At 42.6% G+C, this 141920-nt stretch overlaps 10 protein-coding genes and 1 long non-coding RNA gene across 19 annotated transcripts; 8 read left to right on the top strand and 3 right to left on the bottom strand.

Annotated features, from left to right (window-relative positions):
* The first annotated feature begins 15900 nt into the window (after positions 1-15900).
* On the top strand, positions 15901-19738 carry klhl38b (kelch-like family member 38b). The gene is made up of 5 exons (XM_035163551.2): positions 15901-16097; positions 16803-18023; positions 18156-18297; positions 18404-18509; positions 18709-19738. The coding sequence occupies exons 2-5, from the start codon at positions 16804-16806 to the stop codon at positions 18996-18998; spliced, it is 1758 nt and encodes a 585-aa protein (XP_035019442.1). The 5' UTR covers positions 15901-16097; position 16803; the 3' UTR covers positions 18999-19738.
* A 5220-nt stretch (positions 19739-24958) lies between these two features.
* Positions 24959-32135, top strand: fbxo32 (F-box protein 32). Its single transcript, XM_035163553.2, has 9 exons — positions 24959-25241; positions 25608-25729; positions 26051-26100; positions 26235-26327; positions 28657-28750; positions 29310-29494; positions 29620-29802; positions 30576-30719; positions 30851-32135. Exons 1-9 carry the CDS (start codon positions 25129-25131, stop codon positions 30938-30940), a joined length of 1074 nt encoding a protein of 357 aa, XP_035019444.1. The 5' UTR covers positions 24959-25128; the 3' UTR covers positions 30941-32135.
* Positions 32136-32684: 549 nt separating this feature from the next.
* On the bottom strand, positions 32685-38415 carry prelid3a (PRELI domain containing 3A). 2 transcript variants are annotated; one of them, XM_035163554.2, is made up of 7 exons: positions 38276-38415; positions 37566-37734; positions 37315-37404; positions 36026-36096; positions 34735-34837; positions 34435-34509; positions 32685-34296 (listed from the first exon to the last, which is right to left on the bottom strand). In XM_035163554.2, the coding sequence occupies exons 1-6, from the start codon at positions 38305-38307 to the stop codon at positions 34450-34452; spliced, it is 525 nt and encodes a 174-aa protein (XP_035019445.1). In that variant the 5' UTR covers positions 38308-38415; the 3' UTR covers positions 32685-34296; positions 34435-34449. The 2 variants fall into 2 exon arrangements, with proteins under 2 accessions (XP_035019445.1, XP_035019447.1); XM_035163556.2 differs by lacking the exon at positions 34435-34509.
* LOC118113643 lies at positions 35224-38711 on the top strand. Its single transcript, XR_004697357.2, has 2 exons — positions 35224-35559; positions 38325-38711. It is a non-coding gene; the product is annotated as an uncharacterized LOC118113643 (long non-coding RNA).
* Positions 38712-39605: 894 nt separating this feature from the next.
* elovl4a (ELOVL fatty acid elongase 4a) lies at positions 39606-47360 on the top strand. The gene is made up of 7 exons (XM_035164801.2): positions 39606-39869; positions 40831-40913; positions 41897-42084; positions 42389-42469; positions 42979-43150; positions 44113-44240; positions 44372-47360. Exons 2-7 carry the CDS (start codon positions 40847-40849, stop codon positions 44696-44698), a joined length of 963 nt encoding a protein of 320 aa, XP_035020692.1. The 5' UTR covers positions 39606-39869; positions 40831-40846; the 3' UTR covers positions 44699-47360.
* A 4876-nt stretch (positions 47361-52236) lies between these two features.
* On the top strand, positions 52237-63965 carry LOC118113519 (protein SOGA3). 5 transcript variants are annotated; one of them, XM_047340795.1, is made up of 13 exons: positions 52237-52359; positions 53353-54204; positions 54708-54932; positions 55030-55188; positions 56083-56154; positions 56335-56654; positions 56856-57015; positions 57384-57453; positions 57669-58215; positions 59028-59157; positions 59269-59346; positions 59453-59597; positions 63836-63965. In XM_047340795.1, exons 2-12 carry the CDS (start codon positions 53449-53451, stop codon positions 59561-59563), a joined length of 2628 nt encoding a protein of 875 aa, XP_047196751.1. In that variant the 5' UTR covers positions 52237-52359; positions 53353-53448; the 3' UTR covers positions 59564-59597; positions 63836-63965. The 5 variants fall into 5 exon arrangements, 4 of the variants coding, with proteins under 4 accessions (XP_047196751.1, XP_047196753.1, XP_047196752.1 ...); XM_047340797.1 differs by lacking the exon at positions 59269-59346 and having other exon boundaries at positions 59486-59597; XM_047340796.1 differs by lacking the exon at positions 59269-59346.
* Positions 62455-76156, top strand: soga3a (SOGA family member 3a). 2 transcript variants are annotated; one of them, XM_047340794.1, is made up of 8 exons: positions 62455-63462; positions 63800-64003; positions 68945-69244; positions 70875-71447; positions 71645-71724; positions 71925-73761; positions 74628-74663; positions 74746-74887. In XM_047340794.1, the coding sequence occupies exons 1-7, from the start codon at positions 62992-62994 to the stop codon at positions 74655-74657; spliced, it is 3495 nt and encodes a 1164-aa protein (XP_047196750.1). In that variant the 5' UTR covers positions 62455-62991; the 3' UTR covers positions 74658-74663; positions 74746-74887. The 2 variants fall into 2 exon arrangements, with proteins under 2 accessions (XP_047196750.1, XP_047196749.1); XM_047340793.1 differs by lacking the exon at positions 74628-74663 and having other exon boundaries at positions 62456-63462; positions 74746-76156.
* Positions 76157-76753: 597 nt separating this feature from the next.
* Positions 76754-85710, top strand: echdc1 (enoyl CoA hydratase domain containing 1). Of its 3 annotated transcripts, XM_035164595.2 has the most exons (8): positions 80616-81342; positions 81544-81655; positions 82287-82358; positions 83161-83336; positions 83417-83559; positions 84784-84836; positions 84978-85058; positions 85168-85710. In XM_035164595.2, the coding sequence occupies exons 3-8, from the start codon at positions 82294-82296 to the stop codon at positions 85583-85585; spliced, it is 936 nt and encodes a 311-aa protein (XP_035020486.2). In that variant the 5' UTR covers positions 80616-81342; positions 81544-81655; positions 82287-82293; the 3' UTR covers positions 85586-85710. The 3 variants fall into 3 exon arrangements, with proteins under 3 accessions (XP_035020484.2, XP_035020486.2, XP_035020485.2); XM_035164593.2 differs by lacking the exons at positions 80616-81342; positions 81544-81655 and adding an exon at positions 76754-76906; XM_035164594.2 differs by having other exon boundaries at positions 80616-81655.
* Positions 85711-88158: 2448 nt separating this feature from the next.
* Positions 88159-92418, bottom strand: LOC118113562 (E3 ubiquitin-protein ligase rnf146). Its single transcript, XM_035163388.2, has 3 exons — positions 92263-92418; positions 91576-91638; positions 88159-90927 (listed from the first exon to the last, which is right to left on the bottom strand). Exon 3 carries the CDS (start codon positions 90913-90915, stop codon positions 89761-89763), a length of 1155 nt encoding a protein of 384 aa, XP_035019279.1. The 5' UTR covers positions 90916-90927; positions 91576-91638; positions 92263-92418; the 3' UTR covers positions 88159-89760.
* A 40-nt stretch (positions 92419-92458) lies between these two features.
* mdh2 (malate dehydrogenase 2, NAD (mitochondrial)) lies at positions 92459-94038 on the top strand. The gene has a single exon (XM_035163389.2). The coding sequence runs from the start codon at positions 92595-92597 to the stop codon at positions 93606-93608; it is 1014 nt and encodes a 337-aa protein (XP_035019280.1). The 5' UTR covers positions 92459-92594; the 3' UTR covers positions 93609-94038.
* A 1477-nt stretch (positions 94039-95515) lies between these two features.
* rspo3 (R-spondin 3) lies at positions 95516-110641 on the bottom strand. Its single transcript, XM_035162807.2, has 6 exons — positions 109829-110641; positions 104975-105169; positions 104212-104355; positions 103878-104024; positions 103545-103730; positions 95516-96554 (listed from the first exon to the last, which is right to left on the bottom strand). Exons 1-6 carry the CDS (start codon positions 109926-109928, stop codon positions 96331-96333), a joined length of 996 nt encoding a protein of 331 aa, XP_035018698.1. The 5' UTR covers positions 109929-110641; the 3' UTR covers positions 95516-96330.
* Positions 110642-141920: the final 31279 nt, after the last annotated feature.

Raw genomic sequence — 141920 nt, 5'->3', positions numbered from 1 at the left:
AGTTGGCCTCTTTGGCCCGCCTCTCGCTGACTTTTAATGTATGTACGTGGAATGTATGATCATTGAAAATCATTGAAAAGGGTCAGGCTGAATTTAAATACAAACACAGCCCCTAGCAACTTCTCTTTCTCCCTCTCTCTCTCTCTCTCTCTCTGGCCATTCATTAATGATATCTATAGCCCTTTAAGCCCTTCATGAGTGTTGCTGGAGTGTCGGGAAGCTCTCTAATCCCCGCGTTGCTCTTTATTCTGCCCATGACGCTCATCCCCTCTGTGTCAGATCCTGAAACCTTGTTAATCCCCTGGTGGCATTGGGCGCAGGGCCCCAGCTGTCGGCTCCCATGCTGCGCTGCTTCGTGCCCGGCTAATTTGTGGCCCTGCTTGGGATGCTATTGATGTCACCCTGCCCTATCTAGTCCAATAACTTTTTTTCCATCTCTCGCCCTTTCCCACTGCCTCCTTTCTCTCTCTCCTGGGTGATGATGAAACCCCCAGCTGGCACCCAGCGAACACTTTTTGTTCCCTCTGTTGAATTAAGAGTCAATGTCCTTTCCCTCCGTGCCTGCACATTACAAATCTGCCACAGAGCCCCTCGTCCCGTCCACCAAGAACTGAATGGACGGGCAGCAGAGGAGGTGGAGATAAATGCAGCGCAGAGGGCGATTCCAACTAAGCGGCCGAGAGCACACAGACTAAGCATTTGAATGATGGCAAATTAAGAATCCACAAGTTCAATTAACAGGGCTTAACAATGCATCAGTATGCAGGCCAGCTCTCTCCGAGTTATTTTAATGAGGAGGAGGAGGAGGTGGGAAGGAGCAGACAGGGAAGGGTAGAGCGTGAGGGTGTGGGGGAGTGATTAGCACTGTTTTCTTTCTTCCCAAAAGCTCCTCTGAGCAGCTCAGCAGAGCGGTGGGCTGCAGGAGGATTGTGGACACCTTCGTGTCGCCCACCCAGACTAACGCCACCCGCCTGGCACGCGGTGGGTGAGAGGAAGTGTGGACGCATGAGAAACTGCATTGATTATCACCTGAGGTGTGACCGAAGTGTTTGGATCATGTAGTCAAACACTTGTAGTCACACAGAAAAGTCTGAATTTAAGTTTTGTAAAAGTTCTCTTGCATGACCATATGTAATCACTCTATTATGTTTTACACATGACACAGAGGAATAGTTAAACATTTTTGGAGAATAATTCATCAGCTTTTTTTCTATAATCCTGATCAGTCCCATCTGCACATGTCTGAGTTACATACAAAGCTGTAAAGCAACTAGCTTAGTTTAGCATTTCTTTGCAGAGCATCTGTATAATCTAGATCCTTTGGCAATCTAACTGTGACGAATGGGAAGTCTAAGTGCCTGGCTTCTGTCCACCAGGAAATAATTACAGAGCAAACAACTCCACCTACAAAAGGCATTTCCATTTTTGAATGGTAAACAAGATACAACCACAATCTGAGAACGCTGGTCATAAAAGTTGTATTTTTGAACTTCATAGAAAACCAGGCTACTGATCTTTTCTTCTATTTAAAGATGATACAGTATTTAATGCAGCCGGTCAAATGGAGCAACTCTTCTTTTATATGTGGGGGCATTTTAGCAGAGAAGAAAAATAACAAGAAATGGAAATGACACATGTGTAAAAGGTCCCTGGCTGGATGCTAAGCATGACGGCCCTAATGGATAACGTTAAGTAAGTTAAGTTTTTATATAAATGTATTAGAGTTAGATTTACAATCCTTCTTTGAAATGTAGAGGAAAAGAAGCAGGAAATAGTATTCAAAAGTATAAGCAACTCGAAAAGAGCTGTGACTGAATGTAGTTTTTAACTCTTCCCTATTGTATGGGTCTAGAGCATCTAGAGCAGGATCATCCATCAATCAATGAACAAATCAGAATTTGATTTTGTTTTCTTTCCATTCATTCAAACACAGCCCCCTGAGCTACAGGGGCGGATCCAGGGTTAAGGTCGGGGGCACTGGCCCCAGCTGAAATCTGATTGGCCCCTGAAGTGCTTTTGTCCTGTCAATATAAAGTAAACCAGCCACTTGCCAACAATGCAAACAATAAATAGGACAATTTGTTGAGATTTCTTAGCTTCTAAGTTCTTTTTAAGTTCACAATGAGCTTGAACAAGGAACAGTTTTCAAAATAGATACATTGATGTGTAGCTTAACTCAAAGCTACAGAGCTAACAGTAAACAAGGAATGACTTAAATGTGCACCTTACTGAATCAGGAATTGTGCATGGATGTTGGAAGTGTAAATGGCCCCTCTGTGTAAATTGTGGCTCCATTATGACCAGAGAAATCCTAGATCTGCGCTGCCAAGCTAACATCTAACAGCTGTACCTTTATTCACTTTTTTTTTCCATTTATGTCACAACCAAAATGCTCAGATACTTCTACGATTATTTGGTGTAAGGGGACATTCGAAGGGATGATTACAGATTAATTTTCTATTTTGAACAAAAATTGACAGCCTCAGAATGTACAACCATTTGTGGAGCACATGAGGCTTTAAAGGGGCCCTGTTCAGTTAGTAAAAAAAAAAATCTGTCTCCCAGAACATTGAAGTGAATTGAAAAGAATTCAGAGAGACTATAGAGAAGGGAAAGACAAAGGCAGCAGTGACAGATGAATAGTGTCCGTTGAAGAAAGAGCAGAGAAGTAGAGGCAAGAACAGTCCAAGAGAAAAAGAGGGCGGATTAGAGGAAAGAAAAACGCTAATACAGAGGCAGAGAAAGACCGAACTGATGATAGCAGAGAAAATTGGAGTTTAGAGCCTCAAGCTGAGACACTGGGAGACGGGATGTGGAGTTGACCCCGTTCCCAACTCCTCTTGGCGTGGCCTCATCGATGTGACACGCATTACCATCTCAGCTCTTGTCTCTGGCCCCGCCGTCCCTTCCCGCCACCGTTGTCTCTCCAGCGCCAGTCATGATCGCAGCCTCCCTCGAACACGCAGAGCCAACACAACGGGACGCTCTCCCTGTCATCCCCCGACCCACTGTCACAAAGATAAATAAGAGAGAAGAAGTCAGTACGAATTTTCCAACAGTCATTCTCCGCCGGCGGATTTTTCCACACAGTTTCCCCGCTCCTCTGTGAGGCTGTGGGTTTATCTGGCTATTCGAGGTCGGGTGGAGTTTTTACAGGTCTGGTACCCGGCGGCAGAACGATAGTTAGGGGGAAAAAAAGTATTATAACGGTGACACAAATCATTTAGTTTGCAGAGAGTGTGAATGCATGGCACAGGTGTCAGATCCCATTCTGCTGAAGAGACCAGGGCTAGAGAGGAGACACAGAGAGAGTACGTTATGAGGAGATTTAAACCATACAAATGTCTGAAAAGCCCCAAAGTTTTGTTGTTGTTAATTTGGGTTGGGTACAGGCTGTACAGACACACCATTAAACTCAACATGTAAGAGCCAAATTACGTCTCCACTTCACTGCAATTTCAACCATCGCTCTATGGGAGATGATTTTTTTGTCTCTCCTGCCACTTTGTTGGAGGGAAAATGGGACGTGTGTTTGTTAACAAGAGTTTGTAATTTCTACGCACCAAGTATCTTGTCTGTGTTTGACAACCAAAAGCAAGAACACAGTTATGCTCACAGTCGGAGGGGAAGCAGACAGAGAAAGTGAAGGCTTTCAATTTTGAATTTGTGAGGCTGACAGATGGAGATCGTGAGAAAATTACTGGGAGAGAAATTGACGCAGGAAAATATAGACTCTGTGGTAAAAGAACACTTACGTTTCCCTTTGAGCGTCTCAGGAAGTTAGTGCCACTGCAACAGTGACCAGACTGACTCTACCCTGTTAGTTGAATTCAAATGTCTGCCTGTATAATTATGGCTGTTTGCATAACATTGACCTTCACCAGCTCCTCTGCCAAAGAGGTTATGTTTTTGTTTGTTTGTTTGTTAGTTTGTCTGTTAGATAGAACGATTACGCAAAAACTACATGACAGATTTCCACCAAACTTGGTGGAAGAATGTGTAAGAAGCCATTCGATTTTGATGCGGCTCCGAATAAATCTGCAGATCCTTGTTTCTTTATCATTATGAGATTGGGTGTTTTGCAACATTTTCATTAATTTCTCTTACAATAATTCATGGAACTTGATGAAAACAATCTGACATGTTAAGGGAACTAATATTATGTGTGGTTTTCAATGTGGTTTCATAAGGGGACTGCTGGGCCTTGGCAGAGGTATGCACTCTACTGAGGGACACGCTTTAAAATAGTGTTATTGTTTTAATCTTGCTTGTTTTAACAATTTCGAAGAAATCTGGCAGCTGCTGACAACTTTTAAGATGGAATGTTTTCCTGCATGCAACTTAATTGGTGCATGATGCAATATTCGGAGATATTAAATATGACAACTTTGTCTATTCCAGTTGTTTTTGTTATCTGGATCTAGTGAATTAAAAGAACAATGGGACATGTTAAGGGAACTAATAATTATGAGTGTGCAATTTGGTGCAGATCCAAATCCAAATCTGGATCCAGGGAATTTAAGTGTGGTTTCAGAAGGGGACTGTTGTGCCTTGGTGGACGTATATACTCTCATGAGTGCTATTCTAGTTCTCTCAGGGATTAATAGTATCTCTGTAAAGTTTAATTTAAACCTAACTATCTGAAAATTTTATATTATCTAAATCTGAGGGAATATAGTTGTTGAAGACTTTAACACAGTTTACAGGATCTCACTTTTTTACAAAACAAAATCTTCAGCATTTTAAGCAGTCGTCCCTAAAAAATATATATATATATATTCCGAAACTGCTTTATGCTATTGTCCTGTCTGCTATTGACTGCTGAAAGAAGGTATTATGTGCACCAGAGTTCACACAAAGTTTGAGTGAGAGATTATGGAGGAGCCTGAAATGCCGGAGTGCACAAGGTTATGAGTTAATTCCGCGACAGCAGTGTGCTCAATGAGTCTTGTTGATGGCGTGCAAGTAAGCAAACAATGTGACGCATGTGTGCATGTGCAATAAGGCAGAACAACTGAGCCACAGCATGTGCACATGTACGTATATGCTTATTCCCTGCTACGTGGCTTCTCACAGACTCAACCTTCGGCATTACAGCAAGGTAGCGTCTACAATATTTAATGCTGAATAGTTTAGTTGCCAATTTGTGGCCACAGCCCTAGAATGAAATAATGTTTGGTTCTGATAAAACATCAGATTGCAAATGTGATGAACACCCTGCAGCACACTGCATGTAAACACAGTGAGATCTGTCTTGGATCGACACTGGATTTACTTTATGTTAATGGCAGAGATCTTTGACACCAGAGCACTAATAACACACAGAGGTGTTGCACCATCGCTGGGAGAGAAACCCCAGGGCAGGCTTATGCCCTGGATTTATATGAGGATCTCCAGCGGGGTGCAGTGGATGATTGGCATCGCCCCCTTCAGGCCCTTTCATCCTGACCCGGCAGCACCGTGCACGTGGTGGAACGGTAGCCAGTGCTGTTGCCCCGACAACTGATCGCAGGATTACAGGTTGGCAAAAAGAGGGGGAGGGAGAGAGTGAAAGGGAGAAGGAAGGAAGGAGGGAGGGAAGGAGTAAGTGTTTGGATCAGTGGTCTTCAATCCGGGTGCTGCTTGGTTTTTCATTTTAGGCAGTTAATGAAGGAGCGTCTGAGAGGGGACGCAAGGTGAACGCTATTAACTGAGTGGTTGGAGAGAAAACCATCAGTGCTCAGTGGACTGTGAGCTGAAATTGGAAACCGCTGGTTTGAACTGTGGATGTTTTCTTAATGAGAATGCATGTAGCTTTATTCTGTGTATTCTCTTATTGCTATACACCATATTGTGCCATGAAGAAAAAGCTGAAGCACAAATAGTCTGTCTGGTCAACTAACGCCACAAACTGTTCACTGGTTTCTTCCTTCCCTGTTCAGAGTCGTCAGATCAGGTTGTTTATGGCTCAGTTGTGCTTCTTCTTATGTAATTGTGATCTTTTGTGATCTTTCCCTCAATAACAAGTGAGAGCATGCTGTATACCCCAATGCTAACTTTTCTTTATTGTTTTAATGCCATTTCATAATGACATCATCCTTTATATACCATAGGATGACAAATATGGCAGTTGCTCATCAGTGTTGGTGTGAATTTAACTTGGGAGGTTATCTGTCTTCATTGTCTTCTCTAACTATGATATGTGCTGCAATGCTTTGGTTTCTCATATTACACTCATATTCAGCCACAAAACCTAACAGAGGCAGTGAGACTCCTTCCCAGAGCAAATTGTATGACAAAAAAAACCCTGTCTTGATGATGCAAACAGATATTGAGCTACCTTTATTACAATTGCTTTTGTTTGATGTTCTGATTGGCTTATTTCGTATCTGGTAGCTGTCCTTAGACGCCCTCTGACTGAGGGTTTGCCATATAGTGAAATCACAGTCTGGACCTGTACAGTTCACAATATAGGTGTCAAAGAAAATGAATTGCTCCAGAAGACTGGTCTGCCTTCCTACATAACCTCCCCCTGATATCCAGTTAAGGAGCCTCTTCTCGTCTCTGTTTGACTCCATGTAGACCACACCATCAGACTACGGGCTGCGGTAGACTTGAATGTAATGTCTTCAAGAGAGAGAGAGAATACTCGCTACTGCTGCTGCATATTAAAAAAAAGCCGAGCTATTCCCTGCAAGTGAGACATGTCTTTATTCATCATCAGGGGCTCCGTAGAGACACAAATGGCTTTAGGCTGGCAGCAGCGTGGTGGGAGCGTGAGCTGCTATCTGACTGACTGATCGTTTTTAATAATCCTCACCCCCAGTGCACCCATTCGTCCATATTTAACCAGGGAGATGTTGAGAGTGGACCAGTATTTCTCTGTTTTTTCTATTAACCTAAAACAAGGACAAGTGTGTCATTATTTGTGGAAACAAGGGGGAGGCGATGCTCTGTCACAGCCTAAATAACCTTTCATGGACCACACGTTGTGTTGAATATGGTCATTACAGTTATTATGACTACCTGAAGTTTCTGCTTACCGTCGACTCTATTGTCAGGTCTGTAAAGCTCCTTTAAAAGTTTGTATGTGACATAGGTACGTGGTATATTCCCACTGATGCTCACTCCGCCCCCCCAGGCATCTGAGAAATGTGCTTTATTTCTGTAGAAAACATGAATTCGATGTATTCGATCGATTACTCTCTTTTTGGTCTCCACAATAGACTGTGTGTATAGATGGATGACTATAGGCTCCACTTCCTCCCACTATCCAGAAAAATGAACAAACGCAGCCATCTTACGACAAAGATGATCATTTGGAGTGCAGCAGCAATCTGGGGATGGAGCTGCAGTGGCGATGTCCTGACGATACATGCACTCGACCAATCCCTCAATCACAATCCAAAATTCCGTCTCAGCTGTCAGGCAGGACTTACCGGAAAAAATTTGCACTTGGTTATACATCAATTGATAAGAACTACCTTAAATGCCAGAAACCATCTAAGAATGTATTAGACTTTTTAGTTTTGTCCGTGCCCCATGCTAACACGGAGGGTTAATGACAGCAGGATGAATGCCCCCCCCCAGGCATTTGAGACGTTTGCTCTATTCTATGTAGAAAAGATTTACTCCATCTCTGCTCCAACACTGACAAACCTCACTCGTGTTCAGATTCAGTTACATGGTGCTCACATCTTATTGAAATGGTAAACTGCATGCAAATCTCCCTGAGAACTGGATGTATACATCATTTAAAATAAAAACAAGGTTAGCTCAAATCTACATATAATTATTGATAGCTCTGATTGCTTTGGTTCTGTATCTGGGTATGTTGTCTCTTTATGTTATCATCATTATCTCCGACCATTCACAGACTTAATGACTTTTTCATGAAGGGATGGATGCTGACATGTTTAGATCTTAATGTTGGTCCGACTCTCCCAGTTGGTAAATGTCAGCATTCCCTGACCTCTCTTCACTAACCACATAATGTCATAATGATATATTTGGGTTTTCACGTTTTAGTTTAGTTTTTTTATGCTTTGTTGTTTTATTCAGAAAGTGTCACTAAGATCGACATCTCTTTTACAGAGTTTTACCCCTGTCATGATTCCTTCATCTCTGAAAATTGTAAAAAAAATCAAATCAATTCTCTCAGGTCATGATGCTTATAAATGAATCCACACCTTTGTGGCAACCTACTGAGATTATTCGAACTCTTTTTACTAACATTCAGTTTGTCTGTCTTTAATAAATTATCTGTTGTCAGACTTCCAACAAAGACCAAATGCTCAGTTTTAGCCTCATTACAACGGGTCAGGTTTGTATTTAAATAATACAAATCTTATTTTAAAAATTTTAATTTTTAAAGATTTTAAAGATTACAGCTCCAGAGAAGAGCTGTAATCCTTTAAAATCAACCTCATGATGGTTTCAGACATGCACTGAAGTCCAGCCATCCAGCCATTCTCCTGAAAGTATCCAGAGTCAGTTGCTCTGGATCATTTTTAGAGTTTTTCCTGCCTCCCCCTTGTAATATGTACAGACAATGTCCAAGTGAACCCATATGAGAATAGGCAGAAAAAGGTCTGAAGAATTCACAGTGAGCAAGTAATGGTGTCGTTTTCTTTTCTAACACATGAAGGATGCAACACAGGGAAAAAAAGATGTGACATGAGAGGAGACAGACCCATTGGTCCACATTCACATACATGATCAATAAACAAAGACTCCTACTGTCCCTAAGTGATGAAATTATTGTACATTGTGAAAATTTGGGCTTTATTGGTCATACACCATACAGAGGGCAAAATCATTGTAGAAATCTGAGGATTATCGTACTTCTGGTAACACTGGTATCCAGTTCAGCATGAGAGGATAAAGAAATATACTCGTGCCGCTCAGAGTGTGTATCATGATCTCTTGTCTCGTAAACACAATAAAAAACACTCTTGGCACGTAACCATTCAGTAACAGAGAAAACGTGCAAATAGCACCTTTAAACCTTTTGTGAGCTATAAAACAAACTTACATATAAGTTTGTTTTAGTATAATAAATGATTTTACTACATAAAGTTATTTAAGTCTTGTGTAATAATGAAAGGTGTTATAATATTTTCAGTATTTGCCCTCAGTAAACCATCGACAAAGAACTGGGACATTACATAAGAGTTTAACCAAGGAATCTCGAGTCGTAAACCTCTTATCTGTTGATGCTAAACAACACCATTCAACAATGTTCCCTCTGTTTGAAATGCACTTGAAAAATCTTGTTCGGGTTTAATAGGCTGAGAGGAATTTAACAGCTATGCAAACATGCTAGTTACGTAAAACATGTTAGTTACATAAACCATATCTCTGTCAACAAAAGGCCTCTTTCCCACAGTGGGGTCAAAGTCAGAGCAAACTCAACATGTTGATGGAGAGGAATAAAAGCAAATGGGTTATTTACTGTCATTCAGCTCAGCAGCAGGGATTATGTTTCTTTTCAGTATAGTTGGATAAATAGCAATTATATGGAGGCTACTGTGACTGTTTATCAGCCCTCAGTTATACATTTAGAGGTAAGGAGTACAAAGGCCAGAGTGCAGCTGGGACAAATCTGCAGATGTAGGTTTACTGATACAGTTCACTGAGCCGACTACAGGAAAACAATCTGCCTGCTTTTTATTCTAACAAATACTCGCTGTGCCGTTATCACAGTGTTTGGGTTCTGAACTTGAGCCAGCACATTAGCTGTAACAACACGCAGCCATTCCAGGAAAGAGATACAAGTGTCCAAAAGCACAAAACTAAATAGTGCTTTCACTGGAATGTTTGCTCCACATCGTCTCATAATATCTGTGTTTGGAAGATGAGGCTCGGAAGAGAAGCCCCACACAGACAACCAACAGATCTGCTTTGAGAAAACACCACCATCTTACACAAGGTCAGAGCAGTCAACATCACCGATCTGCTTTATCTGCCACCAAAGTACCTGCCCGTTAAAGTGGCCGGTATTTAGAAATGCGAGGGAGGGCAGTGGGGGGGAGGGGAGGAATGCATGGGGAGTGAGAGAGAAATGAGGGAGTTGGAGAGATGTGCAACAGGTTTCCATGAAGAGACAGGGAGGCTTAGAAGAAGAAGGGGCGGCCAGGAGTGCAAGGACGGTAATGTGGTGTACACAAAGACGCAAGATAGATGATATGAGGAGGACGAGGAGGAAGAGCTCGAGGAGGATGATCAGCGATGGTAAAGCTAAAATAAGAGCTTGATGTCATTGCGTTTTCTATCAACAAAAATGAGGGTCTACATCTGTTCCTAATATTACTGAGGCTTGATTCTTTCTGCAGTGGCTGTGACTCGCGTTCCGACGCAGCCTTTTGGTGCGTGGCTCCCCCTTTTCTCTTTCCCCATTTCACGCTACTGTCCTGTCAATAATGACTAAATGCCCTTGAGGAAAGCCCTTAACGATCATTGGTCTGTATCTTTAAAGCGACAAAAATGTACATAGCAGCATCAGAGTTCATTTGGAGCTGTGTTTGCCCACTTTCATATTCACACAAATTTTTGTTCTTTTTTTTTCTCTACACCATAGACTGTATAGAGAGGGAAGGCTCGTCTCCACTTCCTCCCACTATCCAGAAATGGAGCCAAAGTATTCTGGATACAAACGTTGCCATCTTGCGCCAAAAACGTCATTTGGAGGCAGAGTGTGTGCAGTAAACTGATCAAGGGGTGGAGCCTCTGTAGAGAGGTCCCCACAATACATGTGCTCGACCAATCATGAGTGAGTATCAGCTGTCAATCATGATGTTTTACACTATTTTTTTAGCATCAAATACCTAATGGAAACCAACCTTGTCGGAAAAATCTAGAACATACATCAGTGTGATAAGAACTTACTAAAATGACAGAAACCATCTTTGAGAAAAATGTACTTGATCTTTACTCTGACTTTATAGTTTGATCCATGTCTCATCTGCTAATACTGAGGCTGGGCTTAATGAACCTATACTGCAGCCAGCCACCAGGGAGCGATCAAGATATTTTGGCATGACTTTTAGGGAGCCTGCCATGTTGTTGATCTTTTTACACAGTCTATGGCCTCCACCAGCTCTACATGCTCCAGTGTGTTCACCAGCTGACACTTGGCAAATCCCATACTGTGGGACTAAAGAGCTTGTTTGCTGAAAAAAAAGCTGCAGATTCAACTCGAACCAAATATCATAAGAAGCCAAGAACGAGTTTTGAGGAAAATACCTCAAACAGTGATGACAAGGAATTCTTCTTTCGACTGAAGATTGTTACCACTCGTCTCGAGATGGCTGTTATTTAGTGGTGTACTCGACAGATTAACTGAAAAATATTATGTTTATCTGTTTGTGAATCTGCAGCCCACACAGATAAATAAAAAAATTGTCTGCGTGATAAGATCCTCAATCAAACTCCAATTGGGATGTTATACTGTTTTAATTGTGCTCTGTTTCCGGGCTGTGTCATGTTCCTCTGAATGATTCCGCTTTGTCGTCACGGACTCACTGAACCTTGCTGCACCTTAAAACCACTCATTTGCAAACCTGACATTTCCACCAGACTGTCCCTGCATCCACCTCTCGCTCTGAATCCGTTTGTTTCTCTGTCTGTCTGTCTGTCTGTCTGACTGTCTGTCGTCCCGAATGCAGAGGGAGAAGACAGTCGTGGAGGCCTTCAAAGACATTTGAGTAATCTCGCCTCCAGAAAACCTGCAAAAGACTTTTTTTGTCTCCCTCCCATCTCCATGTTTTTATATCTACCTGTAGTGCTTCTCTCTCTCTCTCTCTCTCTCTCTCTCTCTCTCTCTCTCTCTCTCTCTCACTCACTGTCTGTCTGTCTCTTCATTGCCTCTGCCTCTGTGTTTCTGCTGTCTTTCATGCTCTCTCTCTCTCTCTACATTTCTCCCTTTCGCTCCCTCGCTCCCTTTACTCTCTTTCCTCACATGCCCTCTCTCCTCTGTACCTCAAGTACACCTGGCTGGCTGCTGAGGGCTGACACTTTAAAGACATTGGCTTCAGCCTTTGCCGCCAGTGGAATATCAATCTGACTGTACACACACACACACACACACACACACACACACACACACTCATCCCTCCCTCCCACACATGTGGCAACATATAGCACACGAGACGGCACACACATGTCCACAAACACCTCCTTGCCTGCACACACCACCCACTAACCCACACAGAGCAGCTGAGTCTGTTAGAGCAGACATAAAGGCAGGCTGCACTCTCCAGGTTGCACAGTGGCGATGACTGAACGACCAGCGCACCAACCAAGAGGAACCTTGGGAGAGCTACAGCCGAGGGCACAATGAGTAAACACAAAGCGTTTCCCACTCCACCTCAGCATTTCTGTTGCTCCAAAGCACCATTATTCTTTCCATATAACTTGTCCTGCACGTGTTGGTTACATCAGAAGAATTTTAAGCAGCTAACCGTAAGCCCTTTTAAGACCTCATCCCTGCTTGTACAGTGTGTGTGTATGTACAGAAACGCACATTCACACACTTACCTTCCCACCACAAACCGCCCTACCCCACCCTCTCTCTGTGTCTCTGTAGGCTGCTCCTTGAACCACCCTCCCTACCCGGTGCTCTTTGTTGGTTCACGCATGCATGTCTCTCCATCAAAGCTAGATTACCGCTCTCAGCGTTGCCTGGCGTGGATCTCTCCGCGCCTGGGAGTAATGCCTCGTGGCAAATTCACTCGAGAGATTTTCACATGATTTGCACTGTCCGATTCGATTGTTTGGTTCTATCTGTGTCGGAGTAAATGGCCATTTGAAACTTCACACCATGAGTGCATGTTTGCAGCGGTGGAAAGCAGTTTGCAGATATCTGGGGGGGGATTAATAGCTTCATTTTCTTTCTTTGTGTCGTGCCGGCCTAAAAATAGCTAAGAAAATAGGAAGACAAATCCCATCACAGCAGTTTATGCTCTTCTTATGTTTACTCACTGACTGTGAATTTAGCCCTGATAGCTTCTTGGGAGTCACAAGGGACGGAGACGGTGTTTTACCATTCTGAAATGTGCATAACGTTGGCCTGACACCTAGTGGATACAGAAAAGTTGGTGTGAAATAAAAAAAGAATGAATTTCTCTTCTCCCTGAAGAAGCTGAGAGTTCTCTTGTTTGCACTTTAAGTACAAGCCTATGTTTGAATAGCAATTGGGATGTAAATGCTCAGTTAAATTGATCCCAATCAGACAGGAAATTTATCCACATTAGATAGCATTCAATGATCCTCAGTCATCGTGGTCGGCTGTGGCTCGGATGGTAGAGCGGGAGGGGTCGTGTCAGCGGTTCGATCCCAGTCTCCTCCATTCCCCATGCTGAGGTGCCCTTGGTAGACTGGATTCTGAACCCCAAATTACCCACTGTGAGTGCGTGATGTCTGATAGATAAAGTGCTGCACATAGATGCACTGTATGAATGTGTGTGTGAATGGGTGAATGGCTAAACTGCACTCTTCCATCAACTATGAAAAACCCTTCATACCAAGTGTGAGTTTTATCACAGAACACCAAGAAATAGACTTTGGGAAGAAACTTACAATGGAGGAAGAGAAACAAGTGTCATACTTAGTCAAACATTTAACACGGTCGGTTTTCATGTGGTTGTGGAACATTGTGAAGTGCACCATCGTTTTTAAAGACATAATTAGAATCCACAAAACCTTTTTTAGTAGTAGAAGGCGACAGACCATATTTGATACAAAGCGTCTCATTCGGTTGAAATCAAAAATAATAACAAAGTTGTACAGATTGAAAATTTGGCTTGCAACCAATATAAATGAGTGTTCCCCTGTCCCTTGTTTTTACCCAATGGTATCTAATTTAAAATGTATGTGAAATCATCCGTGTGTGTGTGTGTGTGTGTGTGTGTGTGTGTGTGTGTGTGTGTGTGTGTATGGTTGATGAGATATAGTGAAGTCCATGAAGTCAAGCACAAAACAGAAAATACTCAATTTGAACTCCCTGCAGATGTTGGTGCAGTGAGTTGACCAAGGAGAGTTGATTGCCCTCCACAAGCACACACACACACACACACACACACACACACACACACACACACACACACACACACACACACACACACACACACACACACACACACACACACACACAGTCCTAATCAGTAAGATCTAAATCCCCTAGGTATGGGCTCTATTAGACCGTGTGCTGGTGAGAAGATAATCATTTAGAGATATGGAGACACAGCGGTGGGTGGTGGATGACTACAGTTATGCTGCTGCATGAAAATGCTCTGTTGCAAACCACATGTCGAAGCCTTAACTTTTAATACGTTGCTGCCTCAGGGCTGACATTAATGAGTCGTTTTTGTCAAGGTGAAGTAGTGGAGATAACACACACTGTGCTAAACTTTAAAGGATGCAATCACAGCTTTAAATATGAGAGCAGGGGTTATAAAATGACGCTGCCGTCTTCTTGGGCGACCGAGATGACTTTTTTGCCCTTGTCGATGCAGATTAATGACAACATTTTTATGTCAGTTCCATGCAGAAAGGACAGATATTCATTATCGACATTTTGTTGTATGATGCAGGCAGCCTTCTTCTGCAAGTAAAGATAACAACTTGTTATATTAGAACTTAGCTGCCCAGTTTAATTAATATTTTTACTTTGACCAAACTCTAAAAATATATTTTGGCATAAAAAAGAAACTTATTTCTCATAATTACCAAAGTGAGTTTGTACTGACTCAACCACTAGATGGTGCTGCTTTGTTACACGCTGCTTATGATTGGAACATGTGGTGTCACACATGTGAATAATGTGACCCTCAGTTTACATTGTCACACAAACATTTCTGCCTTGACGTACAGCAGCCTGTGTTTGCATGTCTTTTAACAATATCAGCCACTTCTACGCTCATGTCTTCTTCAGTGTAGCCCACAAACAACAGTATGAGACGTAAACATGAGTAGTTTATGGTCTAATCTGCTGATTTTGTTGTGCAATACACATTGAGCTGCACTCTAGTGGTCACGGTAGCCCAAGGAGCTATTTGAGTCTGATTTACAAAGCTCTGTAAACAAGCCTGAGTACAAGGAAAACATGTCATATCACTATCTGTGACGACTGCGAATGCATTCAAGTTTTTTTGTTTTTTTACGTACCCACATTTAAGAAAAAGCCTCACAAGCTTTGATGCTGCTCCAGCTTTAAGTTAACAAACGTTTTGCCACTTTGTGGGATGTGCTCAGTGAAAGCTGGTGCTACATAAGCTTTATCTGCCTCACAAAACGAAGATTGGTAATGCAAGCATCTGTTGCGGATGTACACTAAAACTGAAATATTTCTTTATGCTTAAAGGATGAGTACCATGTACAAAAGAAACAAAACGATGCTTCTTATTTTTCCTCTCATAGCACGAGCCTCTTGGTAAATTGGAAACCAGTTCAGTGAACTTCTGCCTTGTTTGTAAAATTAATAGTTGTGGTCACTATGTTTTAAATGTGGTTCCTCTTTATCCTTGTACGTGGACCGCTTCATATCCGTGTTTGTTTTGCTTCTACAGTAACCTGATCCTGTTTTTGTAGTCCTCTGTCCCAGTTAGCCGAGAGACTGCAGCCAACAAAGTGAGTGTTATCAAGTATCAGAACCCTTTTCACTGCAACAATCATGTGCCAGACACGGATAGAGATGATGGAGTGAGCAGGAATGCAAGCTTTGAAGAAAAAAGGAGAGGGAAAAATAAACAGTTAGAATATAATTATGGAGGAAGCATGGGAAAATAGATGGAGATTGAGCGATGGAGCCAGACAGATACTGAGAAAGCCCTCCGACATGTCACATGCGAGTGCGGCGGTGTTGCCAAAGGGAGGCTCTATTTTTAGGGGGAGGAATGTACACAGAGGCCTCGTGGAAAGAGGACATAACAACAAACAGTACGCAACACGCTCCTACAAAGGGACGGCCCCCCTGAGGAACATACAGCCACACAGCATCAGCGCAAGAGAAAAGAGGAAGAAAGTACAGGAAAATGTCGACACGCATCTTCTGCTGAGATCTTGCTTTGAATACAGAGTGAGGCCCCAGAACACATAGACAGAGAAGAGAGGAGGAACAGGTAAGACATTTATTCTGGTGAGGCTTCATGAACTAAAGAGAAAGCTGTTGTATTCCGATGTTGGCATGACTTTGAAAACGACATATGGCAAATAAGTTGACGTTTTTTTATCCTTATGTTACATGCTTAGGTCAGCTGAAGTCGATATTTGATGTTGATCATTTTACATATTTTGCTCTCATATCTACTGCTGCAGTCCCTTTCGTCAAGGTTGGATTCAAAATTAAAATCTAAATAAGCTTTTTGAGGCTCCTCGTAAAACCTTGCCAAACAACAGAAGTACCACTGCTCCCATGACAATGACACTTATCAGGAGTAGTTGTGCAGGGGTTGGTGCAGTAATCTGCTGAGACACAGTCTCCAAAATAATTTGGCAGGTTTATTGTCGGCCCTGTTCAGACATGTCTGAGTGCAGCACTGCTGAATGGGCTTGTTTGCCAAAAGGTTATGATACAGTTAGTGTTACAGTTATGAGATGAAGGTTGCAGATTACTTGCACATATGCTAACCTAGATATTTTAAAGGTTTACTACAAATATTTTCAGGCCAAATCTGTAATTTCAGACACAAGGCCTTACTGAATTTAATATCCCTTGACTTGTCTAAATATACCAGATAGTAACCCTCTAATCCACGTGAATGATTCACAAAACAACGACTGAATAGCAGCTGGTTTGACAATAACAGCGTGGCCTCTCTCCTCAGCATGGACCGACCGGCAGATGAAGTGTTCCACTACAAAGACAAAGAGCAGTCCTCCAACCTGCTCCTGCAGCTCAACAGACTGAGGCAGGACAGAATCCTGACAGACGTGTTACTGTGCTCAGAAAACACGGAGATCCCGTGCCACCGCAATGTCCTGGTCTCCAGCAGCCCGTACTTCAGAGCCATGTTCTGCCACAACTTCATGGAGAGGCAGCAGACCAAGATCGACTTAAAGGGGATCGACTCGACCATCCTCAGTAGTGTCATTGACTATGTTTACACCGGACTCATTACCATCAGCATGGATACTGTGCTGCCTCTGATGCAGGCAGCATCCATGTTGCAATACGGCCGCATCTTTGAGGCCTGTTCCAGTTTCCTTCAGGAGCAGCTGAGCCCAGATAACTGTTTGAGCATGGTAAGACTCTCTGAGATCCTGAATTGCAACACTTTGAGAGCGAAGGCCAAGGAGATAGCGATGAAGAGCTTCTCCGACGTGTCAGCGTCTGAGGATCTGTGTGAGCTCTCCTTACCAGAGCTCATGGGTTACCTGGAGGATGACAGCCTTTGTGCAGAGGAGGAGCAGGTCTTCGAGGCACTTGTTGCTTGGATCCACCATGATCCTTATTCTAGAAGAGGTGCCATTAGTGACCTTTTCAGGAAAGTTCGCCTTCGACACATCCACCCCACATACCTCTTCCAGTTCATTGCCAATGACCCTCTGATCCAGTCCTCCACCCTCTGCACGGAGCTCATTGAATCTGTCCGACGACTAATGTTTGCTGTCAACACAAAATGCATCGGAGACACAGAGGTGAACTTCAAACCTCTTTGGGTGGCACCAAGGCGCTACACCTCCAATGACATGCTGGTGGTTGTAGGAGGGAGAAAGAACAACGAGCAGACGTCGAGGGAGGCCCTCGTCTTCGATGAGGAGAGCCAGAAGTGGCAGTGCCTTACCAAGCTGCCCATTCGCCTGTACAAGGCCTCGTATGTTGCCCTCCACAGCGTCATGTACGTTATCGGAGGCCTGACCACAAACACAAAGTACGGCCAGGTCAGCCCGACGGTCTACACACTCTCCCTCAAGACCAACCAGTGGCGAACCGCAGAGCCCATGCTGGAGCCACGCTTTGCCCACCGGAGTGTCTCTTACCTGCACTTCATCTTCGTCCTGGGCGGCCTTGGGCCTGACAGGCGGGTGACAGACAGCGTGGAGAGGTGAGATGGACCATAATTATCCTTAATCAAGAAAATCTGTTGATAGTAGTCCTGACTGTGTGTAACAACATATGCTGTATAATGTGGTTATAAAATTAGATGAATTATAACACATCTCAAATATACCATCAGGTACAACAGCATGTTCAACCAATGGGAGACTGTGGCCCCCATGCCTGAGGCCGTGCTGCACCCAGCAGTGGCTGCTACCAACCAGAGGATCTATATGTTTGGAGGAGAGGACGCCATGCAGAGCCCGGTCAGAATAATACAAGTAAGACATTATGATCTCCACTAAATGCTTCACCGATTCCTCCATCTATCCAGACTCATTCATTCATTGCCTCAATTTCCCCCCTGCCCCCCCTCCCCCCCTGAAGGTGTATCACATTGCCAGGAACATGTGGTCCAAGATGGAGAACAGGACGGTGAAGAATGTGTCTGCTCCAGCTGTCATTATGGACGATAAGATCTACATCATTGGAGGTAGTTACACTGATTAAGACGTAAAACCTTGAGGCACAACATGGAATCAATTCGGCGAATAAATGCAGAAACAAATGTATGAAACGAATCGTGTTGTGTTTGCCGCAGCTCAGCAGTATTGATTTTTGCCCCCGGTGAATCAGATTGTAGAAGAGCCACACGTGTTGCCCCTCTCATGTCAATATCCCCCCTGTCACAGGATACACCAGGAGAATGATTGCATACGACACAAAGGCCAACCGGTTCATCAAGTGTGCCAACCTGAAGGAGAGGAGGATGCACCACTCTGCAACCGTGCTCAATAACAGACTCTACATCACAGGTGGACGCTACATCAACGGCCATGACATCATAGAGGACTCGGACAACGTCGAGTGCTACGACCCGAAGACAGACACTTGGACATCTAAGGGGACTCTGCCGTATAAAGTGTTTGACCACGGCTCCCTGACTCTTACAAGTGTCTCACAGACATGGGCAAAATCCTAGCTGGTGTTTGATTTTTTACTTTGAGACCTAATTCTAATTTCAATTATATTAATTTGAAAAAAAATCCCTTGAAACTAAGAAAAAAATATGAATTCATAGAAATGTGATATGTTTTATACATAAAGTAAGTGTACTTCATTTTTTTAAACGTTCATGCATATGACATATTGTTTTTATAAACTCTCTGACATTTTTATAGCTGAAAATGTATTTCTCTATGTTTTTATTGAATATCTAAACCAATTCTGCTGCGCAGCCTCTTAACCTGTCTGACTTCATAAAGAGGGAACAAGCTATTTTCAGTCTGCTCTGAATCTACATCCTGAGATATCACTTGACACATGCTTACATCAGTGTGGACAGTTTGGTGAGTCAAAGCTCTGCTCAGCTGTTAGGTTTGAACCTGCTGACTTTGGATCACTGTCTGTTTCTTCTGTGTAAAATAATGATTTAAAAAATAATAATTTATTGCAAAGACAACCAAATATTTCATGCACTGGTGAAATAGGCAAAGGGTAAATAAAGGCTTTAGGCATTGAGACAACTATTTTGGATGTTCTTAGTTTGTGCAGTTTTTCCATTGATTTGGACCAATAGAGGTCATATGAATCATTTTCTGTATCTTTACTGTTTGTGGAAAGAATAAGTAACTTTGTTAATGAACCTGTGGCTGAATTTGATAGGAAACTAATAGATTGTTTTGTACAGTTTTTTTCTGACAATAAAAATCTCACTCTTTACATGAGGCCTCTCTCCATCACTCTCTATCTGGACTGTAAGTCTTCACGGATCATCTGACTGTGAATGCCATCTGAGCAGCACATGTGTGCCGCACATCTCATCATGTGTCTGTTTGAACCCACTCGCACTTGTGTCCTTTACATGCCCAGGCAGGTTCCTGGCAACAACACACACGACACTACAGAAGATAATTTGGAAAAGATGAGAAGCCCTAAATTTGATCCTGCAGGAACATTTTTGAAATGATTTTGGTCTGCCTGTTGCAGGTGAAATTAAAGCCAGCGCTGCCCTGAGAGCTCTCCACGTGTTACCCTGAGTATTTATGGTTGTGCTCATACAGAGAGCACGTGGAGATACAAAGGAAAATGGTGGACAGAGTCTGTAAGGACGCCCAAATCAGAAATAGTTGAGGGTTTAGTGAGCAGGACAGGATATCACTGGTGATTTATTATCTCTGCCAAAGAGTTTATGTTTTTTTCTCTGTTTGTTTGTCTATCTGTTAGCAGGATTAAAAACTACTGGATAGATTACAACAAAACTTTGAGGAAGGATGCGGTGTGGGTCAGAAAAGACACCATTACATTTTAGGGTGGATCCGTATCAAGGGACAGATCCAGGATTTTTTTTTTCACTTTCTTTAATGAAAACATTTTCTTGATACCTCGGAGAATAATTCATGGATTTCGATGAAAAAGAATCAAGCATGTTTCGGGGACTGATATTTACGAGTGTATGCAATTTAATGCAGATCCAATTAAACATATGTATCTAGTGAATTTAGATGTGTTTTCATAAGGGGACTGTTGGACGTTGGCGGAGGTATGCACTCTACTAACTGCAGTTAGTAGATTGTATAATAGTGTTCTTTCGGAGCAGAAATAGGACTTTTGGGATTGCTTCAAAGATGACACACAATGTTGATAAGAAGAGATGTTGATCTCTGTAAACTATTACGTAACCTCTTTTGAAATGGTGCCTTAAAGTAAATATCAACCACAGCTAAACTGATTAGAAACCAACGTCAGCGGTTTCATGTGGGGTAAACATAATGTGCCAAGGAGGTCTTACACAGGATTCTATATGTGCTTTTCTTTGAAACCAGAAATCACCGGGTCAGATGCTTCAGTCACCCGCTGCCAGCGAATGGAGACCAGGAGACAGTGGGTGGAGTATGAGAGGAAAAGGTTGGAGGGGGTCTGGAAAAACTACAGTGTTTAGGTGATCTGATGTTATTTTGAGAAACAAACAAGAGGGCAAATGTTGCACCAGAGGCATGTGGCCCAGTTGGTTGCTGTGCAAGCTGGAAGATGTGAGAGATGACCAGAGAGAGAGAGAGAGAGAGAGAGAGAGAGAGAGAGAGAGAGAGAGAGAGAGAGAGAGAACGAGAGAAACTGATGAGAAGTGTTTCACAAGAGAGAACCTGAGAGAGTAATGACACTCACCCAGAAGAAACCGCAACAGGTGTGTGTGTCTGTGTGTAAGTGTGAGAACATGTGCGTGTGTGCGTGTTTGTCATGAGGGGTTTTTGGAGGGTCGAGTTGGACTGACCAGCTGTCACGTCCGGTCACAACATCACAACAAAAACAAGGATGAACGACTAAGAAGAAAGGCAGAGACAGATTATTCACTACTGACCTTTTAACTGAATTGATGCCTTATGCTTCCACTTGTCCCAAAAAAATATTGAGATACATATGGGAGAGATTTATACTTAAAAAATATAGATATATACATATAGATATGAATAAATATATATACACTGCACTGTATATTGATATTGATATTGATTTATATCATCCCCATTGGGACAAGAGAGACTACACTGCTACATTGTAGTGTTTTGAGCTAAATGCTAAAGCTAACATACGCACAATGGCAATGCTAACATGCTGATGTGCAGCAGGTATAAGGTGAACCATTTAAGTGTATCACTGAAATCATTGGAATACATCTGCTTGGGAACATGAATAACTTCACAGAATGTCCAGCATTCCATTAAATAGATATTAAATAGATATTTCGACTGATACATAAACATTAACGTGCTGGTAGTGCTAGGTATAAAGTCAGAGAATCGCTAACATCAATAGGACTTTCTGGGGACCATGACTGTTAAATGGATGCAATTTACACGGCTAAAAACTGTGACTTTTTCCTTTTATGTGAGTGTTGGAGATGTTTAAACAATTCTATGTCCGTACAAGTTGGACAAAATCACAGAGCACATGGTTTGTGACTCAGAGAATAAACTAAACCTTGCCCCTATGAGCCTTAGCTCATAGCTTCCTTCTCAAACCTTCTGACCAACTGACCAAACACTTGCAGGGACTTTCCAAGTTATCTTGTAGTTTGGCCTGCTCTCGAAATAGATTTAGTTAGACATTAGGGACTCACAACACTGCACACATCACTTTATAGGCCAACCTGCTGCTCACATAATAATACATTTCAGTCTTCAGGTTCCCCTTTTTATACACACAACATGTGGTTCATACATGTGGGAAACGTTTTCAGTGTGGGCCACTTCTGCATTGGCAGCAATTGTAAATCATGATCAATATGCCCAGTCAGAATACATCTGCACTAAGTGATTTCATGTCTCGTGTGACGTCTTCTTGACAGATTTTAACATGCAGGATGTCTGCAGAGCTGTCTGGCCTTTAGCACATATCAGGGTGCTATATGAAAACCTCAGACCTAAAGCCACACACATGCACCTGTTGCAAAACCTTTAGCAACACAAGCGATGTAATGAACAATGCATTTACTCTTTAATGAAAACTGAGATTGACATAACACATTTTCTGCGTGAGAACAATATACTCACTCATTCTTGGTAAATGTCGCAAAAAGGGAAAGTGTATGAATTGAGGAACAGAGGAAAAGGCATCAGTAGAGCCTTTGTCAACAATGTGCTATTTTTGAGTAGTTTGTAGCCATCGGTGATGAGTGTGCTGCACCAAAACCACATCGGCCACATCAGCAACCCTGATCATGCTTCTCTCACAGGATGTTGTAGGAACGAGATGAGCTTACACACAGAGGCTCTGGTATCTAGAACAAGTGCACACTCGTTTCACACCGTGTGCCTGCGGCTGACATGTTCTGCTCTTTGCATAGGGTGTCAGGAATTATGAAGACCCTGAACCCCCTTCTCTGCCTCACTTAGCAAACACTCAGTCACTCACATGGATGCAGATACAGATACACAATCATGTGTACTTGCTGCAGTGGCATTTTTTTTGGACAACAAATACACAAACAAAGCATTTCTCACGCTGCAGGATTTCAAGGAAGTGACCTTCAGCCCTTTACACATCAGTGATCAGGCCGGGGTTTTTGTTTGCGTGATAACAGCACTTCCTCATCGATCTCTTAGTTGTCATTCTTATTGTATGCTAATGACAAAACAAATACACAACTCCGACCCTGCACAACAGCAACAATCGACATTACTTTTTCAACAAGCTTCCTGTCTATGAGAGCACAGTGTTAACTGACATGAGGAAGTCTATTAAAGACTAAAACAAGCAGATATATATCTGAACTCTGTATATAAAAGCCTCACAGACGAGTGAGTAAATATGTCATGTGTTTAATGAAGCTGATAAGAGGTGACCCAGTGCCCTGGACAGACTTAGTTACACATTATCTTTTAAAAGACAGGGCCCAAAACAAACACAGTACCCTCAACCATTCTTCACAGATCAGTGGATACTGTTTTGGGAAAACTGAAATACAACTGAGCACTAGCCCCCCCCCCATCTCAGTCACACTCATTCTTATTCCCACACAAAGGAATCCAAAGGACAACTTCGGCTATTTATAATACAAGGACTGAGAATCAGGGGACTGTTTTTTCTATCTTGATGTTTACAAACACAAAGACAGTACTGATAAGCTTGAAGAAAGAACCTCCTGAACAGTAATTACATCTGTTCATTAGCCATTAAAAACTGCAGAGAGATACACTAGTTTTTAAAAAGAAGTTTTAAAATTGTGGGATCTTGCATGAGATTCATTTTAAAGTAAGTAGGATGCAGTTTGGAGGAGAGCATAAGAAAGATTACTCACCACAGAGACATTGACAGTGGTGAATGTATTCAGTATTTGTAAAGCTTTGTAAAAAAAATCAATGAAACAGTTTTGTGCAGAAGTCTACCAGATGTGTTTTTAAAATAAAAGTAAACGTTGTCATTATGATTGATAGAGACTCCAATGTCTTGAAAGTTAATCATTTTTTTTCGTGTATTTTTACTTCTGTTGTTGGACAATCACAACTTTATTATCTTTATTAGCAAACTGCGTAACTTTGCACTGGTCAAACCACAAAAGGTCTGAAGAGTGACATAACTCCCAACACAGATCTGGACATACAGGGCCTTTAGTCTGTAATCATGCCTCATGTTTGGTTAGTTTCGATTCTTGACGGAAAGACATACAGTAAAAAGAAGACACAAAATATACAGAATACAAAGAGACACAAAACAACTACAAAGAGACAGAGGTCATATACACACAGATGCAAACCAACTGTGGAGATGCAAAATAAGCAGAAATTGGAACAAAACCAATCCTAACAAGACTTAGAAACAGCACCAAGAGACACAAAATAAAATATGTGACTCTTACTGCATGTAAGTGGTTGGGGTTTATTTATGTCTGTGGCAGGGATTTTATTCATTCTTCCATGACTTGACTACAGCCTCTAAATAAATGAAGTGTTTTGTTCGTACAAAATATCTTAAAAATGGAAATACTCGAGTAACTACAGTAGAGTACTTGAGTAAATGTCCTCTTCCACCAATGGTCACGGCCTGGAGAAGGTTACATAACAGCTTCCTGAGCCCTGAACACGTGATCTTACAGAGACCGTCTTCAAAATCCTGCAGAGTTCTGTTTCTCGATGTTGTTCCTCCATCTCTGTGTTTTTGTTCCATGACATGAAAAGTTGTGATACCCCTCCCTCCCCCTCTCTCTCTCTCTCTCTCTCTCTCTCTCTCTCTCTCTCCTCCATCTCCCTCCCTCTCTCTCTCCTCCATCTCCCTCCCTCTCTCTCTCTCTCTCTCTCTCTCTCCCTCTCTCTCTCTCTCTCTCCCTCCATCTCCCTCCCTCTCTCTCCCTCCTGATGTTGCAACGCTCGGGTTGATAAACAAAGCCACGTGCTGCTGCGCGAGGAAGTTTCCGAAGTGGGCGGTCCCTCCCGCGTTTCCGGGTTGTGGTCGGAGGACATATAAGAGGAGCTGCGCGATGTCAACAGTAGAGAACAAGGAACAACACAAAGGAGACACACACACACACACACACGACCGCGCGTGCACACACAGGAACTATTTCACCACACTTTTTTAAACTTTATTCTTACTGACATCACCGCACGGAGCACAGGATGCCGTTTCTCGGACAGGACTGGAGGTCACCGGGTCAGAGCTGGGTGAAAACCGAGGAGGGATGGAAAAGGACATCAGCTGACGACACAAACAACAATGTCTCCGTGGAGAGGTTGGTCATTAACACAAGTCTTGTCTCTGAAGCTGAGCAAACAGCTGAAGGCACCGTTTTACTTTCCTGCTTGAAGGAGGACGGTGTCAGACTTTGTTTTTCCTGCTGCCATGTTCCCTTTTCCAGGACTAACCACTGAGCTATTTATAACCTCACAACAAGTGAGTGGATTAACAATCATCTGTTGAGTCTGTGCTGCTTCCGAGAATGACCACACGCACACCAAACACCAAGTCTTTAACAGGGCCTCAGGTTCTAATCAAATCACACGGGAGCCGGCCGCAGTGTGTTTTCAGTTCAGAGGGAAGCAGCTCATGTCACTTTAAAAGCTGGAAATGAAGTATGTGTCTCAATATGTTTCCCCAGCTTCTGCAAAGCCGAGCAGGAGGAGTGTTTCAACAAGGAGAACCTGCTGCTTTCTTTCGGCTTCGACATGGCTGCCAAGAAGAGGAAGAAAGACTTCATGAACAACAACACCAAGGTCCCCTGTGAGTCACCGTGAAACACACACTTTTCATATAAACATGCAAAGGGTACTAGGTTGATTTGTGGGATTATAGATCATGTCATAATAAACTAAAGTCAGGTTTCCAGATTAGAAATCAGCTCATGAGGACGTTATGCAACATTCATGAGAGGGCCTCCTCCTAATATTATTGTCTATTATTAATTTTCCTTCATTTCCTAAACTCTATTTCTATAACTCGGTCTGAAATTGTAACTTATTTGTGATGTGTGTGTTTGTCACTGTGCTCATGAGCTGCTTAATGAGAGCGTGCCGCTAATGTAAACATTCCGCTCTCTCGCAGATTTCCACATGGAAAAGTGGATTTATGTTCATAAAGGAAGCACCAAGGAGGTAACAAACAAACTCATTCAGTTTTCACATCAACTTTTCATATCATGATCATCGCTAATGTACACACGCCAAGAAAACTTTAAACTCCGGCAGAGGATCACCATCTAATACCCTTTATAATTAAATTCTCCCAGCGCCACGGATATTGTACACTGGGAGAGGCCTTCAACCGCTTGGATTTCTGCAGCGCCATCAAGGACACCAGGAGATTTAATTACATCGTCAGAGTGAGTCCACATCTCTTTTCCTTCTTCCAGTTTCTTTTGTTTGTCTTCCTCTGATGTTTTTTTTGTGTTTGTGGCACAGAAGGGTTTAAGGTTAAGAGGGTGTGTAGGCCTCGGCCAGGCTCTTATCAATGCTCTGCAGACAAGGGTCTCTAAGTGCTGATGACATTGACCCAGGGAGTGTATGTCCGTGTTTCTGCTAGAATAAAACTGTGTCATACATTGAAATGCTGCTGTAATATGATTGCTAAAGCCCTTTGGCATCTCTAGATTTAACTGTATTGAAGATAAATTCCTATTTACTGCGGAGTTAAGTCAATTTAGTGAATTTCTTTTAAACAAGTCTGATATGTATTGTTGACACACTGTGTAGTAACCTTACAATACTCTGTGTATATAGCTTATTCACCAGGGATGCCAAATGGTTTAACAAAATATGTCCATCGAATCATTATTAACCATCATTCTAATTTATATTATACAATCACTACTGCTATTGCATTATGGGACATCTGCAGAAAATTCTTTACTTTAGATCGAGAGCTTTTACCCTTCACATCCAATTACCGCGTCACTGAACTGTACACCAGCTCTCCCACATGTGCTCCCATGTGAGCCCAGAGCTGCATGCGGTCGTGTGCTCCTCTCCTGGTGTGAGGTGGGTGGGGGGGTGACAGCTGTGTGATGAGGTGTGACCACCTGACAGGGGGGGTTTATGGAACCAGAACCTGGTGGTTGTTTCACGTGACTCAGGTGGCGCCCCCGAGCAGCACACGTAGACACACCACCGCCAGACTTTAGCTTCCTCCTACTACTCTAGTTTTGTCGTCTTTAACTACAGTCATTAACCAATAAAATCAGATCTAGTCCATCATAATACTTTAGACCTTATAATATTCCTGAGATATCGGCGTATAAAACCAGCTGATATTCTACAGGTGACCCACCAGCTGGCTGCTTATCTCTTCAAGGTTCTGGATTGACCTTTATGTCCCAGCTAACGAGTGCAGTGCAGTGTGCTAAGCCCGGAGAACAATATGGCCGTGTAACTCTAGCGTTTAGCCTGGACGTGGTGTCCTAGGTCACTGCTCTCCACCGCTTGTGTCTGATGGCATTTGCAGGTTCATTTAACCCCCGTCTCAGTTACACAGATCAGGTTCTTCCACAAACAGAAAACAAGGGGTGCTCCCTCCTCTCGGGAGCAGGCACACGGGGTTATTTCAAGGAGATGGAAACCTTAGTAACTGCTGTTAGCACGTCCTTCATACAATAATAAGATTTAGCATTTCTGATACTGTCGGTGTGTTTGTGGAAAGAGTGGGAGCCTCACGCCAAGCCATGAAGTGCAATTTAGCGAACAGCGGCGGCTAAAAGTAGATACAGAAATGCACATTGTTCTGCCTGGCTGCTCTACAAAGAGGGGAGCACTTGATGAGCTGCTAAAAGAAGACGGGCATGGGATTAGGTTTGAGGAATGGAGCTGGAAAGAATGAAAAAAGGAGCCAGGAGGGAGAGAAGGAGCTTAAAACCGGTAAAAAACGGAAAGGGAGGTTAGAGCACGTAGGTGAGAAGTCATTTAGTTCAAAGTTGGGTGTTATTAAGATCCTCAAACTCGTCACTTTTTCATGACGTTGTATTTTTCCACTTAAATAAACTCAGAAATGGAGTTTGTGCAGTCTGCTTTTGTTGGCCTGACTCACCGTCCAGTTTACCAGAAAGTACCCCACAATATGTTGATGTCGGCCTGATGACAAAAGCCACATGATTGGGTCAGAATTGAGCAAGGGGGTCAACGTGTATTTCTCCATGATGTCACAGCATCTGTTGCATGCCTCACATGCCGGCCTGGAACCCGCTGTTTGTCGGCTGGCCAATGCGGACGTAAACACACACACACACACACACACACACACACACACACACACACACACACACACACACACACACACACACACACACACACACACACACACTCTGTGAAATGATTCAGCTTATTCATGTGACGAGCAGTATCAGGAGTCAAATGATTAAGACCCTGTTTGTGGAGGCTGGTGTAGTTGACAGACTGGGCCGCTGTCCAACACGTTCCAGGAGCTTCTCCCCCTAAAGAGACTCTGACCGGGACTGATCCGATTCAAGAATGCTGTTATTTGTTCAGCTTCAGTTGAGAGTAATGACCAGGTGGAGCGGCTCCAGACTTTATTTTTCCAGCGTTTATTGACAAAAGTGCCTTTCTAAGAAACATTAAATGACGACCCAGTGGAACAGAGTGTCTCTGCGTATGACAGGAGGAAATTTATGTTGTGTTTCTTTCTTTCTGTCTCTCCACCAGCTCCTGGAGCTTATCGCCAAGTCCAAGCTCCCCTCGCTCAGCGGAGTGGCGCAGAAGAATTACATAAATATTCTGGAGAAGGTGGTACAGAAAGGTGAGACCTGTCACTCCTCTCCCACTCAACTCGTTTTTCCTCCTAGTTTCCGTCTTCTGTGTATCTAAGGGTTTTATTTTACTCTCTGATACATATACCAAATTCAGCCCCTAGTCGATTTGATTTTATTGTTGGTTCAAGCTTAGATAAAATAAAACGCACAAGTCGAGCAAACATGAAATCATATGCACAAGTAGGTGAGGAAATGAGCCCTGACAGCATCTGAGGCAGGCAGAGCAGTAAATTTAGGGCTTTAATAGCTCAGTGAAAAACACTGACAGTCACCAGATCCCCCTGCAAGCCACAGTGTAAACTCAAATGTTCCCTCTGCTAAACAGATTCAGGTTGTTTAGGTGGCGCGATGAAACCTGTCGGCCAAATATTATGAGGGCGACTGCACAGCCAATCCAAAACATTGAGTCTGACATTGTGATTTTTGATGATTCTCAATAAATGTTTTCCTGGTTGCCGCTAATCCCCCTGTAACACACGTCCCTTTCACATCATCGCTGAAGGAATGAATTGAGTCTGACTAATCGTTTTGGATTTCCTCCCACAGTCCTTGATGACCAGCAGAACGTTCGTCCGATCAAAGAGCTGCTGCAGACGCTGTACGACTCGCTCTGCGTTCTGGTTCAGGACATGGGCAAGTCCGTCCTGGTGGGCAACATCAACATCTGGGTGCACCGCATGGAGCACATCCTGCAGTGGCAGCAGCAGCTGGACAACATCCAGATCAACAGGGTAAGGCTGTGCCCGAAACACAGGAGCACGAGCCGGACTCAAAAGTGCTCATAGTGTGTTGAATTTAGCGACTTCATGTTTCCATCGTAATCAACTTCACTAACTCTGCTTCCTGTTTCCTGCAGCCTGCATCTACGGGCATGACTCTGAACGACCTGCCCGTCAACCTGAAGCTCAACATCATGGAGCGTCTGTCCGATGGCAGGGACCTGGTCAGCCTGGGCCAAGTGTGTCCCGAGCTGGGGTCCCTCACTGAGGACCGGCTGCTGTGGAAGAGACTCTGCCAGCACCACTTCACAGACAGACAGGTACTTAGAAAATTAATGGGTGATCTCTAAATCCGTTTTCAGACCTGAACTCAACAGGATTTCCTCACATTTAGGTCCGGACTTTGTCTGGAGTTAGTCTTTCACACATGAACAACGCAGCAGGAGATTCTCCCATCAGATGCGTTCACAACAACACAGAAATATCCAGAGAACAGGACGTTCTTCTAGGTCCCTGGGAGGAAAAACTCTGGAGAGAGTCCAGAGCCTCTCACGCTGACATTTGCGTCCTCACATACATCCCCTCTGGAGAATATCTGGAGTTCAGTGCATGTCTGAAAGCAGCTTAAATATGTACACAATGAGAATGTTGCAGTACTTGTGCACACAAAAGCACATTTTCCCACACTGGAGGTTAGCTGTCCTCCTTATTGTCCTTTTTGAAATGTCCCTGCTTCAGCTGACCTACTGAGACATAGATTTCAATAAAATCACTCAACAATTGGGTCAAGCATCTGTGATAAACTCGACTTGCTACTGGATAATGGGAGGGCGCAGGGTGTGCATAGGGACACTGCACCACACTGGAAAGCATTCGCCTGATAAGCGAGTGAAATGCACTGAGCCATGAGCTAAAGTAGGTAACAGGGATGATTCCTACAGGTCAGAGGGGTTTAGATTCAGTTTGTGTCAGGAAAATTTGAAGTAGTGACATTGGGGCGAAAGACATTCTCAAGAAAGCGAACGTTAAATCCACTAATGTCAAAGTATTTTTCTTGGGTCACGTCTTAAAAGTCTGTTTCCTTCTCCCCCAGATCCGAAAGCGCCTGATGGTGTCAGATAAAGGTCAGCTAGAGTGGAAGAAGATGTACTTCAAGCTGAGCCGCTGCTATCCTCACAGAGAACAATACAGTGACACCCTGCACTTCTGCTCACACTGTCACATCCTCTTCTGGAAGGTACTTCCTTTTCCTGTCTTTCGCTTTTCACCAAATTGGAGACGTACATAAAATGTTGCACGAGATGAAACTTAAAAAACGGCAGCATTTAAAACTGACGGTTGTGTTTCTTTTGTTTTTTCCGTTTGCAGGACACGAACCACCCGTGCACGGCCAACAACCCAGAGAGCTGCACCATGCCGCTCTCCCCTCAAGACTTCATCAACCTTTTCAACTTCTGATTCCACATGAACTGACTGTACATACTGTACATAGAAATGTACAATATTGTTTTTTTGTTAACGGCACAATCAATTCCTGGATGTATGTTTAGTGAAGGTGTGACTCTTATGCATTCGAGCTTTGCTTTGGAAGAGGCGTCGGGCAGGGTTCACTGTTGAAAAGCGAGCGAATGTGACGGAGAGGTAAAGAGACGTAGGAGCAGTCGTCCTGATGATGGATGAGAGGAGAGCGGAGGGAAAAAAAGGGAACACTCAGCTGTCAGAGTCTTAGTTCAATGTGGCTTTTTGGAAATGGACACACGTCTCTTGACCTTAGTTGTGTGCACTTGTTTTTTTTCCCCCAGTTTGGAGGATTTCTTTTTATTTTATTCTTGGTTTTCAAACCTTGTAATTGTTCTTTTCGACACGGGAGGTAGGGACAGTATTTGATTTGATTGAAATGCTCATTTTGTCCTGTATGACATTACGAAGCCTGCTCATGTGGGTATGGAACGTGTCAGGTGACGTTTGCAGCATAATTGTGCGGCAGAAGTAAATCGGGAATTGCTGCAGAACCTAAGAGATGATGAATGTAAGTAAATTAAGTTGGTAATTAATTGGTGAGTGATGCTTGTTTTATATGTAAACACCACGATATCTTTCCTATCTTGTTCTTTTTCACTTTTGTATGGATTTGATATGATTTTGTAATTAATTGTGTTTTCGTTTTCTGCCGTGGCTGCTATAGCAACAGCACCTGAGTGCAGTATTACCAAAGATTGTAATCAGAGTTTAATATTACAGTGGTGTGTGCCTTATCGTAAAACTTGAAACCCGGTACAGCTTAATCCTTGTTTAGCAATGATTTCAGATCCGGATGCTGCTTTTTATCATCATCATCATCATCATCATCATCATCATCATCACCACCAACAAGCGTCTCATTTACAGAAGAGTTGTTTAAGATCCGTGGCTCTGATACAAAAGTTTAATCGTATTTTTCTGTAGCCTCCTGCATGATTGTTTTTTTTGTTTTGTTTTTTCAAACACCCAGCTAGTTGTGTTTAGGGATTTATTTATTGAGCTTCTGGCAAGTGGCTCATCTTGCACTATTGGATTAGATTTTCCTCTGTCACTGCTCACACTGAGGAATGATGTACATGCTATGCAATGCATTTAGTTTGTTCTGTTGCGTGAATAAAAGAAACTAACAAGACGCCTGGCCCTTGAGTTGATTTTGTCTCAGCTCTCACTGGAGCATCGTGGGCCTCCCGAGCAAGAACTGCCCTGCGGGTTCCCTGTTGCTAAAAGCATACGTGTGCTCTCTACTGGAGAAATGATGTACTGCAAGTTAGTCATTCAAAAAAAGGAACATTTGGTACTGCTGGTACTCGGGATCGTCAGCATATAACGACTATCTATGAGAGATGATGTTTTCTGTGCCTCAGACTTTCCATTACTGCCCATTCATTAAAGTCTCTTCTTGGAGCAGAGAAATTAAACTGTGCTCGGAAGAAGAAACACTGTGCTGAGTCTAATAAAAAAAAACTACAATAGCACTCAGTGTTTACCTACGCCCAGGCCCAACAGCCCCCTCATGAACCCACATTTCAATTCACTAGATGCAGATTTGTATTTAGATCTGCTTCAAAATTGCACAAACTCATAAATATCGGTCCCCTAAATGTTTCTGATTTCTTTCATTAAGATCCATGACTCTGAGAAGTTGACGCAAATGTAAAAAAAATCAACTTCTGACATGAAATGTTCTCAAACAATGGTTTTATTTGTTGCAGCAGGACAAGAGCTTCAAACTATTTTTTTAACATGACAGAAAATACAAACGTTCACTGCTTGTTAGGCAGCGTTATCAAATAAATAGTATTTTTTACAAATGTTATGCAAATATGATTTTACTTTTAAACAAGTAAAACCATATAGCACATACATTAAGTAGTCATGGTGTGCATCTGCATCTGCTGCAGCGTTGCACATACAGTACTGCCCTGCTCCTCAGGGACAAACAGGTAGCAGGTTTATGGAGGTGAGTCAGACTGGGAAAGACATTATACTGCTGCTGCACAGGCAATTACAGAAAGGCTGCGATTTAAGGCCTTGTAAACAGGTAAAAAACACACAGAGTGAGTTAATCCATCATTTGGCTACACTGATCCTGAAAGAACAATCTGTATGTCATCTCCATCTTCTGCATTTACCCAATTACAAATCTGCTGGTTGCCTGTTACCCCTTTTCCACCAAGGTGAACCTGCTGATGCTGCTGGGCTGGTTTGGAATGGTTGTTGTGGTTGGTCGTACTGGTCTTGTAAGGTGTGATAACCCCCTGTCACAAGCGGTTCTTTCTTCTGGACAAGGAAAGGGTCGGTGCCAGAGTGGAATCAGTAGTTCTGCTCGAGAGCCGGTTCTTAAGTTGTCAAAACACTGGTTCAAGATTAAGCACTGACTCTGAGTAACTGCCTTGGTGGAAACGGGGTATGTGTGTGTGTGCCTGTGTGTTGGTGCCTCCACAGCAGGAAAACAAGGCCATGTCAAAGGTACATTCCCATCTTTTAAAAAAAAAAAAAATCTTTTTTCTCATATAAAGAATAACATTTCCTGCAATCACAGCTAGCTGCCTGGCAACCAAACTACCCATAACTTCCCTTCCCTTGTTTTTATACTGTAACTATCATGCAAACATTTTGTCTACAGTTTGTGCCTCTTGAAACACACAATAAGCACCAGTAACAAGTCTCTGGTTTGAACTCCTAGTATAGGAGTCTCTTGTGGTTGAGAAAAAATATATATATCGTGTAAATGAAATGATGAAGCTAGTTGCATATTATTTAGTATTGTACCTTCTGCGTCTCCCTATTGCACCCTAATCTTTCTAATCGAAGCCAGGACATTAGAGCGAAGTAAACATGCTTTAGTAGTAAAATATTCTAACCAGCCAAGTTGCTGGTGAAGTTGATGTATTTCCTCGTGGAAGATAAAACGTTCACAGCAACACACAAGACTTTTAAACCCTGTGGTCACTCACCAGGAGAGTGTTAAACACAGAGAGAAACTGTCATGGGTTCCTCACTCGCTTTAATTAGACCGACTGTTAATGGGTTAGTGAGTCCAACCACAACCGTTGAATCTATGACACTTCCTCATAACTGTAGAGCTTTGGCAGCGGTTGTCTGTCGGAGCTTCCAGTGCATGTTCTCTAGAGGTGAGAGGAGGCGTGTGTGTGTGTGTGTGTGTTTGTGTGCGGGAGGGGGAGCTCCAGACAGTCTGAGCACCAACTGCAGAGGATCCCAAGATGCTGAGGATCCCCGGTGGTTCAGGAGCTGCAGCCAGGGAGAGTGGTCATCACAGTGGAGCTGCAGCCCTGTGTATGCAAACAAATGTTTTGTGACGTATACACTAACGTTACACTTCTCTTTGTAGTTTAGAGAAGAGAAAAAACAAGAAACATGCTTAAAACAGTAATAGAAAAAAAGGTTGCAAAGGAAAGTAAAGAAGTTACCAGAGTAAGTAAATGTCAGAGAGGCATGTTCTCTGTTTCAGAGTTCTGAATAATCCACTCAATAGCATCCCAACCCTACAGATCCACAGAGAGGGACAGGAGATTAAAGAGGAGACACTCAGTGACAGGAAAGCACCAGTGGTGACAGTAACTGTTGACCCTGGAACAGCAGAGAGAGACAGCGGAGTCCCAGCATGCGAGGAAATCCTTTACTTTATCTTTACTACTGGAACCAGAATTCAGATGACATGCAGAAGGGGAAATAAGTTTATAAATAGAAGAATGTTTATTTTCTGTTACCTTCCTGGCGTTGGCCGACATTCTCCTGGCCATCATCCCCTCCAGGTAACTGCTTAGACTGACTCCCTTGACTGTGATGATGGCCTCCTGGGTCAGGACGGTACTGAGGAGCGAGGGGGAGAGAGAGAGAGAGAGAGAGAGAGAGAGAGAGAGAGAGAGAGAGAGAATGAATACTGCAAGATATGACTAAACAACATAACATTGGCCCAGTTCAGAGATCTGATCACAAGTCACAGGTTGAGTTTGTCTGTTCATGCCTGGCATTAAAACGTGTCCTCAATGTGTCTCCTGTGACCGCTTGTGATTGGATCTCACTTCCTCACTCTATATGCAAATACGCACGTATGACTTTTCTGTTTGCAAAGACCAAATGATGTTGCTTTGAACCAGTCTGAATTTACATGTGTCCTATGTCACTGCATTTGTGTGTATCAGTGGGTGTTGGCATGAGGGAGAGAGAGAGAGAGGTAGAGAAAGAGAGGAGTCAGGAGGGGCTGAATGTATATTGTGCAGATGTGCTATGAAGAAAGATTTGATCAATTTAACAAAAGCCTCATCCATTATGTGGTGATTAGTGTTGATATTGGAAAGATTACTGTAGGAGCCACTTACTTTAATTGATGGCTAGTCATAATTACTTTTTGGACACTTGGTGGCGCTCATTAGAGGCACTGGGTGATATAAACAGGGCATAGGTAACAGGAAGGGGAGGACACAAAGACTGGGGGAGCTCACAGTTCTCACCAGACTATCAGACTAGGAGGTCACAGACTAGCAGCATGGATCACACGAGAGAAGAACTAACTACAGGCGAACATACACCTGGTATGTTCCTCTTTTCATTCATCTCACTAAATAAACATCAAACGAACCATAAGCATCCAGTGTGGAAATCAATTACTTTATCTGTGTGAGATCATTGATGGCGGAATGAAAAATTGCCATTAAAGGGACAACAAACAAATTAGGAGACTTCAGCTGAGTAGGCGGTCCTTCACATGTGGCCCAGGACAGATTCACACAGCGAAAAGAATGTGGTCACAGATCAGCACCCAATGAGGTATTTCTGACTAAATATCAGGAAACTTTGAGGAAGCATTTTAAGTTCAGACCTGAACTTGGCACTGACCACTTGTGATCATATCATTCAAGACAAATGTTAATTCCAGGTGTGAACAGGGCCATTGTGTACCTGCAATCACACAATGTACAGCACTTCCTGTATACGTGTGCACTCACACTCGCTGTGACCTTAACAATCTTTCATAAATGAAATGTAAATTGTACTTACACCTCAGGGTTGTCTGGGTGGGGCCTGTAAAGAAGCCTCTCGTCCACTGATATGAGGTTGGTCAGAGTAATCTGGAAAATAAAACAGATTTGCATGTACTTCATTTATTGATTATTGTTAAAGAATCTTAATCCAGAATCAAGGGGCATTCTGAGGTGAGGGTTGGAGGGGGGATTCACTTGTCTGTGCACAGGGGAGGAGTTATGAAGGGGAGGTTTTTTTATGGTCTCGCTGTATCCAGGCAAATCCCTTTGTTTGAGAACATGCGGCCATGTTGTTTCAGTTTATCGTGCCAATTGTTTGAGAACTTATTTTCTATCCTTTGTATTATGTCCATCTAACACACACCCTAACTCCCTTTGTCTTTGATTACTAGTTCCTAATAGCCCCTAATGTTTGGTGATTGTATATCTAAGAGACAATTGGGTTTCTGATGAAGACTTCAGATGCTTTGTTGACTTAGTGGATGCACAACTTATGTAAGCAACTTTCTTTACATTTTACTTATTTTATTATTTTGTTTAGTAATGGTATGCATGGTGATGAATGAATATATGTTGTCTCTTATCCAGAAAAAGAATCCATGCCTCCATCCATCCACCTACTGGGATCTCAGTGAATAGTTAAATGGCTCTTGGATCCATGTGTTTGAATGTGCACACCAGCTTTGAGATCTGTAACCCAGTTATTTTTAAACTACCTGAACCAGTAACAGTCATTCAGTCCCTTCAGCAGGTCGCATTATGCATTAATGATTTTTAAAAACCGAAAGATGTTAAAAGTGCAATCTGCTAAATTCTTATTTGATCTGAAATGTTTTATGATCACAAAATGTTCACATTGTGAGACATAATTTTACATTATGCTGGATACAATTTTACAGTTTGCATCAAGGTCTTTTAAATCTCCATGCAATAGTGTGCATGAGGTTATGTTTTCACTGCTGAGTGTTAGTCACTTGGTTTCTGAGCAGGATTACATAAACTACTAGACGGATTATCGCGAAACTCAAACTTTTTTCACTTTCTTGAATATTGCAAGATGGGGTGTTTTTCAAAGTTTTTCCCGGGGAATAATTCATGGATCTTGATATGACAAAATCAGGCTCATTTAGGGAACTGATATCTATGAGTGTGTGATATTAGGTGCAGCTTGATTGATTTGACTGTTGGGCCGTGATGGAGGGACGTGCTCTACTGTGTGCCATTCTAGTTCAAATGTGTAACCAGTCAATGCTGTGAAACTTGCTGATCGGACATTGGTGGCTGAAGGGCTCAATACAAACTAACATTTGTTGAGCACAGCTCCATCTTTTTCTCGTCTGGGTCGACTATGGAGTGCTCCTTCACGTAGGTTTGTGTGTGGTTGGTTCCCAGTATCTGCAAACACAACAATACACAGTAGATTTAGTTAATGACATGTTGGAACCTCGTCTCAGACCCTTGCAGGCCCTTGAGCATCATTTAGAAACGTACATCTTCATCCTCCTTTTCTGCATGTGTGTACATTCTGACTGTGGGTCTATGTGTTGTCCACTGACCGCTCGTACGATGCTCGGCAGGCCCCACTCTGTGCTGAGGAGTCTGTGGCTGTGCAGGCGTCCCTGGGCGTCCAGGCTGCGGTCCAGCACGTCCACGCCGACCACGTTAGGGTTCATGGGGTTGGGGTACTTTCTCATTGCAGCCTTGATCACCGTCTCCCACGGGTAACTGCAGACAAACGCGTACAAAAAACACACAAATGGGAAGAAATATAACTGACAACAAGCTTATAGTGCACACGAACAGATTTTATCATGTCCTCATTAGGTTACATGCACATGGGTTAATGTAGTCAGTGTCTAATCAACCAAAACAGGACAAACTGTGAGTGATGATCTGTTGGTTTGGTTTTATTTGTGTTTTCTGATATGAAACATCTGACAGTTCACTGACTCCTGGTGTTTAATACTCATAGTGACTCCCCATCAATCTATAGAGTCGTATTACAGATTATTGGGAATTTACTGACTACAACCATGCAGTTGTTCTGCCTGAAGTTCCTTCATGGTGCTCTGAGTAATCACACTGAATTTCCCCATAGTGGTTCTAAGGATTATCTAATCTCATCTCATTTTATCTTCAGAGTTTAATGCTGCAGTTTAAACTGAGATAACCCGTGTGAAGGTCCCATCGACCTTGCCCTGCAACTACATCTCACTTCATTCTGCTTTAACAATAATCTAAGACGATGAAGACCAGTGTGACCCACCTGAAAACATGCTCCGTGCTCCAAATCTTCATTTTGTTCGTCTTTTCAGAATTCTCGGTGAAACCCCTCTTCCTGGTACCTCACCGGACCATCTTCATGTGAGGAACTAACTCCACTGACCAGAGAACAGGGCCTGTGATGGGAGCTCACGACCATCAATGAAGACAGTCCCAGGAGCGCATCTCTGCTTTTCTACGCATTTCTGTCGTGCGTAAAAAAGCTGCGTACAGACGCGCTGGTCCACCCCGAGGCGCAATGTGAATCCCTGGATAATAGCAAGAAAATATGTAATCTACAGATGAGAGCAAACGGCTCGTACATGTAAAGAGGACAAGAGAAAAACCTGTGCAACAGCAGCGTTACCGAGTGTCCAGTTAGACTCAGTGAGATACAGGATCATGGCCAGGAATATCAAAATAAAACCATTTTCATCATATTTCATGTCTGCAGCTTCTCACTCATAATAGGTTTACACCCTCAAATTCACTGACATTTCTTCTGCGTGTCATTTAATCGTTTTTCATAATCATCATCCACTTTTATAACAAAGATTTACCGGGGTTTAATGCAGAGTTCGTATTTTTGTCAAATGGGACACTAGTTTATCCGTCTTATTTTGAAGGCTGGTTCACTTCTGTTCCTGTCTCACTCTGGTTGTGTCTCGCTGATGAGTTTCTGCTGCATCCGCCTCCATGTGTGCGCATGCGCAGAGCATCTCCATCATTCCAGTCCGGCGGCAGCAGCGTAGGAGCGGAGCTGCGTCAAGTTACACAGGAGCAGTCCGACTCAGACAGGATGTACAGTGAGACGGCTTCAAATAGAGCCGTGAAGTGTGCGCATATATTACAACATAAAGTGAAATGAAATAAAATATATGTTAAGTCAAAGGAAAATAAATTAAATTGCATCGAACACAATGTGTCAATTATTGATGAAAATAAGCCTCTCACACAATTAGCTAGGCCAACGGGAGCATTTTGTGACATATAATAATAATAATAATAATAATAATAATAATATAAAATGCTCCCATTGGCTAAGAAATAACCAATGTTGATTAATTATGCGCAGTGCATTTTAATGCAGCCTCATTTTCTGTAGACTAATTGTCTTCATTACTATTATTATTTGTTGTTGCTTAATTGCCTATTTTAATATCACATTTTGGAAAATTATAGTCAAAGTTTGTATGGCTATGATATAAAACATTGTCAATCATATATTTTTTATGCAAAGAGAGAGAGAGCATCTCACAAAAGGAAAAAAAAAACCGTTAACCTTTTATTTATTATGAAAGTCTGACCGGAAATGTGTGCCTGATTGTGTCTGCCTTGACGCTGGCGCTGGTGTGGACCAGAGGAGAAATTCATTGAAGCAGACGCAGTGGAGGCTGGTGTTGTCCCGAAGAGACAAATTGTGACCGTCGCTGTGAACTCAGCGGCTCCTTTCATTCTCCTCTGTCTGTGGACGCGGAACAGTTGAATCCGTCTGATAGAAACTGGGATCGGTGGATCAGAGCGGGCAGAATTACGCACAGTGCGCGGGCCTGCGCTGAATGTCATAACACAGGGATATTCTGCAAAGCACCGACACGGTAAGGTGATGAGCATCTTCATTGGCACGCAGACCATTGTGGATGTTATTACGGTCTGTGGTGTGTTTGCTGTGCTCAGCCTCCATTTCCACACTTATCATTCGAATGGATCGGTGTTTACGCAGATGTGAGATGGGAACAGCTGAGGTGGTTTTTTAAAAACCCTACCGGTGATGAAGTGAATGCAGGCGATCTGAAGGCCCGGTGCATGCCGCAGGAGGCACGTTGAAATGATTGAAATCCTATACTGTGAATAGAATCATCCATATCTGTAAGAAACGCGATGTTCGGTGCGTATTAAGTCCTTTATGAATGGTTAATGCTCACAGCAGGTAGTACAGGGAGAGCGCGTGCGGGACTGTGGCAGATGCTGCAGCAGAAGCTCGATCAGCTTCAGGCCGGAGAGAGGGGGAGGGATGGACGGGGGAGGGATGGAGGGGGTGTCATCCCTTTTTTAGGATCGTTAAATCACATTGTGAGTCTTCGGTGTTCATCGGCATGTGCGCGTCAGTCCGCTTCTGTCTAAAGCAGATGACCCATTTCAGTGTAAGGAAGCGCTGCCACGAGGCCAACCCTCTCGATGTGAAGGACCACCAGGTTGGAGGGTGGTCGCGCTGAAGCCAAAAATCCGCTGACACATGCGCTCTGCTGCCTGCTGCTCCCTGCCTTTGTGCGCAATGAAACCCACAGCGCATCTCTCAGGGCCTCATGGGGCCACAGGCTCCTGTAGGGCTCACAGCTGGCCTCTGGTCTGTTTATTTTACAGATCCATGGAGATGTATGAAGCTGTATTAACGTTATGTTCCAGTCAAAGAGAAAAGCAGAGTTCACACGAGGTCACATTATGAGTAACTGGTCTCTCTGAGGATGTCCCCCCCTCATGATTCGGTTTTATCCATCAAATGTTGGTGGAAAGCTGAGAATTTAAAGGCCTTGTTCACATCTGTCCTCTTCATTCCAGGTCCTCGGCCACAACCATGGAGATTGTGACCCATTTTATCAATGACACCATAGAGTTCTACAAATGGACCCTAACCATAGCAGGTAATAGTCTTGGGTTTTCTTTATGATCGATTGTCGGAGTGAAAGATCATTTTAATGTTTTAGGAGTGAACAAACACACATTTTCATGTGTTCTCTCATATACAGCATATTTATATCTACAGATTAGTTATGAGTCACTGTGAGTCACACAGTGGTGGTGCTTTAGTGGGAATTTGTGATGGGATGAGTCAAAGTTGCACCATTGAGTTGAAAAAAAGTGTATGTATGTTCCTACTACTACTACTACTACTACTGCTAATAATAATAATACTAGTAATAATAAACATCCTTTCTATAGGACTTAGGGTGCTTCACAAAATAATATATGTTGAAAGATAGCAAATAATAGAAAAGCCAGATCGTACTCAATAATGCAATAAAAGGAATTACTATACTATACTTTTTTCACGATACTATACTACACTATACTAAACTTTTCTTTACTATAATGTATATGCTATACTATAATATACATACTATGCTGTAGTGTACATACTATACATGCTATACTATGCATGCTATACTATACTTTTCTTTACTATGCTATAAATGCTATACTATATTATACATTTCTTTACTATAACGTTCCTTACTATACTATACAGGCAATTGTATACTTGTCTTTACTATACTATACATACTATACTGTACATAATATAGTATGGTATACTTCCCTATACTATACTATACTATACTTGTCTATACTATAATATACTATACTATACTATACTATACTGTACTCTGTTCAAATCTGTGCTATGCTATATGATGAACAATTCTATACAGAGAACCATGATTGAGACTCAGACTCCACCAGTACCCATACATCATTAAGAGAGAGTGTTTACATCACGACGACCTCCAGACAAGTCACCTTGGGACACACTAATCCATCATCTACACCGAACTCATTCTGAGTCAGTGCTGTGCAGAGGGAACATTAAGAATAGTTATGTAACGCTGTGAGAACTTCTGTTCCACAGACAAGCGAGTGGAGAAATGGCCTCTGATGAACAACCCCCTGCCCACACTGGCCATCAGCACCTCCTACTTGCTCTTTCTCTGGCTGGGGCCCAAATACATGAAGAACAGAGAACCCTTCCAGCTCCGCAAGACCCTCATTGTCTACAACTTCAGCATGGTCTTCCTCAACTTCTTCATCTTTAAAGAGGTTGGTTGTAGTTACAGAATAAGCTCAGTGGCCTTTTTTTACCTGCATGTGCCAAAGAAACTGTAATGAATGTATGTGTGTAAGGAATCTGTGGAAGACGTCTTATTCCAACTAGAATTATCCATCTAGATGAATATGTTGCAGTCGCAGTTCTGCCCCCCTGGGATTAGACTAACCTTATTACAGTGTGTTCCGCCTCCTGCCTGTACTCCATCTCTCTTCTGTCTCCTCCCACTGTGCCTCTCTGCTTTTATTCATTTACTGTATATCACTGATTCCATCGAGACCTTCTCTTGTTCTTTAGCTGTTTATGGCGGCGCGGTCTGCAAGCTACAGTTACATCTGTCAACCGGTGGATTATTCAGAGGACCCCAATGAAGTCAGGGTGAGTGTTTGGAGCTGCAGACAAACACACACACACACACAAAGGCACATGCACACAGACTTTTATTAAATCAAAAAATGTATGCAACTTCATTTGTAACAGTTCACAACTTCACTGCCATTTGTCACAGACAGATGGAGATCTCACTTCACTCTAAGTGCTCTAACCAAATACGTAAGAAAAGTCTTGTCAGGGCGTCAGGGAACCTTCACGGTCAGTGCTTTTTGGAAACATGATCAGCTTCCACTAACTTGGATCCTGTCATCAGAAAAAGTGCAGCTGGAGGAGGGATCGTGTTGAGTTTCACCTTCCTTCCTGCTGCTCCATGACGCAGTTACACACCTGACAGAGAAAGCACAGTCCTCTTGTCTCAAGTGACCCTGAGGTCGAGGTGTGGCAGAATAGATTAGACTCCTCTGCTCTAGCTGTCTATATTTCACTTTTTCTTTCTTTTTTCCTTCCCCCTCCTGTTCCTGCCTTCAACACATTTCTGCCTTTGTGTCGGACAGGTGGCAGGAGCTCTGTGGTGGTATTTCATATCCAAAGGCATCGAGTACCTGGACACAGTGTTTTTCATCCTGAGAAAAAAATTCAACCAGGTTACCTTCCTGCACGTCTACCACCACTGCACCATGTTCACTCTCTGGTGGATCGGCATCAAATGGGTGGCAGGAGGACAGTGTGAGTAGCTCAGGCTACAGTAAATGGCAGGATTTGTCTTTGTGCCTAATTCCTTTTTATGAAATAATTTACCTCAGCCAAGGAGGTTATGTTTTTGTCTGTGTTTTTGTCTGTTTGTTAGTTAGGAATATGCAAAAAGTGCTGGATTAATTAGCTTCGAATTTTCTGGTGTCAGGTTCAGGGAAAAACTCTTGGAATTTTGGTGCAGTTTGAGATCAGTAGTCAGATCTACGATTTTTTTAAAACTTTCTTTTTACATTTCAAGATATTTTTCAACATTTTCCTTCTAATTCATGGATCTTGATGACAAAAATGTTTAGGGGACTGATATTGCGTGTGCAACTTGGTGCATATCCAAATAGAAATCTGGATCAAGTGAATTTAATTATGCTTTCATAAGGGGACTGTTGGGCCTTGGCAGAGGTATGTGCTTAACTGAGTTCCTTTCTAGTTAAATTAGAAATCAAAATTGTTGTGCTCTTTGCCCTGTTCCTTAGACCCACATATGTAGTTCACACAATTTTCATCAGAATGTTTGGTATGTTACCATATTTTAGCATGTTGGCATGCATTTATTTATTACAGGTATTAGGTCATAAATACAAATATTTGGCAAATTAAAATGTTGACCTGACTGTGATTGGAGATGGTAACTCTATTAATTTTCATCCAGTGATGGAAATGCTTGTCTGTTCCAAATTTCAATCCAACAGCTGCTAAGACATCTCACTCAAAACCACAAATGTCCACCTGATCTGTATAAATGTCACCAAAATCATTAGAATGTATCCTCTTGAACTACTGACTCACTTGAGCAACACCTACTAGTAAAAAAGACACATCTTTTAACTTAATAAGAGCTTGAAAGCAAACCTATTAGAGACGTATGAGTTTGTGTGATGAAGCCTTACAATTGGCAAGACACAATTTAAAACGTTGTTTTTATGTTCTTCTCTTCGCAGCGTTCTTCGGTGCGCACATGAACGCAGTGATCCATGTCTTGATGTATCTGTACTATGGCCTGGCCTCCTGCGGACCTAAGATCCAGAAGTACCTGTGGTGGAAGAAGTATTTGACCATCATCCAGATGGTTAGACATTAATTTCCTCTTTGGAAACCTTTTTGTTTAACACATTTTGGAAGTTCAATCTAACTGTAATTATAAAGTGAAATCAAATAGCTTTTAAAAAATACGATTTAATTTCTCTCTTTGTGGCTCAGGTCCAGTTCCACGTCACCATCGGCCACACGGCCTTGTCCCTCTATGTCAACTGCGACTTCCCCCACTGGATGCACTACTCCCTCATCTGCTACGCCATCACCTTCATCATCCTCTTCGGCAACTTCTACTACCAGACCTATCGCCGCCAGCTGCCCAGGCGCGACGCTTCCTCCTCCTCCTCCAAGGCAGGCAAGGCCCTCTCTAACGGGGCCCTCAACGGCCTCAGCAAGGCCGCCAACGGAGCGGTGGTGATGGGAAGCAAAGAGGAAAAGCCCCAGGAGAACTCCGGGAGGAGGAAGAGGAAAGGAAGAGCTAAAAGGGATTAGAGGAAGAGGTGCGAGAAGGGTTGAGGTGAGGTAGGGCCTTGCTTTGGGTTCTCGGTTGCTAGTGCTAAAACCATGAAAGACTTCATGTGAGGAAAATGTAGATGAATGGATGTGTTAAAGTGTGACGTGTTTATTTTAAGCCATGATGCGAGTGTTGTAGATACAATCTGGAGACAGGCCTGTGTTGAGAGAGGATCATTGTGTTCGTGAGAGGTGTCAAAGGTCGTGCTTATAGCTGACCGTTATCACAAATAACCCAAAATACAGTAGTGTTTGTGTGGTGCGGGACAGAAGTTAATATTCCTTCTCTTTACTGCGGCGGCAGCTTCTGGAGATCAGGCTCGAAAAAGAACGACTTTCAGCTGTAACCTGACAAGGAAACATCAAACGCAGCGTTAAAAAATGTACCATCGCTACGAGTGATCCCTGCTGTACTGAGACAGGAATACACATCATAACACATGCACAACCTTGTCATCCTTATATTTGAGCTTATTATTTCCTTTGTTCTTCCCCTTTGCTGATATAAAATCTGATGATGATGTACAGTAACATGTCATGTCCTCATCTTCTCCAAGATATTATTGGTGTTACATGAGAGAGACCTGCGTTTACAGAACATGACACCTCCGCTGTTATCCGCGTATTTGTGAAGACAGAGACGTCATTTTTGTTACTTATTTCATATCATGGACTCTCACTTCAGCTACATTTTAAAGAAGGAAAATAAATAAATATCCAGAGGTAAGATGTACATGGAAAAAGAAAAAACATAGATTTCTAACCCTCCCTTTGAGACCGGGGCTGAGATTGTTTCATCACCATTCAGAGATGAAATAATCATCAACTGCAGCTCACCGAAGGTTAAAATTTATATTTTCTATTTCTGTATACAACCATTACATGTTTTTATATATCCCTACTTGTATGTAATGTAATGAAATATAATGAATATTATCCGGAGAAATAATGAATCTTGGTGATTATCTCAGTGTTTTGAAAGAGAAGCCGGTGGAGTTTTTGTCTTTGCAGATATTTACTTGTCTTTTTATATCCTCTCTGACGTCGTCGTTTGTCCTACACGCTGGTGAAAGTGAAAGAAGCTGTGGCGGTCTGGGGAACGAGCTCACAGCCTCGTTCCACCCTGAGTTGACTATAGGCTGATTTTCCTCCAATATTCAATCAAATATTTACGTCTGTCTACGTCTTCAGGCTCGATCCCTATCCTGAGCTGGCTTGAATGTAAATTATTCAGGGGAAAACAAATTTGGATTTAAAAAGATGAAAGTTGTGGTTTATTTACAAAAAGACTGTGTATGTTCTGCCACTATGAAGAATAACTTTGCTCTGTCTGTAGTGTATAGAGATAAATCAGTGGTCGGCTCTATATCTGCAAATCCAGCTCTATGTCATCATCCATCAACCAATGCATTGTGATGTTATTTATCGGTTTGTTCTATTTATTTTCATGTAAATACCAAACTCCATCTAGCTGAGAGTGCTCGTCTGTGTATTTGTGTTCTTTTTGTGTTGTACATATGACATTGTGATATTTTGTACTCTGTGCATTTGGGAATCTGCCCAGCTTCTTAGCTTGGACATTTCTATGCCCACATTGCTTCTGTGTGTGTGTGTTTTTTTTTAAGTATCATAACTTTGAACTCTCTTCAAATTAAATTAAACTGAATGCCTGTACAAATGTTGGCTTCCCCTTCACTTCATTTAAATGACTACTTCATTATGTAGTAAATGTCATGGGTCCTTAATAAGGATATAAATGTATGTTCTCTATGGATATGTTTTTACATTTATTAATTACATTATTGGAATCCACAGCAAAAAGGTTCCTGGTTTGAATCCCAGTTCAGCGAGGGTCTTGCTGTGTAGAGTTGGCATGTTCTTCCCATGTTTGCGTGAGATTTCTCTGGGTATTCTGATTTACTTGTACATACCAAAAACATGCAGATTGGGGTTGAGTTCATTGGAGACTCTAAATTGTGTGAATGTGAGAGTGAATGGTGTATGTTACCTGTTCAGGGTAAACCCCGCCTCTCGCTCATTGTCATCTGGGATTGGCTCCAGCTCCCTGTGACCCTCAAAGGATAAGCTGTATAGAGGATGGGTGGATGGACGGTAACAGAATTGTAGAGTATGTTTCTGACACTAGAGGGCAACAAGGTCTCATTTATGTAATGAGCATTACAGTTATACAATTATATTCACTATGTTCCAAAGCTTTGGGAAACATCCAGGTTTTATAACATAAAATGATAATTATATAATCCATAGTTTTGTCTTATGTATGTCTGTGAATTATAAAAGTCAATTCCTGGTTTAAAATTATTTAAAGTACTCAAATTCTGTGCTTAAGAAAAACTAAAGTATAATAACTATTACAATTAACAATGAATTAACGATGACAACTACAATTTAGTATTAATCACGAGTTTATTGTAATTTACTACATTTTTACATTGTGGTTATGCCACTTAACATTTTTTTAAGTAACAGATCTGGTTGTGAATTATTTCTGCAGTGGGGGGGAGTCATGTCTGCCATGTTTTGTGTAACTGTTGTCTGATAAAAATGAAGAAAAAACTGCCAAACGCAAATCTGTGGCAACTTGTGTGGTAGACACAAAATAAAAGAACTCAAATTTGAATTTACTGCCCGACTCATCCTTCTCCATTTTGACAGGCTCAGACAAAGGTTTCCACGGTTACTGTACACAGCAGCTGTCTGACCTCCACACCCCCGTCACGCTCCCAAACCCCTCCCACCCCCTCCACTCAACCCCCCTCCAGCATCTTGAATCAGCTGAGGCCTATGTGGGAAGCAGCTGAAGCTCAATAAACTATTAAACAGGGTTTTACTGCGTGTGTGTGGGAGGGGGTGGATTTGTGAGAGGAGGTTTCATTTACGTGTGGGGGTCTTCTTGTGTAATAGATGGAGAGATTGAGAAACACATTTGTCTGTGTGTGTGTGTGTGTGTGTGTGTGTGTGTGTGTGTGTGTGTGTGTGTGCCCATGTTGGAGGAGACTGCCCCCCACTCATTACTGGACCCCTCAAAGATTAACATTCTAATCAGCCTGGAAACCAGTGCACATACAGAAACACATATTTACCATGGAATACAAACCTAAGACACAGCAGCATGTTTATATCCGTACACATGAACAAAAACTCATGTACATGTACAACACCCATAATTTATGGGCTTGGCCACACAAACAAACAAACAAACTGGGCCCTATTTCAAAACAAATACATGTGTGAAGCCCTTGTGTCTGTTTACAGCTCTATTACTTTGGATACTGTAGTAACATCTCAGCCAATACAAATACTTTCTGTTCTGACTTCTCCTTACGCAATAAAATCTTAACCCCAAATTTGAAGTTTTTTGTACCTTGTGAGGACCAGTTTTTGAATTTAATGGGAAGTGAGTCCCATAGTGTAAGTGTGCAAACAGATTTTGGGTAACACACACACCCACACACACACACACACACACACACACACACACACACACACACACACACACACACTCCTCAGGCAGTGTAATGTGGAAGTTATTGTGACAATTCTTCTAATAACTGTTGTTTACATTCTACCCAGCACCTTCAGGCACTTCCTCTCTTCCTCTGTTCAACTGCACATCAAGTCCGTTTATTACAGTCTAACCAATCACAGTGCTCGCTCCTCTCTCCTCTGGCTTTCATTGAGCTTAAAGGATCCAGATCTGGCCCAGTCATAAGTGTAGTTCTTTTCCTTCTTGAATTGATTTGTTTTCTATATATGTGACTAAAGATGACTGTGTGACGACAAACTGAAAATGTTCCAAGATGCTTCAACTTCATCCACATGTCAAAGACAAGAGAGAAATTTGAAAACACAAGTTGATTTTGTACTTGATGAATAACCTGACTTGGATCAGAATGGCACTGGAGGAAACCATTTCATTTTATTGTATTGGTTGACCACTCAGGGAAGAGCTGAGAGTGGAGCTGCTTCTCCCTGTCTGCATGTTCATAGTATTTTGCCTGTTCCTCTTTGTGAAGCGACCTCAACTGTGGACACACAACAACACAAACAAAAGCATTAAGTAAATGCTGGAAATGCTCTTTTCAAATTTAGATTTGTTCACTGGTCACGTGACAAAACTAACCGTTAAGATGTCAAGAATTATATTTAGAGGAACAATTTTACATTTTAGAGGTGTTGTCTTTGACAGTGCTCGATAGCAGAAAGGTTTTAAATCTTTTATCAAACTGTGGTGAAGTTTGTGTGACACCAAGCGTTTCAAACATACAGAGCAAAGACACCTAACCTCTGTCCAATGACTTTGTTGACAGCGGGTTTTGGAGCTCTGCCACAACTTTTGGCCTCTGTTCCATGCGGAATATCATGAAAGCGTTTGGGGGAACTTTCTCTTTCTATGGGAAAACAGTAAAACAGAGGGAGGGCATGAATTGTTACTGTGTAAAACTCTGAGGAAAGAAACAAACCCAAAAAGTTGACGAGGATCAAGGTACATAAATAGATAATAAATATAAAACACATGAGGTGATTGTGATTTGAGTCTGGCTTTGTTGTGGTCTGCCACAGATGATGAAGCAGTCAGGCGGACTTACTGTGGAGGGCTGCCTATAGAACACTGCTAGTAGCGTGAAGCAATGTACTTTTGATTTATACATGAAATAATGCAATGATTCACTTGCATTAGCATATATGTTATTAGGATATTATAGGTTTGTCACTTAAGTAATTGCAAGCAATAGCTTTGGTTTAATTAAGATCTTAACAATGTTATTACAATGACATCAGTGAAATGCATTTCACCAATGAGGCTCTACAGCTTCTCTAAGCCCTGCATTAGAGAATAAAAATAAATAAATGAATAAATAAATAAATAAAAGTATATATACCAGTCAATACTTTTGTTTTTGGTCAAATTAAACACAGTCATATTGCAGTTTAGTGTTGAGTCTTTAAAAAGCTGCCAGTTCTCCCCAGAACAGTCATGTTAATTCTAGTAATTATACAATTATGTGTCATTCTCAATGTAATGCATAAACAGCTCTGAACATATACAATGTAATATAATAATATGAAAACCCACACAGAAATTATAACACATAGCATGACACTGCAACAAAGACGCTGTCTGGAATCTCTGTCTGCACAGAACGTCACTGAGGTTATCTGAGGTAAGAGTGTCTGTGAATAATGGAGAGAGAGAGAGAGAGAGAGAGAGAGAGAGAGAGAGAGAGAGGCTTGGGTGAGGGAAATGAACGAGGGGGTTATTTTTAGACAAATGTTCACCAGGGTCTCTCTCTTTCTCTCTCTCTCTCTTTCTCTCTCTCTCTCTATCAATTTAAGCTATTTAACTATTGGATTTAAATAACAACATGTAAAATCTGCTCCAAAAGCCATCATTACTTTAGACGAAGAAGAATCAGTGATTCCTGTCTGGTACATGGGAGCCTCCACAATGGAGACATCTGTCACTTACAATGCAAGCTAATGATTGAATAGTCCTGAGGCAGAAGAGGGGGTGATGAATGTGTGTGTGTGTTTGTGTAAGTGTGTCAGAGTGTGTGTGTGTGTGTGTGTGTGTGTGTGTGTGTGTGTGTGTGTGTGTGTGTGAGGGGGGGGACATCTGTTATCCTATTCAGAGAAAATAGATAATTATTCCTGCCACAGCAGCCTGATTGGCCCCACAACATCTTGTCTGGCAACTAAAGTGTGATTACGATAGAGAACACTCTTGTTTCTGAACGGACCAATATATAATGTTGTTAAAGTCTGTTGTGTCAGTAGCAGATTGATTGCACAGGGGTAAGAGCCTGAGAGCTGCCGTTGTCGAATCATTTACTGAAGACGCAGTCCGAGCCATAAAACTTCCAGAGCAGTGCAAATCCTTCCATGCAACTCAGTCCCTGGCACTTCCTGCAAACTTGGCACAGGGACGATGCATCAGTCCACCTTTTCTGTGATGTAATGTACCTTCTGCACCACCTCAGATGTGTGTGTGTGTGTGCGGATAACAGTGATTAGGGAAAGGCCAAAATTTATGTACTCCAAATGACTGGTCAGATGTATTGCCCCCTGTCCAATGTTATTCAATCAGAGAAGAGGCCTTGTCCTTATGAGGAACTCGTAAAACAGAAAAAAGGATCCTTAGTGAATAACTCAGTTGAAACAAACACACATGATCCTGTTTTCAAATATAATCTCTGATTGCAAATTGATTGATTCACAATGTTTGTCAAGGTATTTGTGTAAAACATGTTGAGCTCCAGCTTCAGTTTGGGGTTTTATGTGAAGGCTCAGAAGTGGAGAAAGAGGTCAATGGTCTACAAACAATCACATTGCATCTACAACCCTTTAGTAGGTTTCACACATAGTCACGCAGCTTTGAAGCAGCACTATAAAACCTTTACTCAGTAACAGTGCCCTCCGCTGCCACATGTGGTGATTATTTTTGTTTCTGTCTGGGAGCGATTGAGTGGTTGTCATGTAAAGAGGAAAAAAACAAAGCTTATCAATGTGTTGACCAGAGCTCTGACTTCGTGACTGAAACATAACTGGATGTTTGTCATAATCCACGGCTTCCTGAACAAGAAGAGTTGCCACTGTAACAAATATACCAAACTCAGTTTAGATTTCTTCATATTTTAAAAGTTTTTTTTAATGAACGCACACTGCCTGACAACTGCTAGACGCCGGCTTTTCCGTGTCATGCTCACTAACTTACAGATATTGTCTCTGCTTCAGCAGTGTATGTCTTCACCTGCCTTTGCGCATGGGCAGGGCACTCACAGGCAGGTCAGTTAGTGATAGGCAGGTACACCAAATGAAAGGATTGGTCGTGTTTATTACAGTCTTGCTAAGGGCCACAGACACCAGCATTATTATTTTTCATAAAGAAAACTTGACTTATTGATGGCCATTGGGACGTGAAGAGGATTTCAACAAAAGTTTCAGAAGCATATGACCAACCCTACCTTTACGCTGCAACTACCAGTCAGTTACACCCTTGTCAGAGGAGATCATACTAAAGGTTAGAGCAGGAACAGGTGTTCAGCAGCCTAATTCTCCTTATTCCAACTCAGTGTAGCATTAGACAAATTTTGAGCCTGCTATTCTAAGGTAAAAAAAAAAGTTGAATTGTGTTGCTATAAAATAAGAACATCCATTACCAGCTGCATATTTTCATATATTCCAAAACACAGATGGATGAATCATTTCTTAATGACCCAAAGTCAAATATGAGCAACCAGCAAAACATATATTTTTTTATTAAACTCAATTCAAATTACTAAAGACAAGGTGAGTGGCAATAGCTGCATGCAATCATTTCTGAGAGAGAGTTTGTGTGTGTGTGTGTGTGTGTGTGTGTGTGTGTGTGTGTGTGTGTGTGTGTGTGTGTGCTGTGTGTGTGCCTGTGTGTGTGTGAGCATCCTGTCGTCTGCCAATGAGAGCAGTGTGCTGTGTGCAGCCTCGTCTCCGTGCAGCCCTCCCTGCCGATGATGTAATGTCATGAATATTGAAACAGGTTGCTCGGTGGTCGGGAGGCGCTAGAGTCAGCCTCCCTTCTGCCTGCACATCACCACCACACCACCCTTCATTCAGCTTCCGACAAAAAACACCCAGAAAAGGTAAGAGAATCTCCCATTTGGAGCTTTTCCATGTGATAACCAGCCGGTCTTTGTGCTCAGAGGCGTGTTTGACATGAATGTGAGCAGTGTAACCTGTATGAAGGGCAAAGCAGGGACTGTGGTCCACATCATGGTCTGTGCTGTCAGGCCTCGGAGCTGCCTTGAATTACTGTTGCTGCACTCTGTTGTTTATACACAGAAAACTACAAGAGAGCTCCCTCTCTTGTTTGGTCTGATTTTAAATTCTTCATTTGAATCAGCACTGAGAGAGAGGGGGAGGGAGAGAGACAGACAGACAGAGACTGTGTGGGAGGAGAGACAAAGGCGATTATTTGCTTTTGTAACTAAAGAGAAAACATGCGTAAAGTGTGCCACCTGTGCGTAAAAGACATGTTCTGCCGACACTGTTATAGCTCATCCGCACCCATCTGACTTACGAGTCATTGGGGCTGGTTGAAGATGAGGATGGTGGCTTACAGGAAGCGGTTCTGTCACGGCTATAGCCTGGATGTGGCCCTCCTTTGTCTCTGTAGACGAGTATCAGACCAGGGGCCACTCAGAACCTGTCCTCTGTCAACAGAACAAGCAGCGCGATTTAATTGGCTGACTGCTACCTCGAGTTGAACAGCCAATGACATTTTCTCCCCTGCTCTCGTCCATTGCCCTTTGGGCGCTGCGCACGACACATGTGTGGATTGTCTAATTGCCCGAGCTGCAGCTGATCTCACACATCTCATCATCAAACATGGGCTGAATGGCTGACTGCATAATCACTGGTGGTCACGTAGCCCATGTCTCTGGGCGCTAACCACTGACTGTGGCCTAATTAGCCGTGCGTAAAAAGGCTTCATCTAAAATGCAGGGTGCGTCCTGGTGTAGGCCTGTAACCAGTTTGTTCCCATTCTTTTTTTTCAATATGATCCAAATAACAAAGTTGAATTATTTGGTCTACAGCCATTTCTCATTTATGTCGCGTACATCCCATCATCTCAGCCTCTAGGTGTTGAAAAGGCGGTTGTTTCCCAGTGGGAGGGACACAGGTGACGGGAACTGATGTTGCCGAGGATGAGCTGAGCCTCTGACACCACGATGAACCCATCATCCGCCGACCCGCCGCGGCAGCCAGACAATAGCAGCCGTAAACAGCCGCGGTCATCATCTCCGGCCGGGCTCAAAGACAGCGGATCCAAAGCTGCACAGAAAGGCAGCAACCCGTCGAAGCTCACCACGTCTAAGCAGGGAGGAGGTGGTGGAGGAGGAGGGAGAAGCAGCCGAGGTCATTCACCCGTCTCCACCGGCAGGGAGCGGCCGGCCGGCGGCGCTTCTGCCACCAGAGGCGCGGCTGCTGTCCAGGCTGCTGGTGCTGAAAGCCCCACGACGAGCAGGCCCGCGGCGGCTGCAGAGAGAGGTGGCATCCACACGCCGGAGGACTCGCCACGCCCTGTCGCCGACGCCTCCTCGCCTTCCAGGGCGGATGCGAACCGCGTTGTTTCCGACCAGCCCTGCGCGTCCAAGTCCCCCAAACTGAGGAGCAAAACCCCGAAAGGAGGGGAGGCCACCGCCGCAGCAGCAGCGACGAGCGGCGCCAAGAAGAGCTCCAAAAGCACCGTAGGCTGCGGACCCGGTTTCTGGAAGGAGGGATGCTTGCAGTCCGAGCTGATACAGTTTCACTTGAATAAGAGCTTGGGGAAGAAAGGGACAAAGATGCAGGCGAAATCAGCATCTCCGCCGGCCTCGGAGCCGGAGCTGTCCCCGGAGCCCTGCATCCCACAGCCGGCCCCACAGCCGGACCAGAGGCTGCAGGAGGAGATGGAGAAGCTGGAGGATGAAAACGATGATCTTAAGGTAAACTGGTCACTTATCAAAAATCTTGACAATATACATTTGCGTATCTGTTGTTTTAGCACGTGCATGTAGAGGCACCTGTAGCTGTTGCATTAGGCTGCATAATGACTGTAGTCTACTGCATATATACACCTCCAGGCTTTGTTATGAAACACTTGTTTTTAAAAAGCATTTTCTTCTGTGGCCCTATAAGCTGATTTAATGACTTTGTGATGCATTTTCCTTTTGTGTATATGTTGTAAGATAAGATAAGATAAAACTTAAGTAATCCCAAGCCAGGGAAATTAAATTGTTACAGCAGCAGATAGTCAGGCTGAGGTAGACAGGAGAATAAAAAAGGCAATAGAATAAAAATAAGTAATTCCATTAAAAAACACAGAATTATACCTTTTACTATATACGTACATATGATATGAATATAAAATGGTAAGCCAGTGTATATCATTGGGTCAATTGCACAATAAGAGGTATACATGTGGAATAATGTAACTTATACATTATAGATTGAAATCGAGGAGATGCGGGCAGAGATGGATGAGATGCGGGACACATTCTATGAGGAGGACGCGTGTCAACTGCAGGACATGCGCAGAGAGCTGGAGAGAGCAAACAAGAATTGTCGGATCCTCCAGTACCGACTCAAGAAGGCAGAGAGGAAGAGGCTCCGGTTCTCAGATAACGGCCAGGTGGATGGAGAGCTGCTCAGAAGTCTGGAGCAAGACCTGAAGGTGAGTCTATGGAGGGCTCAGCATCTTACATGTTGTATTCTACATCCAGAATTGATCACTTCAATCTCTGCCTCGTCCTGTTCTGTGTTGGTCCCAGGTGGCAAAGGATGTGTCTGTGCGGCTGCACCATGAGCTGGAGAGTGTGGAGGAGAAGAGGACAAAGACAGAGGAGGAGAATGAGAAGCTGAGGCAGCGGCTGATAGAGGTGGAGATCACCAAGCAGGCCCTGCAGAACGGGCTGGAGAAAGCCAAAGAGGTGAGGCCTGCAGGGTAGTGGGTGCAGTTATATTTACCTGTCAGTGCCTGTGTGCTTGGAGAAATGCAATGCAAATTGTTTTCTGAACCTTAAGGTAAGCATAGAATAGAATAGAATAGAACAGAAATGGAAATTTGTCTGTGACTCACCAATAAGGGAAATATATAGTAACAAGTAAACAAAGACAAGCAACATAGTCAGACACACAGTCATAAAAACAAGCAACAGCATTAAGCAACATAGAAACAACAATGGGAAGTTAGTAAAACAGACACATAGACAGGTTGTAGGTTGATAAATTCACAATTATTATCATTCATACGCACCACATGACTTTCTAAATTGTGGCACTGTGAAGATAAAGTTGTTATTTGAGATTCATGTCGGTGATTAAATGCACAGTGACCAAAAATAATTCAGAAGAATTAAAGTAAGACATTGTTAACATTGAATCTGAAATCATTTCAATAGTAGTTGAAATTCTCACAGAGAAAAATATTTCCCCAAAGTCACAAATAGTCCTTAATACCAGCTGAGTCCTGAGTCTTGTTCAATGTCAGTGGAGCAGCTCCCTCTGCCTGGCATTACAGTGATATATGAGATTTATGTCCTAATATTTTTTAAAGATGTGTGAGATACTCATTCTTAGAAATAAAAGAATGTACAAATGCAAACTTTGCAGGTGTTTTCCATTTGAAGGCTTTTAAATCACTCAGATCCCCACGAGTTGAATGTGAATATTTGACCGGAAATGTTCTGGAGAGTGAGTTAGACGTGGTCCTTCTTTTCCATTACTCAGCCGTCAGTGTTCCATACATCTGGATGATATCAGTCGCTGCAGTAAGAAAAGAGTGAGCTGCTGCTGCTGATTTAACCACTGATGTTTCCCTGCAGCTCTCACTGAAAAGAAAAGGAAGTAAAGATGGACCGAGAGCAGAGAGGAAGACTCCACAGACCCCTATCGAGGTGAGTCAGCATTTACATTATTAGTTGTTAAACTTTGTAAGCTACAGTAGAGATGTTTAAGGTATTCTCTAATGCAATGTCTAAATAAAAACATGTACTATGAGTGAAAATAACATCAAGGAAAAACATCATCGTATAGAAATAATGGGCAAATACACAAACTCTCTTCCCCCTTCATAGGAAGAAAATGAGGATCTGAAATGCCAGCTAGCCTTCATCAAGGAGGAAGCCCTCTTGATGAGGAAAAAGATGGCGAGGATCGACAAGGAGAAGGACCGACTGGATCAGGAGCTGCAGAAGTATCGCTCCTTCTACGGGGACGTGGACAGCCCTCTGCCTAAAGGGGAGGCTGGGGGACCTGCCACCACCCGTGAGTCAGAGCTGAAGCTCCGCTTACGCCTGGTGGAGGAGGAGGCGAATATCCTCGGGAGGAAGATCGTGGAGCTGGAGGTGGAGAACAGGGGGCTGAAGGCTGAGCTGGACGACATGAGGGAGGACAGGTACTTTGTATTCAATCTGCAGATTCTTGAGTATTTGAACAGTTTCCTGTTGAAATGTAGCCATCGTTTTTATAGAAAGAAAAAAACAGCATACTACCAAACCAGGAAGAATAAAAACCTGTAAATTGTGATGAGAATATAACAGAAAAGTGGGTGCTGAAAACAACCTTCACAGCTATCACTGCTTCTCTCCTCACCCAGCATGGCGGCAGCAGGCGTGGATGGTTCGGGCAGCGGAGGTCAACAGTGCAGAGAACAGGGCGAGGCCCTGTCGGAGCTGAGGCAGCAGCTTCAGCTGGTGGAGGATGAGGCAGAACTTCTTCGCAGGAACTTAGCAGATGTGGAAGAAGATAACAAAAAGGTAGATAGTTCAGATTACACCCAAAAACCACATTTCCCATGGTACACTGCATTGGTATCCACAGACAAAAACACATGCAATATGTACGCAAATACAATATGTTTGTTTAGGAACAGTCTGCTTTAGTTTCTGGGGCTATCTGTTTGTTCTGTTTGAGAAAGACTGTAAACAATATGTATGACAATGTAAGATAATCATTTTTATGTCTCTCTTCTTTTTTGTGTGTCTGTTGCTATTAATAGTATCATCAATGACTTAGAGGCCTTTTAAAAAAGCTAGCTGTTACATAACAAAATAGTCAAGTGTGTGAACTATTCACTCTCACAGCAGTAGGCATGCACGAGAATAACATCCAGTTTTATCTTCAGGTGACAGGTGAACTCAATAAACTGAAATACAAGGCCGGATCCCATGAAGCTGGATCGAGACATGGAGGAGGTTTGTTATTCATTAGTTCTGTTACTCCCTTTCACTGTCATTGCTGCAGGAGATGACTCACCTGCACTTCAGAATGAGGAACGTGTTCTTCTCCTCTCCTTTCAGCTCAATATAATAGCTGGGAAATGTGTTTCATGAAGCCTCCAGAGGCTGCACAATAAAGTCTCATTTACAGAATTGCTCCACTTCTCATTGTCACCTTGTTTCAACCCCAGGAGGAGCTGACACTGCTAAAATGGAGGCCCTGCAGGAGGAGCTGAAGGCAGCACGTCTGCAGATCAATGAACTGAGCGGCAAAGTCATGCAGCTCCAGTACGAGAACCGCGTGCTGCTCTCTAACATGCAGCGCTACGACCTGGCCTCCCACCTGGGCATCCGTAGCAGCCCGCGGGACAGTGACGCAGACAGCGACGGTGGAAAGGACGACGACACCCCTTCGGCCTCAGCTTCCTCGCCTCGCCTCCTCCCGCCCCACCGCAAGCGCGAGGGCCCCATAGGAGGGGAGAGTGACTCGGATGAGGTGAGGAACATCCGCTGCCTCACCCCGACACGCTCCCTGTACTCACCTGTGGAGAGTCGTTTTTTAGGCAGAAGCCTGAAGGACCGGCAGCAGATGATAGACATCCGCATCGAGGCGGAGAGGCTGGGCCGGACCATCGACAGGCTAATCGCTGACACCAGCACTATCATCACTGAGGCCCGAGTATACGTCACAAATGGGGAACTGTACGCCAGACTGGATGAGGATGAAGAGGGTGGCAGGTAATAAAGACATTAACTAGAATCCCACACCTAATAGAGTGCAGTACTCCATCTACTGAGATCAAATCAAGCTGCATCAAATTGCACAGACTTATAGATATCAGTCCCCTAAGTATGCTTGATTTTTTTCATCAAGATCCATGGGAACACAGAAAGATTCGTGAAAAACGGCCTAGCTTGCAATGTTAAAGAAAATGAAAAAAATGAAATGAAAATCCTGGATCCACCCTCTAATCCAGATCTGCTCCAAAATGTGATGAGTTCCTTCCTGACCCGTACCACAGCCTACCATCAAGTTTTGTGGAAATTAATTTGGTTGTTTTTATGTAATATTGTTCACAAACAAACAAGCAAACATACAAACTAGAATTGCACAGTGGAGCACATAACTTCTCCAAGGCCCAACAGTCCCCTTCACACTCATTGGTGTCAGTCCCCTAAATGTGCCTGATGTTTTTCATCAAGATCTAAGAATTGTTCCCTGGGAAATCAATGAAAAATACTCTATCTCCCAATGTTAAAGAAAGTGAAAAGAATTCCTGGATCTGCTCCCTGATTCAGATTTACATCAAAACTAAATTGGTTCTCCCCTTTCTAATACAGCATCCTTCCAAAGTTTCGTGGAAATCCATCTGGTAGTTTTTGTGTTGTGTTGTTTGGCGGCGGTAAAAACAACTCACCGTTTTTGGTAACTACAGATGATCAGTTGTTGTGCACTGGACTCTTACTGTTTTGTCCAAATGTCGCAGTTCTTTTTTCATACTCAATCAATCACTAAATCAGTTGAACTGTTCTTTACGTCTGCTCCACAGAATCAGAGAGCATGAGCTGCTGTATCGCATCAACGCTCAGTTGAAAGCCTTCAGGAAGGAGCTGCAAGGCTTCATAGACCGGCTGGACGTCCCAAAGCAGGAGGATAAACAGGAAGAGGAGCCACTGTCTGTAAGATAAAGCATAAACATAAATGTCTGTCATGTTTGTGTTGTTTAATATGCACTTATATAACTAGCAATCTGCCTCTCGCCCCCCCTCTTTCATTCTGTCATCCACCAGATGTTCCAGCCCATTATTTTGCTGATCCTCATTCTTGTTCTGTTTTCCTCACTCTCTTATGCCACCATTTTTAAATTGGTATTCCTTTTCACCCTCTTCTTTGTTCTATAAAGCGCACTCTCAATATATTTTTTTAATTTCCATTATTGCTTTTTATTTCTTTTACATTTTTCATTCATTTCAGTGCTGTTATGTTGAACACGTCACATGTCACAAGGTCACTCAAGGTACAGGACGTCACCATTTCCCATGTACGACCCACGCCACTCATGTACTCAGATGCTTTCAACATTAATCGGAGAGATAAGGAAGCGACAGCGGAGTGCTAGGTGAGTCCTTCACTGAACTGATCAATGAGCTGTTTAAACAATCTCAGTTCCAAATGTCGCAGTCACAAAGGCCCAGCACATAAGCACATGGGTGTTTTCACTTACTGTGCCTTATTAGACACGTTTCATGACTCTGTCTGTCAGTGGTGGAGAAAGCACTCAAACATTTTACTTTAGTGAAAGTACAAATAAACAGACAGATATAAATACTTGCTTTTAAATATACTCAAAGTATTAAAAGTAAAAGTACTTTCTTGGAGTAGCCTTTTCCGTAATGCAATGGTCTACTATATCATCAACTGTGCCTTTACATTTTGTTTTATACAAGAATAATACAGACTCTGTCATATTAATAAAGAATGCTGCATATGATGCTACTGAGAAACACTTGCATTTATCATAATAATGAACGGTTGAGTCTCGGCCTCTTTCAAAATCCATTTCAGGTTTTTCTTCATTAGTGAGTTCTGATGCAGGGGCGGGGTCTACTGTTACTCTGATTGGACCAATGGATCAATACCTTTCTAGTTTTCTCTTTTTTAGACATATATAAAAACAATTTGAACATATACATCAATGCATTGTAAAAATGTTGTAGAGTAGAAAGTACAGATATTTGCTGATATACCTATTGGAGTAAAAGTGAAAAGTGCCCGAAAATAGATCTACTTAAGTAAAGTACAGATACATGAAAAATGTACTTAAGTACAGTAAATGTACTTTGTAACGTCCCACCACCGTGGCTGAGTAGGACATCTGTCACACTTTCCTGCTAGTTTGCACTAATTTTCACTACAGCAAATAGGGATGACAGTGTAATCACCTCATTAGCTCAGTCCAAGGTCAATTTAATGAGCCACAATAACTGAAAACACCCATGAAGATGGATAGTGCCTTGAATTAGATTGGAAAATGTCGTGGATCGAGACTGTATTGTTACCACTGTTTATGCTGTAAGAAATGCAAGACTTTTTTTTCCACCTACACAACCATCACTTTGTATTTATGAGGTTTTCACGTGACAGCAGCAGTTAATGTGTTTACGAGCAGTTCATTGTAAATGCACACACAGACTCTACACATGTTCAAGCACACACACACTCAGGCATTCATACACTGGCACACTGTCTCATAGTGAAACAAGCATATGCCTCTTGCAGATCCTGCTCAGTGTGAGTCACCAGATGCCCAAAGGGGAATATGATATTTTAACCAGATTTGGATCTGGGTTATTTGACGTTGGGTGGCTCAGTAAAAAAATGCTGATGGTGGTGGTGGGTCCGTTTAACCGACGGAACCTGACCACCAGGACGGAGGAGGAACCGGTCCACTTCTCTCATCCCACCGGGCTGACGTCACATATTAGGTCCAGCTGTGGAGGCAGAGAGAAGGAGAGAGAGAGAAGGAGAGAGAGAGAAGGAGAGAGTCAGAGGAGAAGTTAATGGAAGCATCGTTTCGGCTGTAGGCTGTCGCTCTGCAGTTGTTTCTGACTAACACTAAGACTTCATCTCGAGCTTTACTCTACCGGTTGAAATGTGGGACTGTTTTTAGAAGGAGGACGCTCATCACAACTTCCAGGATCATAACAGAAGAAGAGGTAACGTTATTCTGCCTCATGGCACGTGCTGCTTCCACGTGCTGCTTCCATCTGACGCAGATCAAAACAAACGAACGTGAATATCACAAGTTAATTGCGTAACTATCAGCTAGTTCGTATGCAACGTGTTTTTATTAGCTCGGTCACTTCCAGGCCTGAGGTTATGGAGGCTTCTGTGGAGCAACGTGTGTTGTCTTAGAATCAAGATGATTCCGTTCCCACCCACCGCCGCCGCCGCCTCACTCGTGATAGTCACCATCCTCTTCCGTTAATAATGATACATGCCCGGAGGCAGGGGGCACTCAGGCTGAGGATCAGGAACACGGAAGCTAAGCTAACTAGGACTGTCTCTTCTTAGAGGTAAGGTAAGACACGTGGATTAGCATGGACCGACATTTACTGGTCGTCACAACTAGTAGTATTATAGTAGTAATAATAATTATAACGTTGCTTATATAGCACTTTTCAAAACAGCCGAAAAAATGGATAATTAGACAAGTAAACAAAAGATCGACGTTAGCGAATAAAGTGCTATTGTGAGTGAATTGATTTGTTGCCATGGCTACAGCGCAAGTTGGTGTTCTGCCTCGTAATTAGAGCAAACTGCCGTTGATTGACGGGTGTTGTTGCTCCGCTGGTGACGTGAAACGTGAGAAACATGTTGCAGCAGTGACTGACATTTATTTGTCATTAACAAAGTTGTAATAAGTGGTTTATTGCCTCTGAAATGAGAGAATGTTTGCGCACATTACTGCGGCGTTGTAGAGTAAAATGATTTGTTGCCATAGCTACAGCGTAAGGTAGTATCCTGCGTCAGGTGTTGGTTGATGGATGTTGGTTGCTCCGCAGCCTCCGTACGCAATCCTGTCTCTTCTTGTGGGTGCAGGTGAGACACCTTTATGATTTATTGCCTCTAAAATGAGTGAGGGCTGGCACAGAGTTTGTTTTGATCACACCACGTGCTCTGAACGAATTGTGTTGCTATGGTTACAGCTCAAAGTGGTATTATAGCAGTGAGAGTTGAGTGATGGGTGTTGTTGGTCTGCTGGTAGCTGGTAAGCTAAGTATTCTTTGTATAAGGTCGTAATAAGTGGTTTATTGCGCCTTAAATACACTGGCGATAAGTGTTTTAATCACCACAGTGCTATTGGCGAATTAATTTGTTGCCATGGATACAAGAGCAAGATCCTCCGTCGTAATTAGAGAACTCCTGTGTTGACAGGGCGTGTAAAAATACTCCGCTGCTCTTACATCAGTGCGCTCCGTGATATTTTTGGGAGCTTCTCCCCTTCGTGTCGGAGCGGTTAGCCCGCATATCGTCTCCTCCAGCAGCTCGGGACTGTCGCCTGCCCGCGACCACGACTTCTCCGGCGCGCAGGGGAGGGAGAGGAGGCACAGCGCGTCCCGAGTCCTCGGCGTGGACATGTAAGAGGAAAACAACAGCAGCAGAAGTGAGGAGGAGGACACCGTCCGCGGAGTGACTTGGGCACTAAAAGTGACGGCTTGACCCAGTCTCCGTGAGGATATGGAGGGGACTGAAGCGTCCGGACCCGCCGCCTGTGCGAGCCCTGCGGGGACTGGGGTCCCGAGCGCTGCCGTGCGGGGACAGGGGACACAGCCGGGTTTGGATAATGCGCGCTCTGACGATCCTGTGCCACCGGTCACCAACTTAACATCAGTTTGAATCTCGTATGAACTCATGCAGAAATGGATACTTGCAAAATAGACTGGTCACCAGCTTGTAATTGTTTCTGCAATTAAGTGTTTTTGAATGATTTATTTTGATGCGCTCTGGAGATGTGGAGTGCGTTTATGAACGGCTCGGGGCTGCACGGTGGGGGCGGTGCTGGCGGTGCTGGCGGCGGGGGGTATGTCCCCTCTCAGGGATGGGAGTTTGTGCCTTGCACCAGGATGGATAGGGTCGACCGAGGCAGGAGCAAAGCCCGCACATCGCTGAGGAGGATCTCCTCTCCGCCCACCGTCTTCAGTCAGCTCTACGAGACCCAGTTCGGAGCTTCACCGGGTGGAGGAGGAGGGGGAGGAGGAGGAGGAGGAGGAGGAGAGGGCGAAGCGGGCAAGCAGCTGGAGATCCTCAGGGGACAAATGTGGCCCGGTCCCGAACCAGCAGTCCCGCAGCAGCAGCCGCAGCAAACTCAACACACGCGGCTTAAAAAGAAGTTTGACGATTTGAAAAAGAGACATGTGCAGGACAAGGAGGAGTGGATGCGTGAGAAGGAGTCATTGTTGAGAGAAGTGGCTGACATACAAGTAATTTGAACTATTCACTACCACGTGAAAACTAGGTCTATATATAAATTTGTGTGGGACTTTAAATGTCTTTGGTACTCAAAGCATGTACTCCTTTTTCCTGTTCTGCTCATGTTGGTATGTCAGAAGTTCAAGGGAGCCAATGGCTTGTTATATTGTGCTTTGGGGTCATGGACTATTATATAATAACACATCTATAATATACCTGAGATAATTTGATAAAACCGTGTAACAGTGTAAAGTTTATTTTAAGTTGGCCGAGGGATTCCCTGTTCCTCAGCAACAGTTTTTATTCACATGGTTGGAAGTGTAACGCTGTAACTTCTGGTGAAACCAGGTTGACAAGGCCGCTGCCAACTGTGTTTCCATGCAGGGAGGGGAGAACAGGAGGATTCTGCTGGACCTGAAGACAGTTTTGGAGGAAGTGCAGACGGAGGTGAAGAGAGAGGAGGAGAAGAGGAGCGAACTCCAGCTGCAGTACACCAGAGACAGATGTGCCTGGGAGCTGGAGAAGGCTGAGCTCAAACGCAGGATTGTACAGGTAGGTGAGGGATGATGATGATGATGATGATGATGATGATGATGATGATGATGATGATGATGATGATGATGATGATGATGCGTGGTTGGGGATTTTGGGGTCTGGGGCTGCGAGGACCTGCTAACGAGAAAGTTGTCATTTTCAGTTTTTGTGAGAGAGAGAGAGAGAGAGAGAGAGAGAGAGAGAGAGAGAGAAAACAGGGTCAGTAGAGCAAATGTATTCTTTACTTTATATATAGCTCTATGTGTGTTTAGGACGGTTGCTTAGTATGAACTCAGTTATCCATAAACAAAGTAAGGGAAATCTAAGTCCTGTGCACTAATATAGGTTTTATCTTGAATCATTTCTCTATAGCTTCTTGTGTATCACCTTTGTTTATTGTCTCGTGTCTGTGCATGCCTCGGGCATAAACTGGCCTCGCCACGTTTGCCACCCACATGGCCGGGCGATAAGTCACCCTGGCATCCGTCCAACTCAAGCCTCAGCTTAGACAAAAGATTTGCACTGGGGGAGACAAACTCGGTTATCCCCGCTCAGCCAGACACAGACACCCAGCTCTGCCTTTAACAGCTTTCTCCCAACAGATGAAACGTTAACCTATTGTTGCCATGGACAGCTACTGATAAGTGGTTCTCGAAATAGGGGGGGGGGTGATGCAGGGTAACGTTTGAATACCAGTGCCATTCTGTGTCAGGCGCTGAACACATCACTTGAAAGACTATGCATAGTTGTTCTTCAAAGCAACGTGGCTTTTAGGGATTTAGCATATTTTTCTGGTTATATCAGACGATGGATTTATTTGCTCAGCCTAAGTCTAATCAGACGTGTTCCCTCTTGGATTTAAAAAGAGAAAATGTTTGATTCTTTTTTTTTTCTGAGTAGGATATGTCCAAATAATTTCTGTAATAGACTTAAAACTGATTGGTCATGTTCTCACCCATCTCTCCATTTGTTCTTCCTCTAAAGCTGCTTGGAAAATTTAAATGTTCCTCTGAATCAAGTGATGAAGTTTGGAAATTCTCTAATGTGGAGCTGGAAATGAACAGTGCGATTATGCTGAAGAGCAGGTGGACCTGACCACTGACGACACAGGATACAACACAGTGACATGGATTTACCAGATACCATGTCACACACACACACATATACTATACTTTAGATATAGTTAACTAATATAATTCCCTTTCCCTCTATGTGAGACACTGGTGCTCCTCTTTGTCTCACTGGCTCTGTGCCTCCTCACACTGTGGTTGACATAGAGCCTCACAACAACATGGACATTTTTACTGTTGTGCTTTGTGTTTGAAAAGCCCATAGTGAGGCAGTATAGGAGAAGATGCTTAAACTACTGCAGGAGGGTATACAATGATGCCAGTATGCCGCATTGACACACACACACACACACACTAATGTATAGACCAAGACGCTGATGCACATGTGAGGCATCTGTGCTAGAGGCAGATGTTATACATCCCCCCTGACAAGTTTTCCACTCTGGAGTATCAATGAGATCTGGATGATTTGTTTGAGATGTCTCGATGTCTCTCATTTTATATGAATTTGTTCTCATGGTAGTTGATGTGTCTTTACATGCGTAAATATTTAAATCACACATACATTTCTAATGGAACCTGCGCGCACACACACACACATGCAGACACAGTTTTCTATTGATTGCACAAACAGACCAAAGGAAATGACTTGGAGTGAAGCCACACTGGGCGGGGCTAGCTCCATTGTAAAAGGTGTTTTGTCCCAATGCCACATCCTGCTAAAGTTTATACTCCTGGGTGCCTATTTACCAAATGCTAATCCAAGGCTACTCATAAGATTCAAAATACATCAAGTCAAGGTTTATGAAATAATTTGCAGCTCTGTAATCAAACGTCTAATTTATACACTTCAGACTTGGAACTTCCCACATCCCTCGTGGGGAAGCTTCAAGTCAATTCGTCCCTTTGTTCCAGAAAGTGGCCTTTGGCTGTCGTTCTTAGACTATAATCCTAATGTCATACAGTTTAACATCCATGTAGTTCACATTTTAATGCTACATTCTGAAGAACACAGAAATAGTAGCCTGATAAGTAGACATTTGTTTCGTTACATTTATATATTAATTGTGTGCCGGCAATTCAGAGGTCTGAAACCAGGGTAATAAATCGACAAGAATGCATGTAAATCAATGCAGACTGGGTGTAACCCCATGCCACTTTGATGTGAAATGTGTGAATACTTTCAACATGGGTGAGAAACTCCTCCATTTTCCACATGTTGGTTTCCCTGTAGTGAAGAGGAGCATCCAGTTTTAGCTCAGGCAGAGTGAAAACAGCGGTGAGGGTGTTGAAGAGGTAGAAGATAATGGTAAGTGCAGTTTGAACGTTGACACTGACCTCACAGATCACAATCCAGAGAAGTACCGAGTTGAAAACCAACTGCCGAATTGTGTGAGAAGAGCCTTTTGATGTAATCGACAGAATGCGTCACACTGTCAGAGGGCTACTCTGACGTCAACCTAGCAGTTTTCTATCATAAACATGTTAGTACTCTCCTGCTGTAGCTTTGTTTGTTCATTATTGCACTTTGAAGAGAGACTTTGAACACAGTCAGAGCGAGGGATTGAAAACTGAAGAGGATTATCCAGGCTGCCGAGCATATATAAACCTGGAGTTAGTGAACTGGTGGAGAAGTGGTGGATATTTAAGGACTAAATTCGAATTATTAATTTGAAGTGAAAATGTCTTCCTGATGAACATCAGAGTGTCTGCTTAAAACACTAATCTGCTGCATAGAACTAAAGCCCAATGCACAACATGTCCATGCCTTACATAGTTTACATTCTTGTTTTTATTTTTGTATAAAAACAAATTATAATTCTATATATTTAGTTGTGGTTAGCAGTTGACGTCCCTTAGCAGGAAACTGAAGCTGTATATCAAAAAAGTATAAATCATTGCATCATTTTGAATTTGCCGTAGTTGTTATGTCATACATGTGTACCAGAGATTATAGTTTCCATTCCCATTCAAGCACTTGTCGACAGCTGCATGCTTCTTTTTTTAATCTAGAGATTTTAATTACACACCTTTCTCCACAGTAAGCTGTTACTGTGGATGTAGCTACTGTATGTTGTTTCCACATTCCTTTTCTTTTTGGGAACATCTCCCCCCCAAATACCAAGCAAGCATCCAAGGTCCCAAGCAGAGTTCTTAGTCTGGATATTTCCAGGCATATTTCTCTACATGCCACTGATTTATGAAAGCTGCTGGCAGCTAGGAGATATCTCACTCTGCCTTAGCAGCCAACTTCCCCCTCCTCTCTTTACCTCCTCTCTCCACCTCCCCCAGGAATGTGACATTGTACAAGGCTGTGTGTCCACTATTTATAGTGGGTCACCGTGGTGACACAGTTACCTTTATGTACCCTGTGGCAAACGATGAGAGACAGGGTGGTCAGGAGCAGCTGGATATGGCTCCCTGAGACTTGATTTGAAGTTGTGTCTGTGTGCTTGAGTTTGTATTTCCTACTGGATGTGAAGCTGTTAACTTGTTTCCCTGTTTGCACGTTCACTTCCTCCAGAACTTCCTGTAGGAAGATCTTTTGCTGGCTGAATCACTGACAATCTGTCTTCAGTTCTTTTATTTGACTCCCACTGTCTTGTTTTTGCACTTTCAGTATATTAGTTTACATTTGGGTGTTTAAATAGCCTGTGGACAGCACCCTTCATCACCCATCTGTAATTGTGGAGAACTTTGAGAAGAGCCACAGGCGGACAGAGAGGGTTGACTTGTTTTTCTATACACCATAATTTCTTGACCCAGGCCACAGGCAGAAATAGCACCATGGCCGAGGCTTGTAAGACGGCTTTGGTCGATGTCTGTGACTGAAAACTGAAATAACAAACTCTGGCATGCGTGTATGCATTCTCTCCCACTTTCTCACACACACACACATACAAACTCAATAAGGCACAAGCATATATGCACATGCACAGGCGTTGTCTTGGGCTCTTTCCATTTTCAAAGCCAGAAATGTTCCCCTGTTTTTACGAGCAACAGAAATGAACATATTCACCACAGAGTGTACAGATCTATGTCCCTCAAATCAGGATATAGGAGATTCTCTACATCAAAGAATGTTCTTGCCAGAGGATATTTAAAAATGTTCCTTACATTATGTTGAGTTTTATCAAATTCAGTCACTTCTAACCTCTATCTTGACAGTATGCTTGGGAGTCAGACTTAGTTGGCCAACCTAAATGTGAGCACAGTTTTGCATAAAAAAAATTCCATTCAAAATTAAGTCATAACATGTTTTTGGCCCCAACACAGTGAAATTCCCAGCGGAAATGCCCAGGGTACTCAACTTGCAAAGAGCATTGAATAGGGGCACTCAGTAATATTGTCAGGAAATACAACTGACATTTTTATAATACCACTGTTAAGAGGAATTAGAGGTTTGGTCATATTTATTTTTGAAAGAACCTCTTGACTCTGTGTCTCTATGAACTGGTGCACCAGAGTATCGTTTGCCTGACACCATATGCATCCTCTGCAGACATATTTTGCTGTGCTTGAATCTGCCATATCCTGCACTGCATCCTGTTTCAGCGAGGTACCAGAGCAAAGAGACTCAACCTCTGAACCAATGAACTCTGCGTGTGAGTTCCTACCGATTCAATCCTTCGGTCTCTTCTCTCCTCTCCCTCTTCCCACTTACGCTCGTCCCCACGGTGCATTATTCCCCTACTTCCTCCACCTTCTCTTCCTGCCACTCCTTCATTCCACTTAGTCCATTCCACTGTGTCTCTCACTCCTGCCTTGCTTGTCTTGTCTTCTGGCTCTCATCTTCTTTTTCCCCAACTACAATCTATCCTTTATCAAGACTGACCGTCTCTCACACTGTTTCCCTTACGTTCTCTGCTCTGTCTTTCTTTCTCTTCAGTTGGAGGCTAGAGAAGGTACCGGGTCGGTGAGTGGAGGGGTCCAGTCAGCAGTGGAGTGCGGCCCTGGAGTGCGGACCACTCAAGGACAGCACGGCGAGACCCCAACTCTCCGCCGAGACAGGGAAGAGCAGCGGAGGCTCCTGGCAGACACACACTCCACGGCCATGGACCTGCGCTGTCGTCTGGAGCACAATGAGAGGGACTGGTCACGGGAGAAAACCGAGCTGCTGGAGAGGTTCGACATGGAGAGGAGGGAGTGGGAGAGCCAGTTGAAAGATATGCAGAGGAAAATAGAAGAGGTAAGATGCTCCGACTGTGTGGTTGAACGACACTACAGTAGAATGTTATGTTATATGGCGTTCTATGCACTTTGCTGCCTAAAGTGTGTCACATTTCCCTCCTACACATCCTGTCCACCACCAACACTGTCGAAAACAATATCCCTTTTCAGTGCAGCTGCAGAGGATGAGGAGAGGAAGGAGTGGAAGGAGGAGGGTGTGGGCTCTGCTCTATCTCTGACCTCTGCGTGCAGATGCAGTATGATTAAGACAGTCTGTGACCTGCAGTGGTGCAGAAAGTGAAGCTGGCATGCAACAGAATCAGAGTTAAAATACCCAAATGAAAGATTGTATTCACTGACAGTGTATTACAATACATTTTTCACTAGTTAGATCTATTCTACTTTTTAGACTTTCACTTTTGCAAAGGTAGAATCATAGCATCATATTAATATGAAGAATAAGAAACCACGTGGCAACTTTTAAGTTTCTAAAATAGGATAATTTGTTAGTACACGATAGTAAATCCTCTTCTCTTATGTGAGTTGCAAAAAACACGCAAAGACAAACTTGTTATGGGAATTTTATACTAATTATTGACATTTTATAGACCAAACATTAAACTCATTCATCAACCAAGCATTTAGCAGCTTTATATTTGAGATGAAAACAAACTCTGGCATGCGTGTATGCCAACTTTGTCAGCTTGCTGTGTTAAAGTGGAGGATAAACTATAACAGGATAAGAAAGGACAGACAGGGGAAGTCATTCAGGGCAAATCAATGAGCCTGAGAGAGGGCGACAGGGGTAAAGAAAGAGACAGTTCAGTATGAGTTGTGGCAAAGCCCAAGACCAGGGGATTAAAATTGGACACACTCAGAACAGCAGATTAGTGTTTTTAATGAAGCCAGCCATACATAAGGAGTTGGACAGAGTGCGAAGGCACTGAAACAACTGGCTATGAAAAGAACATGTGGCTCTCATTTGCCCCTTAGAGACCAGAAAATGAGAGAGGAAAACAGCCGAGGAATAAAAGCAGACTGAAAGAAATCCCATCTAGACATTGCTTGATGGGAAGGGAGCCCAGTCGATATGAAATAGTTGCTATTTTGAGATTTCATGGTAGGAGGCCAGAGGTTATCTGATTTTATGTGAAAAGAATTCTTTGAATGTTTTTTAACAAATCATCTGTGGTCTAAATGTCCTCATAGTGTTGTTGCTACGTTCTTTTCCCTGACATCTCATCATCCTATATTAGTTTGAGACTATGCAGGAGTAGTAGATGCAGTATAGTATCATTAGTATAATCATGTCATGTCATACACGGTCTTTAAACTGTCTGACCTTTTCATACATGACTCATATATCCTCTCATTCTAAGCATTGACTGGAAGTAATTACTGAATAAGTAGAGTCATAATGTAGACTCTCATAAGTAATGGCACTTTTTTATACTGTTGGATAAATGTGTATCTGAGGGACGTTTTGTACACATTGGTGTATCTGACTGATAAAATCAATTCAAATCTAATCCTATTCACCTTTAAAGGACACACTTGAACAACAAAGTGCAGTGTTTGCTTTATTTATCAAAAGACTGCTGCAGTGCTGCTGAACAGCGATGACCTCTATCTCCTCTTCTTCTCTCCAGCTGTACTGTGAAGTGAGAACCAAGCGAGAGGGCACCAGGCTGGACGGCGGGAGGCAGGACGATGATGATGTCATGCATGGGCTCAGCCTGCGTTCCACCAGCACAGGTTCCAGTCTGCTCAGTGACAACTCCCACTCAGAGCCACTCAGCAGTAGCAGTCAATCAGAGCCTCACAGACGAGCATCATTACCCGGCTTTGGTCACAACAGAAACATCGCCGCTGGCGGTTCTGGAGGCAGAGAGAGTCACCAGCCCACCTGCTTCCAGGCAGACGGCCTCTGTCAGTTTAATGTCGGTCGCTTTACTCAGAACGACCCTTCACAACCAGTGCTGGTGGATGAGTTTAGAACAAGAAGCACTTGGCAGCAAGACTCAGTTGATGACAGCAAGGAAGATGCCCATACAATGGAGCTGACTGCTATTTTTCATGGAACTCCTGGGTGTGGAATGCCTCAGAGAAATCCTTCTCACGGGAATGAAAACGATGTCCGTGTTGGTCCACAAGAAAGTTTGCTCTGGGCGGAGCTGAGTACTGGCAGTGAAAAGAAGAAGAACACAACGGCTCTCAATGCTGTAAGTTATTTTAAACAGTTTTCCTTTGCTTTGTTCGGCTGTCGGATGCTTTGTTTGATCATCAGCATTCTTGGATTTTCTCCAGTGCACCTGCCTGCGTTTCTTTGAATAGACAATACTCTTGATGTATTTCTTTTGCGTTACATAACATCCATTATGTCTCCTTGAATCTCTGTCTCTCCTCCTGTGTGTCTCAGGCTCTGAAGGAGATCGCCCGTGTGAGCGAGGAGCTTTGTAGCTACCAGGATGAGATCAGAAAGAAGAGTGGAGATAAGAGGTGAATAAATCCCCATCGCTATGTTAACCTCCCAGCACCAACATAGAACTATGATACTACATGTTGAGTCTTGATGTGGACACAGGGCCATGTCTGCTTTTATTTGAATAATAAATCTTATTGTATTTAGATGTAAATAGTACATGGATTTTATTTTGGAAATTATATGGACTAAATGTATGTTACTGTTTAATACTCAGGAATCGATCTGAATCCCTGTTTGTAACTGAGGAGAGTGAGATGCTGTTTGGTCACGACAAGAACCGGCTGGAGGCGGATGAACCTCTCTGCGACCTCAGCCAGATTTACGATGACTTCCGGGCCTTGGAAAGAGAAAAGTGGATCACCTTGTCGCCAGATAACACCTGGCGGGCCGACAGTGCTCCGAGTGACTGCTGGAGAACAAGCGCTGCTGATCTACACAGCTACAGAGACACACAGACGAGCCCTGAAGCAACCCAAGAGATAGATATAGCAGCTCCACCCATCCCTCCTCGCTCCTCCTCCTGGAATCTGAGCAACCCAGCCCATCCAGACACAGAACTCCACATCCCAGAATCCCCCTCCACCACAGTGAAGAAGTGCCACAGCCCCTGTGTTCTAGTGGAAAAAAAGTGCAGCAGCCCGTCCATCGTCAGGAAGTTTGAGGCTATGCTACAAGAAAATGAGGGAAAGGTTTTTACAGATGGTGCGGTAACCTTGTGTTCTGTGCCTGAAAACTCTAACTGTAATATGGGCTGCTGCCACAGCCGCTGGTCCTGCGATGCAAGCAAGTTCAGTAACAGCAAGTTGTCTGCATATGGGACAGTGCAGAAGAGCTTCTCTGAGGTGAACATACTGAGTGCTGCGAAACACTCCGATTACACCCCTGCTGTTGGCTACTTGAAAAACCCTGATGGGCAAATGCCTCCGATCGTCAAAGAATTACCTGTGGACTTGTTGATGTATTCCCTGGAAACAACAGCTGCCAGCCCCAACCTCCAGGGCTCCAGAAGAAACATCATGCTGGAACAAAAAACAGCTGAGTTCAACAGAACTTTGTTTCAAGCTGAGATGGGCCGTGGTGTAAAGGAACAAGACAGTTTTATTACAACAGATGCCTCCTCCCGGGGTTGCCAAGCAGCATCCACAGCATCAGATGAGGTTTTACCTTCCATGCAGACTGGATTTCAGCCACTTTACACGGATTTCACACCTGGCATTACAGCTGTCCATCCTGAAGTCACATTATCTCTCTCCTCCACAAGTTCCTCAATTCAGAACCGTGAGTCCCAACCATGGCAGATGAGATATGGTCCAGAAGGTCAAGAGGTCAGAATGAAGCAAGAAACACCCTCTGTTCTTTCACATGATCAGCCTCAGGTTGGACTCAGACATGCCACCACAATATCATCTCACAGTCCTGTACACCATCCTGAGGTCAAGCACAAAGTCCAAACAGCAAGCAGTCCTTCCAGGAAAACACAACAAAGAGCAGCCACAGAGGCTCCCTCCTCTGAGACGGGCCAGAATGTGGAGGCTTCCAGCTCTAAGAATGGAGCAAAGCCTCAGCCAGCCAGAGTGGGCGTGTCCCTCCAGCAGACGCCTGTGGAGAACAAACAAAGACAGATGACACAGCCCGGGCAGCAGGAACAGCCAAGGCATGCGTCTGTACCTCCTTCCCAGTCTGACTCCTCCAGACAAGGGCCTCGCATGATGAACGACCATCCCTGGAAGCCCCTCACTCTGGCAGCGTATCCACGGCCAGAGGGATCCAGGTCCAACTACGGGGCAGTGGAAAGGATTCTGAAGAATTACGAGAGTGCAGCTCGGGCTAAACAAAGCCAGAACCAGCAGAACGAGATGGCTTCTTTTCCTAACCTCAGTGATGGGCAGGAGGAGAATGTCACTGAACTAGACATGCTGGACATGGACCCTCTGGCCTTCCCCCCTCTGAGACACACACTGACTTCACACAGCTCACAGACACACACTACACATTCTCAGCTCAGCTGCCACACTGCCATGGGTGTGAAAGAGATACAGCTCATAGTGCAGGTGGGTCGAGTCTGAGATGTACAGTCTGTATTCACATTTCACTTAGAAGTATCCACCTTCCTACAAAGAGGGTGCTGAATGTTAAAACCTAGATACATTCTCCTGAAATGAGATGTCAGTTTACATTTTGTTTTGTCTAAAATATAATAAAGTCAAACTTCATATTTCCAACATTATTTAGACCAGTGGACCTGGCGGAACTTGCATATGTCTCTCTGTTCCAGTCCTCTCTGAAAAATACCAAGCAATTGCTGTGAACAGAGGACAGCTCCACAGGGATTATTGTTTATTTCTGGTGTGTTCTGAGAGACAGAAGCAGGCCAAGACTCCATTATAATCTGGGCATCTGGGCCATTCCTTTTAGGCTCCTAACAAAAGGAACCGGCGACGTGGCATAGAAAGTTGAAACTTGGCAGGAGGTCTCCCACCCTCACCAACTTGTCTTTTATCTTTAAGTCTTTCGTAGTGGAAACGGTTTCTGGCTTTTGTGTTGTAATTACAGGAATATCTGAAAGGAGCCAGCTGACTAAATGCCCTTGGCGGAGCATGTCAATAAGAGCTGGAGTGATTACACTGCTTTAAAGCCATGCAAATGTTAAAGAAATTGTGGGAGCAATTATCAGGCCAATTTCATTTGACCTCTTGAAAGGAATGTAAATCGAGTCACGTTGGTTCAGCCTCAATCGCTCTAAAATAAAATGAGAAGATTCTGAAGTGCTGATAAAGTGACAGCAGGAACGTAGAAAGAATTCCAGTCGAGATGCTTTCCTCTTGACGCGATGGGATCTACCTGGGTGACCTTTCACATGAGCGTGCTGGATTTATTAGTGGTCCTGTTTGAAATATGCCTGTTGTTTTCCCTGTAGGGTCAAGAAGACTACAGATGGAACACGTGACACAATGTAAAGTATCTGTGTGTGTGAGTTTGCTTGTTGACAGGATGGTGTGATAATCCTAAATGTTAATGCATTTGTTTCTCCACAGAAGGATGAAGGGTCGTCCGTGTCCTCTTCCTCCGTCCAGAGGAATTTCTCGAGGCCCGCCCGTCCTGCCAACCGACGCCTCCCCTCCCGATGGGCCAGCCGCTCCCCCACTTCTTCCTCCTCCACCTCTCCGTCTCCGCCGTCCTGCCCCCATCAGAAACACACTTCCTCCTTCTTGTACTCACACGCCTTTCACATAGAGACTGTCATCATTTGATCTCCACCTCACTGTGTGAACGCGCCAGACGCCTTCAGTGATAACCGCTGAGCTTTCTCTCTTCATCATCACTGCTGTACATACCAAACACAGACTGCTTCTCCGCGCCTAAAGACTCAGAAGTGCTTTAGTTTTGAGTTTCACTCACCTTTAGAATGTATGTGGCATCCAGTGGACGCCATAGTAACAGACCAAGGACGCCAAGTCAAGGATCTGAAGCAGCTTGAGGTAATCAACAGTATTAACCTGCCAGACATTCAGCAAATCCTCAGAGGATGATCAAAACATCACTTTCCAAAGGAACAGTCTCGTCCAATGCATCATTCAGTCACCCATGTCAACCATGTGAATGGATGTCCTATGCTCAGGTCTGGACTATAGCCTTGATCAGTGTAGCCTAGCAACAGCCTTGCTTTACCAACAACAGACCCGTCATTACTCCTCCTGCTCTGTGTAGTATTTACGCCTTTAAAAGTGATGCTAGCTCACGTTCAGATGATCTTTCAGCCAAATGAAATCCGGAATAAATATGTACTGTATTTTGTATTTTGTGTCTAACATGTATTGTGTGCTTTCTGCACAGCATATGTTACACACACAATGTGCAGCGTCATATTGGATTCAGAGATGAAGACAGTGGAGAAGACGTCCCCTGGCATCACTGAAGAAAGCTGTGTCGGTTTTCTGCCTTCTTGAATATTACCCACAGTACATGACTGGACTGTACCTTACCTGTGACTCAAACGTATTTTCTTTACGCTCATGACTCGCTTTACATTTTTCATGATTAGGCAAAAACATTTACTTGATATCAACAGATAGATTCAAAGTTGTGTTCCTTTTTTATAACTTTGTACCAAAGGCTGGTTTCTTTATATATACATTTTTCCTGATTTAAAAAATGTAATGCATTTTTATTTGTGATGGCATTATGATGGTTGTCAAGCCATTGCTGATGATTTCCAATCAAAATGTATGTTACACTCCATTCATGAGAGCCTGCTTTTGTGTATAAGTGATGATGCATATAAAAAAGTACTCAAGAGCCTTTTTTTCTACTTTTACTAATTCTGAATGGTCACATATCAGGACACTCGGCTGGGTAGTTTAGTTTTTTGGGTCAAAGTGGTGAATCATATCATGATGATGGTGATGCCTTTGCTGTTCTTTTTGTGTAATAAACATAAGAACGTAACCATTTCTCTTGTCTTTTTACACCACATACTAATTATCTACATTCGTATTAAACTCACCGTACAGGAGGTTTGTGACTGTGCAACTTCTTGTTTGTCAAGTGATTATACTTCTAAATTGTGTATAATCAAGCGACCATTTTATGAAAAACATTGACTATAAAATCTTCACTGCAGATAAACCAGGTAGGATGAACACAAAGTAACATCACTGCACCATAGACTTTTTATAAAAAAGCTCTGCACACAAAAAATAAAAAAGTGACAGTACATTGTAGAACTGTTTGAGGAGGACTCACTCATGACAAGGAATAATTCTAAAGTAGCTCCAGAGCATTAACACAGCACGAGTTATTATAAAGTAGTGTTTCACAAGTCATGTAGCCCTGTAGGCAAACCCTTTAATCTTATTTAATCTTATTTTTTAGTCTTCTATTTCCAATAAGCTCTAAAAATGTAGTTCACAAGCTACAAGCCTAAGCCGACGCTGCTACTGTGCAGTATCCAGACCTCTTCAATAAATAATTTAATGAGATCTGAGCATCAATCAGACCGTGCACATAAATATTTCTGGGTGAAGAGGAGTCCTAGGCAAACGTTCAACCCTCAAAGATGAAGCACCAGAGACGAACGACTGTCTGGCTCCTTCAATCTCGCCGGCTGACACCGTGATCTCCTTCCTCTTGAGTGATGAGTGCAGAGCGACGTGACAGCAGCACGGGAACCATCCATCTCATCCATCATGTGGTGCTGTGAGTGTGTGTCTGGGCTTTTATATGTTTGTGTAGAGTATCTATGTTTCCCTCTATGAATGTTTTATTCATTCTTTCATCTAAAGACGTTATGTCAGAATAATTTTGCTTCATGTCTCTGTCTACAACGTATGTTTTACAGCATTGCCTGGTGAATAAATCAGTTTTGTATGTCTACATTCACACTTTCGTTCCTATTCACTTATATAAACATACACACAGTCGTATGCGTACTATCAGCCATACACACCCTTGGCCCTGAGGGGCACAGACACCTAACCTCTCACCCTGAAACCTGGCACCCCGGGCTGACTGAAATAACAGGTGCGACAATGTTATGGTGCCAGAAATCCTACCCCAGCGCCGATATAAATATAAATATTGTCATCCTGTCCTGATGCTGCTCCTAGTTCCCTGTTGGCTGTCTCACCCTGTTTTCCTGTGCCCAGGCTGGACAGGAGTGTCTCTGTCCTGGCCTGAGTTCAGGTCCGGAGGTTTCCTGATGCTGAAATCCTTATTTAACCGGTAGCGACTGATTTAATTCCAGAGCAGCTTAAAACACAATGACACTGGAAAGAACTAACGGAACGATCTGTGTTTCATCCTTCAAGCACGTAGTTGCTGCAGTGACTTAACAAATAAAATGTCAACAAGTGGAGACACAGCAGCTTTTCAATGTCCTGTCTGTTCGATGCCAATAATCATCATGCACTGACAAATGACAAACATTTAAATTAGTTTTTTCAAATTTATAAAAAATGATCTCAATTGGTAACAAACAAAAATGAATTAAGTTATTTTAATTTAAAGTTAGCGAATCGTGTTAATATAACTCGTTAACTTTCAGTTTTAATTGAACCAAATCAATTTGTGTTTTTGATTTAGCCCAACGGTTTCTTTTGTGTAAACAGGCCTTACCTTATTTGTGATGTTAATATTAGTGATTATCGGGATGATTATTGTTAAAATGATATAAAGAAAGATTAGAAATTTTTTCTGCAACGATGTGCACTAAGAGTTTTCCTATAAATGTGAACCTTTATAATGTCAAGTGACTAATCATTGTGCGACATAAACAGCTTTTTTCCACTGATGATGAATACATTCCACATCCACACAGACACCTAACACCCACTGACCTTGCACACAGTTTGATCTGATACGACTTGTTGTGTCTGGACCAAAGCAGGTCGTCTCTTAGTCTCCAGCCTCTCAGAGTCTTGAGTAAACAACCTTGAAAACAACTTTCTCTCACGAGGAACTCTAATTAGTAGTGGTGCACTTTTGGTTGTTGACTGGTGTCAAGGCTACAGTTCATTTTGGCAAGTGGCTTTCTGTCTATCTGTGGCCTTGCCTATTTTTGATACAAACACGGTGAAGCCAGACTTCATGGTGGCTTGACTGTCCTTATGTCTGGTTATTAGCTTTATCTTTGCAAAACTTCTGTTTTTATCCAATAGGGATTGGATCCATTCCAAGCATTATAATTTGATGATAAAATATACTAATATATGCAGGGTTTTGCTCTTGCTGTTTAAGGACGGTTTCAAGTAGACAATACACATTAGGCCACAATATATGGATGCACTTAGTCTTCCACTGATCTGTGCATTTTGAGTTGCTACAGTAAATGCTGTAGTCATTGCACCTCCAGTGTCTCCTGTCTCTCTGTCCTCCAGCTCCACTGTCTTCTATCCAATACTCCTCACAGGAAACATGGAGGCCCCTGAGAGACTCTGGCACCTGCCAACCTGCCTAGAAATAGACCCTTACCGGCACTTTGTGTGTGTGTGTGTGTGTGTGTGTGTGTGTGTGTGTGTGTGTGTGTGTGTGTGTGTGTGTGTGTGTGTGTGTGTGTGTGTGTGTGTGTGTCTGTGTGTGTGTGTGTGTGTGTGTGTATGTGTCTTACCTTTTCCCACAGAAACACTGACCTTGTCGGGTCCTAATAATCAAAAACATGATTTCTGGGGAAGGTTAAGTGTTTGTGTGTGTGTGTGTGTGTGTGTGTGTGTGTGTGTGTGTGTGTGTGTGTGCATGTGTTTTCTTATCTCTGTGAGTCGGTCCAGAGCCTTGCTGACTGCAGTGAATTCCCTGACTTCCTGTGGAGCCCCAGACAGCTGCATATTGATTGGTGCGCTGATGCATCACTTTAGAGGCCACAAGCGGCGCATACACAACCACACAAAACACACACACACACACACACACACACACACACACACACACACACACACACACACACACACACTGTACATGCAAAGGCATTTGTGCGTGCATATAGACAAATGTCTGTTAAATGTGGATCTCTCTCTCTCTCTCTCTCTCTCTCTCTCTCTCTCTCTCTCTCTCTCTCTCTCTCTCTCTCTCTCTCTCTCTCTCTCTCTGCCATTATCCAGCTTGTAAATGGAGACAGACTTCCATTATCAGCTGGAGTCTGCGGCTGCATCACTGATATCCGGATTATAAAACAACATGGCCGACTTTAATCGAAAAGACTTAGAGAGCTGAGCAGAGGATGAACGAATCTGGACAGACAGAGTCACAGTGTTTCAAAAGTAAAGGAGAAACATTCCGGAACAAGTTCCTGGTCCATCACACACCTACGCCACAGTGACCATTACCCACACACACTGTGGGGGACTATGCAGGCAAATTCCACTGAGCCGCCGCCTCCTCCAGGTGCTGCACTTCACAGAATGATATTTAAAGACAGGTTGTGGGCTGGCTGACCTCGCTGAATGTACTGTACGGAGCAGGGAGGAGAGTCAGTGTGTCTGGAATGCTCGCCCGGGAAGAGTCCCACCGACCTTTTTTGAATTCCTTCCCCACTTTAAAATAGACCAGAGAGGTGTGGGCGTTAAAGCAGAGTGGACTCCACGGTCTTGGATGCAGTGTATACTGTATCCTCGTTGGTGACCTTTTATCTTCGTGGGATATCTGTGAAGGAGTTTGGTTCCACTAAAGCATCTATTTAGGGGAAGATGCACTTGATTGGTGTCATAAATAACTAACCTTAGGAAACGATTGCACTTTAACGGGAATGGGACTGAATGTAATTTGCTTCCAAAGTAGATTTAACACACATCAGTGATGGTTGCGATTACAATTACAGTTTATATGCACAATTACTAACACAAATCAAACTTTTAATTCAGTGCAGCTCTGGAATCCTCTGTAACCCAAGTGAAACGGAGGAGTAATTTGGTGCCTGGGTTTGTTCAGGGCTCTGAATTGCGGTGGAGAGGCTGTGTGGATACAAGGGAAGGATTTATGCTGCCAGTAGCCGTAGATCAGACCACAGCACAGGAAGTGTCTCTGACTCCCTCTATATTTGACACATTTTCCCTCCTCTTCCTGCACGTCTCCAGGTCTTTATATCACCCTCTCACTCTCGTTCGTTTATGTCTGTTTGTCTTACTGTCTTAACGCCTTCATCTCGAAAACTTTCTCACCAAACATTCCATTTCTCTCACAGACAAAGAATTTCACACTAGGTTCTGCCTCTCTCTCTTGGTGCAATATTACATAGAAGGACTCTACGATTCCTCAAATATAAGCTAAGGATGTGTTTGATGGTAAATAATAATAATAATACTAATAATAGTTATTATTAGTATTATTATTATTAATATAATATTTCTACATAAGTCTTTGACCAAATACTTATCTTCCTCAGGCACCACATTAATTATATATCACTACATTAGTTATATATCACTACATTAGTTATATATCACTACATTAGTTATTATTATTATTGTTTATAAATCAGGAGTATACAAACATAATAACCAAATCCCAGAGCAGACTGATGTTTGCAGAGCGTTGGACTTGACATGTCTTATCTTTTAAATCCAGCAACCACACTGGTGTCAGACAAAGGATTATTAATGCTAAATCAAATAAAATTCTGCTATTATGGAGTTTTACGTTAATAAAAGACACTGCAGAATATTGAACAATTTACGTTAACTCAGCTGGTTCAGTTTCCTGTGCCAGTGCTGTGTGGTGAGTCTAGGTGTTAAATAAAGTCTCTTGTCAATACTACTGAATAAGGAGATGTGTGTGGAGGCAGCTTCTCACTAAGCTGTGTTTACAGAGCTGTGACAGACACAGAGCAGATCTCTCAGTGCATTGACCTGAGATGAATGATAATAAATGAAAACCTCTATATTGGTGAGTAAAATATGGACACACCAAGCGGCCATATAATTATTAAAATACTTAATATAATGATATAATTACTGGACACTTTGGTGAGTGAGGTGAAATCATAGACTGTTGATCAAATGAGAGCACTGCTGTGTGGCGCCCTCTTATGGAGAAGTTGAAGAACAACATGCTGCCTTGTCTCTATCTCCAAAGAGCTCTAGTTTCCAGGGGGACGCATTTTCGTGTAACACTACACGTCTCCCGTGATCTCCATGCCCATGAAGGTTAGTTCCGGCATAAGTTCCGGGCGTGTTGTTGCTAAAATGTTTTGTAATGGTTACTTTACTGATATTTTATGTTTTATGCAGCTCCTTCGTGTTTAGTAAAAGTCTGTTAACGAGATTCCAGGTCCAGAAAAACGAGTTTCTCCAATTATTCAAACGTTGACGCTTCAAACACATGGAGACATGATGTTGGATGTATAGTGTTACAGTAAATACCAGACTGGGCCTGCACTGTGAAGGAGGATCTGTGGTTAGCGAGAGAACTTCCGGTTTACTTCTCTGGCTTCACTTCACTGGGTCACCTGTTCAGGAGGTAAATCACCATGGTAACTCAGGCTGCACCTTAATTACCAGTACACTGTTAAATATGTCCCACGATTAGAAACGAACATATCAGACTGACATCATCAGACATGAACGACTGCTCCTCTGTCATCACGTTCACATCAGCATGTTGCAGGGATATTGTATTGTAGGTATATGTGAATGTAACTGTGAAGTAAAATAAACCATTGTCATTTGATCAGTGTAAATGTAAATTGCTGTTTTCTCTAATGTGGCAGTCAACGCTGCTCTCCTCCTCTTTATGTATTTACTGCGGCCTCTTTAAACCTTCTCCTTCATTAGCTGTTAAGCTTCTTGTTTATTGGTTCATCGTGAGTTAAAGCCCCAAACACCCACACTGCTGTTTTTAATAACTGTAAAACTGATATCGTCAGACCCTTTGAGAATATCTGTCCCTGCTCTCATAAAGGTCATGTGCCTTCATTTGATTCTTTTAGTTTTCATTGTACGACATACTTTAAAAAAAAAACAGTAACCGTGCTCCTTGTTGTCAAACTTTGTTTCCCCCTGTATGTGTATATACCCACCGCCCTTTTTTAAATGAAGTGATATGTCTGAGGTAATTTCTCTCACATTCTTTCCACACGCTCCCCACGCAGCAGCAGGATGGCTCTCTGGGCTCTGAGGCAACAACTTCTGAGAAGCAGCGGTAGCTGTGGAGCCTGGGGCAGGTAAATGATAAACACCAAGCGCACTGAGTTGAAAACTAATGAACAACGTGTACTTATCGTGCAGTGCTGACACTTTTAACATGGTGATCAATAGAATGAATTACTAGTTTGATTCTGTTTCATAACAAATTTCTGTTGGAATCAGGGATAACTCACTGTAATGTGCTCGTGCAAATGGCTCATGTGTTTACTTCAGAGGTAATGGAGTTCATTAAAAGCAGCATCCTCCTGTTTGTGAGTGTATGCATTAACTTAAGTTAATGCATGCACCATTTCTTTACACCACAATTATACACAGGCCTTGAAGTCAAAGTCTGATCATATAAATAACAACATTAAAGTTTTTTTTATTGAGCAGCAGCGCCCCCTGCAGCCCCACATCGTTATTATTTCTGTTGGGCTCAGTGTCCGAGCCATTAAGTTGTTTTTATGTTAAGAAAAAAAGAAAATCTATCAATGTGTTGACCAGGGCTCTGACGGCACCGTCCCTCTCACTCAACTCGAACACAACTGAATGGTGGATATTATGATCCCTGGCCTCCTGAACCAGCTGCTGTAACAAATACACCAAACTTCTTGATATGTAATGTTTCCTCGCTGAGTATTGGAGATAAATGCTGGTTATTTAAAGTCTTTTTAAAAGTTCTACAATTCAGCAATACTTTTGAACTTGCTGGGCCTGATTCTGGCAACTACCAGTCAGTTACACACTGCTTCTACCAATTTTGAAGCTGCTTTTTTAACATGCTTTCCATGATGACAGACAGCATTCATATGACGTATCCACGGTTATTCCTTTAAGGTTACTGCAGAGGCAGAGCAGTGGCTGTGTTTACTCCAACATCCACGGCTACGACCAGCTGGAGGTCCGAGAGAAGCTCCAGGCTTTTCCTGGTGGCTCCATCGATCTGCTCAAGCAGGACTCTGGTGTAGCCGTGCTGACCATCAACCACCCAACCCGCATGAACGCCCTGTCTGGTGAGGAGTTTGTGAGTCTGGTAAATTACAGTGCGGGTTTGTTGCCTTGCTTACACAGAGCTCTGGCTTCCTCCCCTCAGGCAGTATGATGGTGGAGTTGGAGGAACAAGTGAGCCAGCTGGAGAACTGGACAGATGGGAAAGGCCTCATTGTCCAGGGTGCTGCTGGAACCTTCTGCTCTGGATCAGACCTCAGTGCCGTCAGGGCCATATCTAACCCACAGGTAGGAAAGTAAAAGACACACCTCACAGCATCTCTCCTCCTGCCTGTATTTATGCCACAGTTAGTCTTATCCTAAAAGACCGAATCTTAAATTTTATGATGATCACAGTCTATATTGCATTGTGTATTGTTATTGTACATCTGTTTTGATCTCATTTCAGGGATTGCGCTCTATCTTAAAAAGTGTAAAATATCTAAAATGCAATAATCTGAATCTTGGGCCTTAAGATGTCTTAAATACATGAATATATTACATACTAGATCTTAATTACTTTTAGGTAGTTCTTGATTATGTTGAGGTTAATTTAAAGCTAATTCTATTGTGCTTACATTTTTTAAGAGAAATGTTGAGGCGGCATGCATAGCCTGTAATGTTTCTGTGTGTTGTAGTTGTTCCTCAATGATACAGATATTAGAACACAAACAAAAATACAAGAAATGCGCTCAGTACACTGAGTTTGGTTGTAGGAAAGACTACGAATACCAACTGTCGTTTCTTGGGTTTTTGAATTATGGCAAAGTATAAGTAATTGTGGGACTCTGATATTCCTCAATATCTGTTGTAGTTGACATAGGTCTTAAATTTGATCCATTATGGTCTTAAAAATGTCGTAGAAATCGTAAATTTAACTTTTTATAACCTGCAGAAAGTAACCCTGATATTTATTTAAGATTCTGTTCATATTTTATTTCTTACTTCTTCATATCCCCTTGTGCTCCTACTTTTTTGTGCTGCTGCGTTAAATTGAATTTCCCTACCTGGGGATCAATAAAGGTACTTCTCTTCTCTTCTCTTCTCTTCTCTTCTCTTCTCTTCTCTTCTCTTCTCTTCTCTTCTCTTCTCTTCTCTTCTCTCTCTTTTTGTATTGTGAATTTACTATGGAGGATCAATAATGGTCCATCTTATCTATTCTTATCTCATCTCATCTCATGTTTGATGAGTCCCTGCCTGATGTCATCGACAGTACATAACAGTATTCAGTCATAGCGCCACCTACTGGCAACAAGAAGTATGCCTCATGTCCGGGTCATGCCATTTACATGCAATTTTCCTGGTCTAGATGTTATACATGGCAACAAAATGCATGTTTGGTGCTCTTACTCATCTGTGCAGTGTTTGCTGGTAGCTTCAGCACACAGCTGTGTCAACCTGCATCCGACCTGCTCCCCCAACATGCACGGGGGGGTGCATCGGCCCGTTCTTATCTTATCTTTTGTCTCGTAGGATGGGATGAAGATGTGTATGTTCATGCAGAATGCTCTTACAAGGCTGCTCAGGTAAAGGCTCTTGTTTTCTTCTGGTGTACTGGTCTAATTAATTAATTAATTAATTAACAAAAGCAGCAGCATCCAGTGTGGAGTTTCTCTGTTATGTGATCTGCTGCTCAGCCTGGTGACAGAATAGTTTTCTCAGTGCAGGCTGCCTCTGATGACTGTTGCTCTGGTGGAGGGGAGAGCGCTGGGAGGAGGCGCAGAGTTCACCACTGCCTGTGATTTCAGGTAATGATCTTTACACAAGTGAATACAAAACACTTAAATGTGTTTTACTTATAATTTTCCATCCAAAGATTGCAAATAACTTTAATTAATTTATCTGTAATCACTCAAGATTAATGGCATCTGGAAGCGTCATCCAGTTTGTCCATAAACACATGGGACTGGTCCCGGGCTGGGGCGGCGCCGCGCGACTGGTCCACATTGTTGGAAGCCAGAATGCACTAAAGCTGCTGGGTGGCGCTCTGAAAGTGGACCCAGAACTTGGACTGCAGATTGGACTGGCAGATGGAGTCCTGGAGGACCCCCGGGCAGAGGAGGGGGCAGGGACTCCCCTCCAGCAGGCCGAGAAGTGGCTCAGCAGTTATGTAAAAGGACCCGCTGCTGTGATTCAGGCTGTGAAGAAGGTGGTGTTGTCGGGGAGAGAGCTCCCTCTGTCCGAGGCTCTGAGGACTGAGAAGGACGTATTTGGAACAGTGTGGGGGGGCCCGGCGAACCTGCAGGCGCTGGCCAGCAAATCCAAACACAAATGAATTGGCCAAAGTGTTTCCTCTGTATATTTACAGAATCTCAGAAGAGCAGATCATCTAGAAACAGATAATAATGATTTGTCTTCGTTGGCCGGTGGAAAAAGGAAAATAAACTATTTAAAATTAAATGACATTCATTACTGCCTCTGTTGTCGATGGGACTGCTTATTATGACAAATGACAAGTGCAGGAGCTGAGACATGAGAGCATTTGATCAGTGACGCTTCCTGTGCTCCTCAGAAGGTCACATTTCCTGGGTTGTGAAGTCGTCGTTCCGACTTCAGTGTGTTCATGTGTTATAAATGTGGAAAAATAATGAAAGCTGTAAACTAAATGTGTGGTATTTATGTGTGTAGAGCACTTAAACAAAACTTCTTTCCATATAAACATCATATAAAGAGCAAAGAAAAAGGATCAGGTGTGGCAGGTATATACATAACTTATATATGCATGTTAATCGTAAAAACATCGGTGTTGGATATAAAGTCTGGTGTTCGGTGTGAGTGATGTAAATACAGTTTGCAAATGATAAAAGTAACATATTAGCAGACTTTCCTAATTGTCGCTCCAACTGAAGATGGCATTTATGTGAAAGTTTCCAGTCGGAAATCGATTTTTCCGATTATTCTGACACCACGTGAACGCACAATTAAAATGTGCCTTTTTTTATCAAGGTAAGATAAGATAGACTTTATTGTCCCAGTGAAAATGTTGCCTCGGACGTCAGTGTCAAAATTACTAATACATTCGTCCCTCACACATCTACACGGATCAACTATACATATAGTGGAATATAAAACCACGAGTGTTTAAAACGCTACACTACTGTAGGTTTCAATAAATTTTAGGTATGAATAAAATCTTGTTTCTTTGATTCTGCATACACTGATGCTATATAAGGACTTATTTTGTTTAGATTTGACCCCTAAATGAACGTATGTCTAACAAGAATATGCTGACTCCTTCCATGGCTGAAATCTAATGTAGAGCGTTGTGATGGATGAAAAGAAGGACCTACACTGAAGGACATTCCCCATCTTCTAAATCCTCTCTGTCCCCATCAGTCGAGCTGTCTCACCTCCAGCCCCACTGAGAAATATGATCCTGGCAATGATTAGATCATGACAGGCTGAGCCGGACTGAAGCAGACGGAGAGCAGCAGCAGATAGATACTGGAGATACTGATGAGGCAAAACAAGCATGAGGCAGCAGCTTCGTTCTGCAGGATGAAGAGTAATACTGCTGCACTTATGTCCACTTTATACTTTTATAAGTTTTATACGTTGTAGGTTGGAGCATTACTCAGATGATTGTCCACACGCTGGCTCTCATCTATTCTTTGACAAATGCTTAAACACAGGGCATAAATAAAACATTCTTTGTAAGGTGTAGCAATAATGTGTGGGGTTATTTTCCATTACAGCAAATGAGGCACTGCAGAAGCACTAACGTGTACAGACAGAGGTGACATGAACAGGACATCTCCGCAGAAACTGCCAGGCCTTTACATCCTGTTCCCCCTCCAGAGGTCATGTTTCCTGGCAAGACGTCCAGCTGGAGAGCTAATGGCTGCTGTGGTCTGAATACTAAACCCGTACAAGGTGAGCGAGGGGGAGGCAAGAACTGGCACCATTAGGATATAAACACTCATAAAGTCTCCAACGAACAAAGATGAGGCTGTGAGGGCTTCTTCCTTGTCACGTTATTTTCATCGTGTTTTTATCAGTTCGTAGGGAAAACACAGGCTCTTCTTGTCCACGTGTCATGTGCTTTGTTATTTGATGTAATGATATATGATATACTTAGTGTTGAGGAATTTCTGACCATCCTCAAATAATACTGTATATGCCACTATATATATTATATTACATTATATCTGTACAGGAGAATAGTGCCTGTCTAATTCCACAGATACTCCCTTCTCTCTCTCTCTCAGCAGTACCAAAGGTCAGGTTATAGATAAAGGACCAACTAACAGTACATTGTAGTGTCTACACTCAGGGACTTTCATGTCTAACTCAGATGTGCCCAGACAGAGAGACTCTAACTCTTTTGCGTATTTCACCAGTGGCAAGACGTCAGGACACAATGTGATTTAGTAATGCATACTTTGACTTAACTGTCCAATAGGATGCAAACACCTACATGTAACAGAGAGTGACAGAAATTCTAGCCATTCATGGATGTGCTGTTAGAACGGGTGACGCAAGTAGAGGGAGATATACTGGGATGCTGTGGGAGACATCTTCAGACTTGGGGGTGACAATTGCTCATGTTACTCTGTTAGCGTTTGTATATTGTTTCACCTTCTGGTCTCCTTGATGCATAAAGTCTACATAAAATCTTCTGCATAAGACATCAGCTGCTGCCTAAATTCTCCTTTCACCAGCTTCCAGGAAACTTCTATAACACTTAACTCTCTCATCCAGTGGGAGGACTGAGGTTGTTTCAATTGAAACAAATATGAACTATTACCTTTGACAGTCCTTCCTATGTAGCACTTAAAACAGATATATTCTTAGATAAAACTAAACTGACAGAACAAAAAACACAGAGACAAAAGGCACAGCCATATCTTTTAAGGATGATGAAATGACACAATTTATTCTTAAATTACAAACCAGGTAACAAAAAACAAGTTGCCAAGCAAAGAACTGTTACACAAACTTTATTTCTCAGGGTGAAAAGTCTAAAAGCTGATGATGTAAGCATGTAAGAAATATAAAAATAACATAACTGGAAATTTCTGCCCGACGGCCAAGAGCCGCAGCATGTTTTTGTTCTCCTAATTGCCTCAGACGTCAAACGTAAAAGAATTTACAACCGTAACGGAATTTTTTTCAAAAACATTTACTCAAACTGAAGTGAACCCAAAAAATATCAATTTTCAACATCCTGCTGACCAGTAGTGTTTAAATAACTCTCTCTTCAAACACGCACAAATCACAAAACTTTAGAGACACCAATTGAGAATACTTTTATTCAGGGACCATGAGAATACTAATGAGGTCCAGAGCTTCTTAAAGAAAAACACTGATACTTCACATTGAAATGTCAATTATTTAAAGCTGGGGAAAGTTAAAATTAATTTGATATGTACATCTATTATGCACATTCAGTTAAAACAGGGGTCATCATCTCTACAGATTTTAGACTTTCACAAAGCTGCCGATGAATTGACATTAAGGAAGAACCAGGCGCAGCCAGCCATACATTACCTCTGTGAGTTACATTACTATGTTGTAAAAACATGGTGTGTGAAATTGAAGTACCCATGTAGCTTAAGAGCATCATAAAGCACTGTACTTCTGTTTCCTTTCTTCACCTTTAACCACCAAACCACAATCTGCTCTGAAATGACAAACTTTGTTAATAGTTGAGAACTTAGAGGAAACAAACCTCAATCAGTTCAATCTGAAGTAAGGAAGTTATTTAGGCAGAGGTTGGGAACAATTCATTAAGGATTAACTTCTTTCGGAGACTAGTCAGATGACCTTGAGCTCCAACAAGCCTGCTTCTGCTTGCTATGTTAGCGGAGAGAGTTAAAAGTGTAGATGATTAAGAATGCAGCCGTTCACGACAATGTAAAATGACACAGCTCCGTTTCCATGAGTAACATCCCCCATTTATACCTTCTTTCACTGCACGTCACAGATCAGGGTGGGACTCTCACAGGCCTTCTGGGTGATAGATCATATATTTAAACACAACATTATCTAGGTTGTTGCATTACTTTCATCTTTATATCTCCACTTGTCTGGGATGTAAGATGAACATACCTGATATGCCTACATCCAAATGGTTTAAAGTGAGCAACCGGATGGCAGTTGAACACCGCAGTTCAAAACAACATGCTGTATTCATCTGCATGTTTACCAAGCTGTAGCTCATGTCTCAGTACAATGATCAGTGTTTGAAAGTGAAACCCAACATTGCTTCTACTGGCTGGGTAAACATGAGATGAGATTTACAAACAACTCATACAGATTGATTCAGATTATTGTGAGCCAAAATATTTGCCAGCTAAAATTTTGTTGTTTACCTAAAAACATGATCTTGTTTGTTTTTGAAAGAGTACATTTCCTACCCACATCCACCCACATCCAATCTGTGACTGAGTGAAGGACGACATAAAGCCAGGAATAAATTAGTGGAATGGAACAGTTACAGTGAAGACTTCACACTTCAGTCACTGTACACTGGCCATCAGGCATTCTGGACCTTCCATTGCTACTGGACGAGAGAGAGGAAGACTCTGCACCAGGAGGGGCTCTGTCCCCTGGATTCAGTCTTTGCCTCTGCGGCCTATCCTCCCAGGGCTCTGCACGCTCTCCATCTCCCCCTTCCTCTTCTTCATCCTCCTCTTCCTCATCATCGCTCCAGTCTCCGGAGCCAGACTCGTCCACAGATGTGAGAGGATCAGAGGACCTGGAGGGTGAGGCCTCCTCCTCCTCATCTTCCTCCTCTCCTTCCCCAGGCTCAGACCGCTCAACAGAGGGTGTGGGCCCGGGACTGATTTGCAGCTGGGAGAGGGCATCCTCCAGAGATGGGCTAGTGCTGGTGCCAGGCTGACCTCCAAGGGAGGTAGGAGGTCTGGCTGGGGCTGGAGGGGCAGTTAGAGTAGAGGAGATACCTGTAACTGGCTGTTGTGCACCTGCTACTGTGGTATCAGCCCCATCAGCAGAGTTTTCTCGACCTGCTGCCCCAATGGCTCCTGTAACAACTTCAGTGTCAAAACGCAGTCCAGCCACACCCTTTTTTGGGATATCCAAAACGTCCCTCTTCATCTTCCGTCTACGACCATGCTCATTGCGCCTGTACTGCACCATGTTCTCCAAGTCAGCTACATACAAAAAACCAGCAATTAGCATTTCAGCTGTTTTCTTGCCCTTGGAGAAAGCGTCCTCCAGCTCACGGCTGGTTCGCTCGTCATACTGCCACCAACCGTTACGGCCCTCATAATACCAGGCGTGATCGCTTGCTGTGCCACCTCGACCTCCCGCCGATGCTTTCAGCTCCTCAGGAGAGAGCAGTGTAGGCCGTTCCAGGAAGTCATCAGGTACTTCCTGTCTGCAGAGAGCACAGCGTTTGCTCTGCCAGGATGCTCCCTTCACACACAGGAAACAGAAGACATGATGGCATGGCAGCTGGACTGGGTGGACGCAGCTCTGCAGACAGATGGCACACTCCGGTACAGGCAGGGCTGGGGATGAAGTGCTGGAGCCAGAGCATGAAGAATCTGCGCTGTTACCGCTTCCACCACCACTGTTGCTACCTTTCTTACTGGATGGAAGCGAGCTCACAGAGTGGTCTACCTCCCCACAGCTAGCCATCCTTAGCAAGTACTGAGGAAAGGGCACAATTTTACATTATGGTTATTGTGGGCATGCTTGAACAATTATTATATTTTAATTAGCATTATTCATTAAATACTTTTCAAGATTATTATTATTGTGGTGGTAGTTTTGTTGTGCCCTTTAAAGAAGCTCCATCTTAAGTCAACACTTATCAAGTTTACATTTCATTGTTATACTTGAACAGGTAAGATCCTAGCTTATAGCAACACATTATACCTCACTCATCAGTTCCCAGGATCTTAAATTTTATGCCAGATTCTTATACTTGACTGCGTAGATCATAGTTTACAGTCCCTGAATGAATTGCTTGAGAAAATAAGGCTGCCTGACACTATAGCTTCTTTTAAGTCTCGGCTACGTACATTTTTTTTACAGACGACATATTCCTGAATTTTATTTCTATACTTCTGATTTTCTTTTGCATTTGTTCTTTGTGTAACACTTTGTGTTTAACCATTTATTTTCTGGTTGTGCAGCACTCTGTACTTTGTGTTGAAATGAGCTCTATTCTAAGGCTATTATCATGATATCTTTATTTTGTTGTTGAAATTAAAGTATTCTTCCGGCTGATGCTATGATCACATTTAATCTGTATGTAATTTGAGACAAACAAAGATGATGCTACTTGATACTTACTGAAAGTCGCCTTAGTGCTGATGTATCATTAGGAGAGCTACTGGTGAACCTTCAAACTCGACACTGTGAAAAGACAAGGTGAAAAGACAGTTGTTTACAGTCCGTCCTTGATAAAAGAACATCTGTGAAAGCACACATCAACTTATCCCTTATGTAAACATTAATGACGAACAACCCGTTCACATCATGTGACAGTTAGCACCCTAAGCCTGATGTTAAAACGGATTAGCTACATGTTAGCAGCAACTTAGACATAGGATGGTATTCAAGTGTGTGGAACAAAGGGCTGCTCTGTTTACTGACCACAGCTAACTGTAAGTTGGAGCTAACCCATCAGGCCTAATGACAGGGCTAGTGATGGACACAGCTAACGGTGCTGAGGTGAAGTCAACAGCTAACGACCTGATACTCACACCACTGGTGACAGCTACTTGTTTGGCTAAGGTTAGCTAGCTGCTAAAAAAACAAAAAAAACAAGGCGTTTGTCGTTAGCGTTACAAATACAAGCCCCGGTCACAGAGCACAGAGGGGGGATTCTCCACCACAACAATGAGACCTGTTGTAGCTAACGCTAGCTAGGCTAGGGGGTAGCGCTCACTCCAGCAAATAGACGGAGTTCAAATGACGGCGTTAGCGTATTTTAGCATGGCAGCGAGGGGGGGGGCATCACAAACTGCGGACACGTACCGTGAGATTTCACCGAGCTGCGCTGCTCGACAGCTGCACTCCGTGTGACAGGGGCTAATCTCCGATGCTAATTCTCCCACTTCCACTGTTCGCTGGCTTTTGTTTTCCTCCGCGAGAAAAGGAGCTGCGATAAAAACGACGGCGACGACGTGACGCTGCGCGATGACGCAGGTGTGACGTAAAACTCGTACGCCCTTTATGTTCTACGCATGACAGTTCACGCGTCTTCCTGTTCGCTCGTGGCTAGAGGACGTTGGTGTCACAGAGGTAAAGGGGCTCACAGCACAGTTTCCAGTTTTCTTCCAAGTCCGTGAAGCAGGAGCAGAAACAACATGTTCTCCCGCGCAGTGAGACCCACCGTCGGCTTGGCCCGGAGCTTGTCCACCTCGTCTCAGAACAACGCCAAGGTGGCGGTGCTAGGAGCGTCGGGCGGAATAGGCCAGCCGCTGTCCCTGCTGCTCAAGAACAGCCCCCTGGTGAGTCAGCTCTCCCTCTTTGATATCGCCCACACACCCGGGGTGGCCGCCGACCTCAGCCACATCGAGACCCGGGCCCAAGTCACCGGCCACATGGGTCCCGACCAGCTGGATGCTGCCCTGCAGGGCTGCGACGTCGTGGTGATCCCCGCCGGTGTGCCCAGGAAACCCGGCATGACCCGCGACGACCTCTTCAACACCAACGCCACCATCGTAGCCACCTTGGCCGATGCCTGCGCCCGCAACTGCCCCGAGGCCATCGTGTGCATTATCGCCAACCCCGTCAACTCCACCATCCCCATTACATCAGAGATCATGAAGAAGTATGGCGTCTACAACCCCAACAAGGTGTTTGGTGTCACCACCCTTGACATTGTCAGAGCTAACGCCTTCGTTGCAGAGCTTAAAGGCCTTGACCCGGCCCGTGTCAATGTACCAGTCATTGGAGGTCACGCAGGAGTGACCATCATCCCCCTGATCTCCCAGTGCACACCCAAAGTAGAGTTCCCCGCTGACCAGCTGTCTGCCCTGACAGCCAGGATCCAGGACGCCGGCACAGAGGTGGTGAAGGCCAAGGCTGGAGCTGGATCTGCCACCCTCTCCATGGCCTACGCAGGTGCCCGCTTCACCTTCTCCGTCCTGGATGCCATGAATGGAAAGGAAGGCGTTGTGGAGTGCGCCTATGTCAGATCCGAGGAGACTGAGTGCAAGTACTTCTCCACACCTCTCCTCCTGGGGAAGAACGGCATTGAGAAGAACCTTGGGCTGGGCAAGCTGTCCGCCTTCGAGGAGAAGCTGGTCGCCGACGCCATGGGCGAGCTGAAGGGTTCAATCAAGAAGGGCGAGGAATTTGTGGCTAACATGAAGTGAACAGGGGGCATTTAGTTAGTTAAGTTTGTTGAAAACAAACAGCAGCTGTGATCCATAATGTGTACTGTCTTAACTTAAAAAGGCATCTGGGTAAATATCAAGATCTGTCACAGTGTTTCCTCTCTTTGTTTGTGTTTTAGCAGTAGGATCGTCACCTTGGTCCAAATCCATTGTATTATGTCCCTTACCTTCTCAACATGACTTTGTTTTAGCAACTGAGGTTTGTGTACATACTGTACTGTCGCTTATCTATATTTTACAAATGTCAATTTCAACAAAATTCACTATTTTTTCATGTACAGTCTAAAATAGTGGGGATGTCTCTGCTGAATGAACTATAGGAGGAAATACTGTCGCCATGCCTGCTGACATGAGTAGATGTTACTGAGCAAAAATATTTACTCCAATAAAATGGTTTCGCTTTAAAGAAGAATTGATCCTTTATTTCTTTATTATTTTGTTACACAAAAATAATTCTGCTTGACTGCGTACATCTGAAACCTAATGTTTCTGACCAAACACTTTATGAAACTGAACAGGTTAATCCAGATTAAAGTTATGATCCTTCCTGCCTCGTCTTGAAACTGGTTCAAAGCACTGAAATAATTTGGGTGTTCAAATGTACAAAACTTTATTAAAGACGTTAAGCATACACTAAAATGTATTATATTTGAAAATATGTCTTGCTGGGAGGTTTGACACAGTAAAAATGAAGGGAGAGATTGTATTGTCCTTATAGTATATGAGCTGAGGAACACATTGTAGGTGTGTGAGTGTAGAAAGTGATTGGCTTTCGGTTCCTGTCATGGACAAAACTACATCTTAACTTTTTTTTTTAATCTTTTTAAGTTGGCAAAATATTCGTTGAGGCTTCAGTGACACAAGTAGTATTTCTACGGTATTTAACTTCCTACTCCGAATGAGGTGGTGGTCAGGGTTGCATATAGTTTGTGTGACAAAACCAGCCCAAAAACAACCGCATACCAGAACTCTATATATAGATATATCCCGTTTTACCACCATACTGCATTACTATCATTGTGTTGTATCTACAAAGACGGGACACAAAGCATAAACAAAACAGTTTACCCTAAACAGTTCCTCAACCTAGGTCCTAAAATGTCCTTATATAATTAGAAACAGTATCATGAATAAAATATACCTCTGTAAATGTGAGGACCAATTGACAGATGCACAAACTAAACTGTTAAATTGTTTTTTCTTCCTCCACCCTGTCTGGATAACATAAACGTATACTGTTTATATATCATATGCATTTGCTGAAGTTAGCGCAATACCTTGATTAAACACCTTGTCATGTTGCTTCACTATGTTTAAATCATAAACATATAATACATACATGTGTAAATAGGCTATGTAGCTACTTTTAGCATTTTTATCTATTTGATTTCAGCTGATGCACATACTTATGTTGGTTCACAACCTTTTAATAACATCGCTACTCACAATATATACACAGATGAGCCAAGATGTTAAAACCTGTCAGTGGTTGTGTAATAACATAAGTGGTATCAGCTGAACTAAGATAAGCTGATACTTGCAGTAATATGATACCATGTCATCTAGCCAAAGAAGAAGAAAAAGGGAGGAGAAAACAAAAACAGTTTTGTTTGTGCGTCAGTCAACTGGTCACCACCCTCACAGAGCTATATTTAATTTATAATAATAAACTGTGTCCAATTATACAAAGACAAACATGTCAACCAGTGGCAATACTTAAAATGTTGCCCAATTCTGTGGACCTGGCAACCCGGGGCATGGTTTCCTTTTAATCAACAACAAGTAGGCGCTGCTTGAACTCAGTTTTAACGCAAGATGGCTTCAAGCATATTCATGTGGACTGAAGAATATGTCTGTCAGATGAGAAAATGGATAACAGACGCAGGTACAAACCCATTATAGTTTTATTTGACATACAGGTGCTTTTTGGTTCCAAGTCAAGGAGCTTTACTGAGAGCTCAGATTCCATATACACAAAAAGAAAAACCAGTGGTAGATTAGATTCATCACTTATCTGGATAAAACTAGCTTTTGTCCAAAACATACAGAACACATGTTAATGGTTTTCAGTTGTTTTTACTCATCTGTTGTTTGCAGTGATTATGAAGATATCACAAGATGGCAAGAGCAAACTGCACGTTTATTTTTTTCCATACAAATTCAATGCACCAAATAAAATAAAGAGATCTAAAGAACAGGAACAACAATAATAAACAATTGTTCTACATAATGTTGCAAAATCTACATTCAAAAACCAAGACGCGCAAAGTTGTACCAGGGCCCCATTAAATAACCATATCAACAAGCACATAGTGTAACGTCTCTGTCTCTGTCCGTCTGTCTGCCAGTCCTCCACACGATCGCAGACGCTTCTCAGTCCCAGCAGCAGTCTCAGCAGTGTCTCCTGCACTTTCCATTAGAGAGTCCCTCGCAGTGGTGGAAGTGAAGGAGCAGAGGCTACAGGGTAAAAAAAAATAAAATAAAAAGACCTTTTTTCTAAAGTCCAGAGTGGCCCAAGCCTTGTGGCTGAATGTGCCCCAGCCCGTTTGTGCACGAACAGTATTTTCAAATCATACAGGTAGCAGCAACACCCCTGCAGAGAGGGGGCGATGTGGGCAAACGGTGGGTGAGGGAGGGGGAGTTTTTTGCCAGGATGAAGAATGGGAGGGGAACAGGAGGAAGGTGGGGAGGCATTAGAGCACTACTGTACAAGGCCTTCTTCGGGGGAGACCGGTGCTGTGTCGTGGCCTCTGCGGTGCCTGTGCTCTGTTTTGTTCCTGTTATCAGAGTCTTCACGTTCACCTGGGTGTCTCTCCCTCTCTCGCTCCCTTTCCCTCTTCCTCTCTCGTCGCCCCTCCTGGTTCTCCTTGTCTTTGCGATTGTTGCGATTTCTCCGCTCTCTACGCTCGTTCTTCTTCCGTGCTCCTGGAAGATGGGAAAATGGCATAATTAATTATCATCATCATCATCATCATCATCATCATCATCACCATCACCATCATCATCATATCTTCATTTGTGTAGCACTGCTCACATTACACACACAAATAAATAACATGAAAACAAATAAGAAAGTAAAAAGAAATGTAAGAAGAACCTGTGACAGAAATTTAAGCATGACCCCCGCTCCCCCATTACACAATAATAAGAAAACAGAAAACAGAATGCAGTTTATAGCTTTGATTCAGAGGAAACTATAATTAAGTTATGCATTTTTTTTAAACATAGCACAAGATAGAGAATAACCCTTGTCTGTTCTAAGGTCTTCAACACAAATTAAGTTACCAACTACCAGTAGTAAAGTAGGGAGGCAGATTAAGCTCTTAATCACTCTCCACTCTTATCATTTGATATGAGAGCTGTGAAAAGGAGGTTGTATACATTTATTTAAAAAATCCATCTGGCCTAACTTTTAGTTTTTCACTGTCTCAATACTGAAGTGTAACATTGATTAATGCAATGCTCTGGGTTCACCACTAGATGTCAGTCTTTCGTCGCATACAATTGCCACATTGTCAGACTATCAGCTGTTGCAGTCCTCTCCCTGTGATGAGCAGACCTTTGTCCAAAATAGCAAACCTTTAAATAAACCCCCTGCTTTATCTGTTCTTGCTACACCATCTCATAAACAAAACCAAGAGTTTTGGAATGCTGAAGTTTTATCTCCACCCGAGCTACAGCTATTAACGATAATAACGAGAGACCGACCCCCCCCTCTCCCCCAGGGAGGCTGGAGACAGGTCCTGCAAGTGAAAGCAGAGGAGGCCCTTTCCTGTTGTTGTACTGCTGCTGTTCATGTGTGAGTGGAGCACGGGCTGCTCGGCTGCTTGGCTGGCCAGTCGGGGGATTGTGAAACTGCTGAAGTAGGCAGTAGGCACAGACACAGGGAGAGAGAGAACGAGATCTCTCTCTCTCTCTCTCTCTCTCTCTCTCTCTCTCCTGTCGGCTTCATGTTTGGCCCCTATAATCTCATCATCTCCCTCTGTGTTCATTAATCAAGTCCATGCTGATTGGACTAGGGACCAAGTGTGATCCACACATTCTGAGCTAGCGACACTATGCTCTAACTACCCAAGTTTTCATCATCTTTAGGAATAATGAAAGGTAGAGTGGACGGGAGGTGGATATAAATGTGTATGTTAACATGTGCACGAACACAGTGTTCACGTGATAATTGTAAAAAAAAAAATGAACTGAACCGATAGTGAAGGCAGCATGGGCTCATGGATGGATGAATGGATTGAAGGAGTAATCTGGTGCACTGACTCATTCAGGGTCTGCCCCGCGTCCTCTATAAACACAGGAAGTCCACTTCGCTCTCATTGTTTTCACTATCCTGACACCATAACTATTTACAAGTTCAGTGGATTAGTCATACTGTAGCCCCCGTGCTTTTGTCGAGCCAGAGGAGAAACCTAATCCATGCCAGTGTTGAGATGATTAGCAGAGTGTTTATCTAACCAACCTGCAATTGGTTTGTTGGAACAGTTTCTGATGGGCATCTTTTTAAACTGTGCGTTGAATAATGTCATCAAGACTTTGAGACCATGAAGTGACGGAGTAGTTGGCTTTGGGAGCAGAACTTGAAAATCCTCACTTACATTGAGAACTGGAGCTTATATTCATGGTGTGAAGGCTTCGTTTGTAGGTAAAAGTTCGAGAAAGGTTTTCTCTTTTTTCCTAATGAAAAAAATGGAACTCTAAACAACAGTGAGGAAATCATCACTTATTCCTTTTTTGGCAGAGACCAGGATGCAAAAGCTGAATCCATTTTTCTTACAAAGTTCCAGCTGGTAATTCTGTTGTGAGTGTTTCGGGGAATCTGTCTGTCTAGAACTTAATGTGTCATTTACACATATGTAATGTACTGGAATAATTGAGTAAATACTCATTTCAGGACCCTACATTTGTCTAGTTTGCACCATAGACTGTATATAGAGATGGATGAGATGACGGCTCCCTATAAGTATAGCCAAAGTCTCTTAATCGCCACCTGGTGGCTGGTTGAAGTATAGGTCATAAACGCCACCTCCTCCATGCTAGTAGATGGGACATGAACCAAACCAAAAAATTCAAAGTTGTTAAATAAGTTTCTCTCAAAGATGATTTTAGGTTTTTAGATTTTATTTGATGATGATGATGATTCACCAGGTAAAAAGTGATTGGTCGAACAACTGTATCGACGAAACCTCGCTTTTACAGCTCCATACCCTGATCACTACTTTGCAGACTATGGCTACAAATGTACAACATGGCTGCAATCGTATCCAGGATAACCAGGATAAAGCCTGGAGGCCCTTAGCTTAGCATGATGACTTGAAACACTGGGAAACAGCTAGCGTGGCTCTACTACTATCAACACAGAGTTAGGGGTTGTTTTTTCAAATTTGCAGTCAAGCAATAGCTCATAAAAAATGTGACACAATAATGATGATATAATGTAAGAGAGCAGTTATAAATCTCTAAGGTCCCTTTTTAACCTGTCACTCTGATTATATGATGTACATCCATCTTTTTCCATTGCATGCATGTATTACATGCTCCATTTGAGATATTGTTATTTTTACAAAGATGCTGTGAAAGATTTATTATGAACACTACAGTACAAATAAATGACGTTTGTGTCAAATTACAATTTGTTTGAATCAAATCAAAGCATCAACTGTAACTTTTCTCAAGTTATGCAAACTCTTTGTGCCACATTCAATGCGCCGGTTAGTATTTATCCTCAGTACAAGTTAAAAGCATTTCCTATAATCTGTAGTAATGAGCAGGAATGTATGCAGAAATCGGTTATCCTTTTCATCTTGTGTTATTCCCCATAAACCCTGCCTGCAAACTGTAAACACAGCCACTATAGTGGACTCCCACTGCATTGTCGCCTGCTGTAATAATGTAACTTCTAGAAATGTGTAACAGCACATTCACAAAGGGCAGGACTCAGGAAACTGTACAGAACACACACACACACACACACACACACACACACACACACAGAGGGGCTTTACTGACTGGGACACTAACATGCAGTCAGTGAAAGAGACGGCGAGACAAAGAGACTAGCAGAACACAGTAAGAGGAGGAAACAGAGAGGGATCAAATTAGGGAGCAAAGGGGCACTGAGGGTAAGTGGAGGTGGTGTGTGTGGGTGTGTGTGTGTGTGTGTGTGTGTGTGTGTGTGTGTGTGTGTGTGTGTGTGTGTGTGTGTGTGTGTGTGTGTGTGTGTGTGTGTGTGTGTGTGTGTGTGTGGTTAGTGCCTCACTGGATGTTTTATAGTGGTACATCCTCCATGGCAGGCGTTCTGTCGTCCGGGGAGCTTTTGGCGGGAGCCAGGCCGGGATTAAAGGCTATGGGCTGTCCCACAAGTGGAATGCCTGCTGCATGGCCGCCAGGATGTCAAGAGTGGGGTTGTGTATGTAACAATCCCCCATCAATCACTGGTTGGTGCTATAGCTTGCTAACTGTAGGCTGCATTTCTCTATGTGCAATCAACTATGCAAGTGTCTGTATGTGTGTGTGTGTATGTGTGTGTGGAGGAGTTAGAGGGGGCTAAGGTTTGCAGAGGGCACATGCAGAGATAGAGAGGTGAACAGCAGGTCGATCAAAGGACAAATTAGCCAGCGTTAACATGAGAGTGATGGAGGTGGATGAGGATGTGTGTGTAAACACTCACTATCTCTGGCCATTGATAACACAGGAACAGAGCCAAGTTTTTTTTCGGACTCTAAGCCTTAATATGTGAGCATGTTTCCAACAGTTTTACTACTTTTCTGACATGATACCTGTAATTCAAAACTAGGCCTGGGCGATATGTCCAAAAATGTTGTCAAAATAAAATGATTCACATCAGTCGTTACTGATAAATGGAAAATTATCATTTCTTTTAATTTTAAAGACAGATTTCTTGCTTCAGAGTGAGGGTTGTGATTTTAGTGCTCATAAAGAAGAGCTTAAAACAGCAAAACATTGTAGAAATCTGAGGTAGAACATTAAAACCAATTAGGTGTTACACCTTCAAGTTGTGATTTTGCAATTGTTCTATAGAACCGGAGCCTGTAAGAAGGCTTGAGTCTCCTCTTAAAGGTAGGGTTGGTCATTTGTTTGTGAGACACTTTTTTAAATATTAATTGGTGAAATCCCCTTCAATAAAGTTGACTGAAAAAAAAAAAGATAAAAAGCCAGCCAGTCAGACATTTTGGTGCAATGCCTCATTTACATTCCTGCGTAGAATGAGATGAGTTATTAAGATATGTTAACAAGTGAGGTTTAAAGGAGCTGGTGAGTATCTTAACTTGCTGACATGTTAGTGTTAATGCTAAGCTAAGATAATCATCCAACTCTAGCATTAGGTTTAGTGTTCAGACATGACAGTGGAACCAGTCCAACATATTAGTTCTTCTTTAAGAAGGGGCTCTGGATTAGGACAGTCAAGCTGGTGCACACAGAACATCATATGGAGGTACTTAATGAGAAAAAAAAAACATATATAGCTGTCTCAAATTGATTTTAGATTTTTTTATGCATGCACATAAAATGTATTACTAACATATGGGATGCACTTCATGATTTGTACTTGAAAGTTGCCTTTAAACCTCTTCACACTAAACCTTTTTTCTAGACCCGAGACTTTATGGTTTAATTCTGAAAAGTCAAATCAAAACATGTGTGGAAGAGGGACCCCAAAAAAAACTTCTCCATGTATATTCAAAGGTAGAAAAAGGCGTGTTTAAGATGGAGGCAGAAGGAGGAAGAGAAAAAAGCGCAAAGGAACTTACAGAATTTTGGAGGTAGTTTGGGTTAAGGATGAGGGAATTTAAAACTATTCCGAGCTGAGAAAAGATCCATGTATATCTGAATGAGCGGAGCAGAGACAGGAGACGAATGAGCAGAGACTCTGTAGCGCTCGTGCGGAGGAGTGAAGCGATGTAGCAAGGAGAAGGATGGGGAGAGGGAGAGGCTGCACAGAGGGGGAGAAGAAGCCAGAGGGAGAAAGTGCAAAGGAGGAGGAAAAAGAAGAGGAGCAGGAGGATGTATCAGTGTCTGAAGGCTGCTGGAGGATTACCGGGGGCTCTCTGAGGTCGGACCACTGACCTCGTAGCGTGTGCGTAACGTAAACAGCAAGGAGAGGACGCACCGAGGCAGATAATTAGCTCTCATTCACCACGGATGCTGTTGGAGTGGGGGGCAACTTGGTTATCACATGTGGGAGGGGGGCAAAGTCAAAAGGCGAGGTCTGTAGAGTATAAGACTGCACCCAACCTTTCTTTCTTTCTCTCTTTATCGCTCTCTCTCTTTCTTTCTTTCTTTCTTTTTCATTATTTTTTTCTTCATCTCTTTTTCTTTCTCTCTTTCTTTCCATATCTGTGTTACCCCCCTCTCTTCACCACATTCTGGCTAGATCAACAGAGCCGTCGACTCCGCGCTAAAGTCTCACCCTCGGCCCAACTGACTGACTGGGAGCGCCAACAGGGAGCTTATATGGGGTCTGTGTTTTCTTTGGTGTGGTAGGAAGTGTGTGTGTGTGTGTGTGTGTGTGTGTGTGTGTGTGTGTGTGTGTGTGTGTGTGTGTGTGTGTGTGTGTGTGTGTGTGTGTGTGTGTGTGTGTGTGTGTATAAGGAATGGATCAGTAAAAGATACAGATAGAAAGTGAGAGAGAAGGGGATAGCCAGCTTACCAGAGGGCACATTTTACAGTCTGCCTTACAAATCAGGTCAACCCAGTTGACTCATTTCACAAATTACCACCAACACCAACAGTTGTGTAGTTATTTTAGTGAAACAAAGAGTGTGTGTGTCCGCGCGTGCATGTGCTTAATTTTGTGTGTGCAAGTGAGTGTGCAAGTGTGAAATTGTGCATTTGTCTGACTTGTTTGAAATGGAGAGAGTGTATCTGTATGTGGATTTGTTACATGTGTTGGTTTGCATGTGTTGGTTTGCATGTGTGTGTGTGTGTGCGTTAGTGTGCAAGTTAGTGTGAAAGTTAGTGTGTGTGTTGGCAGCTGTGGGGATAAACCAATACTGATCCCCTGGTCGCCGCGTGCCTCCCAGGGGGAGGATGTTGATGTTGAGCTGGCTGTTTCTGCTGCATCACACACATACACACACACACACACACACAAGGACACACACACACACACACACACACACACACACACACACACACACACACACACACACACACACACACACACACACACACACAGTGTTTGTTCTGTAAGTGTGAGGCCCCAGGGGGCTGGATCTCAGCCTCCTACCCTGTCTGCGATCTGTCATTTAACACTACAGAACCCAGGCTAAAAACAACCAGCCGTACCCGCCAACCATCTCAGTAACCACACACATGCACTGCACACATAACACAAAGTGATCATAAAGGCTCCGCAGCACTGGCTTTTATAAAGAGACGTCTGAAAGCAGTTTTCACTCTGTTCATTAGAAATGATCACGCTATTCCCTGTTTACTAGGAGCAGAGAAAGCAGTTTTATTGTTTAAAAATCCAAAGAGGTCTCATGGGAAAACACACAACAGACCCGTTGCAACATCCCACATGTGTGTTCCCCCCACTGTCCTCACTCTGACCACAATGACAATCCTCTGAGTAAACAGTCATAGTCCTGAGCGGAAGAACGAGCAGCTCTGATTGTACAAGCTGAAGCGGCAAGGTCTGGAATTCATAGAGAGTAGATTGTGCCATGTGTCACAAATACAAAGTTGGCAGTGAGCATGATGGGTCAGCAGCAACTAGTGTAAGCAACAGAGAGTGTATAGTATGCTCCCATTTAGAAAATTCTGTTGTGTTTTTTTGACATTTTAGCTTTTGATGTAGGATCAGAAGGATTTTGACTCAGGGTCTGACACATACTGAAGCATGGAAATAGTACAACTCTGCCACAGTGGCGCTAATGTTTTATTTACCTGGACACTTCCTCTTCTTGACCAGACACTCTTTGATTTCCGAGATCTCGGGGCAGGGTCTACCCAAGGGTGATGGGTAATGGAGGACCTGCCGTGTGCGGGTCTCCTCGCCCCGCTTGAAGCCACAGGTTCTGCCGGACTTAGAGCAGGGGCTCCACTCGCTCCACTCACCCACTTCGCAGTGCACTGCCCAGGAGAAAGTAGAGAAAGAGAAGTGAGGGTGGGCAGTTTGAAATTAGGTAGCTCTTTTTTGCCACCTGCAGATACACAAACCTGCCACAGGCTCCCACCAACAGGATAGGCATCTTTAATGGCTACATATTCTTGACTGACCTTGTGGCTTGCACTCCATGAGCTTGTCATTGGTCTCGTAGTCCTCTGGACAGACATGGTGGCACCTCCCACTGAGCTGGTACAGGCCTGGCCGGCACTGTGTACATGTCTCGCTGTTCACACATGACTCACACTCAGCAGGGCACACTGCAAAAACAAAAGCACAGTTATGTATCCGTGAATATAGCGGTCAAAGTCAACACAACAACATTTTTTCGTGCACCAAAAAAGCTTCAATCCAAGGGGTAGAAATATTTTGTAAATTGTATCCATGGCCATTATGAAGAGCTGAAAGGCAAACCCCATGTTTTAAATGTGAACTCGGGGCACTCACTGGGAACACACTCCCTCTGCGTGTCACTGCGGACCAGCCCCTCGGGGCAGTTCTCCTGGCACTTGCCCAGGTGAAGGTAGAATCCTGCTCGGCAGCGTGTGCAGAAGTTCTTGTTGAAGCAGGAGTCGCACTCCAACCTGCACTCTGACAGAGAAACACAGAGCCACCACCAGGGTTTATTTTAACCCAACAAGTTACCGTGCGTGTGTCCTGCATGTTAATTATACAGGGTGTCCATGTATGTGTGTGTGTGCGCGCGTGTGTGAGAATGTCTGACTGGGAATACAGTCAGGAATATCGGTCACTGCAGGAAGAGTCTTGCGGGGAGGCTGGTGATTATTCGTTTTTATGTAAAGCAACTCTTGATTTGATTTAATGTCACTGAAAAGAATCACACCGAACAAGCTAACTACTCTCAGGTTTTCCAGTTATTCGAGGACATACATGTGTATACATAATGCCATATTTCACAAGCAGGGTTTAAACTGTTGCTTGAAAAGAAGTGTACATATAATTTGTCAGTGTCCAGAGGCCAAGCTCATGCTCGTCTTGTGTTTCTAAAACACGGCGTTAAGAGGCCACGTTTACCTCAAGACAGCTTTGAGATACTTTTCTGTGTGTGCTTGTTATGAGAGAGGATTACACTGAATTTATTGCTCATCCATTCAGAGGACAAGTGATTACACATTAGTCTGGCAGCTAATACCAGCCCTACAGACTCCTGCTCATTTAAAACGTAGGTATACATGCAACTCGAGCTTACTTGTGCAGGTGTTTCTCTCTGGGGAGCGTGTGCCGTAAAAGCCCGGAGGACAGGAAGTCATGCACACCCCGATCTGCTTCATCCCAATCCTCTCCAAGTGCATGAAGAAGCGCGGCCTGCAGGACAGGCAGCCATTGTAGTCAGAGCAGGTCAGACACCCACCCTGCTGGCACCCTGAGCTCACACCAGAGATCTCTGTGGACAGGAGCATGAATTAATGAATACATGAAAACTCAAATGTTAAGGCAAAGATGACTTTTTGAGGTATTTTAACTATGAAAGTAGAAATAGTTTAACTGCGTAGCTTGTTTAGATAATACATACTATTGGAGCGAGCACACTATTTGCCAACCCACAATGCCCCAGTTCAATGCCAACCACTTTGGAAGTGCTTGTAGTTTATGCTTGTAATACCAGCCTCCCACTTATTAAAAGCTCATAGCAGGAATTTATCTTTCTGTTTGTGCCAAGGCTGAACTCAGTAAACTCCTGGAAGCTTTTCTATCAAACATAAATCATTTAGCACTTAAAGATTTAAGAAAGGAAATATGTATTCAGTGTCATCTTAGTCAGCCAAGGAAAAACAAATGTAGACCCAAGAGACCAATTTACATCCTACACAATAAGTTAAATTCGTATTGGGTTGAACCAAGTTACTCTAGCTTTGCATCTAATTCACACCAGCCTTGTATTGAGCCTCTAAAACTAATATGTATGTACTCGTAACTATGCCCTTTCAAAATAAAGTTCCGAAAACCAACCACCAACCAAATCCTGACTTCAAATCTTTGGTCAACACTGGATTCTTTCATATACATAAAATATAATATCATAGTTTTGTTAATGGCTGAATGAATTTTTTGTTTTGTTGCTATGATGCCTTACATAAAACAACTTCAGGCTGAAAAACAGGCATATTTAGGGAACTGATATCTATGAGGGTGTGAAATTTGACTTTGCTGCAGTTTGATTGCAATCAGGCTCCGTAAATAAATCACTAACAAGAAGATTGCTCACTTTTTGTCTCGTCATATTTTCCAGTCATGAGGGCAAAGGATAAAAAGGGAAGGTGCCTGTACCATAACGGGTTATTCATTTACATTTATTAGTAATTTATTACAGTATTGGACTGATCACTTGCTATCTCAGCACAGTGACTGATAGCTCAGTGCTAATGACAGTCATTTATACCATGTTTACAACTCTGTTTATGTACATAAGTACTTGAGTGTTTAGATTATGATGATACATGTCACAGTTGGTTCCTCATCCTCCACTCTTCAGTACTTTGTGAGATGATTCAGCTGACTGTGTCTCTGCAGGATGAAGACCCTGGTTGTTACAGCTGTCACTTATTTTCAATGTAAATGTATGTCAACATGATAATGTGGGTTTAGGCTCATGTTCCGAAGGTTATAAAGCTCAGGACTGAACGATTTTAAGACCCAACTTCATTAAAGAGGAAGAAATAAATTCAGTATAATCTCACGCAATCACTCTCATGGAAAAGCTCGTATATCATGTAGTTTTAGTATCTGATTGCACTGGTGGACAAAACATTAACAAAGAGGGTTGGATGTGTATATGTACTGAAAACCGCCGGAGACACATGACAGTTCCCATACTCTGTTGTTCAGAGAGGACGTTTTTAGCTCTTGGTCCTGATGTTACATTTACTCTTTCACTGTCTTTATCAGGGAATGTGTTTAATTTACTCCTCTGATAGAACTGCCACGCAGTAGTTAAATCCAGGCAGTGGCTATTGACATTGAAACACTGTTTGTAAGTTTCAGTAGCTGCATATGGTCGACAAATCAGGAGCCACCCCCGTAAGTGCCTGAGGAATTGGTTTTCCTCACCACCCTTGGCATTTTATGCCAGCGGGTTTGGCCGGCCCCTTTTTTCTTTTTCTCCAAGTTCGGAGTTTAGCTGCCAGTTTACCATAGATCATGGGTACTTTGTTTAAAATATCTCGACAATCTTTACAACGGCTGTCCATTTGCCCACATTTGTTTCTGCCAAGCTGCCCTGATTCACATAAGTCTTGCGGCGCAGGAATTTGGCCTTGCCCTCGCACTTGCACCGACAAAACCTCAGTTGGACAGTGGTGTCTTGCAAAACATACCAACAAAGTCACATAAGAATAAACACAATCACATGCCAGCACTTACACACACACACACACACACACACACACACACACACACACACACACACACACACACACACACACACACACACACACACACAGAGACGGATAAAATAGAATCAGGCAACTAAACGTAAGGTAAAAAAAAATGCCTAAAGTGTTAAATGCCTGCCTCATTAGGGTTCCATCATGTGACGTGTTTGATTTCCCTGCCTTTACAATAGACATCTTCTATATTTAATCAAGAGTTAAATCCATCCATCTTCATTATAGAGTGTGTACATCATTGCCATTGTTAGCATCCAGTTTTTGGATGTATCATAACAGACAGGAAGCTCAGAGCTCGGGTTCTGTCTCCGCATGGTAATTTTGGCCTGTTAACCGAATGGTCATTGACTCCCGCCCCCCCCTCGTTCCCTCTGAAGTCTGTACTCATTTACCCCTTCACCAACTAATCCCTCCATCCTCCCTGACATCTCGGGAAGTGTTAGATATCTAACCCTAACCCTAACCTTTGGAGGGAGTTTGGATTTTTTAGAAGCACTTGTCAATTAATGGGCACTGAGTCGGTCGACATGGCAGATCACTCCTCCTCCCAGTAGGATGGGAACCAAACCTTCAACTTCCTTAAACGGCAATGAATTAAGCTTTAGTGCCGCCATTTCATCTGTGGAGCTGAATCACACCGTGACTCAGTGTGTGGATATATATATACGCTTTCGTGAGAATATTATCTTATCGAGTCCTGAAAACATTCTTTTGATTATTCTGCACAGGAGCAAATTCATTCTAAGTTAAAGGAGATTGGAAATTTCGCAAAAAGCACAATCTGTTTTTAGTCTTGTTGCATAAATTAGTAAAACAAGTTCTCTGAGAAGACCCTTGTTTCCCCCCTCACATTATGTTGAGAGGCTCTTTAATATTCGGGGAAGTGACAATCTGTGTGCCTCGATGCAGCGTAGAGTATAAAACAGATTCTACAACATCTATATATCACACTAGTGCAGCGCAAACACATTTAAGTCATAATAATCCACATATTATAGATACATTTCCTTCTGTTTTATTAGCAGGATTCTTGTCTGATGTGTTTATGTGTCCGTTTGCTGCAGTATAATTATGTTCCACCATCCTTAAACAGCAAAACCCAGATCCACTGAGCAGTAATGCCAAGAGCAAAGGTAACCCCAGACCCCTTTAAAAGTGCACAATAAACACACTGTTAACCCCAGATGCTGCAGCTCTCAGTTTTTTTTTAAAAGTCCACTTTGGTGGTCATGAGGGAAAGAATGACGGCAAAACGGCCTAACTTCAGAGCCCCGAGCGATCAGACGTCAAGAGCCAGAAGCGTAAAGAGAGGTTTCAGCCCCATGTGGCAGGGATAAAAGCATCACTCTGAAGGTCTATCATTGTAGATCACTGACAGCTTTCAGCCACGCAGGCAGCAAGTGATACATGGAGTATTCCAGCTATCACTGCTCGTCTCTAATAGACTCAGTCCCAGGGCACATCTGGAGGCCCCCGGTGATAAAGTGTGCGTGGGAAGAGTAGAGAAATACACATTATTGATACTTGTTTTATAGTGTCGTGGGAAAAAAAGAAGAGCTGGACATAGATCAAGACCTGAGACATAATGTTGGAGCAGAGGGAGATAGATAAAATACACGCACATTGTTTTTCAGTGTGGAGCAGCTCTGGCGTTGGGATTGAGCCTAAACTGTCAAATCCACGTTCACCCAGATTGTAAAGAGTTATGAAGATGGGGCATGATTTCAAATTACAAAGAATAAACTTTGCCCACCTTTAAATTCCAAAATGTTGCAGTGTTAAGATATAAAGTGAGCCTTGGAAGCCGCAGCACCAAATATGGGAACCGAGGCTGTAAAATCCGAGCAGTGATCGAGCCAGATCTCCCCGGGGCACCACATGTGTGCGTGCCTGAAGTCTGCTGCTCTGACCGCTAGAGAGCGACGGGAACCAGGAGACTGAAGCGCAGGGAGCAGGGGCCGCATGTGGCGGAGGCTTCAGGTGACAGGCTCAACAACCAACTCATCCAATTAAGCTTAACAGGAAAACATAGTTGGACTAACAGAGGAGGAATGATGGCGATATTACTGAAGGTGCGGCGGGTGTGCCAAAGTTATGAGGCCGGTGCGCGCTGGAACTGGCCAAGAATTACTTCACACCTTGTAACAAAAAAACTCAAAAAGTGAGTGAGACTGAATAAAACCCGTGATGCTTATATAGTAAAGGTTATGTACAAAAGACTTTTACTTTATTTAGATGTAGAGATCAAGTAGAAAAGTAGGGTCGAGAGAGTGGAAGTTGGTGTTAATGTCTCTCAGTGAATCACTATATGGTGAGTCGTATAACCTGCTGCGTTAGTTTAGTTTTATATATATATTTTTTAAATATTTCCATGTAATACTTACAGAAAAAAATGTAACATCAGCTGCAATTTCTTTAGTTTTATGGAACATTGATGAGCGGTGTCCCCAGTCGCGCCTGTGCAGTTATTTGGAGACTCCGCCAAAGGATGCGCCTCTCGTTATAATTTAGAAGTTTAGAACACACTGAATATTAGATAATTAGTTTTGTCCAAATTATAACCGATACGAATACAATGAACGAAAACGTTTAAAGAAGGGAAAATGAAGATAAAGACAGCAAACACCTGCAGCCTGACTTTATCCCATAGTACTCACGCTTGTGTTGCCGGTGCCTGGAGCTGCTGTGCTGCTGACAACCAGTGTAATCCATGCAGTGCAAGATGATCAAAACAAAGGAGATCAGTTGTAATTGCATAGTAGCCCAGAGGTGAGACTCGTAAAGCCAATGTCAATGTTCACCAAAACACTTTATTGGATAAGATTCCCGAGGCAGGCTTGATATTTCCTAGACAGAGCACGACCCCCAGCTATGTGGTGACATGTGATGGTATATAGTGGCCCAATGATGCCTGGGCCGCTGACTCTGGATCATCTTGGAGGGAGTCTTCATATGTGCCAAGAGAGCCAGACCGAGTCAGAGATCCGTTATCCGTGCTGTGATAAAGAGCATCCCCTCCAGAAAACAGCATGCGCATCAGAAAGCTCGATTCTCACCCGTTGCGCGCAGGAGGAGATCACAAAAAAACATCAGAAAATTGTCAGAAGAAAATTGAAAAAGAATTAATGATTACAACTGACTGGACTCTCAACAAGTTTGAGATATACATCCATTTGTAGAACTCCGAATTGATCCTCCTCTCTCCGTGGCTCTCTGTGGATGCGCCGTGCGCCGGGACGGTGCGTGGACACCTTAATGCGCAAGGCGCGCTGAGGCAATCTGCTTCATCTCAGCATCAGCCGGAGCAAAATTGAAGAATAAGAAGAGGAAAAGCCACCACGGAACCAACACAGAAAAGAAAAATCAATTTCTTATTTAAGTGTTTCGTAGTTCTTTGAGCTGTCAGTCACACACCTCCTGTCTGGCTCGCAGGCAAACTAGACCTCCGCAGTTTGAGCGCCGCTGATGACTTCACCCCTCTGCGCGCTCTCTCTCTCTCTCTCTCTCTCTCTCTCTCTCTCTCTCTCTCTCTCTCTCTCTTCTATGAGCTCTAAAGTTTATTTTGAGGGCAAGCCCCCCTCGTCAGAGAGAGAGAGAGAGAGAGAGATTTCAGTGGGGCTTTCATTGTGTGTTGTATTCTTTCTTCTCTGATTCTGGATTCGGGCTTCCATGTAACTTTACATGCGCATCATAAATCGGATTAGAATGTAGGAACTACTGATTCCCCCAATGTTGACATTACTGGTAGAATAGATACAAGTCTTTTTTTTTCACATATAAGCCCCATGATAACCAAAGTGTCCCATTAGATGGTTTCTCCTCTGACTCATTTTTTTCAATGGTTGAGTGAGACCTGCACATTCAGCCTTTTTTTTCATCCATACAGAAATTCACACACACCTATATTTAATACATTGTGAGTCTATTGTACTATGAGTTTTCTCTCCAAATGTATATCAAGAAAACGTTTTTCTTTTCAGTCAAGCTAGTTGCCTGCATATATATTTTTCATTATTACATCTGAGCTTCATCTGCAAAAATACACCTAAAGCTTTACAGACGTTCAGTAATCGTGTGATATTTTATAAGTTAGATGAGGTAAGAGGTGAAGGGGTGTCTGATCATTCAATCATCATCATTCATAATGCAAAGATTTTGATTCTGCAAAAACGTATTCCCTACTGAAGGGGATGATTTGGTGTGGAGAGAGAACAAGTCCACATTGGCATCGGCTGAAGCATCAGCATCTCATCTTATTACCTCTAGAGGGAGTTAGTTCCATGAAAGCGTGAGGCACATTGTCATGACAGAGAGTTATGGGCATCAGCAAGTTATAGTAAATATAAAGAACCTTTTCCTGTGGACTTCACGTGTGATTTAATTTATGTATAGAGGACAGATCAAGGGCAACATATAGCCATTACAAATTAAAAACAACCTTTAAAATATTGTACAAGGAATCATTAAGCATTTAAATCACGCTGATTATAAAACATTATCCACCATCAGTCATTGTACCACCTGCAGGTTTAGGACTCTGGTGGTAAATACTCTCAAACGTAGAGACTTACCCCAGGTTTCGTGAACTGCGGCCCCTGGAGATCAGAGCAGAGCGGTGTAAAGCAAAGTCGAGGCCTCATTTGTTTAACTGCTGTGTTGATGTTTAGGGGGGAGAGTATGCACGAGCCCTGTGCTTCTCCTCTCTATGGCTTCTGGTCTGTAACATCAGTCACGGTGCTGGCGAAAGCAACGCACACACAGTGTGGGTTCTTTCCTCATGGCAACACTTCCCTGTTTGTCCTGTACTAACTCAGGACCCAGTCAGTGACATAACATAGACTGATGCAGTGTTTTAAACCCTTTCACCTTCATCCAGGCTGACCGATGAATCCAAACTTTACCCAGGATGTTTAGTGACGCATTCTGTATGGGCCTCTGATTTAAATGGATATAGAAGTGAACAGAGCTGAAATGCCTCTATTATACCTCAAAAAAGCTAATAAGTGTTAAATTAATGCTGTTGCTATACAAAAGGAGAAACTGCAAAATAGTTTTGATGAAAAATTACCAAATTTCTCCCTCCCTCTCCCAGCGGTTTGGTGTAAGGGATGTAGAAGAATAATGCTGGTCTTTGTGTCCCAGTCTGTCCCAGCGTGTGTGTGTGTGTGTGTGTGTGCGTGTGGCACTGGGGTGCGGAAGGTTAAGGTCACTTGGTCAGTCCCTGTGACCGTCCAGTGAGAGATTCAGTCGACACCTGTAAATGAAGTCAGGCAGGTGCATAAACCCTCCCGACCAAGGGTGGATGCACACTTTATGTTTTTTTTCCCCCCTAATACCACAAGTCTGATTTTAGCCTTAATCTCATTCAGGCCTTATTCTCAGGGGCCATAAAAAGTGTGTGCCATCATTATTTTATGACAAGTTTGGCAGAAATTAAAGTTAACACAAATAACTTGGTCTTCCAAAATAAATTCTTTATGTTTTTTGTTCTGTGTTTTGGACACATTCCAGAGTAGAGTATTTTAACATTGGCTAAAGATTTTAAATTCACCTCATGGCTTCCTTAGCAAAGATACAAGAAAACAATGGAAACCTGTATGACCGAATTCAGTTTTTACTCCTTTGCAGACATTGTACATTCTTCCCCACTGATTACTTTTTTCCAGAACTACAAACACTAGTTTATTCAATCTTTTAACAAGTGGTTCCATAAACAAAATGTATGTTACACACTTACACTTCATTTAAAATCTTCCAAAAATACCCAAAAATAGGCATGTACACATCTTCACGATGCAGCAATAAAAAATGGCATCTTTAAGTATTTTAGTTTAAAACATTCAGAAAGAAGATTATTGACAAAATGTGTAAATTAACAGTCAATATATTGTGTTGGAGAAATATCTGATGAAGTAAGCATGCTAACCAGCTGACCCTGGCCTTTCCCCTCTCATAATTCCATTTTGTACCTCAACAGTAGTGAGTCATTGTCGCGTCCAGTTTGCCCTCATTCCAACATGAGAAGATGAAGAAGTAGTAACTGTGAGTGGATTATAACCTTGTGTTGCAGCCGAGCTGTTCTCCGGCCTTGTCACGTTCCTCGACCTCTCGTGGCTCGTCATTGTCTCCTGCTGCATATAACCAAAGAAAAACAAGCTACTAGATATATATAAACGGATTTAAAGCTAAACCTGTGTGGAAACGATTATTGCTCTGTGCATGGACGTTTGGCAACATGTATACAGCTGCCTGTTGCTCAGGTTAGATTTATCCAAACTTTCGCAGTAGTTCAATGTGAGGTAAGGGCTGAAACTTTGTTGGGAGTGGCCAGCAATTCCAGTCCTGGAGCATACATGCATGAACACTCTCCCACACACGGCAAATGATAGGCACATAAAGAGGGTTGGCAAAGAAACCAAGAAGTCTGGTAAAAACTTGGTCCGACTAATTTGGTGGCCCATGGGATTTGTCCCGGTATGTCTGATGGTTAGTGTGATTATGGCACAAGGTACGAGTGTGTCTTTAAACAATAATAATAACCAAAGGGAGCTCCTTTTGGGATTTAAAGGATGACTCTTTTCACTTTAAAACTTGCCCTTTTCAGTATGTAGGTCATTAGCTTAGGGTTTAGGGAACAAAAGCACTTTGATACAGGTTACAGAGAGATCGTAGTTTTAGTTAAATGAAATAAACATGTTGTGTGTGAAACCAGGACCTTTTCCTAACCTTGACCACTTGTGATCACAGTGTTTTAGCTGCTGTGCATAAATGATGCTGATGAGAGTGGTATAGTAAACCAAAACATTTAAAGATAAAGGGGCTAAAATAATAGAGTTGTTTTATAAAGGTCGCTGTGGATCAGGAGAAAGAGAGGGTCGTCCACTAACCACAAGGTCGGTGGTTCGATCCCCAGCTCGCATTTGGAAGTGTCCTTGGGTAAGATACTGAACCTCTAAATGTTTGTCGCTACAAGCAACACACATGGTCATTTCCTTCATTGCTGAAAATGTTGATTAGAGCAGCCTTAATGGGACTCTCAGAGTAGGAGAGACTGCAATTCAAAGTTAATCAGAAGCCAATCACACTTATCATTCCCCTGCATAGGCCAGGAATATCGTTCAGTAGATGCCCAGCTTTATACTGACATGACATTGAACAAATCCATTTACCTCGACCTCATCATAAAAATCATGCTCATAATCCTCCGCTGCATCAGAGTAGCAAACATACCACTATGCCACAAGGCTCATGCCTATGAAGTCCAAATATTCATTCCGCAGCCCATGACTCATAAAATTCCCCAATGACAGTGACAATGTTGATCCACTGTCCTGTCATCAGCTTATGAATTAGGCCGGGCTCCATGTGGACAGCAATTGATAGCACATGCCTCACCGGGGTCTGTGAAAACATAGTGGCTCAGTCCGTGGCCTTATATGAAGTTTTTCTGACATTGCATCTATTAAAGCTGCAAATATCCCGGTGGCAATCCTGTGCATTCCCTCAGCATGAAGCGAGCAGAGAGAAATCGTGACATGGGGCGGCAGAGTTAGGAAAATAGACACGGACACATACATAAATATATGGCGTAAAAGTTCTGATAAATAATTATTGATTCTTGAAATTCTATTATCCTCCCAGACAGGGGGGATTAGACTGACATAAACAAGGCCAAGACAGGTGCGTGTGTCGGAAGGTAGGGCAAAGTTGTCTTAAATGTGTGTGGCTGCGTTTGTGTATGTGTGAGTGTGCCGCGGTGATTGGGGGGATCATTTCATAGCAAGAGGGATTGAGAAGGTAGTCAAGGACAAATAATCACTCTGAGCAAGAGCCGTCAGCTGTACACACAGAGGGAAATCAGGTCAGAAGTTTGTATAGCCAAGGTCAAAATAGAACTGTAATACGTGTGTGTGTGTTCGTGTGTGTGTGTGTGTGTGTGTGTGCTCGTTTTTGTGACTTGTTTAGGGGCCTTTTCCATTTCAAACACTGACCTTGTGCAGACCAGTAGACCTCATGGGGACCAAAGCCCGGACCTAATGAGGCAAAACATCATTTCTGAGGTGCCAGTTAAGGTTAGGAGGTAAGATAGTTAAGGTTATTGGTCATGGTTGAGGTTATAGGTTTTGTTTAGCCTGTCCTCAATGGATGGAAGTTGATGCAAAGTCCTAATGAGGATAGCTCTTAGCAAAGACCCATAAACAGACTGAGCCTTTTATTGGTGAACAAAAGAACTGTTAGTTGACATTTCATGGACTGTCGCTGTTGCCCCATAAAATCACATTGTAGCCACAGCCACCATGTTGCGGAGGCGATCTACTATACTGATTCCAAAAGTACCATTAATTTAAACACCCATATTTCTAAATATAGCACCAGCAGGTTAAAAAAATACAAGAATTCCCCTTTAACCTACCTGGGCGTCAGACTCTTCTCATACACGTTAGCACAGCCTAATGTTAATCTGAATGTTGTGCGTGCTTCAAGTGCATGTGAATGTGCTCGGGTATACGTGTCTTTTACCATGGAAGTGACCCCAGGAGGAATCCCCTAAACAGGCCTGACTAATTTGGCCATGAGCGTGGCATTAACTACACATTCCTTCCGAAGTGGCGTCTCCACTTCCCTCTCCCCCTCGACAGCAACACTTTAAATAAACTGAGCGCAGGACTGTTAAGAAAGGCCACCACTTTCTGCGTCTGACCCTTGCTCTGACCTCAATTGATGTATTTCCGCCTCTTTTAGTTTCTCTTTGAAAAACGTGACTGCCCAGTGAATTGTCAGAGTGCCTGGTATGACAGGAGGGGGAAAGGAAAAGAGAGCCCTGATTTTAGATTAGAGGAAAAGTCCGTGAGCAAAGCCAGCCACCTCTTGACAAGAGTGAGAAAGTTTTTATATTCTTTCCCCCTCTCTCGCTATTTTCTTATGAAGCCGTGGAGAGACAATGGCGGCATACTGGGGATCAAACACTGCTACCCAGGAAATTTTAATCATTGGGGCAAAACCATCTTTTTGTGCCATCAGTTGTTGCCGGGCAACAGGTGAGGCCTACCCCAGGTATTCCCTGTGTGTGTGTGTGTGTGTGTGTGTGTGTGTGTGTGTGTGTGTGTGTGTGGAGGGAGTGCAGATCAGGGTGTGTATAGAAGGACCTCAGGGTTATTTTATTAATCTGCATGGGGAGTCTTTTCTTTTTCTCCCTGATAAAACCCTCTCTGCCCTTTCTTTATTGCAGGCGGCCCGTTTTGCCCTCGACTTTTGTCCTGTGATCATTCAGAGCTGCAGGGAACCGTGTCGGGCATCCCCCCACTCAAAGAGAGCCTGTGTGAGGTTAGGTGTGGGGTGTGTGTTCGAGAGGCAGAACACTGTAATCATCAGGAAAGTTTGCAAAGGTGCATCCCTCAGGAAGAATTTAGTTTATCATGCAAATACCGTTAATCATTTTTGTTGACTTTCTGCAGAACACACATGGTCCGGGAACAGTCCTCGAGAAACTTCAAGATTACTCACTATAGAAAGTTGAAAGAAGGCAGATGGCCTGAGCTTTATTTTTCTAGTGAACAATTTCCTCTCACTCTAAGGGGTCCTAATGGAAAGACTCTGAATTAAAACATGTGTGAAAGTACAATTCAGTCCTTCGCTTCTCACCCAGGCAGAACAACCCCGGCGAACCACACTGAACAGAGAATTTGTCTTTTGATGAAGCAAATTAATGCAGACGTTTTTCCGTCCAGTGAAAAAATTAGGACTCTTTCCCCTCTTCCAGCGGAGTCCATTGTTGGCCACATCTGCTCTGCTGGAGAGACCAGTGGCTAATGTGGGGTTATTGATTTCAGGAACTTTGGAGACAGTGTGGTTTTAACAGTCAACAAAGAGCTTCTCAGATGTTCCAAACATAAAGACATTGGAGCGATGCCTCGCCTTTCTCAAACGCACCACATTATATCACACTGGAGCCCTTGGAACACGTCTGACAATTAAATCCTGTGAGTTTTCTATTTCCCGAATGTTTTGAGGTGATTTAAGGATCTCCATGCGAAGGAAGAAAATTTACAGAATGAATGAAAATTGTTGGCCTAAAATTGGATACCCAGAAACTACGTGTTTTATAAGCCGTTTTCAGACATGACCTCCAGGTAAAATCCGGAGTTTACCCTCAGTTTGCCTTTCACACATGCACAACACAGCAGGAGGTTCTCTGCACAGACGCATTCACAACAGTAGCAAATCCTCCGCGTTATTCAGGCGAGAGGTGGAGCAGCCAGGTGCAGCAGGCAGGAAATGACGTATTAACTCCGCTGCGTAGAACACTTGATGACACCGTCGTCAGCTCTTATCACCACAAACTCTCTTGACCTCTTTATTGCCGTATTCTACATGTATGGCATCATCAACCCCCCCACTTGCTCGTGCTGTGTTCTCACATTGACCTCTCCTGGATTTCTACGGACATTACTAGGTGGCCTGGCGGAGAAACTACGGAGGAACTGCAGAGTCCAGTGCATGTTTGAAAGCAGCTATATTGAGCCAAGAACACTTAAACAGACAGCTACCAATTAATACAAACAAAACTCAGACTTTTGAACAAGACCACAGACTCTGTTTTAACGATCTAAGTGCATGGTCAAAAGCACATGGAGCACATTTAGAGCGTGTCCACATCCACTTTTGCTAGTTTAATGCTGGAACATAAAGTTGCCGAGCCAGGTGCATGGTCAACAAGGTCATACTTAGTCCCTTTATTAATCATGAGTGGGTTTTGGGCAAAACATGCAAAAATAATATCGGAGTGCCATCTACCATTTCCTCTGAAAGCCAGGTGCACTTGAGTCATGGTGGATCGCTATTATAAGGGCAGCATTGCCAGGTACTTAGAGGGAACTTCCTTCCAGAGGAAACCGATCTGCACATGCCCAAAATAAAAGTGCTTGAGCAAAACATCTGTGTGTGTAACAAGCCGAGTGTACAATGTTTGTTCACCCAAGTATGTAGGTCCATATAACCACCTTGATTATTTGCCCTCAAAAATACAGCATTGACTTTTATTGGTCAAATGCGCAATCGCTTATTTCCACCACACTAATGATCCACACGACCACACCTCATTTTAAGAGCAACACGACCGTAAGAGGTTGATGGGGACAAGTTCATTTGCTGTTTAAATAACACAGCTGCTGGATGGGAAAATGACAACAATGTCAGTGTGAAACTAGCAGAAGCATTTGCACTCTGCGCTGGGTGTAGGCTCCTTACAGACTAGTACCACGCTAGCAGCTCCGTAAGGTTGAACTTTTTGCAGGTACAATGATTACTAAAATCGTAGTTATTGAGTTAGCATCATAACATTGGTTATTAGCACTAAATACCAATTACAGCTGATGCTGATGTGAATGCTAACAGTTTTGCACTTGTTTGCACTTATTGGACAAATTAAAGTTGACCTGATAATGGCGTCAGGGGAAAGGTGTGGCGTTCATCAAAGTGATCACAGATTATCCAGAGAGGAACATGAATGTGCAGTCAGGATATTTCACGAAACAGAAAGAAAATATCAACTTTATGTCGATGTTAGAGAAAAAGTCATGGGATTCATCTTCTGGGAACCATGAATGTCAGTACGAACCATGAATGTCAGTACGAACCATGAATGTCAGTACAAACCTTTGTGTCAATTCATCCAACTGTTGTAACCAACACTGCCATTCCTAGAGCACAGCAACGACGTGGCTAAAAGAAACAGCATCCAGTGTTCTGTTCACTATGTTGAATGAATAAACAGATTTATGACTGCTTTTCATCTTGTCGTATCCGATTTGGGAAATTATATAACAGATATTGAAGATTACAATATACATTTGCAAAAATCTGAAACCTAAACAGGAGAAGGCCGTGATGTTTATGATAAAACTAACATCAATTATCTGTCGCAGCTCTGTTTAATGTTGGTCTCATATTGTTGTAGTAACCAGGAAGAGAGAACGACTCCCCCCTCCAAAAGGCCGGAGGCTCTAAAAATTAACAAGTGTTGATTAATCTCACACGAGCAATCCATTTCATGTTTGAAAACCAGTCATATAAAAATACCCACAAACCATAAAACAGCGGGATTCAAGAGCGGGTGTTTTCGTAATTAAAGCCAAAGCTCATTCCTGCTAATGACCGGGGTTGGAGTGTTCAGCAGGGACAGTAAATGTGTGCTGCACACAATGTAAATCCAAATGATCTGCAGCGGCTGCAGAAAATAAAATGAAGTGAGATGGAATAATAAAAACAACTGGGAGGTTAAAATATGAGCATGAGGAAGGAAGCACTGAATGTACTTATGCCAAGTCTCTAAGTGTTGCGATCATGGAGCAACTCAAGCAAGTTTTATAAGTCCAGCAGCGGGAAGTTTCCAAGTGAATTTACAACCAACAAACAAGTGTTGCCATACCATGACATGTTTCACTTCCAGCGATGCAGGATGTTATGATATGCTGTAAAATCTATAATATTTGAAATGCTTAGATTTTATTGGCACATGAATGTGAACAGTCTCTGTTGTGTTATCTACTGTGTTGTTAAATGAAAACATTTGTATGAGCAAGAACATAAAAATAAAAAAAATTGTAATAAAATGACAAACTGGAAAATTGTTTTTAGCCAAAAGGAGAGAGCAACATCAGCAATATGAACCACAACTTTTATGGTTAAGTCAAAACTTGTTGTCTCTGATTTTTCGCATACTTTAATTACGTTTCTAATATGTAGCATCTGCACAAGACATTATAGCTTCATCTCTTTAGTCAATGTGAAACACACAATGTTCCCCCCACATTGATTGGCTAAGAGTAGCTGGACAGCACACATGCTCAACGTATGTGAAGCACATGAGGCCAGTAAAATATGACTGATCCTGCATCCGACCAGAGGAGAGGGGCGACCGACCACAGCGGCTGTTTATAGCCAGTGATAATGGCCTCCATATAAAAGCAACAGTTGGCTAATTGTGCGAGTGCGTTTGTGACATCAGGTGGTTATTTCGTAAAACTAGGTGCATGATGCAAAGTGCAGCCAAGAGCACCATTTTGTCCACATTACAACCCATTCACTGGCAAAAGATTTCTGCACATCAAGTGAAAAAAGTCATAATACGAGAATAAAGAAAATAATTTTTTTTAATAAATAAGTAAGACACAAGCAGAACAGTTTCTCTCCTTCTGGATCCAAAACACTAAACCAATCTCACAAAACTAAAGTCTTGCAGTTGACCACTACCAAACATTTCTTTTATCACAAAAGACACAACTTTATCTTTAAGTCTGTGTGGTTCTTTCAATTCAGTTTGTTGCACAATCTTGTCAAGTCCGATGATGATCTGGGGCTGATGAACAAAAACATTAAATATCTCTTCATTTAGGAAAACTTTTATTGAAGTTTACTCATTTTAATGAAGTCAAGATGCTGATCTTTTGATATTCCCCTGCTAAAATGACACATAGCTGAACATTACAACTTCATTGTCATATTTTAATGACCCTCTCATAAATGTGCATATTTTTTTCCGTAATATTACAAATTTATTCTCGAAATAAAGGAGTTTTTCCCCTTCGAGTGGCCCTAGTACTCTACTTTATATATTGCAGGCTTGCTGTGGACTAATTTGCAACATTTGCTACCCCAGTATCCTCAGTGTGTATATTTGAAGGAGGGCAGGAACGAAAATACTGCATTTTAAAATCTCTTTGAAAGCTCTTCTCTGTGATGGAGAAAACGATTTAGAATCCCTGATCTACAGTCTTGTGGATGAACTGGTACTTAGCCATTCTACCTGTGTCCTTCTTAACCAGTTCTAACCAGTTGGACTCTGTCGTCATGTGAGATGAACTTTACTACCCAGAAAATAAGCTCATCTTCTCGTAGTTTCCACTGTTTTTATTGCTGCACTGACACGACAGAGGACAGAGCAGAGACACGCTATGAGGTCCAAATGGCACAGAGAGAGAGGCGTTTTATTTTGTTGGACTTTTAGATGAAAACAGTATATTCTCCCCCGACGGTGAATCATTAGCTTACTGATTGCTATTACAATCATCACAGGGGGTTCAAATGTCCTGGGCTATGATCACGTTGTTTTGAATGGGTGTCTTCAACTTTGGGACAGTGCCCGAGATTGTTTCTGCACAGTCCCCAAATGACAAGAGTCCTAATGTGTTTTAATGAACCTGACACACAGGATGAGCCTGAACTTACTTTGATTGGACCATGAGTTGATTGTTTATGAATCCTTGGCATTCGCCGTGCTTTCAATCAGTGGACATTTTTTTCAAATTACAGGCCCTGTCCTGAGAAGAACTCTCATGTAGGTCAAAGGGCGAACTTCTCTGGACGTAGACATGCGACGAAGGATTGGCTGTTGGGAAGGGCTAATGCAGCACAGATTTGAGGGCGCTGAGGGACCGTGGTTGGATGCGAGCGATATGAGCAGGTTTGTTGTACTTGGATGATTTGTTTGGCAGTCGATATTCCCATCCTTGATCACGACTGAAATTAGTTGGCTCCGATGGTTCAAAACCAGGAAATACCACTTACCCTACATTTAGTACACTGTGCTGTGCGCGTGTTATAAACATGCGTCCGCCTAACCACACGCATACTGTTTTATAACTTGGGAAATCTAACCGAAAAGGCAAAGTGGTAAGGCACCCATGGCTGGGGATTTGGTCATTTTTGGTCACACACACCCACACGCACACACGCACGCACGCACGCACGCACACACACACACACACACACACACACACACACACACACATACATGCATATATATCTGAGAGAGAAATACCTAATATAAAATGCAGTCCATTTGGTAATGGAAACCATGTGATCAATATTTTATAGCATTTCTTGCCTTTTCATCTATATCTTTATATCTGGGATATAAAACACACGATCTTCATAATCAATGAGTCATTATCATTCCAATGTGGAACTTTTCACTGAATCATCTGAACCATATATATATATATATATATTAATGTAGTTACAGACATATGGACAAGCCTCAGCATAACATAAACCTATCATCATATAAGTATTACAATGCACAGATATATAATATTATATGCCATATGTAATAAAACAAAACATACATCCTCAGTTAAATTCACACAAACAGATTAACTATTGACAGATGGTTGACAATGTTCTTTTGCAGAGCAGTAGACGTGGTCCACAACACATTCTTCAGTGTCAGAGAGATTAAAGCGACTTCACTTTACACACAAAACAAACTTCTTGTATAGGAATATATTATAATATTGTTGGTGATTTTCTTTTTAAAATATCAATCAACATTAGGGCAAAGACAAGGCTTTACAATAAAAGCCAGAGTCAGGTTTTAAAATGGTGTTTGTTTTATGTTTCTGCTCCAGAGGCATGTTGAAGTGTAAGTCTGAATTTTCTACAACAACACATCTGACCTTAAAGCAAACACACACATTCACTCACATATTGCATCTAGTCCTAATGTGTTGAAAACAGAATTGTAGTCAATGGCATTTAGTATAATTTAACAAAAGCAAATTGCTGAACAAATCGCTTCCAGCAGCTGTGGCTGAGACGCATTTGTTGATCCATGTGTTTGTTATAAGGTGTTAAATCAAAGTTATTAGGCTATAACAATTTTTTACAAGATGAGCCTCAGACTCATTTCCCTGCTGATGCGTGTTGTGTATTTTTGGTTCTGGGAGATAGAAACATTTCCTCCATCTGTGCTCTGCACTCAGAAGAATTTATGATCCATGTGATCATTCGTCTTCACTGTGGCTTCACGACAGCTTTCACGCAATATGTGTGGAATTGTCTGCTGCACATCATAAAGAGCCACCATTTGGTGCAAAGCGAACCATACTGGCTGCTGGGAAAATGTGGAATACTCTGAAAATGCAGGATGTAATATGTTATTTTAGTTGTGAAATATTCGCTCATTGGACAGTCGGAATTTTTAAAAAACAATAAACCATTTGGAATATTTATATGTCGTAAAAAATATTTTCCCTGGGTTAATGTCCATGCTGTTTATATTTCTCCACAAATTGTGAATCATTTTGAATCCCATGACCACAACTTAGCAATATTTAATCAAACACACAAGCAGAGGGAGAGAGAGGAAGCGACGGAGATGGAATAGAAAGCTGAGAAAGAGAAGAGGAATGCGAGAAGAGACGGAGAGGTTACAGGAAAGATAAAACGACATGTGTGTGTGTGTGTGTGAATAAATCAAACACCCACAACGTATGTGCCAACTTGTGTGATGACAACAGCGCAAGTCACACAGCAACTGACTTGAGTTGCTATTACAGAGCAGACGTATCTGAAAGTATTCAACTGTGGACCAGATTCCACAAAGCCCAACCCCACTGGATACAAATCTGAGAGTCAACTCGCCATAAAGACAGATACTCTCTCTCTGTCTGCAGTATATGGAGTTGTCTTCCAGCTATTTAATCAGAGATGTTGTTTTTTATTGCTGGTAGTTAAGTAGTGCAGATTTATGGGTGTGTGGAGAGGTGTTGCATGAGAACGGAAAAACATAGCCTTGCTGAACCCACCGCAAAGCAGAGCAGCGCGGCTGAGACTGGCAGGTTTAGGTCGAGCTTTACGCTTTTCCCAGAGTCTTCATAATGCTGGTCCCTGCATCCTGTTTCTATTCGTGTGTCTATTCGTCATCTGTCCTGTCAGTTGCAGCTGTATCATAACCACTCCTAACAGGAATATTAGCCCATCAATTTGATCCCCCAGCACCTTACGGCGATGCAGACGTGTCTATGTGTGTGCAGGGGAACCCACTTGTAGAGCGTAAATACCCTTGGAGGAATACACATAAATATGTCTGGAGTGGTAGCAACACATCCCTGTAGTGTTTTCATCAGCAACTGAGTAAACACACTCGACACTGCTATAGTGAAGACACATACATACGTGCACACACAAACACACGTTAAATGGTTCTTGTGTATCAACAGTATTAGAGCCCTTCCAAGATGCCAAATGAATAATCTCCATCAGTGTATTGAACTTTTTTTGTTTTTAACAACACTTGTTAACAAGTTTTTTGTCATTAAACTAGAAATACCGCCCTGTGGTTGTAGGCCTCTGCAGGCCAGTGTAGTTTCAGTCAACATACATTTTTAAAAAAGTTTTAGACTCACCATGACCTTTGACTTTTGACCAGAGAAATCTAATCAGTTCATCTTTGAGTCCAAGTGACAACTGGTCAACATGTTTTGTTTCGTCAAAAACGTTTCCTAAATGCAGACATGAAATAGCATGTTCAGGTGGCCAAAGACATGTGACCACCGTGACCTTTGACCACCCAAAAGCGAATCAGTTAATTCATGTGTCCAAGTGAACATATGAGGCAAATTTGAAAGGATCCTCTTGAGGTGTTGTAAAGATAAGACGTTCACAAGGCAAAAAAGGGTTTATCAAGGTCACAGTGACCTTGAATCATTTCATACTTGAATCCATGTGAATGTTTGTGCTAGATGTAATAAAATTCCCTTTGGATGTTACTGATATATCACATTCACAAGAACAGGTGGTCACCTTGACCTTGACTTTTCAACCTTTAACCACCTAAATCTAATCAGTTCATCTTTGAGTCCAAGTGAGCATTTGTAAGAAATTCCCTCATGGTGTTTGGGAGATATCTTCTTCACAGCTCACATTGATGTTGACCTTTGACCTCCAAATTCTATTTCATTCTCGTGTCCAAGTGAATGTTTGCGCCAGATGTAATGAATTTGTACCAAATTTTAAAAAATCTTCCCAAAGCATCCTTGAGATATGGTGTTTACAAGAATGGGATGGATGGACAAATCAGAATTCACAGATTTAATGTGATCTTATGTGAAGAACTGGGACTTTGCAGGATTTTGAAGCTCATTTCAATATTCTTGTTACAGGCTCCTAGATTCACCTCATACACCTCATCTGTTGTACTTTAATCACTGTTGCCTCCAAACAAATGTTTCAAGTTGAAACCAGATAAATTTAAGAGCAGTTGGTGGAAATAGCACCTCCCAAGATTTATGACTGTGTTGTCATACTAAATCATAGTCATAGTCATTTGTGTAATGGTAAATACATTAGCAATGATGTGTGATAATCATCAAACTGTGCATTACTTTACCTCAGGCGAAAAAAACTGTGCACAGAGACAAGCTGTGGTTGGGTTAATCCTGCAGTCTGGATGGTGCAGCTCATAATAAAAAGTATTACATGACATATATAACCTCTGGGGAGTCAAACGAGAACTGCCAGAGTACAAATGGGGTTATGCTCAACATTATCTTTATGGCACCAAAATATTTTGACTGAGATGTGCAAGGTGAGAGGGGCTGTGCAGGCGATGTCTTCCCCTCTGGAGACCATCACTGCTCCTGAGTGGCAGGGTGGCAGCACTGGTGAGAACAGTAACACAGGGTCAGGGGTTAGTGTGGGGAATTGAAGACTGCACATTAAATGTCTATTCCTCTATTTGCTGGTCTGTTCTTGCCGAGCAGCCCATGAACTTTCATTACTTCTAATCTTTCGCAAGGATACTTTTTAGAGATACTGAAATTTGATCAATTTATGTCAGTATCTATGTCATTGTTTGATTCAGTAACTCTAAAACTCCAGATTGTGTCCGTAGCAGAGCTGATGCATTTTAATGCATTTTAATGCATTTAATGTGACTGCTGAATCAAAAATATGATGCAGCATAATAATGCCTTTCATTATCACCTCTGCCAAGGAGGTTATGTTTTCATCTACATTTGTGTTTTAGTCAGCAGGATTAAGCAAAACTATCTCAACCGCATTCTATAAAATTTTGTGGAGGGGCGGGGCATGACCCAAGAAAGAACCATTCATATTTCAGTGCAGATCCAGATTAGTGGTGGATCCAGGATGTTTCTTTTTCACTTTCCTTAAAATTGCGGGATGTCTGCATTTTTTAAGAATGTCCATGATTTCGCAGAGATTAATTCATATATCTTGATGAAATGAGTGTGTACAATGTGCTGCAGATCCAAATAAAGAAAATCTGGATCTAGTGAGTTTAAACGTGGTTTCACTGTTGGGCCTTGGTGGACGTATGTGCTCTACTGAGTGACATTCTACAATATGATGTTTCACTCTATTTGCACATGACAGATTTTTGTCAAGTTTTTCTTTAACTTAATACACTAACTTTTTTTCAACTCTTATTTCTCAATATTTCTGAGTTGATGATGATGAATTCCATGTGCTGTTATGTTTATGTAAATTTGTTTACATGATCAATGCCTTTCTAAAGTCAGCCTGTAAGTGTGTGTGTGTGTGCGTGTGTTTGTGTGTGTTTTTAAAGAGTGTTTCTTGTGAGTGTGTGTGGGTGGGTATAGGATTAATTGGCTTGGAATGAGACTGCCCTCGGGGTGCAAAGGGAATCTCTCCTCTCGGGACTTGTAAACAGCTCAGCGCGGGGCAGCGTGTGTGTGTTTCAGCACGCCGTGCTTTGTTTACACACCTACAGGGACACACTCCCTTTGCCCTGTACATGCCCTAGGAGAAGCATGCACACCGCACACTCACACACATTAGCAGACGCACACATGCACATGAGGTTTATGAGCCAGCTAGAAAAAGAAATAAACAACAACCTCCATAATCCCACCAAGCAACGGCACACACACTTCAAAACAAGGATGCACTTTATTTCCCGCTGTTATTTTATCTCTTTTTCTATTGGTCTCGACCACAAAACTACACACAGACATGCATGGCTGATTAAAGAAACATTTTTCTGTACTGACAAGTAAGAAAACTGTAATTAAATTCTATAGTTATTACATAATGGATAATAGTCAGATACACAGAAACTCAACTGATACCTTTCACCTCCCCTCGCCTTGTCAGTGTAGGATGCTGTGGCATTCTCCGTTAATCTCGCTCCCTTCATGTCTTCTCACCCTCCTCTCCTCTCCCATCCCACTCTCCCCTCCTCTTTCTCTCAGAGTCACGGCTCATTGGAAGACAAACATCCTGACCCTCCGCACACCCCCACCACTCCCCCAGGCCCATCTATAAACTATCCCTCCCTCTGTTCCTCCCTCTTATCCCTTCATCCCTTCCTCCCTCCCTCCCTCCCAGCTTAGCTTGTAACCGTATCCTACCTGCAGCGTATCCTTTACACGCATTCATCAACGTCAGCCATTTAGACAAGCTCTTAGAAGGCAAGAAAAAACAACACAACATTAAATTAGCGAGAGAGAGAGAGATGGAAAGAGAGAGAATTAGGGAGAGAGAGAGAGAGAGGGAAAGGGAGAGAGTGACTGTGTGGTTGCTGGTGTGATGTGAAAAGGAGGTGTCCTGCAGTGAAGGCATGCATGGAATCAGTGGTATGGCCCCTTGCTGAGCTTGGGAATCCCTGATTCAGGACATCTCATGATCAGGTGGGACTGTTTCTACGACTGTTGCAGGATTCAGAAGTGAAACATAGAATAATTTAAAGTCTCTAAATCAGTTTTGGTTTATATTGTAGGTTGCCAAGGGATTGTATTGCAAAGCACACACAGGTTAGGGAAACAGCTAAAGAGATGTGCATTAATATTCTGTAGAGGATTCAGTTAATGTGAATAACTAAACCCTTCTTATTTGCACTAAAACCATTCAAATATGTGTTGGCTCCGTCTTCATGATGCATGTATATGTTGGAAAGAAACCATAAATGTGAACTCCATCCAAATGCAAGGCAAAGTGTTGACGTTTATATACGTCAGTATACACGAGTTGAGAATAAGCAGTCTGTTGCACCAGCTGACCCAATGCTAATTGTGTTAGGGGGCTTTCACACCTACTTAGTTTGGTCTGGACCTTCTGTCTTTTAAGTTTAATCCAAACCAAAGTAATAGATGTGAAAGTTCCATCGGACCATGGTCAGGGCCAATGGACCAAAAGTTGGTCTGATCGAAAGAGGTGGTCTGAGTCTGGATCAAAATGAGAAATGGTTTTGGTTCGTTTACAGTGTGAAAACACTTTTTGGATGGTTTTGGATACTTTCAGACCACTTGCAGGAAGTTAAGACAGCAAGTAAAAGAACAACAAGCGAGTTTATTTACGTTGAGTAATTACATGATACTACAGTGGCAACAAAATTAATGAAGTGAACCAGTTCATTCATTTTCTCAATTAAAATGGAAAGACTGTTTTTTAATGCACTTCAAAAAATGTGTGAATACAAAAAACGAATTGACATTAGATGCATGCCTGTCTACACACCAATCAATGTATCAAAGACATGAACCTTCAGGTGTGAAAATGCCCTTAGTTTGTGTGAAGTAAAGACTTACTGCTACACTGAGTGGCTTTATCTCACACATATATGAAAATCAGCTTCCCACTCCGCAGGTGAGTTTGTGCCAGTGGTGATTCATAAATCTCATGCACATTGAGAGACAAGACAGGAGGAGGGCAACAAGTTCAATTTCTTTTCTATTTCAGTGCAGATGAAAGGCTTTTTTAGTAAAAAAATATATTTTTTAATTATCAGCATTAGTTTAGGTTTGGCTATTGGTTTGATTCAGGTAACTGTTGGCAGACATAAGACCGATAGGCTCTATCACAAGTGTGAAACCGCCGCCAGCCAACCAACCACCATGTCTCCCCACTTCCTGAATCAGTTCCACATTGATGCTCAGCACAGCAGCAGGCGTGATCCTCCATGCTGGCTGATTCTCGCCTTGTCGAGAAGTGACAATCAAACTGAGGGAGATAACGCTGGAAATGCTCACCTGAACTCTGTGTTTGGGTGCAACCTAAAACTGTTCCAAGGCTTGTTTTCCAGTGCTGTGGGTTTGCTTTTGCGATTAGCTGAAATTGAAGCGGCACAGCGGAAAATATGATTCCAGATAAGCAGAGCGGCCAGGGAATGGTAGGAATCAGAGGGACTTTGGTGAACAAGTAGACCGTCTAAATGCTCTTGTCTGGAGGGAGGTTTTGTCTGAGAGTAAGTAATCCTGTCTGATTTGTTTTTCTCCTCTGTGATGAAACACAGTAATTTCCTCACCAAGAGGATAATTGCATTGGAATAAAATCAGACAACATCTCCATTCATTCATTCTGGATTTTGACTAAAGCGTGCTTAATAATGCTATCTGTGCCGTGGGGAGTGCAAGCAGTGTTTGTATGACAGGAAGTGTTTTGTTTGACACTCTGCTTTTGTGCCCTGAGAAAACTTTAAAAAATGTAAAAGCAACATTTTTTCCAGCCGCTGTTGGATGAATCAGAGAGCGACAGGATCTAAAGTCGGTGAGTGCTGCTTTGTTTTCCTGTGTCTGTCTCTAGTTGGACTGTGACTGTTTGAAGTTAAAGTCCTTCATTGATGAGCAGAAGCTCTCTGGAGTGTCCCACTTTCATCTTTCCTTTCCTTCTGTCCATCATTCGCACACAGGTTCCTCGTGACAGCAGGACTTTAGAAGGTGTGAGTCACCGAATGAGGTCAGTGTGAAAGTTGTGAGAAAGTCTTTCATTTCACGGGGAACAATGAGCGTTTGACAGGAGAAGAGGCTGTTAGGAGAAGAAGGTTTGAACCATAGAATGTAAATAAAGATGGATGAAGCTTCTCTTCTTCCTCCCACGGCCCAAAAATGGAGCCAAAATATCTCAGGTACAGGTGCTGCCATCTTGACCTGGTGACTGCCCGACCAATCACGAGTCAGTCTCTGCTGTCAATCATGAAGTTTCAGCCTGTTTTTATAGCATCAAACAACTAATTAAAACCAAACTTTTCAGACACATGAACATTAATCTGTGTCTGTGTGTATATGTGTGTTTGTGTGTTTTATGTGGGGCCAGCAGTGTAATAGGAAATATGATTTTTATCCTTTTATCAATTCCTGACTCTGACACAAGTTTAACAAGTTTGTTGGGCGAGTCAATTGCACTGTTGCACCCGCACTATACTTGTTGTTGACTTTGTCTTATAGAGTGTCTTTTACTGTTGCAGCTGGGAGTTTGTGGGGCAATTAACAGGCAAATAAAAAGCCATTCCAATCAAAACTCAGATTCAGTGCATTCGTGTCAGTAACAAGCTCATTGTAATGGTGTGGCTCCTCATTACCCAGCAACAGCAAACATCGGATCAACAGCAACACAAGCGAAACACTTTCCTCCACCATGTGCAGTCTATCAGATGTGAACGACTCTGTTGGTGGGAAGCCAGTGTGGGATCATGGCTTCGCAATGGATTATGACTCTAGTGAATCCTACTGTTTGGGCGGGGCTCCTGCAAAAGTTGGGGCTGAGGTGTCCAAAAGGGTATTTTGAGTCTTTGCTTACAGGTGACGAGAAGAGCTGACGTTTGATATAACCATTAACACCTTTTCCACGCCAGCAGAGGAGTTACCATTGGCAAAGACTGCAGGAAATTGACCATTACAGATGGTTATAAAAAAAATGGAAAAGATCGAAAAGTGAAATCAAGTTGTTTTTGTCTCCATCTTGATGAGTAATTGAAGTGAGTAAGAATGGGAGAATGTGTTATGGGATATATTCTGCATCAGCTTCTGTTTATGGCCAAGATTTCTGGTAAACGGAGATTCTCTCTGCGACCGTGTGCTGCAATCACATACCAGGAAAGTCCCAGAAATGTTTTGTAACAAAATGTTTTGATCCTGCTATGTTGCATGGGTAAAAATACTGAACCAATAGACGTGTATGTGTGCCTATGCATCTTAACTCTTGCCCTCTGTCTCATCTCACATAAAGGCCAAAGGAAGCACCAGCATATGCATGATGCAGTTCTTCATTTCATCGTTTTGTATAAACACAGTGCTTCAGTTTTCCTTGAAAAAAGAAAAGTCATTGATTTTTCTCAAAAGCCACATGATCAAAAAAAGATGAGTTTAATGGGAACTCGGTGCTCAGCTAATTCAGGAAATCTTGTGCATCCAGGTTACTTGAGATGATTGAAACAAAGCTCCGGGCCGCTTTCGAGTAACAGCTAACATTACTGCATCGAGCCCATGCATGCTTCACTGATGATTTGGAGGACTCCTCCATGACTGATGGAAAGAGATCATGTAGGAGAGGAGAGGAGAAGAGGGAGAAGTGGAAAGAGGACGGAGAAAAGAGGGGGGTAGCAGGAGGTATGCTCGGGCACTTCAGCCTGTTTGTTTCCGTTCAGTGTTGAGAGAAATACCCTTTCATCTCCGATCGTATACTGGTATCTGTCGTCGCATGAGGGAAAACTTCAGCGGAGGTTCACCTTGCAGAGGTTTACAGAAAATTATGGAGGAGACCGAGTTTTCATGGTCTCAAGTGTTGGTTAAGTGGTCGCACTGATAACGCCTCCAGAGATCTCTGTCTGCGACGAGGTGTGTGGGGACCCGTGTTCAGCGAGATTGTAGCAGAAGCTTCACGTCGTGCAGCATGTCAGACTCAACATGAAATTTTGCAGTTGCCCCTGTGATTTACACAAATTTAATGATGGACACAAGTGCGTTTCTATCTAAACACATACTTGTATGATAATGATAGAATTTACTATTCAAGGGCTCAATGTATGTTTTATAAATAAATATAAATGAAAAAACATTCATGACATGTATAAAAAGAGTATTCACGCACATGCAGTTATTCTTTTATCTGGGAAGTTGCTGCCTTCATCAATCTATGGATTTTTCCTTCCACTACGTGTGTCTTTTATTCACAGAGCGAATCCACTGTTTGTGTCGACATGACAGACTTTACAATTATTGATCAGCCGGAACAATCACTTAATCAACTGATAAGCTTACAGAGGATCATCAATGAAGTATTTTTATCTTGTGAGTTCTGTTAAAATACTTGGATGTGTGATTACATATTTTAAAGTTGCAACAACAAATGTGCTCGTATTATATATATAATATATATATAAATAAATTAACTTTTTGTGTAATTACCTATTCGCTGTCCAGGGTGCTGAATTATGTATACACTGTATGTACCTGATGTTAAAGAAAATGAGACATATTGCTGACATATGCTTTACTTCTTAAATAACATCCTAGCAAAGTGTGTGATAAAACACACCTTTCGCTGGTATTCACTCAACACTGCTTCCACTCAGAGAGACACCAACTGTTCAAAAATGATGGCCTTGATAAACCAAAGGAAAAAAAAAGAGTTTGTTTTCATTGTTCCTTCAGACTGGATCTGTGCATATCTGTGCGGCTCCTCAGTCACCCCTCAGGCCATTGCGTACACAATTGGATGCATTGTTTTGGAAGCTTCTTCTTATCAGTTGGAGTTGGGCTAAACTGCAGAGCTGTGGCAGGCAGCGGCCCTGCTGCAGGTCACGCTCCGGCTCCACAGAAATGTACACTAAGTGTAGTCACCGTGAAAGCTTTGCAGATAGTTCACCACGTGGCTGATGGAGGATCTGCTTCCAGGTGGAGATGATATCTCTGCGTGTATTTGTGTCTGACAGCAATACTGGTGTGTTTGTGCACATGCAAATGTGGATTTAAATGTTTGTGTGCCAGTGGTGTGGGATAAAGAGGAGGGCTGTGGGGTCACGAGGTTTGGATTAAGACGCTAAGGTGTCGGCATCTGCGTCATTGTGTGCAATCCCTACGTCAGTATATTCACACTCATTCATGTTTTTCAGTGAAACTTAACATTGGGAGCATTTAGTATTTTCTAAGATAATAGTATCTCAAAGATCTGTAAATGTCCACTATAAATTTATACATTATGTTCACTATCTCACACTCACACTCATAGTGGAGTTCATTGCATTTCTGAAATTCATATTTCTGCCTGGGAGGCGATGGCATATTTTGGTGCTTCACACATCAAAACAACATTGCTTTCCACAAATCTGTTAAGAGAATCCTTGACTTGTATCGTAGAGACGTGAAGAGCAGAGAAGTACAAGGGAGGAAGAGTTGAGAGAACCAGATGGCTGTTCTTTGATATCGTCTCTCTTGAAGAGGACACATCACTGCGGTAAGGGATGCGTCAAATCTTCCAATCCACACCAGGTTTTTAAAAAGCCGATGCATGCACACATACAGTACAGTGCTGCACCCGGGAGCATGACAATAAATCCACACATAAACAGACTCATGCAGACAACTGGAGGCAGCTGAGGAAATTATTGAAGAATGGGTTTTCAGCTTTTACTAAAAGGGAAAGATGGTAGTTGAATGTGAGAATGTCAGGGCTGCCTTCACAGTTTCAGTTAAATACTCAGTGTGACTCTTCTTTGGATGTGTCAACTATAATTCATTCACATCATTCTAAATCATCTCGAAAAGATCTGGACTGATCCAGAACCTTAACTGTCATTGTCAGAATTCATCTACGTGATTCACACCATGAGACCATGAGCTCTAATAATAGTAATAATAGTAATAATGATAATAATGCTATAATTGTCTACGTTGGGATCCTCTGGCTACTGCAGCTTCCTCCCACAGTCCAAAGACATGCAGATTGAGGTTAGGTTGGCTGGAAACTTTAACCAAAGGTGTGTATGTGATCATGAGGCTGCTACAGCCGGGAATTGGCACCAGCTCCCCCCCTGCAGCCCTCAAAGGAAGAGATTGATGGATACCACTACTAATGATAATATTAATATAAAACATTTACTCATAGAGTTCATTTCAGGCACTTGATGATTATGAATAATGGTGATAGGAAACAATTCAATAAATAATGTGAAACTCAACATGAATCATTTATTCAAAAGTAGTGAGTCACACGTTATGATTCAATTCATTATAAACTGGTAGTTACAGATTAAAAGCAGATGATTTGTTAATCTGTGTTTTGGACAGGGACAGATTGGTGCATCTCGGATGTGTTTGGGGAGAAAGAATCTGTCGAGAATCTTCTATGGCTTCATGTCTGGTAGATATTTGACTCAATGTAATGTCCCAGTGGGATTATTAAAACACTCTGGGCAGCCACCAAAACAAGCCAAGCCACCTCGCCCATTATAAACCCCTCATCACACACCTCAGCAGCTGAACTGTGGCACACACAACTTGTCTTCTTTTGATATTTCATGACACCGTGCTTTGCCTGGAATATATAGGACACAGTGAGCTGGATTTCTAGAAGTGTGAAAGTTGTAAAAGACATTTATCACATTTCTTTCCTTAAGAGCAGACTTACCTACAAGGGCCTCTGGCCATGTGACAAATATGTCAACGCTTGGCCCGCTCTCCAGAGAAGCTGGCGTTTATGTAGGCTTAATATCGGATTGATCTGAAAAACGATGCCGTGCTCCTATGCCAGCCAGCCATCCGAGCCCAGATTGAAGAATTTTCTTCCCTCTCTCTTCAGTAAAATTGCAAGCAGGTGTTCGTCCTGGCTTTTCTCTCCTCCTGCTACCCCCATAACCTCCCTCCCCAGGCCCCCCACCTCATGTGTGTAAAGAGTAACATTAGTTCACAATGTCCCAAAACCTCCCTGGTTTAAACTAATCTTCAGAACCAAAGGTATCATTATGACGTTGACCTGAGCATGTACAGGCAGGAAATTAGATTAGGATCACTCTTGTTTTATGTCAATACCTCACCACTTACTTACAATAGTCACATTTAAATCATCACACTATTATTTCTTAGCTAAAAAAGCGTGGGGGGCTCTGAGTGCAGCAGTGTGGAGATCGATGACCGGCTGCGACACAAGTAATTTATGCTGCTTTTTTTCTTCTTCTGAAGATAAATTGCTTGGAAATATCCCTTCATCATGTCAGGATCACAAGTGAAGACCTAATGAATATATTTTCATATATATTTCAACATGGGAAAGAAAAGTTTTGAGTTAAATTTAGTTTTAGATAAGCGTCATCCTTTTCTTAATGCTGCGTTCAAACCAAACGTGAAGCTAATATTTGCGTCATGTTACTCTCAGGAGTTTGGAAGCAGGATCATTGAATTTATTTGAGGTATTTGCGCAATCGACGCAAGGTCACAGCAACAAATATGCAAATGCAAAGAGAACCTGCAAATATTCACTGGTTTTCCACTGGAAAAGAGGAGCGGGAGACGACTGGCTGAATTGAATACAAAGGCTGTGTTGTACCTGTTGAGAAGCCAGCGCCGTCGTGTGTGTGGCCACAAGATCAGCCGGAGGTGCACAGAGCTCGGGGAATTTCACCGTCTCCTCCAGGAGCTGCGTCTGGACGACTGCCGCTGCCAGTGCTATTCTAGGCTGACCAGAGGCCAGTTTGATGACTGGCTAGCTCGGGTCAGCGCCATGATCTGTCTCCAGTGGGTTTCAATCATAATGCTGATTTGCTGATGGGGCATCGCAAATCTTTTGATTGAGTTCAAATATTTCACTCGGGCCAGGTGACTTGGCTTCGATTTTGTATGTAATCTCAAATGGTGACAAATTTGCTTCGCGTTTGATGTAAACGAGTAAATGTTGTAAAAGTAGCACAGCAGGCAATACAACCTACGGGCCTTAATAGAAAAAAAAAGGTGTGTTTTAATGTTAGCTTTTAATTTCTAAGAGGAAAATGTAGCATCTTGTATTTCTAAAGTTACATATGTTACTGCGAATAACCAAAACATTTGTTTATGCTCAAGTGTAACCTGAAAACACTTATTTGCGTGACGCTGCAAAATGGAACCAAGTGCATCCACCGCGCATCACCAAGCTGCTGCTGTGTTTCTACTTGAGTTTTCTCATGCACTTCTCAAAATGCATTATTATCTGCATCACTCTACCTGTGTAAGTCAATCAAACTTGGAATACATGTTGAAAAAAAATTATATTCCAAAGTTGAGGAACCTGTTGTCCATATTTTCCTGTAAAATATTGCATAACACTTGAAAATCGGTGGATTGGACATGCGTCAGTGTTAAACCATGACAGAAGAAAAACATCTCCTCTTTCATGCGGCGCCGTTAAAAAATACACAGCGTTTTCTTTGTGCTGTAAATAAAAGACAGCAGGTGCCGGGACTCTGTGTTCTCTCTTGTTTTGCGTCTGCAGTGTTGCACCGCTTGTTTCAGATGGGACATGCGATAACACTGAAATTAGTAACCCTAGTGGTTACTATTGAAATATGTGTCTTCTCTCTTCCTCCTTCACCCTTTTTGCTCTTGTCTCCTTTGTGTCTGTCCCCGATTTTCCCTTTTCCCTGGGACTATACCAGCGAGGTCAAAGTAGCACATTAAGGACACAGCATGAATGCAATGCTTATTTTCAAATCCACTCCTCTGGAGAAACGCTCACCTTCTTGATTCCACATTTTTCCGTCTTCGTCTTCTCACCCCACCGCTTTCTCATTCCCCGAACCACCCTTCCCACCATTTCTCCTCCCTCCCTCTCATTCTCACTCTTTGTCCTTCGTGTCTCGGTGTCAAACCCCCAAAAAAATTAAAAACACTTGTCTTAATGCATCAGAGGAAATCTCCCTAAAAGGTGCAGCCAAATCCCTGGGATAGGGAGAAGTCTCTTGTCTTTTTTCACCCCCTAGAAGGCTGAGATTGATGGGCCGTGTAAGTGGTCTTGTTCTCTCCAGCTATTAAACGCATCCATCAACCTTCTTCTCAATTATTAAGATGAGATAAACAGCAAAGGGGAGTCTAAGTGCTGGATCGCATGGTTACCGCTGCTGCCTCAAGTGATTAAATAACAGTTAAGAGGTTCGGGCTTCTCACTCATCTCCTCCATTAGATGCAGTTCTGACTGATGCTACGTTTCGCAGGAGAGGCCATCAGGATGTTTGTGAGTCTCCGCATCGAGCCCAAATGTCATCCCTGCTTGAGAAACTGATGTTGAGTTCGGGCTGTGTGGCGCAAACTCCTGACGAATCGCTGAGCAGACTGAGCCTACAGGAGAAGTAATGCTCCTCTCCGTCGAGCTAATTTCCTTTCAGTTAATTCATCCTTCTAAAGTTTTCCCCCTGCACCTTCGAGACTGTGAATTTGCTTTTAACTTGATGCTGAGTTTTAGTCTCAGATGTTGAGAAGCAGTACATACTGTATATTCTTAATTGCCGACTGCTGAAAGATATTTTCATATATACACTTTAACACATTTTAAAAGGAAACAACAATCATCACAAGGATCACTCTTCAGCCCAGAAAAACAGTTTAGTAGAGTCGTGTCCTCTGGAGTGCTACAGGGAAAAAAGTAACTGTGATGATGTTAGAATGCATTATGGGAAATGTAGGATCGTGAAACAATATTTGTTCCTCTGCATCTGAAACAAAAGTTATTAACACTTTTATGTATTTGTCATTGCCCTTTAAATTGTTCAACTCACATCATTGTTCTAAAACCTCATATATGTAGTGAATTATGCAAATATAGGAACGATAAGGGTTTTTAACAGCATCCTATCTAGTTCAAATCAATCTTTTTACCATGTCTGTGTGTGTTCTAGTTTTATATTTATATATCGTGTACAAACAGTGGCTTATATTCGCAATGCAGCATATAATATAAATTATCACTTATCTCATAAAAGTTTCATGTGTGTGCGAATTGCCTTTAAAACAATTTCCCCTAACTGGGAATAAAAGTCAGCTTGAACATCTCATCTACCCAGAAACTACACATGCATATCATTTATTTCACATACTGACCGTATTCCAGGCAGTTGCACTTGATCCAGGTTTTATTTGATCTTAAAAATTATCCCAATAATAACAATGTCTTTCTTCTTACAATGTCTTTCATTTCATATTTTACTTCCTATTTACTGGGTCGAGTTTTCACTGCAATTTTGATATTTATTTGAAATTATTGACGGACTGAGGTCATCGTAAAAACCAGCACCAGCTGCTGATTACTCACACTGGCACTGATGTTTGAAATGACTGTTCAAACTTGAAGCGTGCAGTCATTGTGTCAAATCAACATTCAATTCTCCTCATTACTAATAAAAATACTCAACCCGTTTTGAAAGTACAAATGATTTAAACATGTTTATGATAATGATGGTAATTGTGTTTTGCTTTCAACTACAAACTTAGCTTCTTTACTTTGGCATTATACGTGTACACACACACACACACACACACACCACACACACACCACACACACACACACACCCACACACACACACACACACACACACACACACACACACACACACACACACACACACACACACACACACACACACTTGGGCTGTTTAGTGGGTGGTTTTCATTTGCTTCCTGTGGCCTGCTCACCATACATTGCACCGCAGCATTCCTCCAGAACAATTTATGTTTTTTATTAGATTTCTACGGATGTATGCTTTTAGCATTGTTGAAAAACTGTAGCAATGTCCAGGAAGAGAGGTTAGTTGAATGCTGCCCCCCCCCTCCCCTCTTACACAAACGCACACACACATATCAGTTCCATCTGCCTCTCCTGTTGCGAGCTATCAAGGCCAGCAGCAGCTCAGTCTAATTGGACTGTAGTCCCCTCAGCTTTCTGCGGGGTAACCATATCTACAGCCTCCACTGTCCCACGAGGAAATCCGGAGGGACAGGTCTCTTCCAAACGCTGCCAACAGGAATATCTGCTTTTCAGCCACTTCTTAAAAAACTGTGAAACGCACAAAGAAACACATATTTCTTTGGTTTTCTGACGACGACTGCCATGTGTTAGACAGTGTTCCTGCTGACTGAAAGTGTTTCCCTTTGTTGCTGGTCTCATGTTTTTTCCATGGGTCAACTTGTTGTTTTTTTTGCAACAATTAGTCTGGTAGTAAGTCTGACACAGTTGAAGTGCTTTTTCTTGTCCCTTCTTTTTAGCAGGGGCGGATCTAGAATTGTATGTCCAGGAAATTTGGAGATGTCAGCACTTGTAGCTGTGACAATGCAAGTAAGCAATATGTTCTAAACTGTCACTACCATTACACAAAGTTTCTAATAAATCCAGAGTGACACACGGCCATTCCTACCAATACTGTCCTTTACTCAGGTGTATGTGTGGGAACTATAGTCTCCCTTGGAGAACGTGTGTTGTGGGAAGGTTCCAAATGTCATGCTGTGCTACTGGAATAAGACCAGACCGCCGTAAACAACATTTCCCCAGTCTGGTAATAAACCCACTCACATTTGATTAGATGCTGTTAACGTTTATATGTAAATGTCATGACGTATAGACGTCCCAAACACATTTGTCAGCATCGTCCACACAAGGTCCAAGACAGTTTGAAACATGTTCAACTAATGAAATGCAGATTTTTTATAAATTTGGTAAGAAATACGATATTAAAGCAGTGTTAGTGTATTTCATCAAAGTGTAGTCGAACTATTTAGTCATAGTTTTGTTATTATTTAGTATCTCATTACTTAAACTTACCATAACTTAGGACAGTGGCAGGAAGTGATCTCCATATGAAGTCAATGTTTATTAATTGTGTCACTTCTTGAAGCTGCCCATTCAGTGTTTCCAATGATCCAAGACATCCAGTGTTTATCCAGTGATGCTGATATTTCTCTCTGAGGTCAAATTTTAAATTGTGGTGAAAGTGCAAACTCAGGAACTGAAATGTAGTAATCACTGTCACTGCTTTGCTTACTAATGTGGCTCTTTGTTTGGAGCATGGAGCATGCGATTTATTCTTCTTTTTTCAAAGTGAGCACTTTTGTTGCATGACTGATCTGAAACTTGGACGTTTGACTGCAGAAGGAGCACTTTCAGAGATGTTGGTGGCTGCAGGCAACTTGGCTTCAGTCAGGTTTCATCCATCCCTCACACTCACAAGTTACTCTAACAATACATTATTCAGCACAACCACCCCACTGTCCCGCTGCGGTCGTACTGTGTTTCTTACTTGTGGAAGTTGGCAGCCTCGCTCGCACATTTAGCTGGAAAAACAGCCACCAGCAGTCATTGTGTGCGGTTGGGAGCGGGCAGCACAGAAAGCTGCTGGGGCGAAGGAGAAACCAGCTGCAGAGACGGCTGGGTCCTGGCTGAAATCGCTCTGTTACCTCCTCTCTCTCCGCCTCTGGCATCACACTGTGGCATGTCTGTCTGTTGCTTCTTGTATTGTGAGGATAAAGCCTGTGTTTGACCCTCTGCAAACTCCACATGTCCCAACAGTATGCTGACTGCTGTTTAATGTACTCTTATAGTCACAAACAGCTCCTGTTGACGTAGGAACTAGGAGTCTCCGGAGGGTTTTATGTCTTGCTTCATTCAATTTTACTCCAACATCAGAGTTTTGCGCTTGAATATTTTTTGACAAGACAATTTTTACCTCCTGTGTTTTAGGCTATGTTTTCACCACTGTCCGTTTATTTGTGTCTTAGCAAAACTACAGGATGGATTTTGGCGAAACTTGGTGGAATGATATGTTGGTGAGGCAGGGACCCATTCTATTTTGGTGGGGAACCCGATAATTTTACTATTGCAAGATTGGGCGTTTTGCAACATTTTCATTGATTTGTCACAGGATAATTCAAGGATCTTGATGAAAATCAGGCATGTTTAGGGAACTGATATATATCAGTGTGTGAAATGTGGTGCAGCTTTATAACCCTTATGGAGGTATGCGCTCTACTGAGTCTGTTTTTTATTTTTGAATTAGATTGTCCAAAGATGGGGTGGCACATAGCTATTGCAGTAACTACAGCAATAGGTATGTGTCTACACTTATTTATGACAATGTTGATCCCCTCACAGCAGTTGGTTAAGGTTAGTGAAAGCTTGTGGTCTAGTTTACTACAGAAAAGGTTCACAGTGACCTCAGATCTGTTTATTTAAATTTAACCAGTGTTTTTGTTACATAAACTTAACTGCAGATGGGACGCTGGGTGCAAACCTGCACGCTTGGCCACCCTCCGTCCACCACAACCACCTCCTTATGACTCTACTGCTATTAAAGGTCCAGTGTGTAAGATTTAGGTGAAAGGGATCTATTGGCATAAATTGAATATAAAATAATTTTAGTGATGTTTTCACTAGTGTGTTTCATCTAAATTGTAGGAATTGTTGTTATGTTTACCCTAGAATGAGCGATTTATATTTAAATACTTTATATTTAAATTGGAGACTGGTCACTCTATGGAGGCCGCCATGTTTTTTTACAGTAGCCCAGACTGGACAAACTTAATACCTTTTGAGTTTGTATGGCTTGTATTCCACAGGTTCTCTTTCATGTTTGGAAGGAGATGGTGAAGTGTGGGGTATTCAGCTGCAACAAGAAACTTCACCACTAGATGTCACTAAATTCTACACACTGAACCTTTAATGAACTTAACGCTTCATTCAAGTTGAAAAAAAAATGGAAACTTGTAGTCTATGTACACGAATCACTGCATTAAATATTGTACCTATCTCACAAGCTGTGGTGAGAGTGGGCTGGGTGCACGGGCACACACATACTGGCTTCCTGACTTCTGAACTGACTGTCTGAAGCACATGTTCCATAAAATCATCTCCCATAAAGTCCTCACAGTGACAGAGGAATATGTGAGAGGCTGCATGTGTTGCCTTTTACCCGTTGGACATGGGTGAGTAATTCACCTCATCGCCGCTACAAAAACAGGATGTAAATCTCTGTCCTGGTGGCGTGAGAGTCAAGAGGTTATCCCAGGTAACATGTGTTGGATAGATAGGTGGATGGACAGATGTACAGTGCATCCGGAAAGTATTCACAGCGCTTCACTTTTTCCACATTTTGTTATGTTACAGCCTTATTCCAAAATGGATTCAATTCATTTTTTCCCTCAAAATTCTACATACAATACCCCATAATGATAACATGGAAAAAGTTTTGGGGACATTTTTGCA

This window comes from Hippoglossus stenolepis, chromosome 8 (assembly GCF_022539355.2).
Source record: "Hippoglossus stenolepis isolate QCI-W04-F060 chromosome 8, HSTE1.2, whole genome shotgun sequence".
NCBI classification, from domain to species: Eukaryota; Metazoa; Chordata; class Actinopteri; order Pleuronectiformes; family Pleuronectidae; genus Hippoglossus; species Hippoglossus stenolepis.
The sequence above is the reverse complement of the archived record's forward strand: the minus strand, read 5'-3'. Positions and strand labels throughout refer to the sequence as shown.

Excerpts from the sequence above, each read along its gene's own strand:
- rspo3 (XM_035162807.2), bottom strand. The coding sequence starts at position 109,928 with ATGCAATTACAACTGATCTCCTTTGTTTTGATCATCTTGCACTGCATG. Across the intron at positions 104,356-104,974 it reads AGAGAGAAACACCTGCACAA|AGTGCAGGTTGGAGTGCGAC; the intron begins GTAAGCTCGAGT and ends TTTCTCTGTCAG. Across the intron at positions 103,731-103,877 it reads CATGGAGTGCAAGCCACAAG|TGCACTGCGAAGTGGGTGAG; the intron begins GTCAGTCAAGAA and ends TCTCCTGGGCAG.
- soga3a (XM_047340793.1), top strand. The coding sequence starts at position 62,992 with ATGTGGAGTGCGTTTATGAACGGCTCGGGGCTGCACGGTGGGGGCGGT. Across the intron at positions 63,463-63,799 it reads GAGAAGTGGCTGACATACAA|GTTGACAAGGCCGCTGCCAA; the intron begins GTAATTTGAACT and ends TGGTGAAACCAG. Across the intron at positions 64,004-68,944 it reads TCAAACGCAGGATTGTACAG|TTGGAGGCTAGAGAAGGTAC; the intron begins GTAGGTGAGGGA and ends CTTTCTCTTCAG.
- LOC118113519 (XM_047340795.1), top strand. The coding sequence starts at position 53,449 with ATGAACCCATCATCCGCCGACCCGCCGCGGCAGCCAGACAATAGCAGC. Across the intron at positions 57,016-57,383 it reads TGGAAGAAGATAACAAAAAG|GTGACAGGTGAACTCAATAA; the intron begins GTAGATAGTTCA and ends TTTTATCTTCAG. Across the intron at positions 59,347-59,452 it reads ATGCCACCATTTTTAAATTG|TGCTGTTATGTTGAACACGT; the intron begins GTATTCCTTTTC and ends CATTCATTTCAG.
- klhl38b (XM_035163551.2), top strand. The coding sequence starts at position 16,804 with ATGGACCGACCGGCAGATGAAGTGTTCCACTACAAAGACAAAGAGCAG. Across the intron at positions 18,024-18,155 it reads GTGACAGACAGCGTGGAGAG|GTACAACAGCATGTTCAACC; the intron begins GTGAGATGGACC and ends ATATACCATCAG. Across the intron at positions 18,298-18,403 it reads GCCCGGTCAGAATAATACAA|GTGTATCACATTGCCAGGAA; the intron begins GTAAGACATTAT and ends CCCCCCCTGAAG.
- fbxo32 (XM_035163553.2), top strand. The coding sequence starts at position 25,129 with ATGCCGTTTCTCGGACAGGACTGGAGGTCACCGGGTCAGAGCTGGGTG. Across the intron at positions 26,328-28,656 it reads GATTTAATTACATCGTCAGA|CTCCTGGAGCTTATCGCCAA; the intron begins GTGAGTCCACAT and ends TCTCTCCACCAG. Across the intron at positions 29,495-29,619 it reads ACAACATCCAGATCAACAGG|CCTGCATCTACGGGCATGAC; the intron begins GTAAGGCTGTGC and ends TGTTTCCTGCAG.
- mdh2 (XM_035163389.2), top strand. The coding sequence starts at position 92,595 with ATGTTCTCCCGCGCAGTGAGACCCACCGTCGGCTTGGCCCGGAGCTTG.
- LOC118113562 (XM_035163388.2), bottom strand. The coding sequence starts at position 90,915 with ATGGCTAGCTGTGGGGAGGTAGACCACTCTGTGAGCTCGCTTCCATCC.
- elovl4a (XM_035164801.2), top strand. The coding sequence starts at position 40,847 with ATGGAGATTGTGACCCATTTTATCAATGACACCATAGAGTTCTACAAA. Across the intron at positions 40,914-41,896 it reads ATGGACCCTAACCATAGCAG|ACAAGCGAGTGGAGAAATGG; the intron begins GTAATAGTCTTG and ends TCTGTTCCACAG. Across the intron at positions 44,241-44,371 it reads ATTTGACCATCATCCAGATG|GTCCAGTTCCACGTCACCAT; the intron begins GTTAGACATTAA and ends TTTGTGGCTCAG.
- echdc1 (XM_035164593.2), top strand. The coding sequence starts at position 76,845 with ATGAGTGCAGAGCGACGTGACAGCAGCACGGGAACCATCCATCTCATC. Across the intron at positions 83,337-83,416 it reads CCGCATGAACGCCCTGTCTG|GCAGTATGATGGTGGAGTTG; the intron begins GTGAGGAGTTTG and ends TCCTCCCCTCAG. Across the intron at positions 85,059-85,167 it reads ACCACTGCCTGTGATTTCAG|ATTAATGGCATCTGGAAGCG; the intron begins GTAATGATCTTT and ends TAATCACTCAAG.
- prelid3a (XM_035163554.2), bottom strand. The coding sequence starts at position 38,307 with ATGAAGATTTGGAGCACGGAGCATGTTTTCAG. Across the intron at positions 37,405-37,565 it reads TGCCGAGCATCGTACGAGCG|ATACTGGGAACCAACCACAC; the intron begins GTCAGTGGACAA and ends TTGTGTTTGCAG. Across the intron at positions 36,097-37,314 it reads TGGAGCTGTGCTCAACAAAT|ATTACTCTGACCAACCTCAT; the intron begins GTTAGTTTGTAT and ends TTTATTTTCCAG.